This window comes from Lagopus leucura, unplaced genomic scaffold (genome assembly GCF_019238085.1).
Source record: "Lagopus leucura isolate 7727_CA_CO unplaced genomic scaffold, USGS_WTPT01 Super-Scaffold_100004, whole genome shotgun sequence".
Lineage (NCBI taxonomy): Eukaryota > Metazoa > Chordata > Aves > Galliformes > Phasianidae > Lagopus > Lagopus leucura.
Genome location: NW_024962264.1, coordinates 53,323,549 through 53,467,727, shown reverse-complemented (window position 1 = coordinate 53,467,727; position 144,179 = coordinate 53,323,549). Strand labels below are relative to the sequence as shown.

Genomic DNA, 144,179 nt, shown 5'->3' with positions numbered 1-144,179 from the left:
TTTTGGCTGTTGTACTACTAAGCACCACACTTTGTTGGGTTGCCAGAGACCCTCTGTTACAGTTGGTGTTACAGTTAGAAAGATTACCATGGTGAAAATGAGAAAAAGAAACAAACAGGTAAGGAATGCTCACCTGTATCTTAAGATCTAAGTTTGCAGGAAAGACTCCACAGAAGAGGGATCTTCAGAAAGAAATGCTTCCTAGTGGCAGTCAGCCCCTTAAATGAAGTCTAGGAGGTAATTACCTTCACCTGTGCTCCCACAGCTGACTCAGTCCTTTCCTCAGGTGACCAATGTGTGGTTCAGGCCATAACTCAAGAGTTTCTATACACATTTGTAATGCAGTGAAAAAACGGTGGTACAAACCACACAAGCATTGAAGAATTGTCAGCATTGTTAGAAATGGTAGGACATTTCCTGCAATGAAAAATAAAATCTATATCTAAATTGTATAAGTGAGTTGTTTCTGCTATGTTTGACTGACTTTGCAGAGAGAATTTAATTCTGAGCTACATATGTAAAGATTTCCATTGACAAATAAATAAATTTTGAAGTTGTTGTGTAGTCTACTGAGAAAATTCTTCACATTTACTTTGAAAAAGTAGGATATGAATTGAACAGCAATGTGAAATCTGTCTGAAAAGAGTACATGTGGGCTTTCAGCTCTGGTAAAAGGGGCAGAGTGAGTGCTGATTCCTTCAACAGCTATCAAGCACTGTGTGAGTTAATTTTCCAAGTCTTTGCAACACACAAAACTATGATAAAAGTTCACATTTCTGTGCTACAGTGACGTTTTTTTTTCCTTGAGAATTGCAGTTCTTATTCACATCTGTCTTTTTACAATAATAACTAAGAAAAAAGTGTGTGGCCATAACAATATGTCTCAGAGAATGGCATTGTTTGTTCTCAATGTGAAAATACTGTTTTCTTTTGAATTAGCTTTAGCAAAAAGGCAGCAATGAGACTACTTAGCATAGTGAAAAATTCCTTACCCCTGTTTATGTCCTTTTGAAAATCCTTTATACTTCAATTCTCTGGATGCATGAAAACTATTTAAGGCACATAGGTTAACGATCTAGGCAAAGAAAATATTACCATCATGTACTCACCTTAAAATCTCACTATAACAGCTTCTGCAATACCACACTTTCCCAGCACTTCTTTGGATTAGGCTGCAAAATTGATGTTGTTCAAATACACAAAGAGCATAAATGATCTCAAAGAAAACAGAATTCTCACTGTGACAGAGACCTCTGTGAGAGGCTATTATATACTCTCTAAAATAAGACAAACCATTTGGGCCTATTCAGTCATACCACCTTTATTTCATAATTGCTGGATCAATGCAGAAGACTAGAACTGAAGTATAATCAAGCTGATAATGAAATGAAACAACTTCTGGAAAGGTAAGAAAGTTTAAAGTAACTCTTAATGCTCCACAGTATCCTGCATAAAAAGTGTCCTACAACACTTTCTCTTCTGAGGAGCGATAATGACTGCTGTTTGGCCACTGGAAGTTGTGTCACTGTCTCCAGATTTCACCACTCTTCTCCTAGGAAGATAAATAGATATAAAAATTCACAAATGGCCCCAAGTCCAATGTCCTTTTAAGAACAGGAAAATTCAGTTACTAATTATGATTACAGCTGTGTGTATAAAACAAATAGGACCAAGATCTCGATGTCCCAGTTTCCAAAACCATAGCTAACAAGCCTCCATAGCTGACTTATGTAAACATGCACATCATATCTAATTCCTCAAAAAAATGATGTTTTATTTTTCAGTTTAATTTCATTCAGGTGAGCACAAGCATGGGGTTTTTTTGCAGCACCATCCTGGATTTCATCCTGTTGGTTTCAAATATGTGCAGAGGTTTTCAGCTGTGCTCATATGGGCAGATAAGCACCAAGAACAAGAGAAAGTTCACATTGGATATAGAGAAGATAACCAAAGGAAGCAGATGTAAGATTTGTTGATATAACTCTTTGTTTCAGGATGGTGATTCAAAGGGTGCTGTACTTCCAGCCCAGACACTCGGGGAACAGATCTGCACACTTTGCCCTTGTGCCCAATTAGAGCAAGCTCATTTATCAAATGAATTGCTCTCCCACAAAATACATGAGGACTGAGACGAAGGCAATAAAATATTCACAGAAATGCAGACAACTCCTAAATTTTTTTTTTTTTTTTTTTTTTTAAATCCTACAGTCCCATTTTGAAAAGGAGCTGGAAATGTAAACCATGCTATTGTGTGGCTCTTTCACAAATTAGCTCTCTGGGAATCCAAAATAGAACAGATTTATGCTAACAACAGGCTGAGGGAGATTACTTGCAAACAACAAAGGCAGCCTGGCCAGCAGTTTAGGCCTTCTCTTGTTAAGAAAATTTTCCCATCTGTAACTAAATCAATTAGTTATACCAGTGCAAACCCCTGATAGAGACATGCTGCACCAGCATGAATTGGGGCTTAAAGCCATTTAGGTTAATTCAATAAATCCTTGTCAGCATTGCTTTGAAGCAAAGGATACCGCAGAAGCAAGAGTTTATCTGGGGTAAAGGGACTGACTGACACGTAGGTAGGTATCAAGCTGTCATTCTGGCCGCAAGCATGTGCAGCTGGGAGAATTTATGTGGTATGTCTGATGTGGATCTCATCTCAGGCCTGTGTAATGAAGAATGACGCGCTTTCCCTTGCAGCCCTTTCTATTCAATAACTGATTTTAAACTAATTTTCAAACACTTTAATCTCAAGATGTAACATGACAATTATAAATGCTGACCCTTAACGTACCCTCCCTTCTGTAATAACACCAGGATGTCATCTTTCTCTCTGTCTCTGCCTTTCCAGCCCTCCCTTTTCCATGTGGCAGCCCAGCCAGCTCAGCCACTTTCTTCCTTGTTTGGAAAAGCACCTGGTGTTTGTGGAAAGGTGAAACTCAATCCACACAGTGACTACGTGAGGTGGGTCCTTCCTCACTAACCACTTGCTCATTCAGAGATGTGCTCTGGACAGGCCATCAGCAGAGTCACAAGATCAAGCAGCTACAACAGTGGAGTGCTGCAATTCCCCTCATTGGTGCTGACATGGTCACTGGCCAGGGCTCGGAGAAAGACAGCAGGATGTCAGAGGCAGTGTAAGGGGTCTCATCTTCTCTGTGTAAGCTCTTTTGTGCTGCCTTGCTGGCTGTGTAAAAGCATTTGTTTAAATTGACTGCTTTTCCAGAATCTCTAAGTACCTGCTGTTCTAGGGAAAAACAAATAATGATTTTAGAAAATGCACAGGATGCGGAAAACTATTGTGTTGTTATTTACTGATGTCACCTACAGCCACCCATATATTAAAGACTTCAGTTCGCTCTTACAGAAGTAGATCTTGTTCTCTGGGTGTCCACTGGAAAATTTATGTATTTGAAAGCAAAACCCTCTTCGGAAATTTGAATTTCAACACAAAAAAGCTCTTGTCTGATACTTGTTATACATCAGTCCCCCATGTGCTGCCTCCATCAAACGCTTTCTGCTGCCCAGGGACGTAGGGTTGGGAGCCTCCTGAGACACAGTTTGTGTCTATGTGCCATCATATCAAATGCTTTTTCATAACAAATCAATCTGCAGTCTGAAATTAATAGATTTCTGTTCCACAAAGCAAATGGTTCTGGACCAGAGCTCTCCAGTTTGCAGAGCTGGTGATTAGAAACCCGATTCATGTTTGCAGGGCAAAATATACCTGTGTTAAATAAATTCTGCTTTGGATCTACTTGTCAGACTAACAATTTTCAACATTTTAAATAGCTTTTTCCCCTCCCTTGTTTGTGCCTATTTTCTCTTCTCTGCCTCTCTATATTTGCAGGAATCATGTCCTTTGTAAGACTTCATTTTACTAAGCAAAACTACTCAGGAAGGTGTTGTGTCCTGTAGTTACATAAGCTCTCTGTGGCCCCTAATCTGCCTCGTAGTCCACTCATGCACCTCCTTTGTGTTGCATCATTTTTTTCTTGCACATCTGCCCACGCTGTTCTCCCCATGATACAGCCCCCACACATGTACTGCTACTTCACAATGAATTTTGAAATTACTGCAACTGACACAGCTTCAACTTATTTTTTCACACTAATTTACGGGGTGATCCCATTGCACTGCCACTGGCGATGAGGCAGCAATCTGTAGCATGGGGAGAAGAACGAGTGCCCTATGCAGTGTGGGAGGAAAGGCACAGAGGTGACTTTACTGCCAAACAAAACACAGAAGAAATTTAATTTTCATACTCACCTGCGATGGGAGAGTAGCCTCAAGTCTCTTCCTTCTCTTCAGCTGTTTCCAAGACACAGGTTGCTAATTCTTGGCAGAAATTCTTGCTGGTCTGAGACTATGTGACCTTGAACTTTATGCTATTTAACTTCATCCTTTTTTTTTTTTTTTTTCTGCCCTCAGTGATCCAGCTGGTCCTGTGTGATATTTTGATCCTCCTCTGCAAAGGCAATGCCACTCAGCTTTGTGTCACTAGCATAATTTATCAGTTCACTTCCACTCTTGATCCTCAGGTTAGAAGTAAAAATACTAAATAAGTTTCTGTCACTCTCTTGTTCCACATTCACCAGGGCCACCAAGGTCATGCCCACTTCAGTCAACTTCTGCCCACCCTATGCAACTCGTCAACTCATATCAACCACCCACCTCATTCTCTCATTTAACTGGGTATTAATCAGTGAGAGTACAGGGGAAAAAAAAATTGGATAGTCAGCAACTGATAAATTGATCCTAATAATGTACCGTCTTTTGGAACATTTTTTAATGTAAAATACAGTTAAAAACAAGGAAATAAATGTAAATAATTATATCTTTATTAAAAGATTAAATGCAGTGTCAGCCAAGGCAGATTGCACCTGATTCACTTGACACCACTCTTGAGTGAAGAAATATTTTTTTCAGCAAGAAAAAAAACAGTGAATATCATCTGCCTGGACTTCAGAAAAGGTCTTCATACTGTGCCATACAGCTAGTAAAGACTTGTTAGCATTTGCCATGTAGGCAGGGAGAGGGAGGAGGGAGTTAGCATAACTTCATACCAGTTAAAAATAACTGCAGAGACTAAGACTGCTTGGTTGAGTGATGCCATTAACCACAGGTTTAAATTACTGTGGAATTATTTAAGCATTAGTTATCTGACTGCCACGAATCCCATGATGGATCTCTTAAGTCAGAGTTAAGTAATGGTTTACCATAGCTTGGTTAATGGTTATACAAACTCTCCATGTTTGATTGTTGTTTGCTTTTTTTCCATTTCTGCATTTGTATAATAATTAACTCCTCTAATACTCTTTTTCAAAAATTATTTTTGAAAATTTACATATTTTGCAATTTTAGAACTAGCAATATTTTTTTTCCCTGGGAAAAAAAATGTTTTATTACAGAGCATTACTCCACGTCAATCAATTAGTGGTTTCTGCAGGGTTTATATTCTCAATTTTTCAATGCAGAATAATGGGCCCTTTTCCACTAGTAGTAAGTACAACAGAATAGAGAGACATTGCTTGATTGATTGAAATTGCCAAGCACCAATGAACATTTAATGCAATATAGCAGTGTATGCTAACTTAAAAGAGAGGAACATAGAGCTCCTTGAAAAAAAATCATATTTACTAAGACATTAAACACAAAAAAATGATTATGTAACACAACTGGAAATATTAATAAATGCAAAAATAAACAAACACTGCAGGTAGAAGGTAAAGTATCATCCAATTTCCTTTGGTATTTTGGTAACAATTTCTACTGTCAAGCACATACTGTACATTCCGGATGTTCGGTCACACTATGTGTACCTCACTCTGCATTTTCATCTGTCTTCATAGGAGGAACATGGTAGTTTCTTGAACCATATGAACTCAGAGACAGGCTGGTGGGTGGAATAAACAAGTTAACATTACAAACTAATACAGAGCAACACTCTATTGCAGGAATTTATGCATAAATTGCAAGTTTGTCCCTTGGAAATAAAAGGGTCAAAAAAGGCAAGATAAGGCCCTATCCAGTATACTGAACATACATCCTTTCTTTTGTGATCCTATGAAAAACTCAAGGAAATATAGTCAAAATAGGAAAGCTTTCATGCCCTACAGTTTGGTTTCTTCTATTTCTATCATTTCAACTCAGGGTAAAAATTCTGTTCACACTGTAATTCTGGGAAACCGTCATCCAGAATTTAAGTAAAGTTCTGGACAGCCATGGCAAAGAAAATGAAGTTATACGACAACACACGCAGAAGGGATGACTGGTATCATTGAGTGAGAGGGGGAGGACTGGGAGAGTTCTTTTTCTTCAGCCTACCAAAGAGAGAGCTTTATTCTGTGGTAAAGCAATGGCATACACCAAAAAAGCACATGGAATTCTTAATTAAAACTATAAATGAAGCTTTAAACACATGCATTCACACATAGTTGCACCAATCCATCAAGAAAGAGTTAAAGATTTTATGCAGTCTCTTTTATTCTGTGAAGAGCAGTTTCACCTGCCATTAGTAGGAGTCAAATTTACTACCATGGGGAAGCATAAAGAGGAATTTGTGAACAGAGGATGATATTCATATTCATTTGGGGATTTTTAGTGCAAAGTTCAGACAAAAATTAGGAATAAGTGCAAATTTCACCTGGTGTGCATTTATCCAGGGGTGAAATTTCATGCAGAAGCCCTCTCCTCTTCCACCTACTGAAAAAAATACATGAAGTTTAGGCTGGCAGGTCTAACATGCTTCTCTAGCTGAAAAGTTTGAGAAACTACTTAACCTTTTTAATAACAGACTGTCTTGGATATGCAATTGTAGCACATGATGCTATGATGCTGCACATGTCCAGGAGCAGCACCGTGAGCCTCATCACCCAGGCTGCATGGCAAGGTGCCATGCACTCTTCTGAAGGGCAGCTCCAACCAACAAGCCACTTCTTTAAGGCTATGAGATTGAACAACAGTGTTAAGCAAGAAAGTATTTCAAATTTCTGTTACATAAGGACCTGAGCTTCAATTCTGGCAGGTGTGTTGAGGAAATGGCACTAGTTACACTTTTGAAATACTGCAGATAAGATAGGGTGCAGCTCACTGAAACAAAGTGAGATGACCCAGCAGTTCAGTAGCAGCAGATCCCTTCTTCTGTCTCAGTGCACCTGGTTTTGTGTTCCCACACCATTTACTATCAGAGCCTGTCTGAACTGACTCAGCTCACTGGCTCAAAAGGAAACAAAGTCAGCAAAAATGCAGGTAACTGCCTGCTTAGGTAGTGGATAAATCAGCTCACAGTAATGGCCAAAAGCCATCTGAACTAGTGCAAGGAAGAGGGCAAGACAGATGCAGATGGGTACATGAAAGGAAAAGGGAGATAAGAGAGAGGACACAAGAGAGCTCCTTTGTAGCACGAAACTGTAAGGCTCTATTTGTAAGCATCATTGTAAGCTAAAAACATGCTACTAATTTACTTTAGACTACTCACTGCAGCGTTTAAAAAGATGCCTCGTACTCTGAAAATCTAGCTCAATATTACATGGAATTCAAACAAGCTTTTGGTCACTGGTTGAACTTTCAGGATTATTTCAGAAGAGCCTATAAAGTCTGCACGTGTCAAGAGCACTGGATATCAAACTCAGCAGATTTGAAAGCTGGACAGCTGCAGTACAGTTCATTGCCATACACTACCAAGGGAGAAACAAACTCTATTTTTAGTTCACCTTGTGCAAGCAGTGAAGTCATTACAAAGATGAAAGAATTGGTTTTTACTAAAAATAAGTATGTAAATGAGGCCATAGTTTCTACAAGCTTATCTTTTCCCTTCACACTCATTGCCATGGTCACTAACAAATATTTTTCCTGAAAATAGACATGGCATAGACACAGCTGTCATTTATGTTCTCTGCTTTTGCAGGGAGGAAAAAAAAAAAAAAGGAAAATTAAAATATAAATTACATACAAAAAGACATATTTAAATGAAAGATAAAACATCTGCAGCTACAGATAGTCTCTTACTTGGCAGAACAAGGTCAAAATAAACATTCTGAAGGCAAAAATATCCTTCAGCCATGACAAGGAATTCCCTGTCCTCCAGTATTTTGTTTCAAAATACTCATGACAAATGTCTACATGGTATCTTATGCACTTTCTGCTCCCCTTTTGCCTGTGGAAGAGTCGCCAGCAAAATGGAGTTTTGAAACCTCAGCACTTTTTTGTCAATCTTTTAAAAATGATTGAGAAAAATAAAACATATTTTTAGAGGAAATTAGTGTCAGGATGGAGAATAATTGTATTTTAACTTCATCTTGATTACACAAATTAGAATGGTCTTGTTACAAACAACTACTAATAAAACTGGGTTTGGCATAGAAATATTGACATATGCTTCTCTATAGTTCTGCTAGCAGCACCATTATAATAAGGGGCTAGGACACAATGCAAAAATGACAAAGAGCATTCAGCATAGAGAAATTCTGTTGTGTTGGTTGGCTGCTGAATAGCTGCTTCAGAGATTGACAGAACAAGATGGGGCTTTTAAATGGGACAAAGACTTAATTCAATAGAGAATGAATATAATACCAAAAAAGAAAAAAAAAGAAAAAAAAGAAAAAAAAAATAATTCTATTCATTTTCATGCAAGTAATTAAGTGGGTGAAAAAATATTCTTTCTTTCCTTTAATTTGCAGTTTTACACAGAAATTTTGAGTTTGTAGTGTTTATGTCATTTGCTACCATAATCTACTTTCTCTTTGAGATTCAGAATTTTGCCCATTTCATTTAGAGAGCAAACAAACTGACTGAAATTGTGCTCTATTTTTTGCCCTATAGCTTTATCTATTCTCCTCCATTATTCTTTCTGTACTCTGTTGAGTCAAGAAATGAGTCATCGTTGTGTCATATGGCTCAGCTATTTCTGAGGACATCTCATCTCCAGAAAGAAACACAAACTGCCCTTGACATTCATGAGCTAAAGTGAATAGCAAAATACAGAGAAGCCCATTATCCCACCAATGTTTCACTGAGAACACTTCCCAAAAAATCAGTGTATGTCTAAACTGAATAACTTAATTTTTCTCCAGGGTTCTCTATTCCTCTTGGGATTTCTTTTAAATTTGTGCTCAGATATCTTGAAGTATTTCTTCCAGCAGCTTGACCATTCTCATTTTCTGAATTCTGATTTTAATTATTTATAGCAGATTATGCATGCTAATGAAATCATTGAATTTTACCCCGACGACAACAGGACAGGAGTTAGACCTTCAGTGAAGCCAACCACTCTAAATTCAAACTGCACCAGTGCTGATACATATAATGCTGAACTAGATTAGAAAAGGGATTGAAATAAGTAGGAGGAAAAAATATATAGGATATTATTCTAGGACATTTTCAGCGAAAGCATCCAGAAAGAAATAAACATTGTCACTGAAATAAATGTAGCACACAGACCTTTGTACGATTTCAGGTGTTTGTGTGACAGATCTACGTGATGAAATAGAGGACCTTAGTGATTTTCCAGGTATAAACTTATGTCCTTCACACTTACATCCAATCTTACTTGATTATAAAAAAAAATAAAGCAGCTGCAACGGAAACAGGATTAACCTTGGAAGTCATTAGATTTTAAATTACTGAAGTAAATAATCATCCCACACAGTCACCCAGAATATCTGACTTTCTTTAAAAACCATAAACACAGAAAGCTTATCAGCGATTTTAATACTTTCTTTCATCAGGCCTAGAGTCAGTAACTAAGCGCAAAACACCATGCCTACGTCTCTGATTCAGACACTCACACATATACATGCACAAGTGCCATGTCATGGTATTCAGTCTGGAGGAGAAGACTGGGAGCCTGTTCTAGGGGAAAAAGGAGAAACATCAGATTGTCCCCAAGCCTGACAGAGCAGCAGACGCTGATCATCCTCATAGTGCCACACTGGAAGAAGAACTTCTCAAGAGTAGCCCTGCTGAGAAGGACTTGATCCTGATAGATGAAAAACTTAACATGAGCCAGCAGTGTATGCTTGCAGCCCATGGAGCCAATGGTATCCTGGGTTCCACCAGAAGAGGAGTGCCCAACAGGGTAAGGAAGCTGATTGCCTCCCTCTTTTCTACTCTCATGAGTCCCCATATAGGGTACAGTGTCCATGTCTGGGACCCCCAGTACAGGAAAGATGTGAAGCTTTGGGGAAGGTCCACAGGGGGGCAACCTATATGATCCAAGGGCTGGAGCACCTCTCCACAAGGACTCACATCCAATACAAGACTACTCCAAAACTTCATAACCTGCTACATCAGAGATTATAATTTTTAAATTGTCAAAGAGGCAATCTCATATCCTGGGATACAAGTTAAAGGGTGTGAGAAAGCATGCGTGAGAGAGTCCAGTATCTTCCCACATGTCCAGACAGCACATGCAGGTACACTCTGATCTCTGATTTCAGACAAGTCAACCTTTCTCTGCATGGATGTTCCCTGAGCTCAGGAGCATAACATTCATTTTTTCACAGCCACTCCTATATTAGTAAAATGTTACTCTATTTCCACTTATATTTCTGTCCCCTGTGGACTTTCAGTTCCCTGTAAGCATATGAAAACATTAAGAATAATAAAGCTTAGTTCTTATATATCATTTTCCATGTTTAAGCACAGAAACTAATGATGCTCTAAGTCCCTACAACAGCGCTTTTTAGAGAGTAGTAAGGCGAGAACACCTTATTGGAGAACCAAGAAGGTGTGAAATGACATTTGGTTAAGAGACTGTATTGTAGATTAAAGAGACATAAAATGCTGGTTTCAAGCTAAAAGCAGAACTTAAACCAAAATCCCAAGGTTTGGGGCAGAAAAGAGCTCTAGTTTGATATGGATAAGTATAACAATAAAATCAATCTATGGGTACTCACAGCAACAGTACAGTTAACCCACTGGTTGGAATATGGCACAATATACACAAAAGACTCAACACATGCTGCAAATTTTGTTAAGCGCATTTTGTCTGCAGCCTATCCAGTCACTTCCTGATATTCCCTGTACCTACAAACCGGGTAACTGGACTTTCCAGCTGTTCTTTGTCCCAGGGCTGCCTCTAGCCATCATTTCGAGGTCTACCTTTTTTAGTGTTTTCTTAAATGCAACATCACATGTTTATTTCTTGTCCATTGGCAACAAATAAATAGCCAACAGTCTCTTCCAAAACAGAGTTCCTAAAATTATTAACATATTCCTTTCTCAGACCTTCACCCTTGCGGGCAATTTCACTGGTAGTCTCACTGTTCAGTTTCAATAAAAGCAGATTGGCAGGGCTTACTACTTGCTCTTTACTTACAATTTTGCACAGACCAAGAGTTCTACAGTTTTATAAAACACAAGAAACGTCTCCATCTCCATTCTTTCCATGTTGTCCCAGACATCTTGGTGACATTTTCATTTCCAGGTCCCTCCTAAACAACTGCATTACCCAGCTGAGAGGAAGTCCTTGAAATTATGTTTTTTCATCTCACTTTCTCCAATGGTCCTGTTTTGTTGGCAGTCTTTAACCCCACTGCAAAATCTCTTTCTGTGTGACTTCTTGCTTGTCAATCTTTCTTTACTTAGCCCTGCAATTGTATATTTCTTGGTCTTTTTGTTTTCTTCCAAGGGTTTTCTAGTCCTTAAAACTCCACGTTTACAACCACAGTCAAGCTGGAGAAAGTTTATTTTCCTATGAAGACACTGCATGAATTTGATTGGAGAAGCCCTATTTGTTTTTAATGAGCTTCTAATTCAGACCCAGTATTCTGCCCCCTGAGCCGAAGGAGCAGGTAGACAGAGTACCTTAAACAACAGTGTTAACATACAGTGAGACCACAGACCTGAATAGAATTCCTAAATGGTGCATAGGCAAATTCCCAAATGAATATAGCATTATTAATCAGAATGGTCATTCAAAAATGTGAACTGTTCTGCAGTCCTAGGCCACCAATTGTTTTCTCTCACTTGATTTTTATTCATTGACAACAATGATGATTAATGATAGCCTGGCTAATACTGTATTTACACTCCAGAAAACAAAGTGCTACAACATTAAGCAAAACAGAACAAAACAAAAACATGGACATATGGGTTGTTAAAATGGTATTTTATTCAACAATTCTGAAACTTTAACAAGAAGTGCATCCTCTGATTGTAATGGATAGTCAGATGGTTGAAACAATTAATCTGGGTTTCCTGTATAAAAATGAAAGAGCTTGTTGCAGCAGAAATGATTAGGATTTAAAATAAGTAGAACCCTCTCTGTTCCAGAATTCAAAAGATGAAGGTGTTTATCAATCTGCAAAAATAGCATGGCTTGTTAATACCTCTAAAGAGAGTTTTGAGCCCTCCCACTACCTTCTAAGCTAAAACATGCATTTCCCATTTAGTTTGAGACAAAGTTTCATGAGTTTCTGTTTTTCTGGTAACTTAAGATAACTCTTCTGGAACTCAATTTGATTTTGACATCCTATTCATCTTCCTGCTTATTTCCCATCACTGACCCTGATCTTATTTAAAAAACTCAGAGAATGTCAGCAACTGCAGTGCTTTTTTATTTATTTATTTTTTGACAAGTTACTCCAGAATGTGTTTAATGCTTTAAAGTTGTCATTGATTGAAACCAGCAATTCTAAATGAGTGATTGAAAACTAATTTCCCTCTATTTTTTGTTTCTGTTTCTCCCCAGCACTCCTGGGCTGATATCAAGTTGGGTAGACCAATGGCCATTAAGAACATATCTTTCATCCTAGTGCCTGATTTGGCTTCAGTGGAGGTTACTTTTACATCACACTTGGGGCAACTGTGACAACTGGAAAGGCTGAGCATTGCTCTTGTTCTACTGAAGAAGGGCATCATACACAAACATACAACTGATTGTACTTTGTGTGTGTCTGCATGTCTTGTGTGTAACATATGATATCAAGGCTAGTGGGAGTGTCAGGGCAGGGGCAGATGGCTAGAGATATGTAGATAGTGCTATTTCCTTTCATAAAGTCTTCCACATTCTACTCATCTGCAATTTGAACTGGTCCTGTACACACTCATAATAAATATGGATATATATATTTTTAATAGATTAGTCAGGCCTACTTTCTGAACGCATGTAAAATTTGGCATCTACCACATGAGTTTCCTGTGACAATTAATTGTGCAGTGTAACTATTCATAACGCACTGAAATTCCTCTTCTTTTCCTCTTCCTTTTTCAGTTTTGTTTTTCCAAGCTGAAGTGCTCCTCTCCAGTCATTTTTCATACCGAAGCTGGTCCTCCGATCATCTTTCCAGCCTTTATCAGTGCTCCAAAGTACTTCTCAAAACTAAAGAGATAGAACTGCATGTATTGAAGTTATGGTCACAATAGGTTTAAATAATGATATAATGAAGTTTGCTGCTGCTATCTTCTTCCTAGTTCTTCCTACCATTCATCTTATTTGCTTGACCAGTACAGAGCTCTGAGCAAACATTATGAGTATAATGCGTAGATCTTTTTTTCCTAACACATGTCAAATTGTATTTATCAACTTTGAATATATCCGCCTCTTTATTGCTCAGTAGCTTGGCTTTGCAGAATCCTTTGGCAACAGCCTGCAGTTGTTTTGGGCTTCTTTGAGCTGAACAGCTTATTATCTTCAGCAAATTCAAGAAAATGTTCTAGACCTTTTATGTGTCTCCTGTGCTTCATAAGCCCTAGGAATTTTCCCATTTTTGCCAGATTCCCTTGTGAATTCCCCTTGTTTCTTATTTTTCTTTGTTTCCTAGTCCTCTATGTCCTCTGGAAGGACATACAAAAGTCCTATTCATGTAAGGATGGTATTAGAAATGTCAACTCCCATCTGGAGTCAAGGAAGTAAAAAAAGAGTTTCTGTCTGTAGTTAAAATAATAAAAGGTTAAATAGAAAAAAATGACATTTTATTTTTTGAAATATTCACTTTTAATTTTTTAGAATTTTCTAGAATTTTTTTGATTCTGTTGTTCAAGACATGTTTCTTAATATAGGTATATCATATACCCTACCAGACTAGATTACTGATACCAAATTTTGAACCTGATCATTCAGAGCAAAGAGAAGCTCTTCTCTTCTGGATCTCCAGGCTGTCTTCACCATTCATTACACCAAAAAGCAATCATTCATTACACCAAAAAAAACGTAACCATCACATCATACTGTGCCTGCGACATCTTAATTTAGATTCTAATTTATAATTCAAGTATCCTAATAGACTTGTTGATCTTGTTATGTATCACCATGAGGCACTAGAACCAATCTGTGCGGATGGCTGACAGCAACAGACAACTGTCATCTTTATACACAGGTATAGAATTACCGTCTGCATAAGGCCCATAGTATCTGCTGATGTGTTCATATCATTCATAAAAGTTAATACTCAGAATACTGTTACATGTTTCATCATTATTTCCCCTCCGTGAAATGTGTTACCTTTCCAGAGTTTGTCCTTTTGTATTATATGTCTGACTGATTATCTTTCTTCCACCAAGTCTGTGATATGACAACTCCTTTATACCCACACACACTTATCTCACCTATTTTCCTCATATATTTTTTAGACTTCTAGAATTGCTAAAGCAGTATCAGTACTTAATCCAGTTGCCACTTTTCTGAGTTCTGTTTAAATAGGAACTAATTTGCTCACTCTGCCATACTTAAAATTGTGTCAGGTTCTAATCTCTTCTATCTTTCAGAGTACAGCATCTCTATGATTTCAGCTGCAGGAATATATCACCCTGAAACTTATGTTCTACAGATTTCAGCATTCTTTTGATCTTTATTTTCAAAACTCTCCTGTAATGTTCTTTTTTGTTTGTTTGTTTTGATTATTTTTTTTTTTAATAAAGCCATTATTGCTTTTAAAATTCCAGTTATTTGGTGGATACATGTAAAATGACAGTATCATTTACAAAGGTGAGCCCATATGCTGGTGTGATTCCCAATTAGAAAATGAGAACCAGCTGACTTAGAAACACAGCTGCAGAGGAGTAGCCATGTACTCTCCGCTCTCCTTCTTGCAAAAAGTCATATGCTCCTAAAAGGAGCTGTGGAAAAGAGAATTTCAAAATCATGGAGAGACAGAAAACAACAACAAAAAACAAATAGGCCCTATTTGCTGGTAGACTTCTAACAAATTCCTTGTAGTTTTAAATAGTCAAAACCTTTCAAACTGAGTTCTCTCTTAGATATTTGACCGTTTTTTTTCTTTTCTCTTCTTTTTGTTTTTTTGGAAAAGGGAGAGTCTTTCATCTGAAATACTGGGAGAAATGTGAGCTGTAATATTACAGCTTTCTGCTGTTCTTGCCTCACTGAAACTCAACTGAAAAAAAGACATGAGTTTATATCATTCCTGAACTTCAATAAAGGTTTGATTCTATTTTTCTTCTTACAGTGTGTAAGAAATGTTTTTTGTCTGGACTGTTTTTCTATTCCAGATATCCACCTTTGAACAGAATATTTCAGATCTGCATGAATTCCTCCATTCTCTTCATAATGTGTACAGACTTTTCTCATGGTATTAGTCAGCAAATGCAAAAGCACCAGATAGAAGATCTTATTAGGAGCTAAATTTTAATCGTTTGTAAATAGTTAACTGCAGAGCTGCATATGTTATTTTGACAGATACATGCACTATGCCTCAAAGCCACTCTTACTTGAAAAGTAGCAACATAAATCCATTTATCTGCATACTTCTCACATTATTTAAATCTTAATACAATACTCAGATGCATTCTGTGAAGTTGGTCCATGCTGTAGGTAAGGTTTATTACTACAGACATAGTATTCAGACATAGCCTATCTATCTTCCAGCTAGTGAAGCTTCAGTGGGAAATACCTGTTCAGGGGTTCAAGAAAACAGGATCTGAGGATATACTTTGGCAGAAAGCTGCCACTGACACAACTGGATTGCAGTCAACTGCTAGACAGACCCATCCTAATGGAGGAGTAAGAAACATTATCTTGTATGGCAGTTCTTAATCTATTTTTTTCTTTTCTTGTCTTTTATTTATTTATTTATTTTCACTGGAAAGGCACTGATTTTCAGAAAGAGCTAAGGACTGGCTGGCAGTCCACTAATGATATCGTTCAACAAGCACTGACAGAAATGACTTGTATGGACCACTGGCTAAATTACGTGCTAATGGCTTGCTCACTGAATCAGGAATCACCTCAAGGCCCAGAGCTTCATCTTTAGCCAATGCTTCTCTTTCTTCATGGCTGCATCTTCTCCAAAGCTCACAGAGGCATCTTTTCCAGCTCTTTTCTTTCCTCATTTTTCTACTGGAATGAATCAGTTCTTTCAGTTCAGGTAGAAGGCTCCTGTGTCCTTGGAGCAACACACTGAACCAGAAGCTTCCCCTGTAATGCCATAAGATGCTGAAAGAAAACTATTCTGAAAGACAGACAAATATACCACTAGATAGCAGAAAGAAGGGACTGTGAGGAGACATTACCTGAAATAAATTATATTGTATCAACGAGCATTAAGGGGAGAAGGAGAAAAGATCAGTCCTCCGAATGGTTGTTTTTTTTGTTTTGTTTTGTTTTTTAGGCTAAGCCTTGTGTTAATGCAGCTAGAAGAGTTCTGTCAAATGAAGACAGCTGAGAGCACACTTAAAATAAAACAGGAATACTGGGGAGCTCAAAGGAAATAATACAGTTGAATATTTCTTCCATATATATGTGTTCACATGTGGCTAAATAGAATAATATTTTACACAGGTAAATTCTTTCTTGAGCCAATGCCTTAATAAACCTGAACCACGTGACTCTTGTATTTTTTCCCAAGCTTGTTATACACCATACTGTCAGTTGAAATGTTAACATCAAGGACTTTAAAGGTGGATGGATGGCCAAGACACAGACCTCTCTAAGGATCAGTGACCTTTCCTTCAAACCCTCTCTTTTCCAATATGACCTAGAGCACAAATAAGAGCATAACTGCTTTGTGAAAGAAAATTTTGAGAAACAGATCTAAAGGAAGACTTACACCATTTGGAAGGTGCTATATAGCCCATGGCTGTATAACCAGATACAAGGCTAAAATCTATTGATGGGAAAGCATGGCAGACAACAGAAAAAATCCTTAAAGGTCATCTGAAATGCTGTGATGTGAAGTGGACTTGTGACAGAAGACAGTTGCTGTAATTTGCATCAGTGTTTCCAAATATGAATATTTATCCCTAAATGTTCTATTCTAAGCTCATAAGGTCTCTTAGGTCATAAGTCGTGGCCTTTCTTTTGGCAGGAGGGAGGAGAAAAGACAAAAGTAATGCCTGAAATACATTAAAGGAACTATTAAAAACATGTTTATGAACTATCATTAATAATTATTATTTTGAGTGTTGGGAGTAAATGCCTAAAAAGGACACTAAGCCTGCCATTGCAGGATCTACTTTTCGTCTGAAGCCTTACCATTGGACTCCTGCCTAGCACCATGACACTACTCAATTATTTACACCAGAGTGAGAGTGCGACTTTATTCTTTAAAATCATCCTCCCTACTGGGACTATTTCTTTTCTGTTACCTCCATAATAAAGCAGATTGGTATGTCCATTTGTGTATGTATCATGGGTGATCTGTTTATCAAGAAATGAAAGCGCATTTCCTTCCAATTTCTGTTTTCCCTGTGATTGATATTAATTAGGTTTTCTGCAAAGCATGGCTTATCTTGAACTGAACCCAAAGCGAATGAATATGTTTCTGTGCAGTAAGATTTTCTTTTCTTGAAATGAAGAATGGGATGAAGATGCTTATCTGAGATCAAACAGGCTTCAGGTAGAGTTTACATCAGCAGTACTTTGAAATTCATTGTCACAGTATAGTTGGTATCAATAAGGAATGAGAATGGTATACCTTGTATTGTGACTGCATTTATTAACTTCTTTCCAGCAGCAAAAAAGAAGAGCTGCAGTGTACCTCCAGTTGCAGTCTTTTCTTCCTAAGATGAAAGAGGCAAGTATAGTTCATAATGAAAATTAATAGAATCCCTGAGAAGAGCTAAAACAGCCACTGTCAAAAACAAAAGCTTGCCAATTTCCTCTGAGGTCTAATGTCAGCACACCAAGTTGGACAGAAGTTTGCAGGCTGAGGTCTGATGGCTTTCTCCAGCCACTCACTGTGCCTGTATGTCAGTATGCAGTGCCACACAGGGATACACAGCCACCTGGAGCTCAGCATCCCCCTGGGTTCAGCACACAGCCTTGCTCACTGCCAGGCTGTCACAATCTAACGGTCTTCCAGTGCTTGACAGAGCCTGTTTATACCAAATAATATAGCAAAGATATGTGCTGATCCTTACATTTTAGGAAGGCTCTAGGTGTGGATGCTAAGTCTCTCTTTTCCATGGTACTAGACAATATCCTCTGCTGGTGTACTGTGAAAGAGATCCAGTAACTCGGTTTAATTCTGTCTTTACACCACACTGATGCAGGCTCATTTTTTCCTTCAGCTTCCCTATAATCCCCTGCTTAGCAGCTCTGCAGCTCCGTCACCCCTCGCTGAGCTCTCTGCAGCTCATGTAGCCCATCCAGCCCTCACCTCTCCTCCTCTTGCTACCGTGCAAACCTTGATATTCTCAAATTGCCTCTCTGCTACAGCTTCGCCACTAAGGCACTCATTCCACTGTCAAAATAGTTTACACTATTCTGTTTTGTATGAGAGCAGCTTATCCCATAGTGACACGTTCAAATCCCAGGACAGCTAAAGCCTTCAATACTGTGGCCATGTATGACATGTAACTAGATAGATGCATTACCCAGCAAGCGTTTCTCCTGCTCCAGAACTCAGAGAGAAACGCTTTTGCCAGCTTGCAGCATGATTCCTTTTCTTCTTCTCCATCTTTTTTCCTTTCTCTTTTCAGCAGGGTCCATTTGTTCCCTGCACCAGGATTTTTGCCATCACTCTGCCAGTTACAGTAGTTACTAGCTCCTTAATAAAAGAGAATTGCTGAGAATTAGGGCTGCCATCTGGCTTTTATTATGAGAGAATGATGCTTTTCCTATCCCTTATTTTTCTTGTGCTAGAGAAACGCTGAAATAAAGAAACAATATGGTGTCGGCTCTTTTTTGTCACCGAGTCCCAGGAAGGGCCATCCCACTTTACAGCTGAAAGAAGTGATTTAGTCTCGGTGCTAAATCAGTCTTCAACTTCTAAGCAGAGACAGCCAATTGTGCCTAATTGTGTGTGGTAGTTCAACGATATGGACTACTGTTCATTGGGGATTGAGCTGCTCATTTCAGTTAGGACCACAAATTGAACTCAAACCAAGGTCCTTAAGAATAAAGCACGGTGTTTTATACATTAAGTCATTCCTCCTTTCTTACTTGGCCCGTGAAATGAATCAGGGAAAGATTATTTTCTGGGTAAATTGGTAGTAAAACCCTGATGCAGACAGTTCCACAATTTGATTGCAGCCTGACTTCCACTTATTGAATATCACATCAAGCAGTGGTTCAAGGGTTTCATATGACAGCCTTAAAATCCACAAAGTTTTTAAAGGTACTTACTACATTGTGATCAGGTCACAGATCTAAATGTCAGTATTGTATGCCTGATTTGCACATTTCAAAACGATTTAGTAATTTTTTCATTTTATCTGCATGCATGAAGTGATTTGGAATACAGAAACAATTTGGAATCATATTTAGTTTGTAACAGTTCAATTAACTTAAGTGCTGAAACATGCTTCTTTCTTGGTAACTAGTTTAATTGGTTACTTCGAAAGAATGCCTGAAGGGCCAGGGGCAAACTAAAGCCCACTCCAAAGAATCCATGCTCCTGCATAGGCATGTGTGAAAACAAAAAGAGACAGCAACCTTTGGGTCATGATATGGTGTGCATGACTGCTGGTGGAAGAAGGACACGTATCCTGAACGAGAAATAGACTGCACTACAACTGCTTTTTTTGGCTAGTATAACCTCCAGTTCCCTTTGACTAATTTTATTACCACTCAAGAAGCAGGAATTGTAGAGCACAACAAGGTTAGAAAATCTTAATGGTTTTTTATACATTTAAAGCTTGATCTGAACAGTGGGTAAAAAGATAAGGTAAAATAATATAGGAGTGATTTATAGGATGTTAACGTGTGACAATGGTAGAAGTGTCTGTCTAATTAATTTAAGGAAATACCTGCTTTTCTTTTGAAAGTGACTTTTAGTTTGGTCGAGACAGATTTTTTAGTCTTTTACACATTTTCACTTTGAGCTTAGGCTTAAAAATAAAAAGGACGTATCTCTTCAGAGATAGTAAGTTATCATGTACCTTAAGTCTGTCCTGTCACAGATGAATGAGGAAAAAAAATTGCATGGATTTTTGCATCTCTATATGACTGGAAAGGAATTTCTGGAGGATTGGTGAGAGTTTTTCATTTTACTTAGCTTTCTTACACAAATCTCCATCATAGCACAGTGGGCTGGAGAGGATGTGGTGCTGCAGTTACATATTCAGAATATTCTAGGCCACAAACACTTTTGCTGCATTACTGCAGCTGCAGCTTGGTCTAAACACTGCTGAATGCTGAAGGTAGGAATAAGAAGCCAGGACATTCCTCTCTGAAGCATGGGAAAGGAAATTTGAGCAGATTAACACTTTCACTGTTCTCTGCTTATTGGAACTAAACTTCCTCTGCTTTCTTAGGAAGGAACAAACTATTAAGCATAATTTATTCAGCATGCAGAAAACTTGTACAAATATTTACAAAATAAATGAGCAAGAGTTCACCTCGGGTAATGACAAACATCCTTACTGTTAGAGACTGAAGTGTGGCACCGAAAGAGCAGGTCTCATTGCATCTAATTTAATCCATTCACATTATCGGTCTTTAAATTGGGTTCTGTGTTTCCTACATAGTTAGTGAAGAGAAATTGGCCCATCAAGTGGCAACCACTCCCTCTTGATGTCTGCAAAAGCTGCGTGGGTAAGGAGGTTGGGAAGCAGTGCAAGTGGTCCACAGATCAGAGGCAAGTCAAGGTGCTCAGACTGGGTAGGCAAGGATAGGTAAAATGCAGCCACATTTCTAGAGGTGTATACCTGTGCTTTCCTTCAAACTCCTTCAAATGCATTTGGATAAATAAAGAAACAATAAAATCATTATAATCAAAAGTTTGTATACGCAAGGCTTTTGATAGTATTTTAACAGGTCAATTACATAAAGGTAAAAAGATTTGATTTGTGATAAGAAAAGAAAGATAGGGGATAAACTCAGATTTCTATAAAATTAGAGTGAAAAAAACAGGTTTATATCAAATATATTCTTAATTCACTCTTGAGGCTAATAAATTTGATACACGGGAATTACAGTTTCTTAATTCTAGAAACTGAAAGAAGCAGCTTCATTTTGAATAAGTATTAGCCATAGGTGTTTTTACAAACTTAACTAAAAATAGCAGACACAAAACTTTAAATATTGCTTTAAAAATCATTTCATTTTGCACCAATTACAGATGGATTGGTGGATCCCCAGTCCTTGGAGACATTCAAGGTCAGGCTGGATGGGGTTATGAGTACCCTGATGTAGCTGAAGGTGTTCAGTGCACCGTGTTCACTGCAGGGGAATTAGACATTTAAGGGTCCTTCCCAACTCAGATGGTTCTATGATTCTATGAAGAAAAACATCTCATTGAGATCAAAGTTGACTTTCAATTTCCCTCCTCCATATTTCCATCTTTTTGTCTTACCAAAAAAACCTGAAAAATTGTGATTTTTTTTTAAATGAAAAAAAATGTGATTTTTTTCACTAGAAGACAGACTCAAGATGGACTGCCTTTATCCATCTGTTTTGACCAGGAGAGTTAGAGAAGCCAGGCTTCTCATGGACAGAACTTCCCAGAATGACAGTATAGATATACCAAACGCACAAGCTCAGTGCAAATTTTAATCCACCAGAGCATTGGTTCAGTTCCCAGCTTAAGGCATGAAATGAATCCAAGAGTCTGAGGCAGAAGCAGTGCTGTAAGTTTGATGAGATTGTAAAATCTTCTGCACATTTGTCAGGAGAAAGAACCACGCCTGCTCAATCAAGAGTCTGCTTTATGAGATGGGTCAAGAAAGAAGAATAAAGTGAGCTGTGCATGAGACTTAGGGCACCGTAGAAGCAGATGAGCATCACAGAAGTAGGAAAACCAAGGAGAAACTGAGGGAGAAACAAGCGGAGAGAACACTGCAGAGATTTTCGACCCATGGGCTGGAAACCCCTCAAGTTACTTTCAAAGGATCTATGAAGGACAATTAAAAAGTGGAGGAGGTCCACACCTCCAGTGAAGGGGAGGGACGTAGGGACTGAGAGTTTACAAAAACAGCCTGCTTTCCCCTTAACCCAACCCTAGTTTTGATTATGTTCCTCAGCCTAATATTTGGCCCTTTTTTGCTTATGTAAATGAAGATGTTTAGTGCAAATTAGCATTACTGAAAAACAATTGTCATCCAAATTAGCATTCTGCCTCTCATTTTACACCAAACCGGCTGGGCTTTTTTAGATAAACCCTGAATCAACTTAGCTGCAGCATTTATGACTAAATGGCTTCATTTTTTGGCAGTCGCCCTCCTTTCCAATTGTATAATGCTGGTAGCAATTCATATCTACCAGCCCATCCTTAAGGGTCAGCTGGGGCTGTTCCTGGGAAAGCTGCTGGGCAGCTCCTTCCAGAGTACATTCTCAGAATGTTTTCAGTCACCAGATATATAAACACACATACACATACATGTGAGTGCTTGTATAAACACATGCATATATATACCCCACTGGTCTATTCCATCAGACAACAGTAGTTTTATTTTTAATTACTCTGTTAATTGCCTTCATTTGTATATCCACGTTTTATCTACATACTGTTGAAAGCGATCACAGTGTAACAAGGAGAAGTACAAAGAGAGGGAAAGGAAAACAATAGGAGACCGTGAAAGGATGCAAAAAATTAATCCACTGGAGGGTTTTAATTTCAGATATCCAGCTGAATGGATTGACTGGAGGCTCTGCTCTGCACCATTACAATTCCTACAGAGTTCAACGGGGAGACAGGAAAAGCCCTTTGTTACATATGCCCTAGGAAAATAGGCAAAACAAATATGTATTTTTGTATTTCAAAGTAACATGATGAAAATGAGGATAACGTAACACTGAAGACTTCTGATGAACACTTCATCCTCAAAGAGCACTTAACGCACAAAAGAACATCTCTCTTGCAAAGTAACCAGAAGCCTGTAGAAAGAATATGAGCATTTGCAAAGACTTTGTAGTGTCACCAGACAGGTCTAAAATAAGTAGACTGTAAAGCATGAACGCCTTTGGAACAAACTCATCTTTGGGATCTCAGATAAAGCACTTTCTCAGAGCCTGTTTTTCCAGTGATTTCTTCAAGGAGGTGATTTCATCAAAAGCTGAAGGATAGCTGGTACAATGGTGAAGTGATAAAAACACAAGGAAAAGATTGTACAGCCATTGAAAGGTGCAGTAGGGGTATCTCTGAATCTTTAAATACTTTTTTCCTCAATAACAGGCATTCAGTAACACTGGACAATTATTTCCCTTTAGAGATCTGAATTGAAAGATTTGTTAAATGGAAGAGGAAGACAGATCTTATTAAATAAATAGGATCATGCCACATATGAAGCCAGATATGATCAAAAGAAATAATGTTTCCTACTTACTCCTCAACAGCCGCAGCAGTAGCACTCAAAAATAAAGCAAGACTAGTTAATGCTGGGCCTGTATGAAACGTCCTACAGAGCACAGACTTTATGGCCACTGTATGCATCCTGGGTGCTCCTGCAGAAGCCAAAGTGCTCCACCATGTCCTGCAAAGCTGTGGTGATTGGAGATGATCTGGGAGAGTTGCGCTGAGAAACCACCTGGTGCTGTTGTGCCTGACATAAACAGTTTGAGTTTAGAGATCCTTCTGGTAAGTACCAATGAAAAGTGCTGCAACAAATAAACAAATCATGATAAATAACAAAAATTAAATATAGGACCTGGAACAAATCTTTACAGTGCCATCATTGTGACCGGAATGTGTTGAAAGAGATGGTTTCTTGGTTTATGACCAGGGACTGGAAATGACATATAAAATACTGCAGCCAACCACAGATTTAATAACAGAATGAACATACAGAAACAGGAAAAAAAATAACAAATCTCTGCTCAGGTAATCCCTGTTTGGTTGCCAGATATGGTCCTGAAAAAATAATAGGAATTCCTTAGCTAAAAATATTTATTGCCATTTCTCCTATTATGGAGTAGTCGATATATCTTCCAGATTTTGATTTAGACAGTTTCCTTCCAGTCCAAGTGCTCCCTGAATGTACCGGCACACTGCCAGGCCTGGGGGGCTCTGGAACCCTGGGGCTGTTCCCACACTGTGTTTTGGGAAGGACCCAAGGTGAACTGGAAGCACTTTTGTTCCTATAGTCTTGAGTATACACCTGCAGAGCAACTTCAGTAGATACTGCTTCAGGGTGAGCAAAAAACAGTAATGCTGCCTTACATCTTTTAACTGTTCATGAGCTTATTGGGCTGAATTCAGAGCATTTGAATTTGCTCGTTACCAAGAGACTGTAGAGCACATAAATAATAATTATATTATACATTTATAAATAAGAGCTTAAAAAATAATTATTTCTATTATAAGCAGCCCTGAATTCAGCTACCATGACTGCAAAAGTAAAGAAAGCAGGCTTCTGAACATGATTATAATTGCTGCAATTGCCATGAGTTAAGCAGGTACTGAGTATCTCCTGCTGCCATGAATGCCCATGAACATTGTCACATTGCAAAAGGCATTCTTTTTAATTCCATTTGTGATGGAGAACCAGACAGGAAGCATCGTCCCAATAATGTCAGCAAGGGTGCAAGTGGAACCAGGGTTTCTTGCTGGCCTGCAGGAACTAATTCTTCTGGTAAGGAGGTGGATACAGTCTACAACATTCTTTGCATGGCAAACTATAATTAGAGCTTACGTTTTATTTTATCATTTTCTGAATGACAAACCCCAGATGAGGAATCTGCATGCACATATATGCAAGTTTATTTGTCTGTTTGTTTATATGTTTTCTTGATATCTTTCTATTGTACACATATGAACATGCTTATCTGGTATGTGTGCAGGTGTGTGCTTTTGCTGGCTGAAGGACGGGTATGCCAGCAGGTCACTAAAAATTAAGCATACTTTAAAAGGTTAAATGTTGAATGAGCACTGTGAAGGGAACCGAGGATCCGTACAACTTTCTCTTGGACTGCAGGAATGGTTTCCTTGGTTCCACTTGAACCTGTGTCACTAAAACCGAGCAATGAAAAGATTGCACCGTGTTTCCCTCTGCATGCAAGAAATAAATAGTTCCAAGGGCCAGATACTGCTGTTGGCAGTATAAAGCAATAAAGGCGGACAGAACCAGGAGAAAGAAAAAACATTTCTTATTCATCCAAGTAGAGCCACTCTAACAAGACATGACAATCCACTTTCCCACACTCAGAGGTACTGGAATTGACAATAGTTCTGTAGCGAGGGACATAAACTCTGGAACAGACCATATGTTCTTTTCACTGTGTTCCCATTATCATCAAAATCTGAGACTGATCCTTCTGACCACTGACCACTAACCAGCACAAAACCAGACAGATTTCCATTTCTCTATTATTCTATATGTTGCACATATCTTTATATTATTGCCTTCTCTAGTTAAACTAGTGTTTTTTTTCTGCCTGCAGCATTTCATGTCAGAGTTGTCCAAATCACAACACAGCACAAAAAAAACCCCAGACCCTAAATCTAAATAAGAATAATGAAATCTCATAATTAACATTTCTACCAGAGACTGAGAATGGCATCTATGCATTAGATGCAATAAACACAAATACATCAGAATAATCTCCAGTCTCGTATTAAGATGCGAATCGTCTATTTATTACTTTGAGTATAAATGTTCCATTGCTATTTGCACAATGATTAAGAGTAGTTTTCAGGAAATAAATCTGTTTCTTAATAGTGCAAAGAATGAGAAGGATAGAGAATAAATGGGAGTTTAAAGGGATGCTAAAGTTCTCCCATGAGCTTGGATGAGATTTATGTGCAATGTGAATAAAAAATGTATGACAGCACAGGATTCACTTTGTTGTTGGTTCCTATTCCATTTGTCTAGCCTAACTGTATTCTTTGCCTCTCAGACATGTACTGAGTCTGGCATTGTTGAGCAAGCGAGGGAATAAACTGCCAGTCAGCAGCTATTCGTGGCAGCTTAACCTCATCCGATCTCATCAAACCCAACACTGTAGAACAAGACCAGTGCCGTGAGACTCAGAGTAGAAGCATAAATAGCTACCTGCAATGCTTTTTCTGCTAGGAAGAGGCATTCCAGGCTCACTATGGAATTGCCCTATTATTGCTATGCCTTTCCCATTGTTGAATTAACACATAGGTTCTTTAGTTACATATCAGCTTTCATACAGTGTCAACAGCTTTGTAACAGTGCAAGCAAGAGCTGATGGGATTGTGATGTACGCCAGATAAACCTCCCTGTGCAGCTTCAGAGCTATGAGGCTTCATGCTCAATGCTTCATGACCATTCCCTGTCCACTTCCATTAGGGCTTCCAGAAAAATCTCGCTACTGCTGCCTAGCTGAAAATATGCAAAGGTCCAAATCTCAGCCTACTGACACCTCATTAGTTAGATGGACAACTTTTGGATGGCTGGGAGATAGCACCAAAAATACTGAGCCGTCAAAATAGAGGATTCCACTGCTGCTGGTTTTCTGCCTCATTTCCAGAGGGCCTCCTCTCCACGGTGTTTCTATCACTTGTCAGTCCTCCTCCTCTTCCCCTTCCCTAGTAACTTCTGATCACGTTGGCCCTCTTCAGCTAAGCATGAAAGAGGGGCAGAAGCCGTCAGCATACTGCAGCCTAACACTTCTTTTTATCTCGTGAGAACAGGGAAGGCACAGAGGCAGAGACACTCTCTGTTACTGCTGTTGTAGAGTGGAAGGCTGCAGAGCCGCCTCGGCGAGATTATTACAAATCAGAGAAGCCACATGGGAGAGTGCTGCAGTAAATCAGCTCGGGTATGATCTACTGTTCAAGGAACTATTTGTGGAAGAAAAATTATATTTGTTAGCTGCAGAATTACGCCAGCTGTTGACTCAGCCATTAGGCTGGTGGCATTCCCTGGCAGTGCTGTGCCTCCTTCTCTACGTTTGCCCTTCCACTGTGCTGCTCCCCACTGCACCAGGACCCTGGTATTGCACAGAGCATCCCGTGGTTGCCGCGTGCTCACTGAAAATGCTCATAGCACTCTGTTGTGGTTTGCATAACTGCCATGTGTCAGAAGGCACATCTGACAAAAACATTTTGTCCTTGAGGCAACAATAAACTAAATGAACAGTTAAATATAAGAGATCAAGTAGTTTCCAGACACTGAGACATGTAACAGTATCATAGGAGAGTCCAAAATGAGATTCTCAAACCATACACATCCTCGCTTGTTGAATGCAGCTCCTGTACCCAAAACATTTTAACTGCCCAAATCATCACAGGGCTTCCATGGGGACAATCTACGTCATGGCACAAGGAGAGAAGACAACACAGGCTGCAGCAGCCAGCTTTGCCAGACTGCTGTGAAGCACAGAGACTCATCCAGCCCTTTCCTGTCCTCAGCATAGCAAAAGAAGGCCCATCACCTCCCCAGCCCCAGGACGCACCTCCGGCAGTTCGAATTTCAGCAGCCCAAAGGTCCAAGAGCTCAGTTATCAGGGGCTCAGTGGCACATAAGTGTACCGTAGCACACAGATGCTGCCCATGTAGGGCTATGCATTGCTGTTCTGCCATCAGTGCTTCCAGCAGTGGTCCCACCAGCATTGAGATAGTCTTGACCAAGTCTTGCAGGAGTAAAGAATAACTAGATCTTTTCCCCGAGGTTCAAAAAAGTTCTAGACCTGTACTGCTAAATGTTCTTCTTCCTTTGACCACACAATAACGTACAACATGACCTGGGAGCTGGATTCCCTGCTCACCCTCCCAGATCAGCCAGGTATATACGTGCTGGTATGCTCACTGTGTCCTGCAGGTGAACTCACCTCGCAGCAAGGAGATGCCTCCCAGCTTCCAAGAAGAGTCTGGACACACTTCAGCAAAGTATGCCACTCACACAGCCATCGCGCAGTGGGAGCTGAATCCCTCCTGGAGCCTGCCAGCAGTCTGCAATGGGCAATGCTGCACAGCCATTCATTCAAAATGTCAGCATTGCAGAAGGAGCAGTGGCAGCACTGCAGTAATGCAGTGACGTTTTGTACCCTCTGGCAAACTTGATACATAAATAAATGAGTTTCTATCTAAATTCCATTGTGTGCAGATTTGTACCAAAGAATTGTTGTGATGTGCATCATTATGTCTCATTATGTGATTGCAAGTAACCTTTTGTGTAGCAGACACAATCCACGTAACATGCTGTGTGACCAGTTTACAAAACCAGGCTCCTTCAGAAGGGCAAGTAATTAATCATTATTCAGCAGTAGCACTCAGCACTCCACTTCTTGCTGGCAGGAGTGTATTACTGAGGGCATGCCTAGCTGCTACAATACATTATTCATGCAACAGAAAACTACAGTTGTCTGTGGTGTTGTTACAATAAATGGTTAAAAGAAAACAAGAAACAGTTAATTTTCAAGTATGAGCCTGGTGTTGGGTATGTATTTTGGTTTTTTTATTAATTTACTGCCAACACACTGCACGAATAAGCATAGGCCTGAGTTACAAACGCTGTGGGAAAGAATTAGTGTAAGGCACCAATCTGCGTTTTTCATAATGCCAAAGTCACTAATCCGAGGACAGCGAGAGGATCTCTTGAATGCCTTCCCTTGAAGGTATAGCGCAGTAACTTTATGGCCATAGTAATTTTATTACTTTATCAAGCACTAATTTAATAGAGAACGAAATGTACATTGTCAAAAATAAATTGTAGCAAATATTTTATTTGATTAAGAGTCGTAATAGTAATTTGCGTATTGTGCTCGTTAGGACATGGATTTTTTCATGCTTACTTTAGGCTTTCATTTAAACCACATCTATCATGACGCAAATTAGGCCCACGTGATTATTTGCACTTGATCACTGTCCACTATTTACACAAAGTGGGGTTAATGCAAGAGGCTAACGAGGGTTGCAGTTCAATCTGATTTTGCAGAGGCTGGAATTGTACCCCAGCTTCCCGCTCAGCTGCCTTTATCATGGTGCTTTGCAGTTCCTCTCTATCTGCAAATACAGTAAGAAAAAAGTCAATATAAGTAAATACCTCTATTGTAAAATCATAATCTCATAGAATCACCAGGGTTGGAAAAGACCTCCAAGATCACCCAGTCCAACCGCCCACCTATCACTGATAGTTGTCATTAGACCATGTCCTTCAACACAAGATCTAAATGTTCCGTGAACACCTCCAGGGTCAGTGACTCCACCACCTCCTTGGGCAGCCCATTCCAGTGCCTGACCACTCTTTAGGAAAAGTACTATTTCCTAACATCCAGCCTGAATCTCCCCTAGGGCAACTTGAGGCCATTCATTCTCTCTGTCCTATCACTGGTTACACAAGAGAAGAGGCTGACCCCCAGCCCATTTCGACCTCCCTTCAAGTAGTAGTCCCTTCAAGTAGATATAGTACCTCACCATCTACTCCTTCCAAAAAGATGCATTTCATATCAGGACTCACCATTTACAAAAGCTATGGGTATAACTATTCCAAAGAGATGAGTGAATTTCTTTTTAATAGCTTTTCTTTGTATGGGAGTCTGATTTCCCCAGCAACACAAATTTGGAAGGAGAGCTCAATGTATCGTGTCCAGTCACGTCACAAAGGTTCTTAACATGTTTTAAACATGGAATCAGAAATTCCTTTGTAAAACTGTGATTACAAAAGCATGTTGAAGGGAAGTTGCAATCATTCAAAGGACACTGAAAGGCTAAACATGCATTGAAAAACGCGTTCCCAGCTTCAAAAGAAATATTTGTAACTTCACCAAAATTTGTCCCTGAAAAAAATAATCCTTCATTTTGCTTTGGGTTCACAGACTGCTCTGATTTTGGGTTGAAGTTGTTCATCTGAAAAGGCATCAGTCTAGGAATAAACACTGATGAAATGCAACATTTACAATTTATATATGTATTCCATTCAGATGCGGTTTCCATAATTGCATTATGCAGACAGCAGCCACTCAGAAGAGCATATCGTGCATAAAAAGATTCATTTGGTTTCTCAGCAGAATAGTACGAGGAGAGCAAAGCGACTGGAAGCGCAGAGGATATATCCACCTCCTCTTGCTGAGGATTTCATTTTCTTTGCTGAGAAGCCTGGTTTCCTTTGTCCCGCAGTATGAACAAATACACCAGTTCCCAGTGAAGACAGGCTGCCCTGTGTCTATCAATAGAATCTATATAGAATCTTTTCCCTTAGGGATTAATTCAACTTTTGATTCAATCTTCCTGAGCTTTAAATTATGATGTTACAAACCTCCAAGGAACTGCTGTACTATTTGTGACCTTCTTTATTACTTTCTGCTGTTTGATAAAGTAGAGAAAATTGATTTATAGTTTAGTTTGCTTGTGAACATGGAATATCAATGGTGACAGTAGGATTTATGAAAAAGAGAGGGAAGTTGTATTGGTTAAAGTTTAATATAACAGTTTATTAATTAATGGCAAAGAACAATAGAATAACTGCATGTTAATCTTAATGAGATTCCGGAAGAGGAATGCTAGCATTGTATTTACATTTTGCAAAAGTTTCTCTCCAAGAAAGAACTTTCTATAGCTTCTGTTTTCCTTTCCTTCACCCTGATTATGACCTGTTGGGTGTTCTTGTGTTTCCTGTAAGCATTAAAGGTTAAAGGTGGTACACAAGGCCGAAGTTTTCCAAATAGAGCCTAAAATTAGGCGTTGGTGTCTGTTTTTGGATTCTTAGGCCCCAATCCAGGAATCTATTTTTATTCAAAGCAGCAGGGCACTTGACTTCAATGGATCTAAAAACGCTCGTGCTTAAGTGCTTTGCTGAATCAGGATGGACTTAAGCACAAATGTAAATGCCGTGCTGAATTGGGGCTCTAAATATGTGGCTTGATTTTAAAAGTGCTGAGAGCCGGCAGGTCTAATTGGAGTCAATGGGAGCTGCAAGATGCTCAGCATTTTTGAAAATCAGGCCACTCACTGAGGTGCCTGAGGTTGATTTCAGGTGCTCAGCTCAGAGCATTTGCTATAGGAGAAAATGTTAACCCAGGAGAACAGGCAATGGAAGGCATGATTTCTTAATAAATGAGATCTTGATTTTATATTAAAAAGAAAAAAAAAGAAAGTAATAATATAAAATGAGGAATGAGGCAAAAAGTAATACTTTTCTGGAAATCTGATTGAGTAGTTTTTGTAAGCATCAAAGCGCTTTGCAAAAATAGGAAATGAATAAACCAATCAAATTAAAAATCCAAGAAATAGCGGGTTGAATTCATGCCTTTTGGAACTCCAGCAACACTGATGAAGTACATCAGGGATGGATTTTATCCTGCTACACTTTGAGTATTAATTTGATCCGAAACAGCAAGGCAACAATGCAAATCACATGCAGAAAAGAACATCACTCTGATAGCACTGTGAGCACCAAGCACAACATTTCAGATCCATAAATGGTGAAAATGCCAGCTGTAAGCATCACAGTTCCCACTTTGCACTCTCTGCTGCAGGAATCAGTGAACCTTGAGGAGGAGATGGAAGAGAGGTTTACTCCTCCTGCAGACTCAAAGGAAGAGGTAGTGAAGAGAGAGTGGGGGAAAAAACACAATGTATGGGAAGGGAAGACACAGCTAGAGGAGTACTGAGGGTCAGCAGCAAAGCACGGCAGGGAAGGCCTGCTCTCCCCACAGACACATTGCCCCAAGCTTCCGTCCAATCAAGGGGCTGCCTGCATCAAGATCATACTTGGCAATCAGTGGCACGCTTTGCTCTAGAGCACAAGAAAACCTCTCAGCTAAAATTCACCAGCTGTGCTAGGCTGTGTCTCAGATCAGGGCGCAGGTACCTTTCTGGGTCGTGCTGTCAAAGGTGAGCGTACTCATGGCCAAAGCGTGGCACGGTCAGCTCTGTCATACTAGTTTGTATGACAGCCTATGGGATAGGCCTCCAGTGGTATTTTGGCTACCTGTGAACAAACCTGCCCAAACCACACCACACCAATTACCTCTCCTTTTCATCCATGCTTAGCTGAAAGGGCTGAGTACTAACTGCACTTCTCCTCAGAGTTGTTGCCATCCCAGTGACAATGCTGGTATGGAAGGCCACCATGCTGCACGCTGTATTGTCCAGGAAGGATTCAACAAAGCCTGGCTTGTCATCCCATCTACTTGTCCGATCCTCCTAGCCTGTCTGAGAAAGGTGATGTCAATTGAATGTCAGGATGTTAACATTTCCTAGCAAAGGTATTTGTCATCTCAGAATGGAAGATACCAACCATTTTGGATTTGTCAGTCCCTCCTTCCTGCGCAATCTGGATCCAAGCACGGCCTTTCATTACCTACCCTCTCATAACTTGAGCCAGTAACTCATAACTCTCCACTGAGCATTTTTCAAAAGTCTTCCCAGAAGATTTATGTTAGCCCTTCAACAGCCTCAAGCATTTATGGGGAAAAAAGCAGGTATCACCTTTCTGCTACTCAATTATTAAAACAAGTGGTTCTGCCCCCTGCCAGAGGTGCAGGTGTGATCTGGGCTATTTGAAATCAGCTGTGACCATTAAGAAGAGCAATAGAAAACCCAGTCAATGACCAGCTGGGTGAGAAATCTGTCACTTTTGATAAAAAAGAGAAACAGAAGTGGATTTGAAACATTCGTTTCCCTTTATTTGCTCAGTGAGGCTGATGTGTACTGCACATTAAAAAAAAAAAAAATCACAGGAATTTTCATACAATGAATTAAACCACAAAAGTACATGTAGAATTGGCAGGTGGAAAACAGCCCAGTGTGGGCTTAACTAGTAGCTCGCTTTCCCTGTTCAGCATAGTCCAACCAATAACTTTACATGTTCACCTACTGCACAAATTTTACTGTAGCTCCATCAGGTCAGTGGTTCACATGATTGAAAATGTCTGTCACATAGGTACAAATTTAGAATCATCACATTATATTACATGGCTATTCTAGGTCATTTATAGATCAGATCTTATACTACAGTGATTGAAGTTCTCATTACAGCCATCAAAAAGGACACATAATCATTACCTACTGTAAGCTTATATCTAAAGGGATAAGAAGGTATGTATTTTGTTGGTGGGTTGTTTTTTTTTTTTTTTTTTTTTTTTCCAGCTGACCCAAGTATTACACCCCAGAGGCACAAACTTTCTCCTCAGTGCTGCTTTTGGTGATGGCAGCCCAACTGATTTTCAGAGCAGTTCAGTATGGATATTTTTTCCACAATTTTAGGCTCCCTCTGTTTGGATTTGGATCATTTTACCTTATGGAGGAATTACTTTGTTATAGCTCCAGAAAAGACCATAGTTTCTAAGTAGCAATTCCGTTACCTGTATTGCAGATGTGGTACTTACCACAGCGTGAAAGCAACAGTACAATCTTCATCTCAAAGACATACAGAGCTATGCTGCAATTTGCCGCCAGTGACAATGTGGCACATGTGCTAATTTGAAATGTTCTTGGGAGGGGGAAAAAAAGGAAGAACGGAGTTTATATTTTGATGGGTTATTTACTACAGTGTCTACAAAGGATACAAATAGCTTTATTCAGCAATCCTAGCTCTACATTAATTTCTATATGTAATCTGTAAATCCACAGAGGAAAGCCATCTTCAAGATAAGAATGCTTGCCAGGCCAGTGAAAAAAAAAAAAAAAAGATCTATGACTTTTTGCCTGCTTGGCAAAAAAATAACCAACGCTCCCCTCTTCCCTCTCCCCCCCAAAACAAATCCACACCAATTTATTCATGTCAGCAATATAGGGCAAAAGAAAATGTATTTAAAATGTAATCACATAAATTCAAAGGCAAAATAGGTAATGCATCTGGTCCTTGAACACATAATATAATCTACTAAATATTGATTTCTTAAAAATAATTTATTGCTTTTAATATTTTTCTTTACAACAGAAGATACTCAAAATCCAGAAAGGAAAACTGTAAACTTTTAGTTTGGCATTCACACAAAGTTAAAATACCTGCATTTTTAACCTACAGAGCAACAACGAGAATTATGCAGATTAAAGAATGTTACGGTTGTAACACAGAACCTCTGAAAAAGTTCTTTTTTTTTTTTTTTTCCTTTTTCTTTTTTATTTTTATTGCTACCTATCTACTGAGAAATAAGAAGCCGAAAAATCAAGCAAGCATCCAACAGGACAGATAGTGGAATCTCTCAGAACACAATATGCTGGTGATAAAATGAATGCAGCCATCAAAATCAACTGCACTGGCATGGGGCGGAATCAGTTTTCTAAGATTGGGAGTGGGAAAGGAGATTAAATAGTTAGGTGTGCCATACTTTTAAGAGGAGTCATGAATGCCAAACAGTAATAGAATACCAAATCTATACATTCGCAAGCAAATTTGAAACTTTGCTGATTCAGTCTAGAGACTCCAAGATCAGATGAAATTCTGATGCTCAGAATAGTAGTAGCTAACGGTTGTGTTTTTTTTCCTTTCACTTTCCTGAAGTTTCTATTTAATTTAGCAGAAGCAATGTCATCAGCAACAATGTCATGGGCACATCTGAGGCCATGCTAGTGCATAGTAAAAAAAAGAAAAAAAAGAAAAAAAAAACCAACAAAAACCACTGCTTCTGCAAAAGCTGAATTTTCAGACGAAGCACTTACTCCAAACTGACAATCATCATGCATCCTAGGTATAAAATTTCCACTGGCCTTTTTCTTATTTTAGTCATCTCATAATTTATAATAAATAGGATAATCATAACTGATAAATATGTCTCTTTAGTAAACAAAGGAATGAAGGATCAGTATTTATACAGGATGCATAACTGTAAAAAATATAGATAAATACCATCATTAAACTCTGCCAATGAAAAGGTTACTGGCTTCGAGAACAGTGTTTAGACACAGAATTACTGTAAAAATCATACTGTACTGAGTACCTCAGCGTATTTTTATCAAATTAAAATCACAAAAATTAAAACAAAATAGCATTTTAAAAAGATTTCTGATCTCTAGTTCCAAAACTACTGTTGATACATAAAATAAAAACATTTCTTAATGATTACCCATTTGAGAGACTTTACATAAAATTATGGTATCTCCTAGAAAAATTTAGATGAGAAAATTTCATTCCCCTAACAAATTCAGTGTATAAAACTGCAAAAAAAAACCAAGCAATGAGAAAAATGTGGAAAAATACTGCAGAAGTGGTTAACACCTTTTGGGCTAGGATCATCGTTGACAAAATTCTTACATAAGCTCACCAAGGAAGGGATGAATGTGTGTAAAGCGTTTTTGCAGTCAGACACACACACACTCGCACGTCCTCACCCACACGCTTTTCTCTTTTTTTTTTTTTACAATCAAATATATATAAGCATAAGTTCAGCTTTCTACATATGTTAGTGTACAATAATTGTTTCACCTCATATAATTACATTTGAGTATTCTTGATTAAGAAAAATTCAGCAGTTTTTGAAAAGAAGGCTGCATTTACAGTGCATAGCTGTAACAAAAAAAAAAAAACATTGTCATACAGTATGTACATAAATAAAAATACTCCATTTAACATCTGTAAATACTCAACTACTTTAGAGAACGTAGCAAATAAACTATCTGCGCTCACACCCAGATAGTTCTATCCAACTCTCATTAATAATGTAACACCACGTCCGCTCATTAGAATAAATCGCTGAACAAGCTGCACATTTGACCATTAACACGGCTTTGAAAACTTTGCTGTGGAAGATCAACATTGTAGACATTTACATGGGTGTCAGAATTAAAAGACGAAACTTCAAAATGTTAGGGAAGCTTTAGCCTTTCATTTTCTCTTCTGCAAGGAAAAAAAAAAAAAAAAGAAAAAAAAAAGAAAGATCTTAAAACTAAAACACATTGCAGGCTTGTGGGACCTGCATTTTCTTCTGGATTGTCATTTATCACTCTGTTGTGAGAAGAAGCTTCATTTAAAAAAAAAATGCAGTGTCTGATTCCCAGACATCAGCAGCCATAGTTCGCAAATTTGTTCTTTTTCCGCTTTGCTTTTGTTCTCGTTTTGTTAAAATGCACTATGTACACATTTTGAAGTTCTACGTTGTAAGTGTATCTCTGTGGAACTGCTGCCATGACATGTGGTTTGCCCTCGGTCGCGAGAGGACCGCAGGCTGCCCCGCCACCGGTCACCCGCGAAAGCAAAGCTGACACCCATGGACACGCGTGTGCTTGCTGGAAAGCCATTCTGCCTCCTCCCTCCTCGAGCAGCTGTGTTCATGTAAACCATGGTTTTGAACAGAGAGTGTAAAGTAGGAGAAATTCCTAAGTATGACTTTTAATTGTCCATTATTGAAGGACGTGATGTCCGTGAGGTATTCGCCATCCCTCCGTTTTCCTCGGGTGTGATACATGTTACCTGCGCAGGCTCCGCTGTGCCTCTTTAAGTAAACTATCAAAATCCATGGAGTCATACTTGCTTTTAGTGGAAGCAGGATCAAAATCATCTGAGTTTGAATCTGAAACCCAAAGAGATGCAAGGTCAGTTAACAGGCACAAGGCGCTGGCGAGCGCTTCCATCTTTTTCTTCGTACAGCAGTATGAACAAACACTACAAAAATCACCCATCCATTCGGCATGGATGGAGCTTTCTGTAAGAACAAGACTTTAAAAAATGCACAGTATGTCTTCAGCAGAATGAGTGAACTGTAAAATGAATGTGTACATATTGAACCGGTAAACTCCAAAGAGCTTCTCCAAAGACTGAGCACTGCCACTCTAAGACTCTAAGTAGTCATAGAATGGCTGAGGTTGGAAGGGATGTCTCAAGATCACCCGGTTCACATCTAGTCCAGGTAACCATCACAGGTGTTCTACCAAAAAACGCATTACGGTTCTGCAGCTGTGTTTTGTAAGATCTAATATCCCAAACTTACTTTTCCTGAGATAGGTGATAGCAGCTGACTGTGCTGAAAGCCACCACAGCCTGCAGAGAGGCATGCAGGAGACACAGCCATGGGCTGACCTGCCGTAGGGCCTGATGCACCACACCTCCTTCAATCTCTCTTATTTTCTGCTCTGACTGTTTTGGTTTGCTTGTTCAGAACATGAGCAACTCAGAGCAGAGTCTCCATGCTGCTGCACAAGCAACCTCAGGTGGCATCCTCAGCTCTTTGTAACATAAGTGTAACAGCAAGAACAGCAGTTCACCATCTGTGGAATGTGTGTTTTAGATGGGATATGTAATACCTGCTCCAGTGCTAATAGTTGCCAGGACATCATTCTGTTCCTAGAGCAAAGGAGGGATCACTTTGTGCAATACAGTTCCACTGCAGCAATTACTGACTCGACTGCAAGAATTGTATTTCCTTTTGGAGTCATCCCTGTTCAGCACTGGCTCTCCCTGGTTTCTATGTCACAGAGAGTGCCATTTTCTTGCCATTTCTTCTGTTGAATTAATCAGAACTCCCCATTTACCTCTATAAGACATACTGTGAATTAAATGTTCATTACAAGTCCTGTTAAGACAATATCTTCTCACAGAGGAGAGGTGTTAAACTTCTGACTACTATTTTCAAGTGTTTTCTTTCTTCTATACTCAACCCAAAGCTGATTAATTCTTCCTGTCCTTGTACTAGCTCATGAATTTTCAAGTTCATCCTGCCTGTGTAGCAATATCAGATACACTGAAATACAGAGAATGCAGTCTGAAGTAGAGAGGCTCAAGCTGTCAATGGGACAAAGTGAAAATACTCTGCTTAGAGATACTCTGGGAATCCCACTCTGGCAAGATGTGCCAGAAAATACTCTCAGCGATGAATAATGTTCCAGGAGGGTTCCCTTTAGACAACTTACTTCAAACCCTAGATTTTCTGAAACACAGGAGGCCTTCACTTCCACTACCAAAGATAAGTCAAAGCAAGTTAAGACTTCAATCTGCTTATAACGTTTATATTGTTTTTATCAGCCTACATTTCAACAAATGCCTTGCTACCTTTTACATATTCAACATTACCTTATATCTCTCCAGAAGTCAATTGCCTTTTCTTAGCTTTATATTATCTGTATAGCCACTGAAGTGAATTATAGCATATTCATTGTGAACAATGTGTATCGTCTTTATCATTAATTCCGAAAATACATCAATTGGTTAGTGAAAATATATTTGTATTCACTTTCTGCATTGTACAAAGCCAAGGGCAGTAGATACAAGATTTCATTAGCACTGTGTTACAGGGTTATGCAGGGATTTTAATGACTGTGGTCATTTATTCATAAAAAAAAACTCCACAGTATCAGACTAATATAGATTCAGCAGCAAACTGTCCCTTGCTATTTTATCCAGAAAAGAGCATCTCCCGTACCATTAGACTATTTATACAGGCATCAGGAAAGCTTTAACATTTGACGAATGCTTTCAAAGGTAATTAAATAAGAGGTGAGATTATAATATAATATTAAAAGGATGTTTGGGAAATCTGCATGGTCACTTTATGCACGTACATCAGTACTCCTCCTATAAGAGTTTTAACACTTCCAAACATCCTCACAAGGGGAAGCATCATACTCTGACCCACAGCATAGGGCAGAACCCTACATTTATGCCAGAACAGAACTGGGGAAGATCCAGGTGAGTTATCATTCTGCTATCACTGTAACACACCAATAGGACAGCAACACCAAGAAATTTGCCATTCTCTCCACTGGCTGGAGCCTCTCACATCATGAGTGGAAGTCCTTGCAGGGAGACACATTCACACACAGATGCTGATGGACAGTGTGAAAACCACCAGCTGAGATCTGTGCCCTTTGCTATAGGACAGGTCAGATTTGGTCATGAGTCCCTCTAGCTTTCAAACCTAAGAAACTACAAATCACATTTAAGGAGTATTTCTGACAAATTCTACCACCCAACTCACGGCAAAATAAGATTACAGCAAATCTGGGGGAAAGATGAGAGGATGAGGCTTCTACTTTGGTTTCTGCTTAAGGTTCATATAATCAAATTGTGTTAGAGAAAAGGAGCACACCAATGAACAGTAAAGAATTGAACAAGTTTTTGGGGTGCTATCATTTCAGTATGGCAATGTACTATTGAATACTGGGCATTTGTTTTATTAATGATGGAGATGGGCTTTAAAAGAATTTTCACAGTCTGAAATATCTGAAGAAGTTAATACAGTGTACAGCTCTGATTCGTAGACTTTAACATGCAAGTGAAAAAGCACCTTCTTTAAATCCCTCACACCAACTATTCAAGTAACAGAAGCAGGTCACAAAAAACAAGCAGACTAAATTCTTCTGAGTTACAACATGGTTCCAGTTATGTACTTTAATTCACAGAGAGCAAGATACCTACCTAGGTCTGCATAGTTAGACTTGCAAAACTGCTTGCGTCCACAAAAGTACAGCTCAAAGTCAGGTTCATTTGACCTGCGTAAAGTGTATCCATTTTCAAGAGCAGCAAAGGCATCACAAGTGTAGCGGTAGGTGATGAAACCATAGCTGTCTCTGTAATTAAAAAAGACAGTCGTGAAAAATAAAAAAGCTAAAAAGAGTAAACACACATTTGTGTAACCCCTTCCTGAAAGCAAGAACTTGCAAGAGATCCAGCAGTGGAAATGCCAGAAGTACAGCATCCATTGATCGTCCTGTCATGCAGCTAAATACTTACTTCTGGGACAGGAAATCTCAACTAGCAAGATTAATAAATAAGGATGAAAGAAAATAAATATGGTTTTGAATTCAACATGCCATCTGTAACAGTACTTACACTTACACTCCCATACCAGTAATCTTACTGCCATAATTTTTTACATACGGCAGCTCTCAAACAAGAGCTTATTTGAAAAGTTCTTACCCATCATCCCGCAAATTTACTGTGCACTCCTCTATTTCACCAAAAACTTCAAACCGGTCCCTCAGTTCTTTTCGGGTTGTGTCAGGTCTGATTTTACCCACGTAAATCACACGATGCTCTTCCTGTTAAGAAAGAGCAGGACAAGATTTTACCAAATGTGCAATACAGAGGACCTTACACATACATGCATACAAATACATTCACACGGATAGGCAGAGGATGCATATTTATATTAATAGTCACTCGTAGAAGATCTACTGCATTCAGCTAATGATTGAAATATTCTCTCCTGGAAAGCCTTTAAGGTATTTAAACGATGCCAGATTTTTTGGGTAATTTTCTCCCAGTAGGTTTCATTGAGTGCTGTCACTGTTCTGCTATATAAAATGACAGACCACTCCCTCTGTATCTTCTTGCATCTTTTTCCCTTCCATCTTCCCATGACTTGCCCTTTAAGACTACAAATTCTCCAGGACCAATCCCCTTTCTCTTACTAGCTATACAACACTGGGAACTAAGTTGTGAAGCAGCATAAAATAATGCAGCAAGTGTGTAAGTGTATCATAAACATAACAAAATGGATTCTAGACATAACATTATAAACTCAGATGACTCATTAGCTGACTCATTCTGCAATCAGCAGTTCCATCACAATCTATACCTTAAACAGAGGGAAGACTGTGAGGAGTCCAGAAAATGAGTTTTATTAAAATAAATATTAAAATAAATAAATGGAGGGAAGAGAGAAGAATAAAATATTTCCTGTGGTCACCACTGCCTTTGGGTTTGCTAGGAAGAAGAACATGACAGAATTTCCTGATTTTAAAGATTAGGGGGTCATTTGCAGGTTCCTTTGACACTTGGTGCAAACTAACAGAGATGCTTTAAAAATAATCGAGTCATGGTCATATAGCTCCTTTCTGAGTGAAAATGCTCAGGAGAATGACAGAAAGACAGGGAAAACCTGTCAAGAGTCACTTTAAGAATATCTGGATTAGCACCTTACTGGGGACAAAGTCATTCAGTGAGTTGCAACCAAAAAAAAAAGTGAAAAAGAGATCTTCAAACCACTGACCTTAATAATGAGAGCAAAGAAGTAGTAGCTTTAGAAAGCCCCAGTGCTCTGATTGCCTTTGGCCTGGAGAACTACTGGCCTCTTGCTCAACCCTTGCACACACCCACGTGTCTGTTCCATAAATTGTACCTCCATCAAATTCTTAGCTGGTGTAAATCTGTCAGTCAGTGGAGCAATGTCAGTTTAAACCATCAACTTGGGCACCTGAGACTTGCATAGAATGTAGGTGCTGAATTCCAAAGGAGCTATACTGACTGCTGAGAATTCTTGACTATCTTAACCTGGAGGTGCCTAAAGGCTAATGGCACCTCAACTGTGCAACGCTGAAGGCTCTAGGGACCTAAATACAAATTTGCATTCCTGCTTAGAAGCATCCTAGCTTGAAGAGTAAGGTACCTTACAGTGACACAGTTCAGCTACAGCACAAAATGTATGTTTTCTGAGAGTCCCTAGACAGGTATAAGACACCAGTAATTTCTGGACCACAGCTAATTGGCACACATAAGACAGTAGGACTGAGATCAGACCACAATGCTTGTGGAAACAGAAATTATCCTGATGCCGCTTCTTTACTTGCTTGAGCACTCATCTGAGATAAAGGGACCATCAGAACTCCTCTTCACATGGGTATGCGAAATCATGGTTCCCTGTTCCCAGGACAGCACACTGCTCCCCGAAGCTGCTTAATGCGAAATAAACGAACAATTCTTGCAGCTGGAAGTTGAAACGAATGTACCTGCCTCCCAACAGAAGACACTTCTCACTAGCGTACTGAGTCAACTATTTTTGCTTACACTTTTCCTGGCCTCGCAAATCTCAGGGGCTCAAATCCAGTTCATCTATGCTCCAGAGAAACTAAAGATATGAGTCCAAAGCTCCAGAGAACAGTTCCACTACTCTCACTTCTTGGACAAAACCCCTACTCATTAAGGTGTGGCACAAAAAGTGATCACTGCAACTTTCTGGATCCTTTGTATCCCTAGTTGGCGAGGACTGGAGACCCTGACTGCTCCTCCAAAGCATGTATATGCTGTTCTTACTTGAAGAGATCATGTAACTGTCTCATTTAAATGCCTGAAACTACTGCTTCTATTGATTATCCAAGGAACCAAGGTGATAGGATTAATAGTCCTCCACTGCCCTGCTGGGACAGACAATTTCACTTTTAAATGTTATGCCCTGTAAAGTTCACCATTTAAAAGCTGTCTTGCTCTTTGTTGTAGGCATAAAGCCTAAAGAAGTTAGCACAGCTAAAAGAAGGGTAAGCATGCTCACAGATGGCCATACATTTATGAAGAAGGGTTACTTTACAGACAGTTGCTGTTTCTTACTCCTACTCTCCTGATTCAGGAGTCTGGGTAGACCTTCTACGAACTAGGAAATACAGACAGCAAGCAACAGAAATCTGCATTTCTTCCATTTCCCCCATTCTCATTCTGCTTCCTTTCAGTATGGCTGGGTGCTATAAACTTCAAAAAGAAGAAAATCTGCATATGCACAGTAATTACTTTTTCAGACTTGTTTTTACCAAATCAAGAATTTAACTGCATTGAAGCACTTGATAAGAAACAATTCCATTGATACTTGCTATTGAACCTAAATGGCTGACCAGATGGAGCAGAACATAACATAGCAGACTGCTTAATATACTTTAGCTGAGATAATACATCTCGACTGAAAAAACATAATGTTTCACTCCCTGACACGGAGATTGTTATATTGCAGAGTGATGGAAGTAACTACTGCATGCTCTCCCATAAGTCTGTGTGCATGCCTTTGCAATTTTTACTTCCTCTATCCTTCTAATAACTTTTATATATCTAATATCCCTTTAAGACAACTGTAATAAAACAAAACTGAACAACTAAGAAACGCCTGTTAAACTATCATTAAGGGAGTAAGTTAAACTTGCAAAATTAAGGAAATTCAAATTTAAAGCTGAAATGCACCATATGTCCTCTAGTGTGTACATGAGGAGAGGTTCGTTCAAGTATTTTTTTTAAGCAGAATGCTGTGATGGTATGAGGTACTGGGGAACACAGGATTCGTACAGCACTGTCTTTATCTTGTTTAGCTTTGGCTTATTTAAAGTGGTTATGAAAGAAATATTTGTATTTAAAAAGACACCTGCATTTTACTCCCATTAACAATAAGAGTTATACAAGCCTAACAAGATTATAACATACCTCTAAATGTTAAAGACCCTTATTTTGTAACACGTCGCATGCTTAAGTCCATATGTGCATATTAAGTATGCTTTTTACTGTACTTGTAAGAGGAGATGATATATGCCTTGGAAATTTAGAGAACTAGGGAAAAAAGCCTTTGTTTTCAACTTAATGGGGGAAGATGAACCTGAAGGAAACTCCAAACAATTGTGTTCATATTTCCCTCTCAGAAATGCAGATGATTTACAATCACAGAATCATAGAATCATTAAGGTTGGAAAAGACTTACAAGTTCATCTGGTTCAACTTTTCACCTGCCACAATTTTGCCTACCAAACCATGTTTGTTAGTACCACATTTACACATTTCTTGAATGCCTCCAGGGATGGTGACCACCTCCCTGGGCAGCCTGTTCCAGTGCCAGACCACTCAAGTTTCTCCTAATATCCAACTTGAATCTCCCCTGGCTTTTAAGTGTACATAGCTCATTGTTTTACCAAGTAAATAAAGAAAAAAAGAAGAGTGTAGACAGCTTCCTCAAGCCCAGTACGTCTGTCTTCTTTGTCTAAATTTCCTTCTTCTTAATCTTGCTCTTTCCTCCTGGCAGTAAAAACAATTGAAGAGGCAAATGTGGCAGAGAATCTTAGACTGAAAATCACTATTTCAAGTATCAAATTAAAGTGCTAGAACATTAGCATGACTGGAGAAAACAGGACCAGGATATACCTTCACAAATTTAAGTGTCAATAAAACTATCACTCATCTCCAAAATATCTCTGATGTTAAAGGTCTTTTTGTCTTGCAAAGGCTGTCTACAAAATTCACTTTGTTTCCCCTTCCTCGTTCTTAACCTTTAATTTGATTAAATCTCAGGCCAACAGACATATTAGTTTTCACATGGTTTTTTGTACCTGGCTTCTTCACCTAACGTTTGTTTTCTTTGCCTGCCTCTCCTTACTGCACCCTGGGGTGCTGCTGTCCTCATTTCCCCTACCATTTTTTGTCTGCACATCTGTGGTACATAACTAGCTCTCCAAGAGCTCAACTATGCTCTATGTGAAGATGAGGCTAAAAATGAGAAGAAATTATAAAGTTGAGGTCTACCACAAGCAGCATGGAGGAATATGATCTGGAGCTGTTAGCTGAACATGAGCCAGCAGTGTGCCCATGCGGCCAAGAAGGCCAATGGCATCCTGGCTTGTACTAGAAACAGTGTAGCCAGCAGGACCAGGGAGGTGATTGCCCCTCTGTACTCAGCACTGGTGAGGCCCAACCTCGAGGCTGTGTTCAGTTTTGGGCCCTTCACTACAAGCATGTCTAGAGAAGGGTATTAAAGATGGTGAGGTCTCTGGAGCACAAGTCTTGGGAGGTGTGGCTGAGGGAAGAGGGATGGTTTAGTCTGGAAAAGAGGAGGCTCAGGGGAGACCATATCAATCTCTACAACTACCTGAAAGGAGGTTGTACTGAGGTGGGGGTCGACCTCTTCTCCCAGGTGAACAATGACAGGACATGAAGTAATGACCTTAAGTTGTGTCAGGGGAGGTTTGGGTTGGATATTACAAAAAACTTCCTAGTGAGGTATTGGAATAAGCTGCCCACGAGATGATGAAGACATTGTCCCTGGAGGTTTTCAAGAAAAGGATAAGCATGGCACTGAGGGATATGGTTTAGTGAACAAGGTGATGATGGTTTGACAGATGGACTAGATGATCTCAGTGGTCTTTTCCAACCTTACTGATTCCATGATTCTAAGCTTATCAAAGCTCTGCTGCTTCCTGCAGCACACATTGCTGGCTGGGTACAAGCCCCTTTCTGTAACGCCTTACATGCCCAGTGTTTTGTGACTTGATCTTCATCCTTAGAACTGAAGGCCAGAAAACATTTCGAAAAAGCAATGAGAGTGGTTGGGCAGAGTCTGAAAAATAGAAATGCTATGAATGCAAGAGCCAGTAAAATGTAAGATTCGGACATCATAACAATAGTAAGAAACATTGCTGTAGATTCTGTATTAAAGAAGACTTGTAGGCTAACTATGAGCGGTAGACATGTATGAATGGCAAAAGGAAGACTCGCAACAAATGAAGAAGAAAAAAGAACACTGCACAATATTCTCAAATCTTGTTGTGTGGCTGAGGGCTGAAAAAATTCTACCGCCTTCCAGGGTGACTGCTGAAAACATAGCGATGAATCAATAAAACTCAGGATTTTAAACAATCTGTTTGAAATATTTTCAGTAAATTGTACAGAAAAAGTATAATGCCTGGGATCAGGCCCACCAAGATGAGCAACCACAAAAAAAAAAAGTCCAAACTAAACAACCAACATGCATTTGCTCCTTCATTTGTGGGAATTTACTCCATTATGGGCTGTGTCTGGTTTCAGACTTCAAAGAACCCAAGCATTCATTTAGGAAACCACCTTTCTCCTGCCTTCCTGTTGTAGAGAAATTTATTTTCTTTGAAACCATGTGTTTCTTTTCTGTTGCAGTGGCGTCACAGTGCATTTATCTTCTTGTATCTGTAAGCTCTCTGAGACAGGGGCTTGTTTCATACAGACTGTCAGCACTTACATATGAAAGTAGTAATGCTAATATTAATTTTCTACTCAGGTAGAAGCCATGCCCCGAAAGGTATTTGCTATGTGGTCTAATAAGCTGCTGCAGGAAAAGCCTGCATGCCTAAGAAATGCCTGGGGTGTACAACAAGAAAAAAACAGTCCTCAGTCTTCTTGGCAAAACAGAGCAATCTGCCCTGGCTGGGGGTTAGTTTGTAATTTCTAGAAAGCTCTGAGTAGCCTGTTCTGTCCTGCAGTTGTTCCTGGAGCTTCATGATGAATGAATGTGTCTCTGCTATGGTCTGGAGAGCACTATTAAGTTAAGTGAGTCTTGGTGGCAGGCTGGCCTTTTGTTCAATGAGGACCCATTCTAAAATGAATTGTGGACAAGTGACATCAAGATCAAGCTACACTGCTAAAATTTATTCCATTAAAAAAGGCATCATAACAAAGAATACAAATATGACAAAAATATCCTGACTTTCTAACTGAAAAATGACTTGTGGGCTCAGTAGTCTATATTTTTTGTGTGAGACTGCTCAAAATAAAGATCCCACTCCATGAAAAAGACACTGAATCTCCAGTCACCGGAGAAGGGAAGACAGAAAAGAAGCAAAGAGAAAAACAACAGAGAACTTTTTGAAGTTAAGCCACCATAGCTGTAAATCTAGATAGGAACCCATACACAGAAATGCCAGCTCAGGCTTTCAATTGATCTGAAGCTACTGCAGCCAATGCATCACATGCAGACTGACCATGTAGTCATTTAAATGTACCTTTGCCACATAGCATGAGCAAAGGCTTCTAAAACAAGCCTCTTCAGCAATCTACAAATATGTCTTTGCATCTGCCAAAATACAAGCTGCTTGCACAATCAGAGGGCACTGCTACATATATGGTTTTGACAGATTAAAATATGCCTATTTTTTTCTCATCTCTTTTTCCTGGGATTTACACTCATGTTGTCACATGAGAGTAATTCCTGATATTGAACCAGTAAGACCTGATGGTTTTTTGTTGAGTCATGGTTTCTGTTCCCTTTCCTCTGTGCATCTTTTCTAAAGCCAGCTCCCTGAGACCTCAGCACAGTGCTTTTCATGAAGAAAAGCTACCTTCCCTCAGTAGCCAGCACCTGGGGCCCTAATAGTGCTCAATCTTTGAGCTGCACTTTTAACAGAATTAGGAGGCATGTTGTCTTGAACCAGTTCTTGCAGCATGAGGATGAGCTAGAAAGAAAGGAAAATAGACTCCAGTGCAGAATTTATGGAAATCTAAACTTATGGAATTTACAGAAAGAATTGAAGGAAAGACAAAAAGGATTCTTATGACCGAACAGTAAATGAGTTGGGCCTTTTTGGAAAGAAAAGAGTGACACATAAGAGACTCATAATCCAAAAGGACTCATAATCCAAAATCAATAAGAAAGGGAACAGAGAATGCTGGATGAAAAATAGCACCTTTGTTCAGTTAATATGCACCTTATCACAGACTTAGTGGGATCAAGGCTTCCCTTTCTATGCTCCCCTTTCTCCTATCCCCCACTGATTCGCACAGGGCATAAACTGGCATGATTCAACACAGATTTTTAAAGTGAAAGTGTTGGTAGACTTTGGAGAAAGGAGTTAATATGACTTCAGCTACATTTCCTGCAGCTCTTGGATGACTGCTTTTAAAATTTTTGCCATGTTCTATTTATTGATATTTTATAAATATATGATTTTTCATCTCACTAAGTCATTTCAGGTCTAATTTATTTATGTTTATTAATACACAATTTCATTAATGAAGTTAATTAACATGACAGTGCTCACTTTAGAAGAGAAAATAAATTCAGCCTTTAATTAGAAAATACTAAATTTCTTAACTTGGAAGAAATGATGGTGCAGCACATCTAGAGCTTTTCAGGGATCTTCTCTTTCTCCTTTTCCCTTCATTAGTTAGTAGCCAAACATTTCCTCATTTTAAACTAAATCAAATTTTCTATCTTCACAGTAGGATTCAGGTTTTTATACCAATAAGATACAGTAATTGAGAAGTAGCAAGATACATTCATGACAGAGGTCTGCTTAAAACTGTAATTTATGTTAGATCTAAGAAAGAACAGCCATGTAAGTTACGATTGCCAGAAGTCAGTATTATCTCTAAACAGATGGAAGCAAGAAAAACACCAACAGTTGACTTAAATATAGCCCATTCTGAAGCCATGCAAAATTCTTCCATTGCATTCTGTCATGGTTTTATGATTTTTGTTATCAGTATTCTACATCACAACATTATGTAGTGCACTGAGAGATAAAGAGTTAATACTCCAGTTCCATGGATTGTTGATATTTCTGGGTACCTGGTTCTCAGAAGAGAAGAACAACTACATGCCCCAGAGGATTTTGTGTTTCTGTTTTCCATTCAGAGGGAAAGATAAAACTGTTTGCAAGTCACAAGAGGTCCCTTTTTCCTTTCTGCTCATCTCTGCAGTGTGTGTGCTCCCTAGCCATCTCGCCTTCAGCATTAGAGCAAAGCCTTCAGTTTTTGGACACACTCATTTTTTTTTTATTTCTTAGCCTCAATTCCAATTATATTGTATTGTTATCTTACATTCCACTATCATATTTAGTAGATTAGTCTGTTTCTCCTCAGATCATTGCTGCTGTTTTGTTTTCAGGCCCATCTCCATACCCTTTCCCCCTTTTCTGGGGTGTGGTCCCATGAGTCCCCCCGCCCCATTAGTCACCGAACTGTGCTGACCTGCCCATAAACCATTGACAGCTTCCCTGAGTTTCAGATCAGAACATGCTATAGCTCTGAATCTCATGCTTTACAAAATTTATGTATCACCTATACTATGTACAGAGGTCACCTGATGCAGAGAAAAGCAAAATGATTTATCAAGCTCACTAAGAACAGTAGCAACAGAGATGAAATCCATAAACTAAAGATGCATATTCCCTCCCAGAACTTCTCATTGCCACAGACTATGCCAGTCTCTGCTGATCTTCATACAAGTAGTTTTGAGCGTGTAAGTATTTGGAGAAATGCCAAAGAGTCTGTAACAGTTTTTTACTACAAAGTTCACTAAACATATTGGAAAGAGATCTACTCATTTTGGTGAGCTCTGGAGAGAACATTAAGGGAAAATGTGGAAATGAAGGTAAGCATCCCAGTACACACCAGTTTGTGCAGAGCAGCAGTAAAGGGAGCCCACCAGATAGGCTTAACAATCACAACAGGAGTCCAGAATTACAGCAGCTCCCAACTTCCCAGCTTATCAAAACCATCATGCAGGGAAATGAGAAGGGGGCAAAATCCACACGTCTATTTAACAGCCATTTTTCTGTCCTGCTGCTACTACAGGCAAGGGAGTTGCTGATCACCTCATGGGTATTTCCTCTGCTACAGGTACTTCAGTCAGATGAACAAATTAATCAAGTAACACACGTTCATTGTGAAAGGGGCAGCGTGAAATGACATTTTTAAATCGCATCTTCAGACTGTTTTGCTAAAAAAATCTTAAAAATATCTTAAAAGTAAACTGTGTTATAGACAGGAAAGAAACAATAAAAGACATGCCTCTGGATGTCAGTTTCAAATTCTGTACTCTCTGTATAGATAATTACAGCTACTGGAAACATCCAGTGACCAGTATGTAAGCTGACTGGCTTCTTACATTGCTTCTGCAGAGGAAGAGAAATACTGAAACTAGACTTGACTATTGGCATCCTGGTAGGTGATATACAGTAAAAACTGTGGGTTCACTGATAGATCACTATAAGGAATAGACTGGGTCACTTTTAATTCTTTGCTGTCTGGGATGAAGCCTTTTCCTAGAAAATCTTCTTTTTTTTTTTTTTTTGGGATTTTTTTTTTTTTTTTTTTTTGCTTGTTTGTTATTTTTCTGTTGACTGACCTGGAGAGTTGCAATTTAAAGAAGCTGAAAAAATTAGTGCTGTACAATCAAGACACAAATTGTTATGAAAACACATATTTGCCTAAAATTCCAAATACGAAGAAATGCACATAGACAGATTTTTGCATTTTGTTTGTTCCATTACGAAGAAGAAATAAAATAGAATCTCATTCCGAGTTTTAGAAATCTACCAAAAGAAACAGAAACCTATTTCAAAATGAAAGTTATCTTCACAGTGCTTACAATTGCTTTCTGCCTCTGTCTCTCCCTTTGTTTGGCCCTTTCAGATTCCCGTTTTTCATACTCTTTGCGGTATTCTTCCCTCTTCAGCCTTTCATGCTGATATTCCTCATAGCTGTCATATCTAGGAAACATAACTTAGTCATTAAATCAAGCACCTGCATTTCTTAATGTAAATTTAGTAATACAGTTTCTGGAATGCTTTATTATCTCTTCAGAACCAGCTGAAAAGCACACAAAATGCACACAAAATGCACTACCTGGGTCTGCGACTGTACGGTGATCTGGATCGCGACCTTGCACGTGAGGGAGAACTTCGGTGTGCTTGGTGTCTACAGTGGCTGGACTCATAACAGTGGCAAGATCTGCAGGAAAGAAGAAAAAACTAAAACCATTCACCTCTGTCATTCACTTTGAATCTATTGACACCATTTTCTCCTGAGCTACCTCTTACCTGACCTTACAATTTCTTCTAAGCTACCAGTGAAATTTTCCAGTGACAGTTTGCGATCTCCTAGTCAACTAAGGGGCCTCAAGTGATTTTGCCCCCCTCCTATAATGTTTCTTATTGAGGCTAACAGAGAGCAGAGAGTCAACCACTGTCAACTTCATCTGATAGGGACTGCAGCTAGATTGGCACCGGGCAGCTTGCAGATAATGGGAAAGGTTAGTTGTGTATATCTCTCCAATTGCTCTGCCTCTGACCTGACTGGCTCCACTCAGAAAGTGTAAACTTGGCAAATTTAAAGGATAATGGCAACAAATGTTTCCGCAGCAATCCTGTAACCTTCAGAGCTAATCAGATCGGGGCAATAAAAACAATTGCACTGGATCACGGGTTCTTTTTTTTTTTTATATATTTTTAAACTGTTTATTTCCTTCAAGACACTCTGTGCTTTTGCTGTTTTCCTTCTTATTACCAACAATGTTGATGTATGAAATTGCTCACTGTACCTTGAAGAGGATCTACTGCAGGGTGACCTTGATCTCGATCGGGAATATGGAGAACGGGAACAGGACCTGCGTTGAGGAAAGGACCTTGATCTAGAGCGTGTCCTTTGGGATCTTTGAGAAAATAAGGATTTGGGTGGAGATACTGAATCTCTGCATGGAGAGTTAAAAGAAGAGCAAGAAGGCGATACGTCAAATAATGAATAGGCTTGTGTCCCATCCCAAGGGTAGCATAGTTTATCACTTTCATCTTCACTGTCATCAAAGAGACCATCCATTGCTAGTCCTGAATTTATAAACATAGGTAGTTTGGAAAATTGTTCATTACTGTAATCACTGTCCCTTAGTTCACCGGTCTTATCTGCTTCTTCATCAAAAACAGCTTGGCTGGGGTGACCAAAATGCTTATTAAGTTCAGCCCGAATTTCTTGGTCTTGGAGCTGTTTTCTGTTATTACCTTGGGATCCCTGCTTACTTGTCTGTAAAGTCTCTTTCTTGAAATACTGGTCTTGTCCTAAAGAAGAACAAATCTGACACTGCCACCCAGGTGAAGAATCCTTAAATTCTAGTTGTCTGGAGTCCTGAAGTTCCTGGGATATTTTAATGTGTATTTCCGACTTTGAATTCACAGATTGACAGTAGTCATGGTCACCAAACAGCCGCAAACTGGGCCGTTTTGTCTTTCTCTCCTCATGTCCATTGGACAGTGCTGTAGTCTTGCTAAGCTGTGCATACAGCTCAGTCTGTTCTGGACCCTTCTTGACTGGGTTGTTTCCTTGAGAACTGGAAGACTCACTATAACGGGGCTTTTTTGAAGGTGGTGCAACAGTCTTGCATGATGACTTCGGCTTAGGTGAAGTCCTGAAAGGATTATCCTGGTTGGCTTTATGAGGAGGGGTCGTAGGTGGAGTTAGGCCTGAAGGAAAAAAAGGAGGAACAGATTCTTAAGCAGACAAATTTTAGTGAAGACACACATGCTTCTTTAAAATAGATAAAAAAAAAACAAGACTCATTCTACATCAATTTAATTTAATTCATCTGGAAATTAGAGTGTTTAGGGTTTGAGACACCAAAGTTCTGGTGACAACAATAGCAACAGTACTAATGCATGGCCATTAATCTTCAACATCCTTTCTGCCCCTCCTCTTCTTTTATGATACCCGCCTCTCTGCAGACTCTGATAGAAAAGATCAAGAGATAAAAATCAAAAGACTTTTCTGATAAAAATCAAAAAGATTTTGATACAAAAATGAAAAGTAAAGGACTGGCACAGTCAAACATCTAAGGAAATTAGCAGACAAAAACCTGAATGAAAGGAAGTCCAAGAAAAATAAATGAGCACTACCAAAGCAACTTGTGCAGTACACAAAACTTGAATGTAAGGAAGTACAGCAACTCTGCAACTTGACTGCAATGACTCTTTGTCTACACAGTTCATTAACTTAGTAAACCATTGCTAATCTACGTATAATACATTCTTGTAAGTAAAACTAATACATTTTGCCTGAAATGTAGTTCTGCAACTGAAACCTAAGTGAACAATGAGGCTAGTACAATTATAATGAACCATTGCATCTAGAACAAAATATTAGTGTCATGAAATAAGGAGTAGATATGAAACTGATAAGAATTTCAAGATTAACAATATCACTAGCTACCAGGATTTTTCACAGAACTGTAGTACATTACATCACTACAGTGAGATGAAATTGCAGGAAGGACTGCAGCCCATTCTAGTAAAACCTGCAAACCAAAGCAACACCTTCCAATAATTCATGTTTAAATCATAGAAGTTCTTCAGACTTTATAAAGAATAACCCTGTGCAGAATAACAGTACACTGAACAATGCTGTCCAAGATTTCCTTTTCTAGCCCAAGCAATGAGCTTTCCATGACTTTCACAGCAAGAATGAAAAGAGTGCAGACACTTCCAAGAAATGAATGTTTCAAACATGGCTGCAGAGTTTTGTCTTTTTAACCATACAATGGAGCTCAGCAGATCAATGCAAATAGAACATATTTTATAGTGTTTTGCTGTAGAGAAAAAAAAAACGTTCATCAATGCATAGTGCTCCCTAAGGATCAGAAATGGAGACTGGGAGTCCCACTGCATTGTCTGCAATGAATTTGTTTCAGAAAAAAAAACCAAACACCCGATATGAGTACTAAGACATGAGTAGCAGTTGTGAGAAAGAAGACTAATTTTGTCTGAGCACTTGGAAAAAATGGTTACATGGTTATGTAAAGACTTTGCCTAACGCCACCAAAGTCAGAGAAATTGAAGCAAAGGTACTGTAAGTCTAGTTATCCCAAATATGAATTTAAAATTGAAAAGGTTTTGTGCTAAGTCATCAACTATTTCCTCTAATTTGTCCTCAATTTTCATTTCCTTCCCAAAAATTCATCTAATTCAGCAGCATAGATTTCACACCTTATCTACCTCCTTACTAACAAATATTTCTGTTTCCCAAACAAATTTCCAGCAAAATGATCAGGCCTCTTCCAAATTCTTCAGTAATCATTTCTGGGTTAAAAATCTAAAGTGACATTCAAGATTTGAGTAAGTAAGGATTGTTTTCTAAATAAAAAACAAAATAAAACAAACCAACCAAGAATCAGCACTTTTAGTTATGAAATAGTATAGCCTCAGAAATGACCTGGGGTTAGTTACTGAATTTTCAGATGTGTTTTTAAAGAAAGAATGAAGTAGGACAATATTAATTCCAGCCCATCCTTATAAAATTCAACCACTCCACAGTAAACGTCTCAAATATCTGCACATATGAAAATTTCAGTACAAGAAACCCAGGACATAATCTAATATTCAAAACAAAATATTGTTTCCATTCCCATTTCTTTAAAGATAGCCCTGACAGAAAGCAAATAATACTCAGAACATAACAGTTTCCAGAAGCTCAATGAGGAGTCCAACAGTCTTGAGATGGGAGGGGAAAAAATAACAACAAAAAAACCCTTCCAAAAGTACAGACTGAGCCAAATTTACTGGCACTTCTTTTGCTGGCAAAACTGTGCTGGGGACATCCTAAGAAAGGACTTCCTCGTGGCATTTTGGCTCTTTTCCTGGTTTTCAGCAGAAGCAGGAAGCGCACAAGCAAGAATAAACAGATACAAGTTGAAAAATGTTCAGTTAACTTTTGAACAAACTTCCACTGGGGGATGAAGGGGGAGTAAGGTTTTGAATTGGTTCTTGTTTAAGTCGGTGCTATAGAGTCTGCCTTCAGCACATCCCATGACCAGTGCCCAAAATGTGAACTTTGAGAAAATGGTAAGGCTGTACACTTGCTCACTGGTGTCACTTCTGCTCATTGTTACACTAATCACTGCTAATCTTCACTTCAGGCCATGCTCCTAAATCAAGTGTTACAGTATTCGATAACCTTTATTTCATACACACCAATTTCTCTGCAAAAGTGTACATTTTAGCGTTGACAGTACAAGGTATATTCTGTGCTCTCTTGAACTTAGCAGGTTTTGACAGATTTATGGAAGGACAGATGGCCATTACGGGCTGAAGGCTGACAAGAGGCAGTTCAGAGCATTGTTAACACACTTGCACAAACTCTCAGCAGTGCAGCACTGTGCAGAATGTAATTCAGACTATAGCTTTTTTATTGCTGCCTATTTTCTTTTGTCAAAAGAGCCTGCTGTGCACAGCAACAAATGGCTGCCATTACCCAGAATGTAATGGGTGTCAGACAAATCACGTAACACAAACAATCAAGAGTATGTAGGTCATATTTCAACAGAGCACAACCTTAGCAATATTTATGATTACTGCATTGAAATGTGCTCTATAATAAACAAGTACCTCTACATCAGTCACACTTATGTACTTCTGCACAGCAAATCTGTTAGAAGTGGTACATACTCTACAATCACCCCCCTTAAACAGTCTTTTTTCTTTTTAAAGTAAAAGGCAAGTATTTTTTCATGACATGCTATAAAACCATTTTCTTTGTAGGGACTTTTGTTTAATTGAACAGCTTCAGTAAATGGTACGTTTGCACTTTGCCTTGCTCTGTCTGGATAGTGTGAACTCACTCATCTTGTGCTCAAAAATAGTCCTAACAATTTGTGAATACTGCTGCCAACCCAGCACTGTCTTCTCTGTGTCGGTGCAACAAAAGGTGTTCCCATGTATGCTGGCCCCACTACCTCCCTGAGTGACTTCTTTCAATACAGTTTCTGGGAGAGTGCAGGTACTTGTGATGCATACCAAAAGTGCACTAAAAAACAGCCACCTTAGTTAACTCATTTAGCTCAGCTAAGTCGATAACCAGAAATTAGGGAATTGTGTTTGCGTAAAAAGTGACATCTTGACTTTTCAGGACTCATTTGCAATGAGGTTTTAACCAGACACCAATCTTCCTAAAATTCGACTGTAACTGTAGGCATTTAAACACTTGATGATGTTTGTTGTGCTTTGGTGGGGGAATGAGTATTTTTGGGCGAACACAGCTGTGCAACCTTCCTATATGTGCACTGAGCTTTTGAGAGGCATGGAAAATGATTTCTTTCATACTTTTAAAGTCTGGAAACAGACTGTCAAGGGAAACACTATTTAAGGCCACTAAAAACACTGAACACATGGTAACAGCTCAATTCAGTAAAAAAAAAATAATCAGAGTTTTTGTGTGGCATAAGATTGCAGAAGCCAGGAAAATATAATAAAATTAAATAGCCATCATATAATAAAAAACTACATGCTTGTTTAGTATTCAGTTTAATCTTGTTGTCAGTGCTGCAGAGAATAAATACAGACTCCTGAAAATATCTAATAATTCACAAGATCTTATTCCCCCAGACAACTCTCTGCATCTCTCATTTGATCAGAAATCATTCTGAGGTCAAAGAAGTTCTTATATGATAGATCTGAAGTATTTGTTCTGACAACTAAGAAGTAACTCAGATCTAGAGGTGGGCAAATAGCAGGGTTTAAGTATCCTCAAGGATGCTCATGAATTCCAAATCACTGTGTGAGCCAATCATGTTCATATTGCCTTTTACACCATCTTTTTGAAGAGATCAAATTTTGCACCCAAGAGAGACTGGAGTTTTATATTCAGGTAAATTATAAAGATCTTAACGAGAGACTTTTCACTAAGACACCTGTTGAAGACAGGAAGGTGGAAATAGACTTCCAGTTATTGATTGCTGCTTGTATGGTAGTAAAATCTCAGGCATGTAAACTCACTTAATGCATTTATATTATGTCTTTGGGTATTTAGGAATGAAGGCTTAAAAAGGCATTGAGAGAACTAAGAGGGCAAAAAACCATGCCATTTATCTTCTGGAGGAGCCCTCAATTCTCAAGGGAAACACCGTAACTTCTAGAGGTGAGTTGTCCTACTGTGTCTGCAGGTATCTCTTCAACCTGACATGTTCCCAAGAGAAAAGAGTAACACAAAACCCTCCCATGTCCCTGGAAGATATCAGAGATGTTCCAGCCCATGGCTTCTTAGCAAAGTGCTTGCACTGCAGCTAGCTGCAGAAAAACAGATGAAGGCTCTTACTCAGAATAAGACTCACCTTATGCAGAAATTTTATCACTACTTTATCATCATCTCCAAGTCATGACGTTCTGATCCATTTTCCACAAAATAGCATTGGAAACTAGCTAGCAGTACTGATTTTAGATAGAATTATTTGTTCATCACAAGACATTAAAAGGGCGCTCAAAGAATTTGTACATTCTTATACATTCTGCCTTGAAAAAACTTTAAAAGATATTTGTTCTTTATCATTTGACAGATATTTGACAAAAGTTTTGATGGTTTTAAGGAGGACATAGTCACACTCACAAGTACTAACAAAGCCATTCTAAAGCAAGTTATGGCATTGGCAAGGGAATGGATTCAGTTTGACTTTAGATATGTGAATCTAAAATGTATACATGACAAAGACTGATGGTTAGAGCAGGAAATGCGCTTATTTATTTTTCTTCTCTATAGTTAATTCGTCAGTGAGGGAACCAGTGCTGTTTTCAGCAGAGAACAAGGGAGCTGCTATTTATATTAAAATATTTTGTGCTTCGATAGTGCAATTTTAATTCATCAGTAAGATCAAGGCAACTCCACTGTAAATAACAGTATACAGTGTAAGTTGCCCTGTATAAGGACAATGAACAATGCGGCTACCTGGATATAATTTGGAGTTGCTAGGGCCTCACTAAAGAACTCCAAGACATTATTAATTGCTACTGCCACTATTTTATTCTTTTGTTGTTGTTTTTACTGAAACGGGTCCCAGCTTTTCCTGTATTTACTCACATACTTTTTAAGTCCTTCAGTACTAAAGGTTGTTTCTGTTATGTCTGCTTCCAGCACAAGTAAACTCATGACAAAAAACACTATTGCAATCCAAATAAATGACTTGAAGAGAAATTCATGCACAATCACTCATCTTTTTATATATTTATATACACATACAAAAATAAAATCTATGTATATGTGAAGACAGAGATTAATACACCTGTCAAGTGATGAATGGCAAACTCCTGAAACCTTCTCACCAGGTATTTTGAAGAGCAGAGCAAGTGCAACATGAAGTCCAGCAGCCACCATCAACTACACTGCTTGTAAACACTGCCCAAACTCCCTGGCTGCATGTGCTCCAACAATTCCTGTACTTCATTATCATCAGTTAATTTTCTAGCTAGATTTATTTCCAGGGGGTATAATTTCATATTTTCATAGGATAATGCTGTTTTTATTTCACAGCCTCTGATACATCTTTTAATTTGCTGCATTTCCTTGTTATACTATCCAAAACAACAACACAGTCGCTTCATTGCCTCCCCCACGCACAGCAGACACATGGAAATGAACTCACTAACACCCAGCCCATTCCCATTGCCATTCTTGAGACTAGAGGACTGTCAAGAGGTTAGATTAGCTCCCAGGTTCTATCCAGCCAGCTGATGTGAAGAGCAGGCTGCTGTCTTTCTGTCTGGAAGAAAATACTGTTCCCTTCAGTGACCTCAACCGCTGCCTGAACAACTCTGCTATCGTCACCTCATCTGCCCTTTCCAGCTGGTAGCACTAAGCACTGACTCACCAGTGTGCCTCCAAACATGCACTTTCATGCAGATTTGCTCTCCAGTAATGACAAAAAAAGACTTCTTCATGCTTCAGGCTTGTTGGCACTGAATTGGATTATCCTGCTGCATGCTGTGAATTTTGCCATGTCTGTATCAGTTTTGCAAAAGGAAGGTGTGTTGCAAGGATGTTGCATTTTGTCACTAGAGGAATGATTAAGAGCGCAGATTTTCAGGACATGTCAGAGGAAAGCGTGCATGTTTTAATGCTGAATTAATGAAGTTTCTGAAAAAGTGACATGATGGGCAGTGAAAGCAACTGCCCAAGGTACATACACAAACTGATATATATTATATATATATATAGATAGATAGATAATTATATATTATATATATAATATGATATATATATTATATATATGCCCCTGTGAGAAACACATGCTGAGCATTTATTTTTCAGTATTACACAACTGAGAAAGAAAACATTCTTGGCAGTAGCTCAGGTGGAGCTCAGCATGTGTTCCTGTGCTCAGTTCTGGACACGTCAGGAGAACAGAGGCAAGAGAGAGGTCAGAGAAAAGCAATAAGACAGATCTGAGATCTGAAGAACTTTTGTGGAAAGAGCAGATGAATTAAATGAGTGTAATGGATGACACATCAACCGAAGCTGCACATGATAAAAAATCTACACATCTTTGAAAGGTACAAACACTGGGGGCCAGACAGGAGGAGGAGGACAGAAAAGAGGTGGTGTGAAGTGTGCTAATGGGAGAAATAAAGAGAAAGTAAGAACATAAAATGAATATCAATTTTAAAAAATTACCTTTTAGCTATGGAATAGTTTTTCAGTGGCAGAGCAGAAAGCTGTTATTTGTGACATATTAATCTAGAATTGACAAAGCACTGAAACATGCAGTCACGTACAGCCCTAGACTGGCCTGGAGACAGACTGGATGACATAACTTTTCCATCTGTAACATCGATTACACTCTGCTGTGGGGTTTGTCTTTGAAAGATGGTGCTCAGCAGTACACAAATCTATGGGGAAATGGGGAAGTATAACAGATAAATGGTTTCATTCATATTTTTCTAGAAATTATGCGCTCTTGTGTAGGTTTGGAGCAATATTTTCAAACACATTCCCTCTCAGGCAACTGGATAAAAAGTCAACGCAAACTGCTCTGAAATTAATCTCCTGGAGACCTCTGTAAGATCTCAGTGTATGTGTTGTATATTGAAATGAACAAACACACACCAAACCGTGCTTAAAGGAAAAGCTAACTCTACCCATTTCTCACCTGCAGTTCCAGAGAGTTCCACACTTAAGGTTTGTTCAATAGTCTTGTTCTCAAATGGGGAACCCTTGGGATCACTGGAAGACAGGGCACATTTATAAAAACAAGCTGAAATGGAGTTGCTGTAGCCAAAATGTATTAGATTCCCCTCCCTTTTATAAATGTTTGCACTTTTTACTACTTACTTTGGAGACTCAGGCGTCAACGGAAGTGATAAACTTGTTGGTTTGGCTAAGGGGAAAAAAGAAAACGATTATGGAATATTTAAGCACTCCATAACATATACCAAAAAGTTGTCTTTTATTTTTGTGATGGAAACCCCTATTAGTCAGTTAGGGCTGGGTTCTGATTGTTCAATAGCCATTTCTGTATACTTCGGATAAATGGGGAGTCACATCCTCATTCCTTAGCACTGGCACAAAAAGGGTAACTAAATTTCAACAATGATTTACAGCAATTACTGCACCTCTGAAATACAGCACATAGCACAAATGCCAAGAACCTTTCAGAAGAAGAGTGGTACATGTTAAAAATCGATGAAGAAATCCACAGGATGCACCATGAAAATTTTATTTTCTCCTAGATTTAATTTAGAATACACTCTACATTTTATTTGGAAACAAGAGCAGCAGAATAACTACAAACTAACAGAACGTTATGAATATTCAGTTAATTTTACTTCTACAGTATACAATTTTATATGTAGCACTGAGAATAGGTTGTTTTATGAGGCTGGAGTGCAACTTGCTATAGTCCAAATTTCTGCAAATTATCCTGCAAACTATGACAAGCCATGGATTCACTCACAGATGGTTAAAAATGGGGCTGACGCTCTCAGCACTACAATCCCAACATACACAAAAAAACAAAGCTCTAGCTATAAAAATACAAGTCTTTGTAGCTTTTATTCATGCAAGCTTGTATTTTCCCAAAGCAAGCCAAGAACTAGAATACTGCAATACAACTAAGATTCTTCTAATTGCCAGAAAAAACGTTCAAAATTAAAAATAATATTACTTGCAAATTTTACTTTTCAGAAGTTAGATTGATGCTTAAATGCAGAGAGCATTGTACCAAGAAAAACAGCAGGGGATCTCTTCTGCAAATTAATTACTTAAGACAAAATGTTCCCCTTGAACACTTCTGCACTGCAGATCTTTTGTCCAGAGTGTCACTACTGCGTATTTCGCATTCATTCCAGGCTTGGAGCTCCCATCGACATTAAAGGATTTTATATGCAAATTGATTACTTTTATAAGCTCTAGAGCATTCCTGGAGTAATATTACATTTTTAAAAAATTAACTCAATTCTCAAGAGCTGCATATTGTTCCTCCTCCTCCCCATCTGAAAGTAAGAAATGGAAACTCAGGTGTTCACCTTAGGTTCACCTTCCTCAGAATTCACTGCCAAAGTGAGGAAATGCACCAAAACGGCTTAAGTGTCTGATCCAGCACCGCCAGCCATTTGTGCATAAAAAAGATTTCCATAAGACCATCTGTAAGATGACACAACTTCGCAAGTACTTTATACACAACTAGGATACTAATGTTTGTGACTGTTGCCAGCGCCTACCTTGAGGTAAAACTGGCTAAAAAGAACAGACCTTACCAAAAGGCTCAGGAAGAAAGTCTGTACAAACAAATGCTCCTACTGTTTTTCAGAGAACAAAAACTACATACACTTACCCAGCTTGGCCTTTCTATGAAAGCTGAATGTGTAAGAGTTATTTAAGCTTCTAAAAAGTCTCCTTCTAGCTCTCATATAGAGAGGCAGATCCAAATAAATAGATGTATAAAATCTGAAACACTACGACACAGCACCCAAGCATCATCTCACACTCCTCTGTATTCGCTTAGGCAGATATTGTTTAGCCCTCTCACTGAGAAATTCATATACCAAAACATCATTAATTTTTCTTATTGTTAGGCACGGGCTTGACCAAACAGGATTCCATCCTCATTTACAGCCACTGACACTGTAAATGTTTAGCCAATACCATTTTCCACGGTGACTGTTTATTCAATTTTTAAGGTCTATCATAGTGTGTTTTATTTGTATTTAAAAGAGTTCACATGAAGTTGCTTGTTTCTGTAAATTGAAAACATTCAGGTTCAAAATAACTAAATTTCCTCATGGGCAAATTTCAGTGTAAAACCACAGATGATCTTTGGCATGAACGGGTTTGTGGACATTCCCATGGGTTTGCAATATGTTTGCAACAATAACCCTAAAGGAAAATATCATTTTACTTCTCTTTCGTGAGCTTTCCCTAACTTTGAAAGAAAATATTAGGGCCTGATTATCTTTTAAAACAGAAGGAGACAATATTTTTAGTTTTGATTAAATGTATAAAGAAATGACTGTACATCCGTGAACAGCACTCAAATCTGCAAGGTCAGTTCTGCACAAAAAGTCTGTCCAAGCTGAAAGCATTATATTCTTGTACTTGTATTATATGCACATTCATTGACACTGAAGTCATATATGAGTGTGAGACAAATTTGATGAAAAAACATTTCAGAAGTCTGTAAATAAAACTGCAGGAAAAGGAAAAGGAAAACTTGCAGGAAAACTCAGAAAAAGAGAATAATTTCTCTCTGCCTGTAATTTCACCTGCAATATCACAGAAGACACTGTCATTTGTTAATCACTGGTGAGTTGGCTGCATGTCCTTTTAGGACTTTCCTAACTTCTCCCTTTACACTGTTGTCACAACCCACTTTATTTTGTTTCTTTGCATAAAATCTGTACAATTTGGGAAAAAATGCAGCTCTGATCCAACAGCAAGATTTTGTAATCAGTAATTATGTACATGTGTACACACACCTGTGTATAACATACACGTGTGTATAAGATATCTTACATGTGATATGCACCTAGCAGTGTTAGTAAAGCACTGGGCTGTGTCTGGCAGGCCTATGCCTGCTTCCACAACCCTTGCAGTACAAGATCCAGGTTTGAGATGAATGCTTCAATCAGGATTTTGCTCTGAAGCAGTCTGCTGAGATTAGCCAGAAGGAGTGGCAGTTGGCATTCAAGAAGCTCTAGGGGCAGCTGGATTTCTTTCTTACAAGAAACACTGTTCAGAGAATTTGAAACCACAATGGAGAAAGCTATACGATAGATGTCAGAACACACTGCTGTGAGCAGGGCAATTAGTGATGGGGAGGAAAGATAATTTTGTTAAGTTTGCTTATACCTCCTAACAAAGAGTGAAAGAATAGACTTGATGGAGGCTGAAAAAGCAGGGAGAAGTGAGAAGAGGAGGAAAAAATACATATGCAGTTCAGAATTCTCACTTTACAAACTCCAAGGCAACATGTAGTGTGTTATATACTGATCTCTGTTGCAGCTGGATGACTTCCATCGGCTTCAGAGGAGTCATCCAGGATTTGCACCAATGTTACCGAGATAAGTATTCGGCTTTTTCAATTCCAGACAAGTATATCCATAGATGTATTTTAAAGCAAGAGTAACTTTAAATAAGCTCCCTTTGGGCTCATAAGCTTTTACAGTTCTTCTTTATCTTGGGAAAACAGGCAGGAGAGGAGTGGAGCAAAAGAGGAGCCTCTAAGTTCTTGCTTCTCTGTCACTGAAGCAAGTAATATAGCCCAGTTCTTTACGCATTGGAGGGTATTAAAAGTCAACACAAGTGTTTAGGTTTGGCCATAAAGAATCTAAAGAGAGAGAAAGATCGGGATGGTTGCTAAACTTCCAACTATTTGCAAAATAAAATTACAAACCAGCATTCCTACTTTAACAGGAATGACACATTTATTGCTTATTCTGTAGCAGTGAGAACGCTATTTATTGTCTCTTAAGGACGATGTGGCAGGTTAACAATGCTTTCGGTTTTACACTGGCAAAAAGAAAGAAGCTCACTAATGAACCAGCCTGCCCAGCTTGTTTAGGGGTATAATGATTTCTTAGTGGTACAGTACTCTGTGAATAAATACCTCCAACTCGCTTGATATACTGACATGTAGCATTTGTTAACTTTTTTTTTTCTTCTGAGGTTCCTTTTCTGAGATTGAGGGCAACAGAGACAGGATTTAAACTTCAAAAGTTAAACCTGGCTAATTCTAACTTCATTATACTGTTTTAAAACTCTCTCTGTACAGAAGAAAGAGATGCTGGGTTTACAATAATAACCCAAGGAACAGAAGAGGTATGAGGGTATTCACAAGCATTGTATCTCAGCTTCCCTCCAAAACCAAAACTATGCTCTGTGCTCCTGCACCTACCTTGCAGGTGATTTGTCTGAGACTGCAGATGGGGCTTCCTTTTGGAGGTGCATTTCTCTTTGCTGCTGTTCCTGTTCTCTGCTGGTTTGTTCTGAGGAGGGTCATCATTCGTAGTCAGATATTTGAGAAGTTCAGAGCAGGGACGTCTTTGTGGCTTCTGTTGTTGACAAATGCTCTTCGCTTTATTGCTCCACGAATTCTCAGTCTTAAAAACAGAGCATTAAGAAAAAAAGAAAAAAAAAGAAAAAAAAAAAGCTAAAATTAGTGAACTGAACCTTATCAGAATGGATATAGGTTTTCTAAAGAGATGAGACTTTCAATGAAGTGTTCAGTCTAAGTGTACTAGATCTATGAGCTGTGAATAATTGTTTGCAGAACAAGAAAAGAAAATTACATTGAAATTCCTAAATGACATTTATGCAGCTTTTTTATTTCATTCCTCCAACATTTCAATGTTCCTACTCAGCAACATGTAACTAACAAGACCCTACAGCGCCTTTACTGTGAACAAAAAAATAAGCTGGTTTAAACCTTAATTTGCTGCTGATTGCTTGAGCCCAGTATTCACAACTCTCTTAAGTACCCCTAAATGCTCCGTTTTCAGTTACAGTGAATGGCAAGACAAACATTGTTTAATACTGCCTGCTAACAGAATTATGTCAGAGACACCATTCTTTCCAATTAATGGCTGATATACATCTTTTGCCAAAAATCCAGTGCCATTTTTCTTAGCCCAGACAGCTGGTAAAATGGCAGTCTTGCATCCTGGAGTCACTCATAAACAACACCAGACCATCAACAAATTTTATTGCACCCCCTACTACTGTGTGTATCAATAAAGTAGGCAAGAGTAACAGACGGTGGGACTACAGCTGAACTCTGCCAAGAGAAAAAGCAAAAATGAAATATTCAGAGCATAAAGGAGCTCAGGTGATTTTCTGGAACCCAGTCTATAATCTGTTCACATTTTTTGAAGCAGTTGCTGGATAGTAGGCAGATTAATACCACACATACAGATCTACTGCTTACTTGATTGCTGAAAGCATAAAAGACATGTTACATTTTTTCTTTCTCTTTTTCCCCCATTATTACAAAGATTAAATTTGTACCTTAACAACCACAGGGCTCGTCCTGATCCTGTGATTTGTATTTGCATGGTTTTGTGTGCTGAGACCACTGCATTCATTGTAATTTAGCTGAGTGTTGGCTGGAGCCAGCAAGAGCTTCTTGAGCTACAAACACATAGAGAAAAGGAGGTGGAAGGAAAAAAGTAAAGTTATGCATCTTTATGGATTAAAATTACCTGTCTAAATTTTTTGTATCGTTGCTTGAAACTAGCTACTACAATTTCAGCAAGTAAAGTGCATTAAAACAGAAGGAAGGGCTCAATACTCCCCAGAGCAAACAGATTCTATTTTCTTCTGAGGCTTGGCAACAAACTTCCTTTCTTTCCATTTTACTGCAGTATACTGCAGGGCAAGCAGAAATGGCAGGGGCCTTGGATTTCTAAATCCAAGGCAAAGCAAAATTCTCAGCGATCTGTTCAACAGAACAAGTCTCTGATCTAAACAGAGAAGTTAACTTGAACAGAATAATGGATGCTTGTATCTGACTCTGCTATTGCAGAAGTCAGGGATAAATTACTTTCACCAGAAATAGAATCCTGTCTCAAACTCTCTTTACAGAACAAAATGCGTGTAAGGTTTCATTCACATCCTCACCCAAGATTCAGATTTGCCCTGATTAGTGCTAAGCTGGTGCTTACTGGTCAAATGAGCGTTAAAGGCACAAAATTAGCCCTGCAGTGCGCCAGACTCAATGGGCATTTCTTTACAGATCACCAAAGTAAAGTCTAAACATATACAGCAAAGAGCCTCAAGAAATGTAACGCGAATTAAAAAATATTCTCCTGACTTATTTGAACAGAATAATAAGCAAAAGTGTCAGTCATTAGCAAAAGAAATTAAAAAATAATCTCTTCAATCTACTTTTTAGTAGATTCCTTTATTAGTCATGTTATGATTGATTGGTGTGTTTTCTTCCCCACTTAAGTTTCAGTTCTTTACTTGATTTTCCTTTTCAGCCTATGTGAAAAGTCCAGACCTTACTGTGACTACATCATACCCATGCAGTGGGTAGCCAGAGACACATCCAGTTCCTGTTAAACAGTAGGAAGGGTTCTTACTAGAGACGGCTCTTCTGCCTCCTGGGGCGGCGGGGTGCCGTCGGGCATCGGGGAAGGGCTGGCGTCATGTTCATTGGTCACATCTCCATCTGTCAGTGCATCAAATGAAGGCAATCCATCCTCATCCACAGGGATGCTGTCCAGTGTCTCAGTGAGAACTGCTAGCAAGTTTGCCTCATTCTCTTCATCTATTTTCTGTGTGAAGACCAAAAAAAAAGAGTGGAACCAGGTGAGAACACGAAAGAATGAAACAGTGACTCTGTATGTGAAAAAGCAGTCAAAACATTATTAAATATTGCCTTGAAACCTTAACCTGCAACAGCGTCTCAGGAGATGCAATTAAGTGCAAGAAAATTATCCAGCTCTGCATTTAAGAGAAATCTCTTTGCATTTGCAGTGTATTGCTCTGCTTTACTTTTCCTCCGCGATTCTCTCAATGCAGCATTAACACTAACAGATAATCAGGCAGGGATTGCATTACAGGATGTGCCGAGGCTACTGGCACCTAACGATGGTGTCAGCCCAGGCTGTCTCTTTCTTTCTCCTTTGAACACTGAACAACAGTTAATTGACCTGACAAAATTACAAGAATCACAGAATAAGACAGCTAATCAGAAGGCCAAAATGAATTAACAGAGAAATCTGGCAAACCTTGTTCATGTACGTAGCCCAGCCTGAGAGAGACAAGATCTCTCTTCCTTACTTCTGGACACACTTGCTCCAAAAACAAGGGAAAAACTTCTAACTCCTGAACATTTTGGCATTACACTAGCAAGCAAGACTCAGAATCACAGAACTGTAGGGGTTGGAAGGGACCTCTAGAGATCATCGAGACCAACCCCCCTGCCAAAGCAGGTTCCCTACAGCAGGTTGCACAGGTAGGCATCCAGGCGAGACTTGAACATCTCCAGAGAAGGAGACTCCACAACCCCCCTGGGCAGCCTGTTTCAGTGCTCCGTCACCCTCACCGTAAAGAAGTTCTTGCGCACGTTCGTTCAAAACTCACACTCTAAATGGCAGATTCTGGGTTTCTTTTAAATGAATATGTTAAGCAGTTGCCTTTCAAGTTCTCTTTTTGAATTACGTAGTTTGAGTGCTCAATGCAGCTATTGTATGCATTTATCTAATTCCAACTGCAATTATAAAAAGTAGATTAATCCCTAATCAGATGTGGCTGTAATGTTGAATTATACTAGATATCTTATTTCAGAAACAAGACTTCTTTCTGTCAAATTGAGTAAATTTAAATACCTCCCAATTTTTTTAATGAAATATAGTCCCAGCTGTGTATTAAGGTAAAGATTTTTTGGAGTACTAATTGTTCTGAGGAATAGAATTGTGTAAAAATCATTATATTTATTCTTCAAAAAGAGCGGAAATTGATCTTGACAGATCAATTATCTGGGACTTTTAGGCTGATCCTCACGCCATTAAAATGAACAAAAAGCCTTTCCCTGATTCCAGAGATCTGAACCAAATGCAAGGCCACCAGTTTGGAGCTTTTCCACACACTTCACAGTGGCTCATCACACCCTGGGTTCACACTACAAAGAGATTTCAGCGAAGTTCAGATCACACATTTGAGAAGTGAACTAGCAAGGCATATACGAGACAAATAAAAGCTCACCCTTTTGTAAAAAGTAGTGTTAGAAAAGTCAACATCAAAACACTGCCAGTAACACCTCAGAACAGAGAAAAAAAATCAGGTGAATCTGCGTGTCCCCTCACTACGACTTTTTCTGCAATACAGCATCGTCCACCAGACTCTAAGGAGAGATGAGCATCAACCGCACAGACAATTCCTCCTGCCAGGCTGCTCTGCCAAATCGCACCTCATGGGTTCCTGCAGACAAACTCTGTGTTCTCGTTAGAAAGCTGTGGCAGAGCACAGACTGCTCCGGTGCTTACAGCATTGTCCCCAGAAACGAATAAACACTCATGCACAGCTAATGCTAAGGAGAAGCATTTTCTTAAAAGGCCAAAAGGGGCCTGACCACTGAGAAAAAGAGCCTAAGTCTATACATCTAGTAATTTCCATCATACCACACAGAAACATGCACAGCGCCATGACAATTCAGATGCTTTACTCCAGTGCTAGAATAGAGGGTACGGAAATAACCAGAGGGAAGCCACTTTGCGAATAAAACTTGCTCCAAATCCAGCTCTTCACAGCCACTTTTTGAGAAGAGGGACATTATCGGTATCACTTTCAGAAAAGTGTAAGAAGAGGTTATCAGGCAAAAAAGCACTTTGCAGGGTAATGAAGTATAATGGTATGGTTTTTGGGCTTCTCCAGGCAGGGTGCATCCTCTTCCGCTGCTGGCCCATGGCACTTTGGGGGGTACTGGCTGACCCTGCAGCAGAAATGTCTCCAGCAAGACCAGCTGGGAGGGTGCCCTCTGCCCTTCTGCTGAGTGCTTCAGCACACAGAGCCAACAACAGAGCTCCAAGTGATGCTATTTCTAACTGGGAATGCCTTCTTCAATAATAGCATGACAGAAGAAACCCTGATATTTGCTGTTAGCTGCTTAGCTCTCGTGCTTTAAACAGACATTCAAGTGCACTGACATTCAAGAACAGAAAGTTGAGTGGACACTGGTCCTCATCACAGCAATTTCAATTAGTTTTGTACAAGTTTCAACATTCAAACACCCCAGAGAAAGGAAAGGATGTGACAAAGAGGACTCTGTTAAACAATTAATGTCAGTTTCCATTATTGCTTCAGTCCCAATTTACAGAGCAAATAAATCAAAGTCACCACAGATGAAGCACACTAGCTGGCTAACACATGTCTATTCACAAATGACATGGCAGCAGGAACACATTAGTCAGGAAAATGACATTGCAAGATAACCTTTTAAAGGTTTAACTATGCAATTGCTCCTAATTGTCCTAAATTAGTGTTTATAAAGAAATACATTTATTAGGTACAGCAGAAACGGGGCTGAGGGGAGATGCAAAGTGGGATGGTTGGGTACATCACTGTCTGAGTAATAATCACTGAAGCAGCAACTTTCTGCTCTGCTCTCACAGCCTGAGTCTTGGTGTTGACAGCACTGGGGAGAAGCAACACTGTGGCCAAATGCAGGATATTTCACAGTTTCAGCACTGTCATCTATGAAGTCCACATTCCAGACTGCCATCCAACTTACTCACTAAACATCCAACACAAGTAGGGTTGGAAATTATTTGCTAAATCTAAAGAAGCAGCTGTTAAGTAGTTAGGCCTCCTGAAGGAACTACAGCACATAACAAAATGGGGTGGAAGACAATATCAAAAGTAAAACCATATGGCAAATATTTCTTAATGACTGCATCTTACAAAGCAATGGAACTCTTTAATGTAGAAGCAGTCATGCATCACTTCTCAACTACATGAACTTCTTAAACCCTTGGTGGTTGGTTTTAAGATAAAGGCATCGGGGACATAGGATTTTTCTGATCCCTGTATATTTCCACTTTGCTGAATCAGGCAAGGAACCTGAGGCACTAAATGCATGTGCTTGAGCATGAGTTTCTAGCACATCTGGTACAATAGGTACATTCTGAAGAAAAGTAAGATTGGGCATTTATGTACCAGAGAACACAAGAGGGAAAGCTGCCTAACATAGCAAATTGCCAGAACACCAGCTGACCCTCAAAGATGAGCTATTGAGGTGTCCAAATACCACAGAAAGTTTCTAACTGTATTTTTACATGTTTTGCTCTAATTCTTTTGTATTTCTACAGCACTAAAAATAATTTCATCTGAAAACACTTTATTAGTTGTGCAACAATCTTATTCTAATTGGTTTCTGCCTTCAGTAAAATGTCTCCAGATATAGTGTCTTTTTGGCCAGTGAGAAGATCTAAGAAATGAGGCAATAATTTACCCACACAAAAGTATTTAAATCCTCTACCCCTGATAATTCGTTCTCCTTTGCTTACTCTTCCCTTTGATGGAGCTGGGTTCACCTGGTGGTTAGTGATTCATGCCTGCAATACCAGTTGTTGGCATGTGGAAAGGTATAGCATCGCGACTCGGACACCTTGTCTTTCAGAGACATCACTACGGGGAACATACATTGAGCAACGCTGCAATTTTTCCTTTTTTTTTTTTTTTGTCCTTAAAAAAGTCCTGCAAAATTTCAGAACATCCATCCTTACCATCACCAATCCCTCCCTGAAGTCAGTACACACGGTTTCTTGCTCAGGACTCTGCTGTAGCTGATCTACAGTCAGCATAGGCACACTGATTCACTTCAGAAAAGGGTCTAGATCATTATTCTGAAAATCTTTTTATCAAATGCATCTCCTGCCTTTCATTTTCAGTTACTACAAGGACAGCTTTTGCTTACTCTATCGCAAGGAAAGAAATCAGTTAGTGAATGAGGAAGATGCCCTAAATTTTCTTCATCGATGATGTGAATGATGTGAAGGTCCTTCTTGATTCACACTGAAAGACTGAGACCTAAGCTGTGCTATTCATCCACAGCCCTGAGCTTGGGGCAGTGGCAGCTTGCCACGTCTTTGTGAAGAGCCCAGGAAACTTCAGGCCTAATCCACAGCTGGCAGAAGCTATCATGACTCTAGCAGTCAGCTCTGTGAGCAATTCAGAGAAGCCAGGTGGGTACCTGAACTCACAAGGGATCACCACTTCAGCAGACCAACTCATTTCTCCTCGGTAGCCTAAGATCTATTCATAGCATAATTAACAAAGAAAATAAGAGATTTTCCCCCAGCTGAAAATATCCGCATGATCTAAAAATATCAGTACATTATGGCACTATTTGCAAAAGCACAAAAATGACTAGCGAGTCCATCTGGGGTTTCCAACAGGATTTAATTCCTTCCAGACACGTATTAGAATAAGCTTGTCCTTAAGACTCACAATACCAAGAAAAATGAAGGGTTTGGTCGTTCTCACACATCAGGACACAGAGGCACCAAAAAGCTCACCATCATCACCCCAAAGTGCATGGTAGGGGCAGATGGTGTTTCAGCCTCAGTCCCACAAATCAACCTTTGCCACCCAAGGATGAGGAGCCACAAGCTGGATAGAAGCCCAGGAGAAGTCGGAGGGAAGGGATCAGGAAACAAGTGAATGTGTTCCAGCTGAAAGAACATGAGGGCTGAGGCCAGGGACTGCTGGTGGAAAGCATCACACCCCAACCCAGAGAAGAAGAACCAGTGGTAGAAGAGGAATCATGTGCTCTACTCTACCTGCTCACAATCAGCCCTGTGCCATTATATAATTTGAATTTTAACTTTTATTTTATTGCTCAGCTTCTTTGCAAATCTTTAGGCATCCTGCACTGTCTTACAGAAAAAAAAATAAAAATAAAAAACACATGATACATTTGCATTAAAACAGTTTTCCAAGGTCTGTTAGTCTGGTCCCCATGAGACATTCCCATAATTGAAATGCTTAAGTCCAGAGCTATCAATTATCTTTAAAAACAAAATGGAGTCCCACTAGGAAAAAATTACAGCCAAGTTTCTTTATATGTAGTAGAAATGTGGGGATTAATTATCACCACCCCTGTGCAAATGCCTTCAGGGTATGGGAAAGAAACAAGAGATCACTTCTTGAAGGAGACAGCTGTACTTGTGCTCCTCACATCACCTGTAGACAAAATTCACTTGAACTGAGAGATCACATTCTGACTTGAGCAGTCTCACTGCCCAATACAGGGACCACGTATGTATTGCATCTGTCTGACATACCATATCCCCACATCCTATTATTGATGCAGAAGCCTCACTGCAGCTGGGTGCACTTGGGTTTCTGGGGACAGTGTACTCATCTTAAGCAATATGCCCCTGTGCATTACTTGCCATCCCACTCTCCCCAAATGCTGTTAAACAAGTAGTGCAATTATACATAGCACAGGTGCTGCAATGCCTGGCTATCAGAGCTGGGAACCTGGATGGGACACCAGACCCACATCAGACTCACAAAAGTGCCTTGTCATCCATGCTGCAATAGAAACTGAAGGCTGCCTAGCACAGCAGTCACAACCTTGCTCTGACAGCCAGCAGTGCCAGCAAGGGGTTTCGCTGTGGTTTTGCAGGTATGGTTCACAACGGCAGCCACCCCTATCAGCCCATAGGGTGCACAACCACAGAAAACACACTCAGTGAAACTCTGTTCCACTTGTTTTCAAAGTGTGGGGATTTTCCAAGCAAAAGGCAGTATTCACACAAAAAGTAACAGTACAAAAATAACTATACTTATTATTATCCATGTACTCAATACGGTATATTTTTGTGGTCTCAGAAACTTCTCATGTTTATTCCTGGTATCTGAACTTGGGTTATTTTCTGTCTGAAAAGGCATGGACCTGACACTGAAAGACTTTTGTCAAGCATCTGGAATTAAAGCAAAACCACTTCAAGCCACAGTGCACACTATTTGCACATAGGGTTTTCTTTAAGATCTTGCCCCGATCACCTGAAGCAATGCTGCTATAGCTCCTGTAAGATAGACTATCTTTTCAGGTGAAAAATCTAACCTTTTTGCTATAAACTAAACATGTCAGTTTAAAAGAGCCTACTAAATATTCTTCCAGCACAAAGTCACTTGTTTTATTGCTTCTAACGAGTTGTTGCAGTTCAGATGTTTCCATTACAGCCTGGCAATTAAGCTTCTAATAAACTGAAGAGCTACTAATTGACTTATTCATCTCCCAAACTGAGGATCCAGCTAGCAACCTGTAACGCATTTTGCATCTTCTGACCAAAATTCATTCACATTTTGCAAGCCATTTCAATTTCATTTGTGTAAACTGCACCTTTCCTTTCTGTGATAGTAATCTTTGATTCTGGAGAAAAGACAAAACAAAAATTCATCCAAGAGTAAGCTTTCATGCTGCAGATGTGTTAGCGGGACCAATGATAAGATATTGCTGTGCTCAAATCAGTGCACTGGTGGCAGACCCAATATCAAAAATTTATGGTAATTGAAACCACAGAATCTTTGGAAATGCAGTCAATTTGACTCAGTATCAAAAGGTCACTCTATTCAATTTATGCTTGATGCTGAGCACAATATAGAGAAAACACCTGAAAGCAAATGATCTTATCAGCAGTTTGGGCCTCAGCATTTACTGACTACATAGGCTAATTTGCTGATTACTAAATAAATGCATTACCTATGTTCTGTACTGGTTTATCTCACAGAGGGGCTTCTTCCCTTGCGCAGAACTTGGCTCTGTGAAAGCACTCACGGTGCTGAGAACAGACCGCATCTCTGTGACTCTGGGACACACAGGTGCCACACAGCACTGCTGTACCAATGTCCTCCCAGTGCCATGCTTCTTACCATGGTCCCTGAGTGCTCCACATTGATGGGTGGGGAGCTGTAGAGGAAGGAGCAGCCTGGAATGTCTGTAGTAGTGTGGGTGGGAGAGCTGGGGCAGGCCACTCCACTGCAGGGCCACACCACCAAGCCTGTGACACACACCTCCTTCCCCCATCACAGGCATTTGTTCACATCCTAAGGTCCTGACAACACGTGGTGATCATCAGCCACTGTCTAACTCCTACGACCTAGACAGGGCACAGAGTCACAGCCACCAGCCAAGGGTCCCAATCCAGCAGCCCCTGATAAAGAATGGGCATTCGAAAAACAGGGAAGGGGAGAAGGAGAGACGTCTGGGGAGATGGCTGGGGCTTTCCCTGTTGCAGAGTTTTCACTGACAATGTCAGCAGTATTTCAGTCCAAGTATTTCAAGCGCTGCTTGCTCAGATTTATTTACTTATGTGATTTATGGTACATGCCTACACTAATCTCTATGCACCCACATAAAACTTCAACATTCATATAACTTTGTTAGGCAGCATGGCACATTCAGCAGGAAAAAAGAGCCACATTTATTTTCCCATGATTATTTCACACATGTAATTGATGTAAAAACCACTTTTTCCTCTCAGTGACGACAGACATCCCTAAAAAACGCACCTGAGTAGCAGCACAGACCCTGCCTTCAGGAACTACAAAGCGTCCTATTGTCGCCTTTGTTAATTCATTATTTCAGCATTGCATTTGCTTTAGTTTCAATTGTGCTGAATGTGCTAGGACATCTATCACTATTCTTACTTCGTTTTAGAATTATGAGATTCTATACAAATACATTTCAGGGTAAAATTACATACAATCAACCAGAGAAGAGTTTATATGTAATCTTTAATTTTGTTCAATTATGTGGAAGGTCTGTTTTGTGAAAACAGAACACACACACATCCATCTTAAATAGTAAAAGTTCCATCTTAAATAGTAAAATAGACTCTCATATATGGGAAAAGAGGAATTTAGTTTGACTGGCAAATCAGCATTTTGTAAAGTAACAATTTTATTGAAAGCTTTTGATGATGTTTTATGATTTATCGGTGTGTTCAGCTCCGGTGTACCTACCCCTCCCAACCACAAAAGACACTGCAAACAGCAAAACTCCATGCCCACAGGAGGCAAAACGCAGGCTTTGCTTAGGCTTGCAGTATGAAAGGATCAGGACATTGTTAATATGCCTGTGCTTCCTATAAATTCTTATTGTGATCCAACTGGATGGCTGCCATGTGGTCTCATCTCCTACACATTTGTGAGCTGGCTAAAGAGTCTATTGAGGCACAACACAAAAACTTGTTTACAAGGCTGAAGTAGCATTTACTTTAAGTACCCTCCCGTATGTCCCAGCAGAGGTGATAAATGACACACACACCATTTTGGAGGTGGGTCAGCTACAGGAACAAAGACAGGAGATACCCTAAAAAAACTAAGGAAATGATCACAAATAGGAAAAAAAATGTAACTTCAGTTACATGCATTTTATCTTACCAGCCTAAAATAGCTTCAAATACACTTAGAAACTTTGCTACAGCCACCGAGGATACTCTTCATTATGAAACAGATGTATCTGAATTTTCAGTCAGTTTAGCATTTGGATTAGTTTAGAAGTCCCAAAATATCCCTAGCTACGGATTTCCTTGATTTGTCACTATGCGGTAAGACTTAACTGTTTTTTTATCACAATTTTGTGTATGTGAATCAAATCATAAGCCAGAAATTGTGACTTGAAGCCAGAAAACATTAAAAATAAATAAATATCACAGTAAAGCTATCTGTAGCCAAGCCTTCTCTATAGCAAGTCCATGGCTGGCTTGCTCCTAAGTTTGTTGGAACTCACTAGTCTTCACAGATAAAACTGACAAAATCTGGAAAGGTGAAATAAATATGGAGTAAATACTATTTAAAACTACCTTGCCAAATTATGCTAAGACTATCTTGCTCACATACCCTCAGCCAGCCCCGCAGCTACACAGCGCACATGTACAGGTGTGTGTTAGAGTTCCCACAGCTGCTGCCTCTCTTCTGCATTCAGAACTGAATACATAGCTTCTTCTCTGCTACTCCTTTAAAACTGCATGTTCTTGGTCTCCAGTTTGCCATTGAAATGATCTAAAAGAACACATTATTCTCAGGGAGACACTGATGCTAACCAGCCTCTTTATCATCAGATGGAAACAAACCTAGGCATTTTTTGTGCTGCCCCTTTAAAGACTACTCCTAAGAGGCAGCCAGGTCCAGCAGTACCTATCAATGCACTAAATATCATATTAATTAGGCTGTAAGTTCCTTTAGGCAGGGACTATCTTTTTGTTATGTGTTCACACGGTCCCTTTCACACTGGTGTCTTGATTTACAGTCAAGCTTTGAGATGCTGCCACAGCACCTACAATAAATAATTGTATGTACTTCTATTTAATTCTGCTAGTAACCAAAAGAAAAAGAACTTGGGCCCAGATGTTCGGCTGCTGTAAATCAGGGCCTCTCCACAGGTTTTAATGGAGCTCTGTAGATTTACGCTAGCTGAGGATCTGGTCCTCTGCTTGCTGGGTGTGCTGATGCTGAAGTGGGGGCTATACCTCCTGTGTGCTGTGCCAGTACCACCCAGCACTGGGATCAGCAGCACTTCAGTAGGGTGGATGCAGGGGCTGTGGCATCAAGGGAGCTGTGGCCCTGAGCTCTGCACTGCAGTGTCTAAGAGCAGCTTAAACAGAGCCTGGGTGTATCTAACCCTATGATGCAGCCAACACTGTGCTCACATTCACAGCTAGAAACACACTGATATATCTGCTTGTGGCAGGTGCTTTTCAGTTTAAAAGTTATCCCCACTGAAATTTCAACAAGTTACAGCTAGAGCCCATGTAACTCCATGTATGCAGGAGTCTCGTTACAAGAAAGTAAAGGCTTTTTAAGCACAGAGCACACGTAGTCCCAGGAATAAAAAAACATAAATGGCAGCCATTTGAAGAATGGAGGTGGGTCCTTGTAGGTGACTGACTGCAGTTCCATTAGAGCATTCTGGAAGGCAGAACCTGGTTAGGTGGCGCTCCTGGAGGAGGAACAGACACACAACCTCTGCTCTGAGGATGGGCACTGTCACGGCTGGCAGTGAGCAGAGGAATGTTGCCTCTGTAGTTCTGTAAGCTGTTGCACGCACACTCACCCCACCAGTGAGTGAGCATGGTGAGGAAAAGCAAAGCAAATGAAGTTGCACTTCATCCTACACATTAGTGAGGGGAAAAAAACCCAAGCCTATAGTATTTCCAGTACAAAAGAGTAATGCATAAGCAAATAATATTTTCACTCAGAGGTGGTGATGCACTGGAACAGGTTGCCCAAGGAGGCTGTGGATGCCCCATCTCTGGAGGCATTCAAGGCCAGGCTGGATGTGGCTCTGGGCAGCCTGGTCTGGTGGCTGGTGACCCTGCACATGGCAGAGGGGTTGAAAGTGGATGATCGTTATAGTCCTTTTCAACCCATTCTGTAATGCTATGAATATTGCAAAGTTTTCTATCCTGTAAGCCTGTCAGACTGCCAGACAGTATTTCACAGCAGCCCAGGGTCCCATTTGCTGTTTCCGCAGCAAAGGCGGCACCAGGCTCGAACCCACCTGGCATTGGGTTCTCCCATGGATTGCACTACCACAAACCAAAATAACCCACTGAAGTTTAAGACAGGACAGAGTAAGTGCAAGTGAGAAGCAACTCAGGATCTTTATGTTTGCCCTTTTGTCCCCAGGAAAAACGAAATCCATTTCTTCTCCTTCAGACACGTCGATATAACAGGCCAGGCTGCGAGGGTTTGGCTTCACCATTGGCAGTGCAGTGATGTTTATTTCCATTAGGCTGGGTCTATAAAACCCTCCTTTTATTTCTGCGCTTCCACAATTTCAAAACAGCAAGCCTGACATTCTGCTCTCTGACAAGCCACGCTGAATACTGGGATGCTTGAAAAATCTATACGAAGAAAGCTCTTAAGACAAGAGAGGCTGAGCATTCTTGCCACAAATGGCTTGTTTGAGCTATCTCTCTTCCTCATGTTCGGCGGAAATCAGACAGCTTATTGGCTTAGCTTGTTAGGCCAGGTTAAAGGGATGCGATGCTGAAAGGCTCTTACAGAAGCTTACCCTTGGACTAAAAATAGCAGGCACTAGAGAATTATCTTAAATACTACCAAACTTGTTCTGCGCTGTGAATGCAGATAACTGTAATATGTTTCCATTTTTGGTAGTTTTACAGCTTTTTAAAGTTATGCTTGCTTTAGCTGACTATTTAATTAGTTTCTGATTCTATTTGCCACTTTTTCCTCTCAAAGATATAGCCTGAGGGGTACTTTGCCTATGAATCCTTTGTATTTAGCAGTGTTGCTATTGTTAACATCTAATGAGCTGTTGGATTTGCCAAACACTCAGTATAGGTACAAACGCTTCTTTGAAATATAAATGTTTAACACATAGCAAATAGCAAATCAAAAGATACTCCAATGCTGCATCCTCACTCTCACTGCATATCTCATCAAAAGGGAATAAAAATAAAAATCTGCTTTATTGCGTTTAATTCTGAAATTCCAAACTGCATATCTGAATGAGATATTTTTAGCTCACAGAGCAGGCCTTTAGAAGAAAACTGAATGTTATTTGGTATTGTAAGAGGACTCATATCAGCAAGGCTCCATGGTCCAACATGCTGTCCTGCCAGCCAGACTGTGGAGCTGTTAATAACCCACCTTGGGTAAGGCCAATTTCTAGAGACAAATGCTGTGCAAGGTCAAGCTAAAACCCAACTCTGCAACCCAACTGAAGCTTCTTCCCCTGTTAGGCAGATATCTCATCTGACTGCTGTGGAGCTAGCAGAGCTTGTCCTCTTAGACACCATCTTTCTTTGACTCTCGCAAGGTGAGAAATGTTTTTGCTCTTAAGTAGTGGAGGAATTCTCAGAATCCCTCACTACACATATACCTGGTGCCTTTATAAGCTAAAGCATAGTGGCATAACCTAGCCACATGTCTTGCAACTGCCATTAGAGCCCTCCATACATCTTCATTTGGGAAGCAAGTTTTCTCTTTGAGTCAGGAGTTGAGTTCACAGCCTCTCTGTCAAATAAATGCTGGGCTGCTGAGCAAGCCCTGCCTCAAAAACATTTCAGCCATCTATTCCTCAACCCTGTCTTCCCTAGTCAGGCAGTACAAAAAATACTCTGCCTTCATTATTGTGATTAACATTACTATCCATCTCCCACAGTTTCAAATTTCTACTGCTTTAGCATTACTCTGGCACTACCAAGACAACAGTGCTGTTGCAGACTCCAGCCACATCATAAGGGAAAGGATCTGCACAAAGAATTTACAGTTTAAGCAGACAAGACGAAGAAGGGAGGATTTGAACCCTCGCTTTATAGCAGGGGATTTGATGCACAGAGAGAAATCAATTCCTCCATGTCACAGGAAGCCCATGGGCACCCCAGTCTGAATGGATACAACAGAACACAGGGAGTCACACGGATCTCCCATCCTGGAGATGCCTGGATGAATAGTAGTAGTATATTCAGAACAGCAGCACGTTGCAGAGGAGCGAAGTTTGAGCCAGTGGGAAGAAGCATGGTCACAACTGAGTTCAGAAGAAAGCATTTGGAATGTATGGCTTAATGTGGTCAGCTGGAGCCAACTCTCAGAACACAGGAGGCTATAATAAAACAGTAACTCACAGCAAGTGCCTTGGAAAGACTAAGGGTTCACAAAACATATTGTTTAACTGGAGTATTCAGTTTTCTCCTTGCATAAATTCCTTTGGAAAGATAAAAATATATATTAAAAAAATAATTTATTAATGTCTGACCACGTTCCAGACAGAAAAAGATTAAAAAAAAAATAAATGAGAGAGAGAGAGAGAAAGAGAGAGAGAGAGAAATCACTACTGCATTGCTGCTCACTTTTTATTTAATACTTTACTTGATTTCTTTTGCTAGTGAAGCTACTTCTGCTCTTTCTGGCTACAGTTTTAATAGCTCAAGCTCAGAGATCTGCTGTTAGGATCCTGCTGAGCTGAAGTAACATTCAGAGACATAGCACTTGTCTGTGGACTTCCCTATGTAAGATCATCACCCACCACAGCCTGCAAAGGTCGTTAAAAAGCCCATAGAAGTCAGACAACAGCAGTGGAGGAAGAAAGTGTCTTTGGCACAGGATCAGGGATAAAATACTTTCACAAGGGTATTTGTGGGATATCAGGCCAAGTGAATTGGAGTTAGTATGAGGAATTATGCCATTAACACCAGCAACAGATTAAGTCCTGATGATTTTCCTTGTGTATAAGGTGGAAGAAGACAGGGTAGATATTGTGTGTTTATTGAAGCGAGATAAGATATAATCTAACCAAATCATGGAATGCAATTTGGGAAGATATTCAAAGAGTTATAGAGTCTGAATTAGCAGGTTTGTTTTATACCTATTGGTGCAATTATGTCCTGATGCAAAACAATTATTGGATTCCAGAAAGGAGAACATCAAGTGAAGTGGCCCTAATCCTTCATTAGCTGAGTAGCACTTGGGGCCAGGAAAGACACCTGCACATACCCAAGAGTAGAAATCAAGAAGTAGGAGGCAGACATCTCCAAGAATTTTGGAGTGTCCAAATTTGGCACAGGGAGATGCATTTTCTCTGTACACAATTCAGATGGCTTCAAACATTTACATAGCTATATTTTGTAGGGTCTCTTTCTAGTTCTATGAGCCTTTTGACTCCTTTGCTATTGAAAATAAACCTGTTATACCACACTATTGTTCTTACACCTTCCTCGCACAGTTATTTGGATAAGGCCTTTTCCATGAGAATAGTTTGGCAGCCAAAGTTAAAAAAGATGCCATTCTACAACAGAACAAAGCATTTCTAATAAAAATTGAAGCCATGCAAAATTTGACCGAGATCTCATCTTAAGGCATCTCAGGAGAACCTCAGCTAATTCGTGTATGGTTCCTATGTTAAATGCAGTAGTTTGCAATGAAATCTGCTTTTAGTTTTTGAGGTCAGACAAACTCCTCTCTCATATTTGACTCTCTGGGGTTAAAAATGATGAGGATTAATAAGGAGTAATGTGGACTACCTCCAAATTCTCACATTTTCATAAGGATTTCTTTTTTTTTTTTTTTTTTTTTTTTTTTTTTTTTTCCATTTGGGAATACACCAGTATGGTTAGTCAGGGATTTGAAATAACAGTGGATAATGAGTCTTGGTCAAAAACAACTAGAGAATACAACGCAGTTCTGGACGATACATTCAAGGAATTTCTTTATGAGGGCTCTTTCAAAGACTGATTTGGGGGAAGAATTGGGAAAACCTAACCATTCTGTTGAAAGGAATGGAAGGGCAATGAGTACTACTGTAGGATCTTTTTTTTGCTGACTCAGTGAAGACACATTTGTCATTCAAAGCCAAATTAGAAAAGGGCATGGATCATGCTACATAGATGCCCAGTCTCAGTTATCAGGCAGGTACAGGCAGCTTCCAACACATCTACCTCCAAGTGCATCTAAAAAAAAGGCAATCTCTTTTGGTGGATGTGGACAGAATGTCTTTGTCAAAATTTCAGTTTGAGCAAATATCGCAAAGCGGTTTAGCACGGGGAGGATTTGTTCCTGCAGAAATTGACACAAATTCCTTTAGGACAGGGGCAGCCACCCCAACTGCACAGCTCGGATTGCCAGGAGATAGAATTAGGGAAACTGGAAGATAACACTGTGGCCTAATGTAAACTCTTAAATCTGCTGTAAACAGAGTGGTAACATTGGCACGCAATAAAACTGGTATCTGTCATTGCACTTCCACAAGCAGGTGTAGGAAAGGACAAGAAACATGAGTGGATTTTTGCTCATCTCTATGCATTCTGATCAGGAAAAAAAGTATGCTGAGAGAAGCTATGGTAAATAGCTGACATTGTATTAATGGAGGGCAAGCTGGAATGATTGCATAGTGGAGAACAATGTGAGGTCAATTGCAAAGGTTGAGTTCAGGTTCCTGTTAAACAAGTGGCGCAACCTGGAAACGCAAACTTGAGAAGGCAACATTCCTGGACTTTTCAAGTTGGACTGACAGAACAGTTTAGCATGCACAGGAACTGCTTTCTAAAAGCCTTCTGACATTCCTGCTGGGTCAGGCCACATCTTCAAGAACACACACACACAGAAAAAAGAATTGGCCTTCTGTGGCCTATGAGCTGTAATCATCAGCTTTACTACATCATTCCCTCCACCATTTTCCCTGTGTTCTTTCAGGACTCGCTTGTTCCCACTCAGAAGAAAGCCTGAGAGAACCACTAATACAGAGCAAGAACTAATAAATCCACCCAGAACATCAGTCAGCTCTATGCAGAGACACGTTTTTGGTCCTCTAAGAGCTAATCCTGATTTGTGTGTATAAGCAACATATCAGTGCTAACAAGCCATTTCTGCCTAGTTAAAAAGGGAGCAGAGAATCATTCCAATACCAGCATTTTTCAGCTGATGAAAACTAGTCTTTTTTTTTCCCCCTTCATTGTTATTAGGTCTGGAGATAAACAAGTCTCTATGATGGGATGTACTAGCTAAGGCAGCTTTTCTACAGGTTTGCTAATTACGTCGATGCAGACAGCATCTCCTAGCTGGGCTGAATGTAAGAACTTTATACCCAGAAAAGAATATGGTCCTGATCACAATCAAGAAATCTGGTATAGCAACTACTAAATGACCATCTGAAAGCAGTGCAATTAATCTTAGTTTATGGGATATAATTTTCAGGAGAGTTAGATATCTATGACTAGTTTAAAAAGTAAATGCACAAAGAAGTAATGTGCCACCAGAATTGTAACAAAAAAGATTGCATGGAAAGTTATGCATTATGGATGATTTAGCAATATCATAGATAGCAAAGGCTCCAGCAAAAAGAGTGAAATCATCCCTGCCTTCACATTTGTTGGCGGAATTTTAACAAGGGGCTCCTGGGAGCTCTTGGGGGCTCCTCCATGGCTCAACAGACAAATTAACTCATCAAAAGGAAGTTAGGGATGATTAACTAACAAGAGCCCCCTCCAGCCCATAACTGGCACATGGTTATTTCACCCAGATGGTGTTCACCTATGTGAAACTGGTAATGACAGTTTCAGATCAGATTTACAGAAAAACAGAGATAATAAGGTGCTGCAAGAGTGACACGATAGGAGTTATTGGTCTGTGATGCTCTAGACTGTGCCAGAGGCAGCAGAGCTGTTTTGTAATGTTAGGCTCTGTTTTGTAATGCTATCCTCTCTGCCCGAGAGATTTCCTGCTGTAAATGGGAGACTCAGTCTCCAGAGAAGTATTTGACCTGACCCTTCCTATACGAGAGCGGGATCAACAGCAAGGAAAATGACAAGAGATAGCAACACTCCCCTCACATACAAGCCAGAACAGTTTGACACCTTTTTTCTGAAAAATGGATGAATGCCTTTGTAGCATTAAGGACTGTGAAATATTTTCTTATGCCTTAGGAAAAAAACCTAAGTTTTTCTGGCTCTTCTCCCGATGCAATTGAGGTGACAATTTGTAAGATTTTGCCTAGTATCTTCATACAAGTATGAAGAGTGCTTGTTGGGCTTTTAAGGACAGATAATACAGCAAATAAAATTCACATCAGTCCCAATGGAGAGAAATGTAAGCACAAAACCAGAAAGAGAATTCCATTAAAAAAAAAAAAAAAAAAAAAAAAAGCATACATTTTCACAAATATGTAGAGATAAATGCCTACAGCTCCTTTTGAAGGTGCCCAGAGGGTCAAATGTCTTACAGGGCACAACCAATCAGATCACAGAATCATAGAATGGCTTTGGTTGGAAGGGACTTCAAGGATCATCAAGCTCCAACCCCTGTGCCACAAGCAGGACCACCAACCTTCATACCTGATACTAGAGCAGGCTGCCCAGGGCCCCATCCAATCTGACACCTCCAGGGATGGCACATACACAATCTCTCTGGGCAGCCTGTTCCAGCACGTTACCGCTATGTCTGTAAAACCCTCTGACATCCCAGTGTCAGTAAGCATGTACTAAAATTTTTGTATGTTAAAATAATTACTTCTTACTGCAAAAAACAATTGCATTTTTATGCATTTAAATAAACGCTCTCCTGAAGAGGCACAAGGTCCTCCTCCCTTGTTCTCCAGCCTGTACAGTGGATCACATGATATCCAGGTGCTGCTAGTTAACTAACATGTATTTTAAAAAGTCCTTTTAAAACTCACATCATATCTGATTTTCACAGAAGGTCACTGACTGCGCTGTGGAAGCACACAGACCTACAACATTCTCACCAAAGCCAAAATCCCAGTGGGAAGTCTCACTTCCATCACATTAATTACCTCCTTCCTCGACTGCAGATCCCGAATTGCTGTCACTCCTTAAATAGCAACCTGGGAGAACAACAACTGGTTTTCACTTTTTTTTCCCCACAAAGGTTTAGAGAATTTTCAAAAGCAATTTTGAGTTCCCTTCAGGAGATAGGACCATGCATGAGGAAATGCCCATTACTTCCTCTAGCAGCTCATAGGGAAGGATATTCCTCTCATCACCCCCATCTTCTAGATACCTGTTATCACCACTTCCTTGAAATTAATCTCTTGGGTCAGAAACAAATTTGTCACCCAATTTCTCTATTTTCAGGCAAGTGCATCTCCTGTAGGAGAGATTTGCAGCCCACCAAGCTACTTGATGGACCACTGCTCTGAACCCCTCTGAGGATTTAATACCTCTGAGCACTCAAGGAGCAGCTGTGACAACAGATAGAAGTATGGAGGAGTAGGAAACTTTCTGCCTGTTTGCCACCTATAACCTTGTAACGTGATTGGAAGGGCCAATCCTCCTAAACTTTATCTGATGAGCTAGATGGCTGTAAGCAGTTCAGGCAACTCAAAGCTGCCATAAATTAACAACTCTACCACTGGAAGCCAACACTGCAGTTCCTAATAGAAAATGCTCCGCTCTTCTGGCATCCTCTTAGCCATTAGGCATACCACTATGGGACCAGCACTCTGTTGTGTTACTTACAGTAAAGCACAAAAGCACACATGCGAGTGAGGAAATGTGTTAATTCACTGCATTGCATAGCTAAGACTTCATAACAACACCAAAATATCAGTAGGTTTGGATTTTTTGCTTTCATAAACAAAATCCAGTGATTGCTCATGCGGTAAAGAGCAAACTCCAAACATGGCCCTTCAGACTTATCATCACCGCAAAGTGCTAATTAATTCTTCAATCACTACAAAGAAAGGCTGTTGTTCTGTGTTCTCAGAACTGATATCCAGCCAAAGCCATCTCCTATGTGTCTCTAAGGGGCTGCTTTCCATCGAGACCTGAAGCCAGCCTTCATGGCTGAATATCCATGTACGTGGAGATTGATCTCTCTGCCCATCAACACTGCAATTCGTCACTTGTAAACTTAGGCGCACGCATAAAATTTCCAAAATAAAAAAAACAGACACCAGAGGAAAAGTCTCAAAAAACTGGCAGGCGGCAACGTGGCAGAAATGCTGCAAATTTCTGGTGCACCTGTTTATTAACCACAGTACTGTAACAGGAGCTACAGGTGGGTAAGATCTCAGAGACACAGGCAGGCAGACACATGGGGTTCCTCTTTTCTCCTTTCACGTGGAAAAAAATGCACAATTCAATACTAAAACTTTCTCCTGCAACTAATTTGCTCTATATGCAATTTCCTCCCCCTGACCTACACATGTACAATAGGTTAGCAGCTGTACGAAAAAAAATATTTGAAATTAAACTTTACTATGATTTTATCATTCTGTAATGGCATGGACTTGAGCTAATGTTAAGTGGGATGGGGCAGCAGGAGAAGAGCATGCCAGGGTTAAGATGGAATGTTTAGTAGCAATTAGCAATGATGCACAGTACAAAAATAGCCACAATAATAAAAAAAAAAAAAAAAAAAAAGAAAGAAAAAAAAGAGGTTATACTAGAAGTAAAACCATTAAGGGAAATAAATTTAACAGTTTGGCCAATTAACATTTCTTTAAGAAAGGCAAACTTTCTGTTGTTGTTAAACAAATGGGGAAGTAGAAAAACAGGAGAGCTCCATCGAAAATATTTACTTCACACTAGCAAAGACTCAAGCGAGCATTTTTCCAACAAAAGGCAGAGCCACTGTCCCACTTTTTTGTGACCCCCTCTGCAGTTCTAGGGAGAAAATATTTAGTTGAACATTATCGTAAGCCAGAATATGGCTCTATTTATGTGACAAGTTGACAACATACAATTTCATGCTTGTTGAACTGATCTGTGTTATATATTCACTGCGAATATTATGAAGTCTCACCATTATAAATATGAAACTGTATACACTTATTCAAAATAACTTCTGCAGTAGCAATTTATAGCTTGGTTGTTTGCGTGCATATGAAGTCCAAATGCTACCTTAAAAAGCTGCATCTCACTAAAACAGATGTGGAGTGTGACTGTGACCAAAGTGGATTTAAGATGACCTCTGTGAAAGGAGGCTATTACATTTTTGTCTGTATGGCAGCTGACACCAGTTTGTATTTAGATATGTAGCCAGTGGGAACACAGTGTCCTTAAGGGCTCGTTTTAACATGGGCCAAGACATTCGTCTAATGACCTAATTAGCTTACTACTGTTCTGCTAAGCACTATGCCTCCCTCTGCAAAAAGGACAGGTACTCAGCTGAGGGCAGACACGGCAGCATCTGAAGCCTAGGCTGCTGCAGGTGAATTCCTGGCAGAGCAGTGAAATATCTCCTTAATGGGAGTGTGGAGAAGATCAGTTGCATTTTCTTGATCACACGCCTGGGGAATGGTCTTGGTGGCCTCATACATCAAACAATAAGCTCTCAAAGCAATTGGTTGGGTTTTTGTTTTGTTTTTTTGTTTTTTGTTCATCTGGGAGTTCTTTCCTGCCTGAAGGTTTCAACCAATGTGTGAGACTCTTGCACAAAAATAGAGGCAAGTTTAGACAGTCTGCAGTTTGTCCAATCAGGAAAAAAAAGAAAGAGCAGCACACTCAATATAGGACATTTGCATAAATTTTTTCCAATTACATAGCAGCTGGATTGAGTGAAATGAACTCCATTTACTGCTTGAGCATTTTAAAATGTCAGCACAGCTAGCCACAGACGTAGTTTACATACACCTTCCACACAGACGTAATGCTATTGGACTGGGCTCCTATTTAGTATGGGCAGAAATCTGAGTCAGGCCAGAGGCATTTGCAAAGGTAACGCATTCAAATGCTATGAAACTTGACACTGCTCTATTAGGAATATAAAAATTCTTGCTCCCTTGCCCAGTCTCTTCCCCTGGAATTGAGGGCCTTCCTTCTACTCTCAAAAACTGTCTTCATGATACACTGTTACCTTTCATTGTTCTTGCAAAGTTTCCTATCCCAAATCTGCATCTTCAGCCTTTGATGTTTATTTTTGTTTTAAACCTACAATGTTGTCTGTTTCCCTACTAAACCTATCCTGTAACCACATACTGTACATTCATTTCTCTGGGACCTCGGTAGCTCTTATCTGTTTGCTTTTATGATCTCTTATGAAGTGCTAGGAATAGCAATTTGCAGCGCTGTTTGTAAAGCTATCTCAGACTGAACTCCTTCCCCTTTTTTGTCATACAGTGATACTCTCAGCAGTGAAATCCCATTTGCCATAGAAGAATTTCATTACAGGATGCACTTTAGAGGGACACAAGTTCCAAAGTGTCTTGTATGTGCTTATCATGTAAAATATTTAATGTGCATTAATCTGAATTTCAAAAAAGGACTTCCTGGAGCAGCAGCCTACATGTTGGTATGTCCTGTGTTACCTCTGATTCACTGACACGCTGCCCGCCCCATGTTACTGCCCAGAGCTATTTAGTTTCTTTTCTCTAAGGCCACAGACATGCTGCTATGCTGTTCACACAATCTCAGTTCTTTTAAGCACTTTGATAAGCTTTATTCTGCCATTATACCATCTATGCCATTAAACACAATGTTTAAGTTCTATGTTAAATCACAATCAGTTCCTATTAACTGTTCCAAGCTCCTCGTTTTTATCAACAGTTACTTTATTAAATCCTTAATAATATAGATGGAATAGTTAGTTAATTTGTGTGTTGAGCCATGGATGTTAATTTGTAAACATAATAACATACTGCAATCATTTGCATAATAGCATTTTAATCTTTTTAGTAAAAGCTGTAATTCCCTACAAAGTACGCTGCAGAAGAAACTAAGTGACTATTGGTAATAATAAAAAAGGCCTTAAAATTCTGATCCTATTATAGTGTTGGAACATACCCAAACTGCTACCATAATCTCTGAAATGTTACTGTTCTCTGATTTAGGTGTCTGTGTCAAGAATAAAAATGAAGTATAACTGGTAGCAGTAGACTATTTCCTAAATGTAATTTAGTATTCACTAAGCACCAGCACTTTGCAAATAGCTCTGAGGCTTTCCTTCAAAGTTCAGAGCTCTAGTTATGCATATTGTGTGAGGTACACCATGCAGCTCACCTCCAGACTTTGTTGTGCTGAATAGATGGCTATGATAAATCATGCAGATTTGGCATTGAAGGGCATCAGCCATCAAGGGTTTGACTACTATGTCTTTTTGTCCCCAGAGATTATATCTCCTTGAACTGCCTGCCCTGGGCTACTAGTTCTGGAGAAAATTAAAAAGTGGAAAAAATGCTAGGAGAGGCCAGTACAGAAAATCTATACAGGCTCAGTTCTCTGGAAACCCATTAACACCAGTCACAAGACTGGCAAAGAAAACATTGGTCGTTGTTTAAAAGTCAGGCCAAGTCATTTTACGCAAGATCTGGTAATTCATTAATCAATCTGGCTGCAAACCTTGAATGAATAACCTGAAATAGTAAAAGAGACTGGCAGCATCACAGAATGTAAGAGACTCTACAACATGAACCATGCAATTACCCCGGTGACGTTTAGGGCTCCCCTCCATAATCCTCATCCTCCTGATGCAAACCCTTCCAAATAAGAAATCATTAATCCCTATGAATTTTCCTGCTCCCGGAACTAAGAGAGTATGAATCTTTCTCTCTTCATATTCTCACTGCTTATAAAGCAGCATTTTTGGCAGCCTAGAATAAAATATAGTAGCCAATTCAGGCTTTCAAAAAAACATGGCCCTGAAAAGTAACCTGGGCTACACCTATGCAAAACAACTAAAAATAAAGTCATCAAATATGTTGAGCATTTCTCTGGAGCACAGAATTATGTAAACAACAAATCCACAGATAGGCCAGCAACTGTGGTTTTCTGAAGTCTTCTGAAAGGCTAAAAGCGTGCTTTTTTCAAATATGAGAATAGCACAGTTACAGATATTTTACACAAGTTCATTATACTTTAATAGGTAATTTTCTATCCATAGAAGAGGTTATAGGTTGCATTTTCTCTTTACCTCAATTGAGCTATTTGTAAGTAATGCCAACAAAGAGATATATCCACTGTGCAGATACCTTATCTTTCCAAAATGTTAGACGTGGGTCATAAATAATTTTAAATATGACTAACCTTCTCTGATAGAATATGGTACATTCGAAGAAGCCTCAGGGGACAAACTCTTTCCATTCACGTTACATCAAGTTCTACAGCTCACATAGCACCAACTTGAAGAAAGGAAACCCAACCATTTTGATTTTCTAACATAAGCTGAATCGATTTATCACAAACACAATTTTTTAAGGGCTGGTTCTTTGCAAAAACAAATAAAGAAGGTGAACGAAGCAGTGAAACGTCCACATAACTGATCTTGGGTGACTTGTTAATTATATAGTTCCACAAACTTGTGACAGTAGAGAGTGGCCTTAGGGGAATGAACCCCTTCATTCTGTATTTCCATCCTCAGAATAAGAGTCAAACAAAAATAGGTGACAAACTGTGAACAGAAAGAAATCAACTAATTGATAATATGCACATACACAGACACAGGTAAGAACCAGTGTGTTGGGGCAAACAGAACAGGTTGGGCTCAGGATCCTGCACAGTCATGTGAGCAGAATAAGGCAGCAATGAGCGAGCCACTTCTGCAAGATACTTCAGTGTGCTTCAGTGCTGGACTGAAAGCCAATATCTCACCACACCTAGGCAGATGTGGGCAGGGACTTATACTCAACAGTTACATGCTATCTAGACTAATTGGAGCTTTATCTCGTTTGGCTCCTAGCTGCTACCATAACTATTAATAATTTCTCATCCATGAGACTTGAGTGCTAGTGGAGTTATCTAGGTTTGTTGGCGCTCAGTTTAAGCAAGCTTCTAGGAACATGAGCTGCAGAACACCTGAAAATTCAAAATGCCAAAATATAGCATTTCTTAAAATATTTACCAAAAAAAAAAAAAAGAAGTGTACCATCTTGAGTGTGATTTTTGAACATAGGCCCTCACCCAGACAAAAGTGTACTACATTCATAACTTAAAGGAGAGTGTGCTTCATTCAAGGTTAGGTTTTGCAATTAACACTGCATGGCTTGTTCAATTAACGCTGTACTTGTGATTCCCGACATTATTCACCATTCTACTTCTTTCCCTTGCAGTCCAAAGAAATTGCATTTCTATTTTCAAATGACTAGGCCTCATCTGGAAGCTTAAGTTAAATAAAACTTATTATTCCCACAATGATATGAGAGTTTTTTGATTTATTTTTTTTTTAATTTTAAAGTTATTTATGATATTTTCTTCAGAAAGAAAAGCCAGTGTGGATCGATATGGAAAAATCCAGAGATTACCAATGGGAAACTTTAGTTCTCTGATTTAAAACAAATAGTTCCTTGCAGAGTATCTGAGATAACCTCTGGAGAAAGAACACATCTTGTTCTGTTCTTGAGCACCCCCAGTCGTCACATTACAGAGCAGCAGAGAGAAGAAATAGTGCTGTGTATCCAGCTGCACAATGGAGAATGGGGACAGGGTTAATGCATGGGAGGAGAAAATAACTGTTTCATTACCATCTTCCTGGGCCAAGCAACAAATAAATAGCAGTACAGCACCATGAAACTGAAAACTCTTGCCCTAGCACTGCAGTATTGCAAAATGCTATTAGAGAACAATTTGTCCTTGCAGTAAGGTAAGCATGGACCAAACTGTGCTGTCAGAGACAGTGAGGCATCCTATAAGCGAAGTTTGTGGGTGCAAGGAAAGCCAGGAACTTATGGAGAGGACAACAGAATTCACCAGTTAGGAAAGAAGTTACATATTTCATTTCCAAATCATTGTTCCTGGCCTACCAGTTGCTGCCTAGATGCATCCCCTCCAGCTGCATGCCATCTATTTCTTCGCATTCGGGCTGCTCATCTTCAAGATGCACCCAGACCAGTGAGCTTCCTGAAAAGACCAGTACCTCCTTGCCATCACATTCAAATAAGGTTAGGTTCCAGCCTGGATGCTCATCTCACTGCCTGTGACATGCTTTGATTTTCAGAACTGGAAATTCTCAGGTAGGGAGAGATAATTACTATCCAAGTAATACAGACAAATCATCACTACATAAACAAGACAATTTTGCATATGGTGGCTTTGGCCACCACTGCAGACAGCACAGTGCAGCACACGACCAGGTAGAAGCCTGTGGTCAAGTTCCAGCGTTTCTACTGGAACAGTCTATATGCTTCAAGACAATGGATGCTTTATTATATTACTTATCAGGAACTCAAATTTTGACAGTCTATCTTTCCCTGATTCTTCCAAAAGAAAAATGCCTCTGCATTTGGCTTTTGATGAATGAGGAAAAATACATATCCTCAGTTACAACAAAAGCAAATCCTCTCCATGCAGTGCTAATTCTGTTCTCAGCTGAAAGTGTGTCACCCATCCTGCTGCCAGCCTGCTACTGACCACCAAAAACTGACACGCGTCAAGCTATAATTCATGTGGGGGTGCCACTGAGATTCAAGAACACAGCATCTTTTTGAAGTTTCATAAACTGTGATGTGGAACATTATAAAACTAATGAACAGAGGGGGTCAAAACATTTTGGTTTGAATAAAATTATTTACAAACCATTTTGGTGTGAACTGTAGGAAGATTGAATACAGACGGCCAGCTCCTATCATCAGCTACACTGATAAGTATAAATCCAAACTAACCTTATCAGCACCAGGGAGGTCACCATGGGTTTATAACTGTATACAAAAAAGAAGAATTTCATTCAGGACATCCTAGGAAGCTATATTTTACATTCAGAAGCATTTTACTACCCTGTGGCAGTTAATCTTTTCCAGCTATTAAGCTGCAGAGTGATCATCTGGGGCTTCCCCCAGCAAATGGGGCTGGCTGGACTTCCTGGGTCAGCCATGGGAAAGGCGGCCCCAGCCCCTTACTGCTGCATAAGGTCTTTCTGCCAGCTGATCAGTTTATTGCCCAATTTCCCAGCCTGTGTACGATCTACTACATTTTTATCACTGAGAGAAGGTGGCTAAAGGGTCTGGGAGGACCAGCAGTGCCATCGTTAAGGGGTGGCGAATCATGAAGGTTTGACACGGGGAAAGAAAGAAGACTGGAGACAGAGATAAAGAGACTGCAACCTCCTCCTGCACACCCTGAACCCCAAGGCAATATTTTTAAAGAAGACATTTAAATCTGTCCTTCAGCTTTAAGACTACTTTCCACCAGGAGAACTGCGAAACATCCCACACCATCAGCAACTATCAGCCCTCTCAGTTTTGTCTGTCATATCTACCCATTTCCTTTCCCCCACTCAATCCAAGAGGACCTTTTCATTTGTATGCAAAATATCTTGCACTGCAATGCTACAAGTGGCAATTTTTGATGCAGTGAAGACCTTCAGGAATCACAGAATCATAGAATAGCTTGGTTTGGAAAGGACCTTAAAGATCACCTGGCTCCAACCTCACTACCATGGGCAGGGCTGCCACCCACCAGACTAAGCTGCCCAGGGCCCACCAAACCTGGCCTTCTATAGATGGGGTATCCACAACTTCTCTGAGCAGCCTGTGCCAGTGCCCACCACAGGAAACAGGTACTGGCCCCAGCTCTCCATCAGCCAACAGCTGCCTGCACTCTGCTCCTTTCCAGGGAGTGCAAGAGGAAAACAGCAAACAGGTTTCAACTTTTGTTTTTCCTCACCACTGACAATTGTGCAACTCCTCCTTGTTACGCCACAGTGCTGTGTACTTTAGGCACTCTTCTTCCATTTCCTTTCAAAAATCAAAACTTCCATTTAATTCTTTTCAAGGTTGTTTTCCCCCCCTCTCCAGATCACAGGCCCGCTTTTGATCATGAGGATTAAAGGCACCAGGCGGAACCTGTAACGCACATCACCACGTTTGCTGTTTCTTAATGAGGGAAAGATAGTAAAACCACTGCCCACCAGGCTAAAGAAAAAAAAAAAAAAACACAACCAAAAACATGGATTCACTAAAATCGCCTTCCCTTACCTCAAAGATGTTGGCAGGCTCATTGCTGTACTGGCTGGAGATGACCTCAGACTGGTCGCTGTACCACTTAAGCCCCCCCAGGAAGCTGTCTGCATCCAGGTCGTTCACATCTAGTTCGGAGAGGTCAAGTTCTGGGAGGTCTGGGCAGAGAGGCTGGTCTTCACCAACCAGAGCAGCACACTGCAGGAAACAGCAATGTAGAAACAGTTTCATTAATTGCCAGGAATCTATTAACTTTAATATCATGTGATAAGAATTAAGCCTCGATTAAGCTATAGCACAGGGTCACCAGAATTGTTTTCTGGAATTAAAAAACCACACTAACTATTACATCTTTTTTAACACTGGACAGTTATGCAAAGAGGAGGGGGAAATAGGAGGGCATAATCCGTAATAGGAAGGCAAAGCTGCCTTCTCTATCATGTCTCTGTACAGGAACAGTGAATTTCCTTTTCCGTGTAGCCTTTGACAACAATAGCATCCAAAGGTTTATAAAATCCAACAGCAGAAGCCAAAGCGCGACCTTATTCTGCTGCTGCTTCAAAGCGAACCAGTGAAGGTAGAAGTTACAGATGAATACCTCTGGGCAAGGTCTTTCCTGCATTTCCTGATGCATTCAGGTTATGGAGGCACAGCCTGTTACAGCCTTCAGCCCTGGAGCTAGCTCAAGCTGGAGATGCTCGCACTTTTGCTCTTCCAGATTCTTACCACAGTCCTCGAGGTGAGATATGATGGTGGTTGCCATATGGACAGAACAAAGCATGGAGCAGGGATTCTGCTATGTCATTTCCTCAGTGCCTAAACGGTGGGCAGATCTCAGCTACCCAGCTACAAAGCAGGGGCCTGGCTGGTGGGATGTGTTCTGAACATCCCTGTGCTCACCTCTGGGTGACAGGGGCAGTCAAGTCATTGCCCCAGGCCAGGACCTCCCATCCAGCCCCTAGCTGTCCCACCCTGATGGTGGCTGTGTTAAAGGACCAGAGGGTTTTTTGTTGCTTTTTCTTTTCCTCCAGCAGCCCCACAGCAGTCTGCTGCTGACTCAGCAATGCCAATGGAGAAGACCTGTGGAACACTTTGCTTTCTGTAGGGAACAAAAATCTCTTCAGCAGAGCAACATGTTTTTGCCTCCATGACTTGTGAACAGTGCAGTGATAAATAAAAATAAACTTGGAATAAGTATCCTTTTGTATGCTAGTATGAAGCTAGATAGAGTATTGACTGACCTACTAAGCAAGAAAAAAATTAATATCACACAGCCACTTTAGCATAGCAATTGAAATGTTAGAGTATCCATCAAACCCAATCCTTAATTATGGAAAACATGTAGGAACAGCTTGGCAAACAGTGGAGCCCCATATGTCAATGCCATTCGATAAAGCAATGCCTGCTGCACTGTACCGTGCACCTTTAGAACCCACCTCCAGACTTCCACATTGACATGGAGATCCCACAAAACACCCCGCCACCCTTTACAGCTGACAGGCACTGAATGGTTAAAAGCCGTAAGTTCAGCTGAGCCTAAATGCTTCCACAACAAGCACTTCACAAAATCACAGAACCATGGAATGGTTTGGCTTGGAAGGGACTTTAACGAACATCCAGTTCCAACGCCCTGCTGTGGGCACAGTTGCCACCCACCCTGCCTGCCCAGGGTCCATCCAACCTGGCCTTGAACACCTCCAGAGATCTCTGGGCAGCCTGAATAAAAACATTCTGAATAAAAAATTTCTTCCCAATACTTAACCTAAATCTCCCCTCTTTTAGTTTAAATCTGTTCTCCCTTATCCTGTCACTACCAGAACATGTAAAAAGTCAGTCTCCCTCCTATATGTAAGTTTTCTTTAATGGTGTCTCTCCAGAGCTTTCTCTTCTTCAGGTTGAACAAGCCCAACTCCCCCAACTTCTCTTCATAGGAGAGCTGCTCCAGCCCTTTGATCATCTTCATGCCTCCTCCGGACCCACTCCAACAGCTCCACATCTTCCTTGCTCTGGGGGCCCACTCACTGGGTGCTAAGGGATATCTCGAGCACACCCAGCTGGCAGGCTGTCCTCTGCTATCATCAGCTGCCTGGGTGCTTCGAACAATATCCCAACTTTGGATTGAAGTCAACTCAGAAAATACCACTTTCTGAAGAGAGCAGTCTGAGCGCAATAACATCGTGTCCATCGCTGGGAATTGCTCAATATCCGTTATGCCCCTCTCCCAAGGACCACCTTTCACAGCACGCGAGCGGGAGCTTCTGAAGGAGCATCTCATTGAGGGTTTGGCCTCCAGGAGGCTCGGCGGCTGGCAGCAGCGTGGCCACAAGCAGGGCTCCTGTGCTGGCACAAGAGCCAGTGCAGCTGTGCAGGCTGTAATTCAGCGATCAACTTCTATGTGTAGCAGGACGCTGAGCGATAACCACATAGCAGGCCGAGGGGTGAAGAACAAGGAGGCTGCAAAACAAGGCTCTGAAATAACACTTGCTTCTATTTCTGCTATTTAAGGAACTGCAGAACTTCAAGAAGTCAAAATCTCACTTAGGTCACTGTCAATGCACATCTTATTGTTATTTTAGACACAGAAGAAAACAAATTGAAAGGAGTAGTTCCCTCTTCTTTAGTGCTAGACATCATCTTCTAGCAGCAAGCTTATAACGTAGATAGGACCTTTTTGAAACTTGGCCAAAATCTCCAGTTTCATTACAAGATAATCTAGTTTTTGACCAAGCAGGTAGATTCTCAGCATCACTCACGTTTGTGTTGTGGAGGGCAGTAGTTTGTATCTGATGCCGCAGACTTGTGAAGTATCCTGCTGATCTGTTTATGCTTTCATTTGTAAAAATAGCTTCACTCTGCGAACTACCCACTTAAACATGTTATTTCTCAGTTATGTGTATTTTTAAGTTCTTAACATGGGTTTTTCAAGCAACATAAACAACTGTATTAAAAAAATTCTGCTCATCACAGCTTTCATTTGCCTATAATGACTGCAATGTCACTTAAAAAATGCAATTGCTGAAATGAAGTATATATGCTCTTGCCAATGTTGACATGATAATAAAATCAATGTTTCTGAATATGACATTATGTTTCTAATCTGAGACACATTAGCAGCAAGTGTTCCTGTTATTAATTTATATTTGGCCTTCGGATGATGCCAGATTTAACGCTCCAAGTCCTAAAACTGTCCTTATCTGACATGCTGATATTTACTGTTTGCTATACATCTGTAACAGGTGCACCTGCATCGCCAGAATGCAACCTACTGTATTCCCGCTGTTACTGGATACTAGAGGTATTCTGTAACCACAGACTTAATTTCAGAGCAACATTTAGGAGCAGTCACTAGACACAAAAGGCTAACTACTGTGCGTTATTTCACTCCAACCGACTTTTTTCCCTCTTAGTTCAGACGCAAACAATAAATTAGCTTAACTGCACTGATGATAATTAATCATTATAATTAAGTATAATTCCCCATTAACCTTTTGGACTTTTTTTGGGGGGGGGGGGGGTAGGAGTGGAGGGTGGCTTTGAAGGTAAATAAAAAAAGAAGAAAGAAAAAGAAAAAAAAAAAAGACTGGATTTGTGCCATATTAATTTTATATTAATGAAAAAATAATCTCCGTTTTATTTTAACAAGTTTTTCAAAGAGCCAAGGGGGTGAACCCAGCAAAGGAAGACTGACTTGCTACAAGGCGTGTCATGTGGGCTCTCTCTATCAATCCTTGCAACCTTACTGTACATCACCTTCATTAAACTGTGGAACACTGGGGACGCCGATCAGCAACGGCGATGCAGGCCTTTATTAAGCAGCGCGCCGTCCTGTCATTATGGGAGTGAGAATCTAATACATTTTAAGTTGACAGCAAACATTAATGATTCAAAAAATGAAGGCAGCCTCCAGTACCTGCTGCCTGCAATCTGTGAGACCGGTAAAGGTGATCCCCAGAGCCAGCACAGCAGGCAGCACTGCTCCACTGCTCCAGGAAGCGCCGTGCAGGAGCACGTTGCTAAAATCCTACCAACAGTTAACCCAGCACTACACCATTAATATTAAGATCAAATCTTTTCTTTTCTTTTTTTCTTCTCTCCGCACTATGAAGAAGTCATTGACATAAATTATCCATTCTGTTACTAGCTTGAAATTACTGCAGGAACTCTAGTGATTAAAATAAATCTTCAATATTTCCATGTAAGCTGGTTCCCCAATCAGCTCCTTGCAGCATTAGGAATAATACATGATGGAAAAATGAAGCTCCAGCAGCTGAGACCCACGCTACAAGCCAGACAACAACCCACAGGATACTCCAGCTACTCAGAAACAATTAGGACTCTGGAGCCAGAAAGTCATCCACTTACAGCCCAGACTCGTAATAGCTACAGGACATATGAATTATCCATATCTATTCCACTTCACCAAGAAATCAAAACAAGATAAGAGCAATTACAATATGCAAACAGAAATCAGTGGATACAATGGCAAGCTGCAAATATTTAAAACACGACAAAAAGACTTAAGAACCCGCCTGCACGCTCTGCCAGATTGGAAAAACACACAAGGAGAACGCTGTAACATTTTTACTTCAGATGGGTATCTGCCTGGCATGGACATCTTATTTAAAAGGCACTGCACAGAACCTGTTTCTCCCTCCCCTGTTGCCCAGGGGGAGCATTACCAGCACTTATCCACTCGCAGCGGCAGGTCGGCTCCTCCAGCAGCTCTGGGTTTTGCCTTCCTCTCAACGGGGTCCACACAAAGTTTGCCTCGCTTCCCAAGTTGCCCAAACTTCCAGGTAAGGCTCCGTTCTGCCCAACACAACCATGCAGAAATCCTCACACCTCACTTCATCCTTCAGAGATTACCAGGGAGCTGCTTGCTTTTTGCTTTTCTTTTTTCCCTTTATGAATTGTAGCCAGCAGAAGCTGTGGGTTTGATGTATTGCCGTCTATTTTTACACAAGCGGCAGCGGCGGCAGCAGCAGCAGCAGTTCACACAGTCCTGCATAAACTCTATTCTCACGGTTCATCCTGTTGTCTCTGCCGTACAGTGGGATTTAACCATTTGCTCGACTGCTTGTGCGGACTGAGCACCCTGCCCTACAGGGCACAGCTACAGGGTGATTATTCCAACACCACGAGAAGCAGGAAAACAGCTACTTCCAGAAATCCCTTTTAAAAGCATCTAAAGCAAAACACCGGGGTGTTCATTCCCGTGTGGGGGTTTGAATCCTGCAGCTGATAAACAATGTGGAAACCTTCAACAGAGCAGAGTGAAACAAGCAAGGAAAATAGGAAGCCACTGGTTAATTTTAATTACTACATCTTTTTTTTCTTTTTTTTTTTTTTTTCTTTTTCCTTTTTGTAGAAAAAAGAAACGTTGATCTTATTCTAAACAAACATGGCATTTTTCCAACCAGGCCACTGAATGCCACTGAAAAGACTTCAGACACTGATTCATATCAATATCTTAGAGCATAAATATTGCATATGACGGGGAAAGCGAGCCAGAGGCACATGAAAATAGTTTCCAACTGCAGGAGATACCGATGACAGGAGCTAAGCTTTGATTTGCTCAAGGCATCGCAGAGTAACCTTAAAATAGCAAACTTAGTGGAGTTCAGATAAGATCCAGACTTGTTTGCAAAGTGCGCCCACAGCCCCTCTCCCACACCCTGCTCACCTCGATGTCACTCCATACAGAGTCCTGGTTGCACATGTCCCACGCCATCCAGCTCCCGAACCGCAGCAGTGCCACTTGTGAGGCGCAATCCAGAGCCGGGCAGGGAGCACACACGCATGCAGCAACGAGACCCTTTCTGAGAGTGAACTGAAGGCACCTGTCTTACTACTGGTCCCCGTCACATGACAAAGCTATTAAAAAGTAGGCTGGGCTGTCACTCATCCAGCCTTCTTGTGCCGCCGCTCCAGCCGTGACGTCGCTCAGAGGCAGACCCAGGCTGAGCGAAGTAAATCTTTTTAAAAGCCACTCAGACCTTTGAGTCTCCAGCAGCACCACGCTGTGATTAAAATCACATTGCCACGCCACACCCCCGAGATCGGGCACTGCCTGCCATGCAACAGCTCCCGTCTCTCACAGCCTGGCTTTTCTCAACGCTTTCTCTTTTTTCCTTTTTTTTTTTTTTTTTTTTTTTTTTTTTCTTTCTTTTGCCAAAACAAACAACGAACAGAGCTGCATTAATGCTAAAGAAGAAGTGAGGTGACAGGAGCCGGACTGCAGCACGTGTGCTCCAAGCAGCCTCCAGCCTCACGCGGCTGCCGCACAGCTCAGCCAGGAGAGGCCACCCCGGAGTTCGGCCAAAGTTACAACGCGTTACAACGTTAGAACAAAGTTCTAACATTTTACTCACTCAGGGATTTTACACCTCACAAAGTTAATCTCTCATTGATAACTGCAAGCAGAGTCAGTTTTGCCACCAACAAACACCTTAGGGAAATGAAAAACAAATAAAATTCTACTTGCCAGGAATGGAGGAAGTATCTGTAAAAGCCATTCCTGCAGTCACCTCACCTTCAACAGAGAAGGAGCCTGATCCCACACCCAGCTACACGAGGCATTGCTCTGCTGCTCTTTAATCGTTTCAGTGTCTCAGTGCAGGAACCCAGTGCTCCAGCATGCAACTGCTCCATCCTGTCCAGGACCGCATGGGTTCCTGCCTATATTTCCCTACAAGCACTGTACTGCGGCCTGGGCCAAGTCTTTTCTCATTGCAAAGAGGGAAAAAAAAAGAAAAAAAGAAAAGCTCTTGTCATGTGAAAACCCAGACATGCAGGCACACATTAACAGCAGAGGATCTGGGTTTAAGCCCTTCGCAGCTCACCCGTGGAGACAACAGAGGCTGCTGCAGGTGTGACTGGTTTATGGTGGCACTACTGCTGACACATAACAAAGCCAAGGTACCAAACGTAACTGCAAAACGTTTCCCACAACAGGAGAAAACACACGAAAGCCTTGCCTGACCGGCCCCACCTGCCTCCATGCTTTCTGAAGTTGTATTTTTTTTAATTAGCTGTGTTCAAAAGTCCTGTACAAATGTAAGTGCTGGATCCGTCATGCTGGGCTACCAGTCAAAGTCACCAAACTATAATTGATCATCCGCCTTGTCATGAAATATTCATTTTCATTGTTATTTGCAAACTTGAGCATTCTAAAGGCTAAATGAATTCAATTATTATAGCAGGCTATGGTGATTTTGCTGAGAGAAAAAATAAATAAAAAGCGGCACAGCTCTTGAAATAGCCTTTTTCCAGCAGATATTAAAAACTTCAGAAATTGTTGTAAGTCTCAGATATATTCTCGGCTTATTTGTGTTCCCTTGTAATTCATTATTGCCAGTTCTGATAAAACGTACGGTTTTCCCTGCTTGTGCTTAAGTTGCAAATCACATCACGCTGTCATATTTTCACCAAGCGCAGATGACAAAAATGGCATTGTTTTTACTTTACTTAATTAAAAAAAGCCACAGCAAAATACCGAATGACAACAGAAAGCCTTTCCTACTAGTGATTAAATTAACGGTATTGCTTTGCTCTCACGACGAAAAAACCTAATTTCCTTCCCAATTATATGCTGATTTAATGATAAAACTGCAGAAAATTATTAAGATCTGGGGCAAAGGTGAGTACCTCTACCCTCTGAACAGCCAGCTGTGAAATAACGTGGGCACCTGCCTGCCTCAAGTGCACTCAGTTCTTATTAATTATTATCTGTGGATCCATGGTCGGTGGAATATTCTCCTTCAATACCTACTTATAATTGTGTTCATTGACTGTGCCGAATCCATCATCTTCTTTTTTTTTTTTTTTTTGAAGCTTCATTCACACCTTTTATAGAAATGTATTTACACCGGAACATTTTATATTGCTGTTTTGGATATTTTGACCTGCTCATGTTGTTTCTATTTTCTACATTTCCACTTCATTGCTTTCCCTTCAAATTAGCAAGTTAACTGATAAATATAAACACAGTAACCTCAGCACTGCTCTCAGTGCACCATGTTGGGGATGGAGAGCTCTGTGGGTGCAGGGCGGGCACTGCGCAGTAACACCATGTCTTCCAGAGCCGTCCTACAGCCACGGCCTGAACTTTGCTGGCAGCTCCAGTGCCACCTGGAAGGGATGCCAGGCACGATTCAAATCACAAAAGATCACAAGGTTTAAACATGAGTTCTCATTGCTTGGGAGGAATTTGTTTATTTTTAACCAAACCATCCAACTTGAGCCATATTATAAATTTACTTCTTAGGAGATTTTTTTGCATGTTATAATGTGTCTCTGCGTTATTTTGGAGCACACTGCATCTAACAGAAGAGAGGGGGGCAGTTGCAATGGGCTTATAGCTTGGAAGCTGCACAGCCTCAGCACATGTAAATGAAGCCTGTGAAACGCAGCCAGCATCCAAGCTGCCCTTCTCAAAGGAAACCTTGTCTTCTGAAAAGTCCCCAAGCAGCTTCAGCAATGATCTTGCCCAGTGTTTTGACAACACAAAAGAATTGCACAAATGTCTTTTCTGGGGCAATATCTGAGTATGCACACACGATTTTGTTCCATAACAAACACACACAAAGAGAACCCAACTGTGGTTGGTAAAGTCTGTGGTTCGTTGGACCCAACCCATCCCAACAGACAAATCATCCGTTGTCAGACACCCCTCAGTCATCGCATTTCCCTCTTTTCAGGTTACTCCATACTGAGCCTCAGCAGTTCCCACATTTTGCCTCCTCTTCAAGAGACCAAATTTCAAAAGTCCTGGCAAGCCTGAAAACTTCATCTCAGCACAAATCCCAAATCCTAATGTATGTTTTAAAAGGATTGGAAAGTATGGTTCCTGGCAACAACAAGGAAGAGAACTCAAGGACCAAAGTGTCCAAGCCCTCTGTCTTTGGTTTTGTTTTTTTTTTCCCCCAGATTCAATGCTCATTCAGCCTCTTTCTTTCTTACACCCATTTTCACCCTCTTTATTTTTTTGTCACTGTGGCTGTATATAATTCCCTGCACTTTAGATAGCTCAAAGAAGCTTGCAGCCCCTGATTTTGAAATCCTAAACTGAGTTCTTCCATCATTGCACTGATCAGCTTTCTTCCTTTGCTTCCAGACCACGGTGTTTGATGATTTTCAGCAAAGCTGGCTCCTTTTCAGTGGAGTAAGGACAATCAAACTTGAATACAAAAACAGTGTTGGCATTCAGCAAGCAGAGGTTTGCAATCAGTCCTCCCACCAGTCAAACCCCTTTCACTAGACCCTCTACTCTCAAGTGTCCTTACAGAGCAAGATAAGCCAGTGGTGTATATAAAAGACCAAACTGCACTCCAAAGGAGTCTTAGTGTGAATGGTGTTCTATATAAAGTATATGTACCCTATTAATTTTTTATGAGAAATCTTCCTTCAGTGCATCTTTATTCTTATTTTTTTTCCACAGTTCTTCTGTGTTTGTTTTCCACTCTGTTCTCTCTGTTCCACTTCCATCCTATTTGTTTTTTGTTTTGTTTTGTTTTGATTTTAATTCTCAGCTTCTTTCCCTTGTTTACTCAGTCCATCCTACCCAGAATACACTCTCAATAGTATAAACCAGCGTAAAAACTCCTTGAACTTCTGGGTTCATTGGTGCAGTAAGTTTACAATGGAACAAAGCAACTTTGCTACAGCAGTTAGCAACTGAGGTTTGTTTTTACAGAGGAACCAAATCCGTGCTCTGCACCAGCTTTCAGAAAGACTCCAGAGACCTGAGAACGAATTGTGGCCAAGCTCTGGGTCGAGAGCTGCTGTTGGAGCAGCAGTACACTACAGAGTCCAAAATACCTTTCTCTGAACAGTAATGTGTTACCAGCATTATGTCAGTAGGGTGAATTTTGCCCCAGCTGCTTCCACGTACTAGAGGCACAAATAAACAGTGCTGAATGCCAATGGAAATTACTTGCTTGTTCCCATGTGAATGGGACCTGACTGTGAATTTTCACTATCCATGCAAATCAGCTGATTATCAGTGCTAACCAGGATGGAGCACATACAGCTCTTTGCAACTCAGTACTTCTAAAATCTTCCAGGAATGCCTAACTGAAGCAGGAGCACAGGTACTGACTGAAAGAGACCTTCTAAATCTCCTCATACCTCCCTGAGCATTTCCCTTTTCACAAGCATATTTCACTTCCACATTATTAAAACAAGAAAAGCAAAGCCACCCCAGTTGATTACATAAAAAATGCATTTATCACTTGTTTCCCCCAACGTTCGGGGCATATGTTCTCCAGGACCCACATTTCCTATGATTTGCAGGAAACCCAGGTTGCCAGGCCTGTTAACAACAGCATGAACAATGTCTTTCACTCGGGTGTTACTGTTTCCCAGAGAGACTAATCTGTAAAAGAAAACCTACCTCTTAATTTATTACCCCTATAAGTTTGAGAAACAGAGCCACAGAAATACATCAGTTTCCTGGGTGTGCTTTAGTGCAGTTGCAGGGCAGACACCCAGGCAAGCAAAGGAGACAGATTCCTTTTCTGCAGCTCCTTGTACACTGGTACTGACTTGCGCAGGCAGGACCACACCAAAATCACACACTGTTGCAGATCATTATCACCTCTCCTTTACACACCTCACTGCTGAGACTTCTTTGAAACAAGAGACATCATAAAGTTCTCTTTTCCCCCTTTCCCCGCCTTGCTTTCAAGGACCCAAAGCCCCACCTGCCTACCTGGGGTGCTTGCAGAGCTCTTCTGGGGCCAGGTAGTCTCCAGATCCATCCACAAAGGGCAGAACTTGGGTATACTTAGAGACACAGCTTAAATTTGTTAAGTCTCAGCAAGGTCCTGGAAAGCCCCACCTGGATTCTTCTTGTTACCACTATTAGCATCCACCTAGCTCCTCTTCCTTGTGGCATCTGAAGTATTGCCCTGAAGCTCTTGTTTCCATACTCGTTCATCATTAAAACCAATTTAATTTTTAATGACTGTGTCTGAGAGGGATCTGTAGGACAATCTCAGGAACAATCACCATGGATTCAATACCTGAGGGTGCACAAAAGATTCCCTTGAGCTATGTGCTGGGAGCCCAGGCTGTTCCAAAGATACCATCTAAACTGCCCTCTACAGTCACTTGATGAGTCCAGCTGTCAATCTCATTCTGGGGCTGGCTTGGCCACGTGGCTGTTTAGCCATGGATCAGCCATGTCCCTGCTGAAAGGAAACTGCCATGCCCAACTGCTGTGGTGTAGGAGAGCACACTCTCTGCTAGCTCTACTTCACAGTGTGCTTAAAAGAAAAAAAAAAAAGGAAGATTCACATACTTTCCTAACATCTCCGATCTGTTCTTTAAAATGGCTGGGAAAGTGACTGCAGTGGAGCACATGCCAGTCTCCAGTACAGCACTGGAGAGAATGCTAACCTTTAAATACTCTGAAATCATATCTTGTTTTACACAAAACTGCTATGGTAAAGTCGATGTGAATGAAGCACCTTTGAGTGAAGGAACAGAGGGAAAGGCAGTGGACAGCTTTAGTGCCTCCTAGCAATTTTTTTTAATAAACTAGAGATGACAGACAGCCTTACCAACACATCTCTCATCTTCAAATAAGACTTTCTTCAGACAGAACTCAGTGGAACTGAGTCAGCCTTTTTTCTTGGGCCTAGCTCTTGGCATTTTTCATATTAAAACAAAGTATAATGTGGAAGTAATTCTGAACTGTAGTCATCTGACGGATTTTGGTGGTACAAATACACTTGGCTAAAATTTTAGGCAAACAAAATAAAATGAAGATATTGCACAAACGAACTGTAGGAAAGGGAAGAAAGAAAGAAAAAAAAAAGATATCTCTGCTCAAGAGCCAAGTAACCCTTTCTCCTGGTTATGGGTGAGGAAAGGAGAGCTGCTACACAGAAGGCTGTGGTGGGTACCAGAGGCTGGCTATGCTGCCCACCCTCTGGCAGTCCTGGGGCACAGCAGCTTCCTGCAGCCTCTGCACCCCGTTCTCCCAAGTCAGCTGAGGACAGGCCAACAGGAGATGGGGTCACCTCACTGCAACAGCCAACGCTACTGAAGGATCAGCTTCACTTGACCTCTTAACTAGTGGCTTCTGCCAGACAACATCGAGCCCAGGTGTTATTTTTAGCCAGAAATCTTCATGAATTGCAGTTAACTCGCAATATGCAAACTAGTGACTAGTGCTAGAGGAATCCCTATAGGTTTCGTGGCTCCACTCTGTGCTCAAAAGTCCAATTATTCATTTTTCTTGGAGCTGCAATATTAATCTAAAAAAGTTGCACAAATGGCGAGAGATGTCACGCTGCCTCCATCCTTAATTCAGATAACTGAAATAAAGGCAGATGAGCATTTAGCCCAGGGGTTATTAGCTGTAGCAACTGCAGTTGTAAACCTCTACAGGCTGACCCTCTGTCACTGATGCTTTTGTCATGAAATTTGTCAGTTCTTCCACCTTCGACTGAGGGCCAAACAAATCAGTAAAGAGACAGACTGAGAGACGTGCTAGCAGTAGAAAGGTTTGGTCTGAATTAGTATTTTAATTATTTTAACTATTTTATCCAAATCACTTGCCTAGCTACCTGCATAAGAAAACTCAGTAGAAGAGGTGGGTTAAAGTGGGTGAAACTGGTCACTTCTCCAAATCCCTTGGAATCGAATGGGAATTTTCAAGTGGACTTAAGCAGGCTTTGAACCAGACCTCAATACAGAAAATGGGACCAGGACAGTTCAAAGCATCATTTTTTTCATTTTGATACTGCTCAGGCTTCCCCAGATTTTCTCTGTGAATGGAACAGGAGTGAAGCTCTGAGACTGTATCTGCTATCACCATTTTGGATATCCTGGTTCCTGAGAAATTTCGTATTTGCTGAACATCATTTGCTCCGGAGCACTGGTTAGTCTCTCATTATTATATAAATGGGTACAAGTAAAGATTCATACCTTTTCCCAAAAACAGCTACGGCTTTACTTTCATTACTTCATGCCAATCAACAGATTAAGACAAGTTTGCCACTTTCGTGTTTATCCATGATGAATTTCTACCATCGAAAAATGCCCTGTCAATCTGACACAATAAAATGTTATTTGTAGTTTGTGCTTTATCGAAATCCACATGCAGACAGTCGAGGCAGGACAACGTATTTAACCAAAAGAACTACAGCAAAGCCATAAGCACTCTCAGTAAAACAGAGACATCAATGGAGTGAGCCTTCTCCCTTTTGTCCATCACAAGCTCACCCATCCTCTCTGAGGAACAAAGAAGTAAGCAAAAATAGGGAACTGTCTGAATGGAAGATTATTTTAATTTATTTTGAGAGTTGCAAAGCAAAAAAAACTCTGAAAATCCAGCAAACCAAAACCAAAGAGCACTTCAACATCACATTATTACCAATTTATTAAACCAAGACTGCGTACAATGGAGAAATGACTGTGACACCTCCCCAGGGGTTTTCGGGAGGTAGACCTCCAGCTGCTTCATTCTCACATGCAGTCCTGCTTACAAAGACATGGAAAAATGTTTGTGCTTCAGTTCAGCACAATTCAATATCACATTGTTCGCAGGTTTTTTTCAGGGAAGGATAGGCATTTGCAAAATAAACTGCAGACATACATTTTGGGGAGACCAGGCTACCACTACATTAAAGTAGAGAGAGCAGTTGTTAATTTGTATGTTGTTAATTTGTATCCTGGACAATGCTATAAATCGAAGCCTTGCTGACAATTCCTGCCCAGTAAACATGTTCAATCTCATCTCCCGTAAAAAGGAGAGCAGGAGCTAAATAGCAACACATTTTGATTTTCATTTAGCCACTTTAATGATAGGTGATGTTAGTGGAAAAGATCATTTATCTTCAGATTTATTTTATATGAGATAAAAGGCCTTGCCAATTTTTTAAAATTCATTTACACAAGTGAATAAATCTTCCCAAACAATAAGTGGGAAAGTCATATTTCTTTAACTTTGCTAAAATCTGAAAATGCTGATCTGAGAGTGAAATAGATGTTACCGGCATTTTAATCGAGAACATAAAGGCTCCTCGTCTAAACAACAGGCACAGCTTCACTTCAGAAAAAATTCCTCCAATTCAGAGAACTGTCTTTTTTCTGCATTCTGTCAAGAATCTCTGACAAATCAGGAGAGACACGTGCAATTTTTATATCACCTTCATTTTTAGATCAGTCCCAATGTGAAGGCTACCTAAAAATAGACAGAACCTAACCTTTCAAATATCTATACTGCTGCATACCAGGGACGCAAGCTTTCAGTGCCTCTCATGGCTTTCAGAGCCTTGTGCTGTGCCTGTTTTCTCCTCAAGCACATTGCCCCACGTTGCACATTGTGCCAAAGCACGAGAGGAGCTGCTGGTCGCACCACGCAGTACAGTCAGTGCACAGTGTGATAGGTGCTCATTCAGGACGCGCAGCAAGATCACCAAAAGCAGCTCTCCCCTTTCGGAGTGCTTTTTGAGTTCACCACAGACAGGGACAACACTGAACCTATCATGGGAGGATGTGAAAAGGAAGCTGTATGGCTGACCCAGGAGCTCTGCTCAGAAAAGCAAGCTGTCCGTTTTGCAACTTACTCCCCCTAAAACACAACGGAGAACAATGTGATCTTTTGTCTTATTGTTTGCTCCAGTGCCCACAGACACGCTTCTAACCATTTAAAGATGAGGCTTTCCAGCAGTGCCAGAGCTCTGACTGACGGGTGTAGAGTTACAACCCGGTGGAATACGTGGTAACTATTTCTTTGCATTGCACTTTCTAAATTGTGATTCTGCTTGGCCTTAACAGCAGAGGTCAAATTCATCCCAAGCACAATCCCAGCAACTCCAGGTCAGTGGTACCTGAAAAATCAATAGCATTTAAGTTGATGAAGTTGAAACAAGGGTGATTCTGGCCCAGGCCATAGAAACACATTTATGGTATGTATTCTTCACAGGGTACTATGCTTCAGTGAATACCTTTTCATGTTTGCTACTGCTAAACACACTGCTTATTGGGTCCTGAAGCCACATCAGGAGTTGGTACAAGACAAATCTGTACTAAACCAGGTTGTGGGCTGCCCTGGAGGATTTAGTGCCTGTGACTTTTGCTTACATGAAATAGAAAATCACCCTTGTGCCTGCTGTTAACCAGCTACTCCCAGCAGGAACAAGCTCGAAAGGACTTGCTCTTGTTTACTGCCATACACCTCTCAAACAGAGTCAAAAGTTTATCAAGGCATTTTCCTCTGTCAAGAAATGAAAAAAAATAGCTTGCACTGATCAAACAATGAAACAAAGGAGCACCAGACTAAATGAATTCTTTCAAAGAATTTTGGATCTCTTACCTGCTGATGGGGAGGCAAAAACAGCAAACAAAGGCATAGGAATAAAAACTATTCAATAAAATATCGATCTCATTATCATCACCTATTCAACTTAATTTTCTTGGCATCCATATCCCTAATGCAGGTTTGTGATAGATCGTACAATCACTTTTTAATTAAGCCCTACTGTGCTTTGTATTAAGAGCAAGGCAGTAGACATTATGGCACAATATATCTACCAAAATATTTAATGCTTATCCTTTTCATTTTGGTATTTAAAAGTTGTTCTCTTAGGAGGTGGTATCAGTATTTAACAACATTCTTGACAGCATGTATAAAAAACAAAAAGCTTTATACTTAATCTAGCCATGTCAAAACTGAAACCCTTTAAAATAATTGCTTTCTGAATATATGGTATTTCCATTGAATTATTTTATTATTACCCAGCTTTCAACATCTTAAGATGCAAAACATGTTCCATCTCTTACATACTGATGAGATACAAAGTAGCACACGACTGGAAAACTGATGTTTGACCAATACAGTTCAGTAGTACATGAAACAGATGTTATCATGTTACAAGAGAGATTTAACAAGAAGCTGTAGAAGACTGGAAGCTTCCTCTTTTTCCCCCATTTTTTTTTTTTAGCTCTCTTTTGGTACACTGCAGCTTTGCTGCTTGTGATGGGGCAGATCCTGTAACAGAACAGCAGCTTCTCTTCTGGAAGGGTACTGGCAACATCCACTTTTATTACTAAAGTGTAACCACCTTCTTCTTCCAAGGAAGAAAAGTCTGTTGTTGCATATATAATGCAGTTTGAGTATTTAATGCCAGAAATGAATCAGTAAACATAGCTACATTATGGTATACTATTTCTTATTCTGTACCCATAGTAACCAAATTAATCTCAAGGCACTGCTGGCATTAATTCAATCTGAAACTCATACTTTGGATTTCACATAGGTGCCTTCATCCTATTCTTCTTCTCAACTAATAAAATGTAATATATGGCAATATATTTATTTCTGGTTCAGTTCAAGTTGAAGAGTGCAGTACTTTGCAGAAGCCTAATTAATATCAATCATATATTACAATACGGAGTGGTTTACCATATAAAAAAAAATGATGCTAACACATGGGGATGAAACAGATGACCCAAGAACTCCTGCCTAGCTGTAACTTCTTTGATTCTAGAAGGGTGATGACCATTTCCTCTTTATCCTTCAATCTCCATATTAAAAAAAAAGTAAATCTGTAATGTACAGATAAGAGCTTCACTAAATATCTCACATTCCTGAAAAAACAAGAGGAAGGAGACCTTGAAGCAGGAGAACCTGATGGTTCCTTCTGTCCCACCATGAGGTGGAAGTGAACCAGCAGTAAGCTAGGTCCCATGGTGACCCAGCAGTGCTGTCTTCAGCCTTCCACATCATGTGTTTTTTCCATTGGAACCCATCAGCCTCCAGACACCCCTAAATCTACTCACTAGTGAAAAGGTATCACCACAACTGAGGAGTTACATTTTAACTGCTCAGGTGATGTAAGCAACTCGAGAGCCAAAGCTCAGCCATCCGACTCCAGATCACAACAAAAAGAATTTCTGAGACTCTGGGCATATTACTAATCCAAAGTCTCAAAATCCGCTGCATTCTCTACAGTTAGGAAAGTTTCTCAGCAAGTTTCAAAGGCAGTTTGAATTTCTTGGATTTTTTTTTATCCAGCTGCTTGCAGCCCCATTGATTCTCAGGAGCGTCACCAAGCATTTTGGTGCTTGTACAGTTCTCACCTTCAACAAATAGCACCGAACCTTTGGTAATAGATCAGTAACACTCTTGGGGCCCCTTCTGTGCCCCTGGGCATTCATTCACACAGGGCTTCCACTAGCCTTGAGCAATGGCTGTATATTGCACCCAAGGGCACTGTATAGTCCTTCGTTTTTAACAGCTGCTACTGAATAAGAATTCCTAGAATGGCTCAAACACAGACTAGTTCAAATCTGGGTACTTTCAGACTTCTTCTTTGCTATTCCAAATTATGTGCTTTGCCAGCTTCAAAAAAACAGATGGAAAATATGTCCCTAAATGTGCACCCTTGTGATCATTCCAAAAGGAAAGCAGCACCACGTAGCTTAAAACGCTTGCTAGAAAAGGTCTTTTCCATATCATGCAAATAGCAGACAAAAATAACTGCTACGCAATTGATATACATACAAATATTGGTTATTTTAAACAGTAATTTGTTATTGAGGACATCTCACTGAAATATTATAATATTCAATTTCCTCTACATTTGCATGGAAAAGGAGTTGGGTAGCACATGACCATTCATTTAACTATTACATAAATATGTCTATCATAAGATCACACGGCTTTCAAGCCAGAGTTCAAACACATGTTTAATGCATGAGAGTATGATGAAGAAACTCCTGAACTCACAGGTCTCCCAGCCCAATCTCAATCAGATACGGGCTCGGTGTAAATATGTACAGTATCATGTGCTTCCCAATAGCACTCTCTCTCCAGGGAGCAGCCTGACATCAGCGAAGGAGACAGGTGGTTCCCTTTCCAAGCGAGGAGGGGGAAAAAAAAAAAAGGAGTTAAGACACTGTGTAAATATAGCAATATTTTTTGCTTGATGTTTTGCTATGATTTTCATCCCTTAATGAAACTTCAACGCATGAACAATTCTCATGACTTCTTTGCTACAAATCAGTGAGTGGATGTCACTAAGATACTTATATCCCTAAAGGTAGGGGTAAGTTATAATGTTTGCCAGCGTTCATTCAAAAGCACTGAAGTTTTTAGTCTTTCATTTGTTATTATGGAGTGCCAAGAAGCCATGGAGCCCTAGTTTCCTTGCTTTCAATGTATCCCTGTCCTATAGCTGGTCACTGTTACTAATAAAGCCCATAGGAATGAAAAACAACAGTCAATCACGTGTGCAGAGCAGGTCACTACTGATTTTAGCTAGCTTGACTTTGTAAACTCCGAAAGTGTGAGATATATTACACCCTCCACAACCCACTGCTGCTTGATTTTGAATTTCACATTGCTGGAATTCATATATATGCTAACCTGTGTATAAAATAACCCACTTCAGCTCTTCTTCCCTATCTTCCCTATCTGTACACAGATGCTTTTTTTTTTTTTTTTTTTTTTTTTAAACACAGTGACAGCCACTGCCTCTTAAACCATTTTCTTTTGTTGCATTTCCTTAGAAACACAAATCTTGTTCCTTGGCAGCAGTTGCTGTAAGTGCTGTACCACATGCCCAAACTAGTTCTCACTCACAGCTTTAATTCACAGTAAGTGGCACGAAAGGAGGTCAACACTTCTCAGAAACCACTTTCAGTTCTTTGCTGCTTCAGTATCTATTCTGTAAAGCCATCCTCCCTAGCACAAAGTTGTTTCTCATATTGCGTCCCTCGCTTTTTTATTATTGTCATCTTTATGGAATGGGCTGCAGGATATACCGTGGAATAAAAGGACATTATTCATGGAATCACATTCCTTGTCTCCCTTTTGCGAGTCCCTAAAAACATGTTTTAAAAGTACAAAAAATGTTTTTGCCAACAAAAACAAAATGCTCCTCAATTGTTTGTTTGTTTGTTTGTTTTTTTCCATGCAAAAAGTCTCCGTATAAATGGCAGCTGGCACTCAGTGTCAATCATTATGCCTTACTTTCATTTCAATTCGCTCGCTTATGGAAAGATTATTTTTTTATCCACTCTCCGAACACATCATGGAAGTGGAAAATCAAGCAGCCTTCTTTCTGCCATGATGCATCACTGGCAAGAGGAACAGCCTTGCTGGCAATATTTTTCTGTCACATTTGCTTCTACAGCTTCACTGCCTTCTCTGTGATCAATGAAAACAGATTTTGACCTCATCTATTTCATTTCAGACCATGTTCTGCCCTGAGACATGTGAGCGCAACCTATCATAGTTATAGAGGCAATCGGGGCAGAATTTGTTCCTTTCCTGACAATTCAATATGTGATTCATGAACCAGAATTGAATCCAACTCTCCTTTCCTAGAGCTCCTCTGGTTCCTTGGCATTAGAATCAGTAAAAGAGCAGCAGAGATGAATTTATGTTGGTCATATCAGTAGAACTGGCTGGGCAGTCAATAATCAGAGCGCTCAGCAAGATGCTACCAGACCAAAAGTTAGTTGTTCTATCTTATTTACACAGCTTTTTCTGTAGCCTGTTTTCTTTCGTCACTTATCCCTGCACTGTTTAATTAATGGGATCATAAGACCTGAAAAAACACCTCGTAGTCTCAAACATTTCTAATTGGTTTAATAAAGTAAACAGAAAAATAAGATAATCCCCTCCACAACCATCACCTTAAGAAACACAAACCCACAGCGCCGGACGTGGAACACTTGGCGTATTCACAGGATATGCAGTTGCAGACAATAACCGGATGATCAAGTTTCCCATTAATCCCCAAGACAATGGATCACTTTTGAAAATACAGGCACCGTTTCTGCGCGTACCTCTCCATGGGCAACACCTACATGCAGCTTTCACCGCCACTCAGTGCAGAGGCAGGAACACCTCAGCACAGAAGGGGACACACACGGATTCTATTTGCAATGCACAACGGCCCGCTGATCAGTACACGTGTGCCACAGGGTGCCCCATGCCTGACCTACAGGAGTGAGCCTGCTCAAGACAGCCTCAGGGGCCCAGGGGCCCACACCAGGAGCTCATGTTCTGAGCTCTGGAGGTCTCCAGTGCCTCACACAAGATGACAGACATCACACACTGTATCACAATTTTCTGTAGGACTCACTTCTCAAATAGAGGCTAGGTTGACATCACTTTGAAAACCTCATCCAAGACATCTAATGAACTGCATACAGGAGACTCATCTACAGTAGGTTCGGCGTATGGTAAAAATAAACTCCTTAATGTAACAAAGGCAGTAATCAACATATTGCGTATCAGGTCTGCAAAGCGCCAATTACCTGATGAAGAGGAGCAATACAAGATGGATCTAGCTCCTTATTTAAGTATTTAAATCAACGTAAGGAAAACAACAGAACCATATATAAAACACATGAAAGATTTGAGCAGAGATTTGAGTTCCAATTTGAATATAAGAGGAGAAAACACATTCAACAACAACAGCACAGTTCAGGATCTCAGGCATCTGCTATGTATTGCTACTGTCTTGATTATGAGAACTCTTTTTTTTTTTTTTTTTTTTTTTTTAAGCAAACTATTTTCATTTCTTTTACTACTTAATAAAAATGCATTCAAAGCAAAACCCAGAGCCTGATCCTGCCCTTCCCAACCCTATTAACAACAGTCTTACCACAGACTCCAGTGGGAGCAGGATTTATCCATTCCTGTGGGCCACGCTCTGAGCCTTTAATTCAATAACACCTTATTCACCAAATAGCTCAATGAGATTAGTTGTGGTTTCAAGTATTATTCATTCCACGTAAGGGGTCTATCGCTCTGCACTGCCACACCAGGGAAGATATAAATAATTTGGGGGAGATTTCCTAAGGCACAGAGGGAAACCAAGCATCTTCCAGGGGGTTACCTGGAGTGAGAGGCCTTTCAGGTTTTGCAAATCTTCCCTGTAATGAAATAAGCACAAGAAATCCCTTCTCTCCCTTTCTTTTGCAGGTAACATGACCTACTAAAGGATTTGCAAATAAGCTGGGAGAGGGGAGAGAGTTCATGTGTTTCTGAGATTTTTGTTAATTTTTTGCAGTTATTTCAGAGAGTTTAACAAAATTTGACAAGATCAATGAATGCACGTGCAGTATGTCTGGCTTCTGTTTCTTTTATACCTTACTATATTTATTACACTTACTATAAACTACCCAAATGCCCACACAGTGCTTGAAATGAAGGCTGCAAATATCCCCTGCCTCTCTGCCAGCAAAAAAAACCCTCTCTCCTACCAAACGAAGGCAAAGCCAGCATGACATTTTGATCCAGTATTTTCCTGCTTGAAAAGTTGTGCCTGGAGGGCCGCGTGCTGCTGCCCGGGCAGCGAGAGGGGCAGTGCGGGGGGACGAGGCTGTCAGAAGTGCTGATTCATGGCTATGACTGGGGGGGCGCTCAGCAGTGGGGCTTCATCCTCGTGGGTGAGAAGGCATAAACAGGAAGGAATGCTGACTAGTGCGCAGGGCTCGGGTCCTTGAGATATCTGCCTGACACACACGTTGTACACTCATTGGAACAAAACCGGTTAATGCGGCTCTAGCCATAGGGAGAAAAATAGTTGCAAATGCACAGAAGTCATGTAAATCAGAACTGCTGCTCTATTTTACAAGAAAATTTCTCCATTAATTAATTTCATGACTTAGAGCAAATGTGCATGGCTGGAAACAGGGGATCCTGCTGATACCAATCTCACAGCACAGGATACCTTAGTTTTTCTCTTTGAGATATATAGCAGATGTACTCCCTGGCTCGAGTCCAGGTGCAGACTGGGTGGTTTTGGGGCTAAAGCTCTGCCTTCTAACTTGCTAAAGTCTACGAGCAACTTTTCTGTTCTGGGGTTACAACATATCACGCAAATAAAACAGGACCTTAAAATCCAAATTCTCAGATTTGTCACATTTATAATTAGAACGATCTGATACGGCTGGCATTAGTGCGAGGTAACAACATATCACAGAGGGACAAGCAGACAAACCAAACTATTTCTCACCCTTAAAAGGGGGATTCTTCCAAGAAGAAATGTCAGGAGAGTCACAAGGGCTCTGCGCAAAAGCAGCAGCTCTTCCTCTCTATACCCACTCACACAGCCCTGTGCCACCAACCAACTTAATCCAGAACATCGTGCCATGGAATGGAACCCTGGAAACAGCTTCTGCACCACAAATCAAAGTGAAGAAGGACTTTTCTGAAGATGCAGGTTACTTCAGAGCTACCTGCATCACCCACAAACCCCCCAGAAAGAGCATAGCTCTGTTCATGTTGCACACAAAAATTCCCCATATGGTAAAAAATGAAGTTTGATAAAAGTGTTTGTCACTGTATCACCAGATGCAGAGCTGGCTGCCTTTATATCTGCTGATGGAGCTAATTTTTAAGTTGTCTGGCCTCATTTTAGAGAAAGAGAAGAAAGTAAGAGGGAATGGAAGGAAGGAGGGAAGCAAGAAGTAGGGGAGCATTATTATAGCTGCTCAGCACACAGACCAGCAGCGGACAAAACGGGAACAGCTGTAAGGAACCTGGCAGCAGCAAACTCTGTGAAACAACAGAATACAGCCTGGAAGACGAGAGAAACCCAGAATACAGAGATAAACTTTTTTTTTCTTTTATTCATTAGGCAAGGATGTATCGTGTCAGATTTTGGTTGTCTCTTAATACTCACACCTGGCTAAATACAAATGAAATTAATTTTCCAGCTGCAATCTTTCCACATTTTGCGCATGATGATTTGTGGAAAGAAACCCTATCACAAACTGTCAAAAAGGAACATAAAACATAACATGCAATATTTTCTGATATAGCTTGAAACCTAAAGAAGCTAATCCAGGGAGAAGTGGATGGAATTGCAGAGCTGAGCGCATCAAAGCTACTCACTGAAGGCTCCTGCAAAGCTGCCAGCACTCCACCCAGTTACAGTGGAAAAAAGCAGGAAATCACACACATATATATATACTGTACATATAATAATAACAGTAACATGCCTGCCATAAAGTCATAGAATCAGAAAGGTTGGAAAAGACTTCTAAGATCACCTAGACCAACTGTAGACTCATCACAACCATTTCCACTAAACCACGGCCCTCAGTCCCACATCTGCACATTATTTGAACACCTTCAGGGACAGTGACTCCACCAGTTCTCTGGACAGCCCGTGCCAATACCTCTATTTCTGAGAAGAAATTTTTCCTATTATCAAACCTTAAGTTGGTGTGAAAACTGCATGAAGATGATCATGCTGCAGTCATGGATTAGGCCAGGGCTCCCTGCATGACCTGAAATGACCACATGCCTCTTACATCTGTCCTAAACTATATCACTGTTCTTTAAAAGGTTTACATCTAGTATCATCTGGCCAGTCTTTTTTCCAGAGTTTTTTACTGAAAATAAGTAGAAACTCTGTCTATAACATAGTCAGATGCAGAACAGTGGTTAGCACTGCACACAGTGATATTTTGCTTTCTGATGGGGAGGGTCATATTAGTAATGCATTTGGCTTTCCTGGAGCCAGGCATGCCTGCTATAGGCAGAGATCCTTTCAGTCAGAGTTGTGCTAAACAAGCATCAGGTCCTTTAAAATCAAAAACAACCATTTTATAAACAAGTCAGTGCTGAAGAAAAATCCCTTTTCCCAGTATTAAAATGGCAATTCACTTTCTGGTATTTTACCTCGCCCCATATTATCAAAAGCATGATAAGTTAAAGGCTATAACAACGTTATAGCACCAAAGGTCCAAATTGTTTAGATTTTGCCCTTCTTTGAAGCTATTAGACTGTACATTGGCAATAACCCTTTGGAAAATATTATCCCTTGGAGAAAGTTAACTAGTGTACTAGCTTTCCTGAGTAAACCCAGGGAACACTGAACATGAACTATGAACAAAAGTCTTCAAAGTAAGAAGAACGACAGCCAGTATTTATAAATAGGCTGAAGAAAACTGCGTAATGTTTTTTGCTTTAGCTTTCAGTATTAGTACTTGGACTGGCACCCAATATTAATCCCTCCCATATTTCTCAGCTCTTATATAGAAAACACAGCAGTCATACAGCTGTGGTGTTTGAAGTCTGAGCAACATGCTGTACGTGCTACTGTTTGACATTTTATTGACAACAAAGGCCCTAAGCTTGGGAGCATTTTTAGAGATGGCATTAACATAATGAACTCCATCTCTATGGGCTTTTCAAGGCAGTTCTTTATATAAAGGACTGTAAAATAGACCCAAACCAGAAACAAATGCTTTCTCTACTCTTTTAGCCACAACCTCCTCTGAAATAACAGGTTTATAACCATCTTAAAGCCAAGAATGGTCTATAAGTGCAGGAGCATTCTCCATCGCAGAAAGATGATATAAATGGTGAAAAATTGAAAAGAAAAAAATATATCAACATTTCTACAAGGCAAAAAGAGCAAAGCGTGAGACCTGCACTACCATGACATTATAGATGATAGCCTAAGCTTCATCACGAGACAGCGAAAGGAACACCACTGAGATTTCCACCTGGAATTTCCTATCACCCAGGAACTGAAAAGATGCATTTGCAACAGCGCAATGCAGAACAACAAAGTTTCAGATTTCCTAAAAATATAACAAAATTCAGCAGATTTTGCTTATTACCAGTTCCACGTCAAATGGACCCTGTGTGTGGGCAGCACTCAGCCACAGGCTGGCTACGCCAGAAACCCAGCCCACATTCACAGGATGGTCCTAAACACAGAGAAGAGAGTAGTGCCTTCAGCAGGAATCAGTAATTTTGTCTGCAATGCTCTGATCTTCCACTCTTAAAACTTCAAGAAAACTCTTCAATGAAAAAGCGCTTGGCAGAGTTTCCATCTGTTCTTGGCTGGACTCACTAGCCAAGTCTGAAGCACACAGAGCTCTGCTTTATGTTTTTATTTGCATGCAAGCAAAACTGCACAATATTGAAGTCTGTTACTCAGTGAAATGGAGTAATCATAGTACTATCAGCCTGATCTAAATGTAGCTGCTAAAAAAGTAAACTTCAGATAATTAGGAATTTCTGCTGTTTGTATGTTTTCTCTTTTCTCCTGACCTGTGCCTTCCTGAACTGTACATCCCAATATGCCTTACTGTAGCCTTTTCCAATCACTTTAAAAGTACTAGGTATCTACAACAGCAACTTATTCAGACCCTTTTGAAGATAACAGAAGAAAATGGCTCACATATCAAACAACAACTTAAAAAAAATTAATGTTGCAAAGAAGCTTTAGTAAGAGTTCAGTGAAGAACTAAGCAGTAAGCCTGGTAAATATCACAATATTCACCAACTGCAGCAGTAACTTGTTGGCAACCATCTTCTTTACCTCTGCTGGTGTTCAGCAGCTTCCCTAAAAGTCCTGGCACCATGCAGAACTGTAACTTAAGTTTTTCCCGGAAGCCCTAAGATGCTTTCTAAAAACCAAATGCATTTGTAGCCCTAATCCAATCTCTCCACCCTGGTACAAAATCTTTTCGTATAGAAGACAAGCATTCTACATCTCAGAAGGAGGCAACATTCATTTTCCTATTGTACTGCTCTGTGACCTCAACCTGCAGTTATACAAGAGCAGGAAGCATGGACAATTCATTCTTAATGCTAGCTCAGTCCTGGCCTCTCCTGGGCACTGGCTGAAAATAATACTAAACCATGCTGAATCATTTACAGTAGCTTTATGGTGTGGATTATCATTCAGAGAGGACTGACCTGACCCCAGCACACTCGTCTCTTGCATCAACGCAGACTGGACTCCAACCAGGCTGGAACAAACACCACCCATGCTGGCATCAACACAGAGATCATGTCAGAGACTCACACGTGGGATAAACTTGCTATAAATTTATCCTTGTATTAAACATTCAGTTATTGCCATCTCCTTGCCTCTACTGCCTGCATAGGCAGTGCAGACATATGTGCAGTTTTTTTATTTCAAGCAGATTCCCCACTCTTATTTTCAGAAAGATGCTGGCCATTATGAGAAAATACTTTGTTAATTAATGCTTCCAACAGTTTCACAGACTTCTAATTCCTTTGCTAAAATAAAGGTCCTTTATTTTGCTTCTTTCTTCAGATAGATTTCGGGCTCAAGGCATGGGAACAATTTACCTCTTCCTGGATACTTGAGGCGCTGTGCTGCAGCATACTGCAAAAATGGGAGCTTCTCAGTCATTAAGGACCAAGTCATATGGTTGCACACTGAATTCCTTCTCTTTCCACCATCATAAAAGGGAGTGCAAGATGTTGTTGCCATTTATATTCCACTGATTACACAAGCTATTTTCATGGCAGAACTATGCTGCTACATTCCTCCTCACACGCTGGACAGACTGAGCTTTTTTAGTGGAATCTGTTAAAATGGATGTAGGTTCTGATAGGACAAATTCTTCAGGTTGGGAGCTTTTACTATTAGTCATTTTAAGGTAATCTTTGTACCCATCCTTCTCAAATAGCATGAATCCCCTGAATGATAAAAGAGCACAAAAACAATAGTGACTGTAAGCGCAGAAGAAATGTGTAAAAAGCAGCTTTTGTTAAGCGTTCACTCAGAAAACCAACCTCTGTCTGACTGTAGATTGTATTTTTTATACGCTTTCCCATCCTTACAGATCATTTTTAAAGTAAAGGAAACAAAGGTTTTAATGGTGGGCCATTTTCATTTTTACTAATGATTACCAGCCATCTATATTTTCTAGAGAACTCATACACTAAATAAAAAGAGAATATAAGAATAAATCTCTTAAAAAGAATCAATTTGCTGCACATCAATCCCTGCAGGCCATGTGCTCATAAGTCAACAGTTTAAAATGAAAACATCTGATCAAGGTAATACACCTGTTAAAGGAGCATAAAACTCCAAACCCAATGGTAAAATATAAAGATTATGAAACCTCTTAAAGGAGTCATCAAAGTAAACTATTAAATAGACACATCTGCTTCACACCAGAACACGTTCCATCAGTGCCACTCACGATAAATGAGCATTAGGACAAACATTTCATAAAGCCTCTGCAGAAAATAGGTTTCTCAGAACATGAGTCATTCAGCTCAAGAAAAGAAGAAAGTAATGTTTTAGCCTTCTGTGCACTGTGGAGATCAAGGATCTCCAAGCAATGCAAAATATTAATGATCTGAGCTCATCACAGAACTGTACGCTTGCAATTTATCATTCACGTCTTACAGATGGAGCAAGAACGATACCCACATGCAGGATGAACTCATTACAGTCACTGAGGGCACTGAGAACCGAGCACAAATATCCACCCAAACTCATAGTGAATGATTACTACTGCTGCCGCTACTGCTGTTATACTGCCAGACTAGTTCTCGATTCCTGCTGCTGTGGTTCAGTCTTTCACAGTTTTGCTGAAGAGGAACTGAAGTTCCACCACAGTATGGACACCCTTGTGGTCTGCCCCCAGGAAGTGATGCCAACCTCACAAGGACACTTGTTTCCAAGACACGTGCGTGTGTGCTGTTGCTGTTGCAGAATTAAGGGGGGATCATTTCTCTTTTGTTTCCTTCTTAAAAAAAAAAAAAAAAAAAAAAAGAGCGCTCAGGGCCTCTTGTGAGGGATTTTTGAGCCCCTTTCCAAAACCTATTGGGCCTTTTTGAGGCTCATTTGTAATTACACTTAACTATATTTTGCAGTGCTCAATCCTTTTTATTGTAGATGGGGTTGGCCAGGAGCTTAAGATGGAGGGAGGGGTTTTGCATTGACTGCAAGTCTCTTGCTCCAGACTTCCTTTCTCAACCATCCTCCCTTTTTTTTTTTTCTATTTTATTTTTGAGACACAGGTTTTGCAGACATAAGAGGAAGAGAAATACAGTTGCACAGAAAGGGTCAGGGAAGGGGCATGAATTCTCCTTCACACAACATCTTTCTTTTGGGCTTCCTTCCCAACACGATGGCAGCACAGCCTCCACTAGCTGAACCACCCAGGGAAAGGCTGTAATACGCCTGATAATGTTGATTTCACACTCCCAGTTGTGCACAGGAAAGCTGATCCGAGCGCCTGAACTTTCTCAAAGCCTTCACTGCTCCTCACAGGCCCAGCCACGTCTCTCACAACACAAAATCCCCCACGTTCAGCTTCAGACCTAGCTGGAGGTGAAACCCCACTGCACACCCCTCGGGAGAGGATGCCTCAAGTCCCTCGACACAAGTAAGACAAAAGGTGTGCCAGCACATTCACCACGCATGTCCTGCTCCCGCCACATACATACACACTTGCTCAGCCTCCCCACGCAGCCATATACACAGAGGAAGGTGAACCACATCCAGTGGTAGCGGTAGTGCAAGCATGTCGCTGTTAGTTGTGTGGTGCCGGGGTGATGTGAGGCCTGGATGCCTGCAACAGCTGCCAGGAACAGTGAGCAGGATTACTGACACCATAGAGCAAAGCTGCTCATGAGACAGGCGTTTCCAGGAGTGGATCCTTCACATCTTGGGAGTTACCTACTGACTACCCCCAAAGCTGCCCCAGCACATCGTGCTGACAGGCAGCCACCAGCACGCACCAACCGCTCAGCCCAATCCCGCGCTGTGCTTCTCACATCTGCCACAACAGCTGAACAGCCACCTCCGCTATCGCGCTTAATATAACACTGCATTTTTGGCATTGTTGTTCGAAATGCCCTGTGCAGGTGTCAGCCTGCTTAAAGGGTACGATATGTGTGCTTGCCTCGCGCTCCTGCTCAGTGTGCAAATCGTTACCTCTTGGAAAGTATCGCCTCTGTGCTGCTGACATTTATGCAGAACAGTGAAGTCTATTTTGCCAGCTATGACTTCAGTGCTGCTCTCAATAACTTTAAAGATCAACCATAACAAAACAGAAATGCTTCTGAATTTTATTGGCACGTGTTGCCACAAGAAATACAAAATATGTGCAACAGTCACCATTGATACTTTATTTTTTTTAAAAAAAGAGAGAAAAAATCTAGCTGAATAAAAAAGCCGTCATAGCCTGTGAATCTGCTCCGAATCATAGAGATAGGTTAAAAGAGCCAAGTGATTAAAAAAGAGCCCTATGGAAACAAAAAGCAAAGAGAGCTCGGCCCTCAGCAGTGCCTTCTGCCAGCACCCTGTACAAACTGGGCCAGCCTAGGCTGAAGGGGTTAATGCCAGCCACACATTATACCCAGCGATGCCTTAAATAATCATCACATGGCTCCTGTAATCTGTTCCATGCTGTCAGCACTGGGTTAGTCATAATAATATCAGATAAGAGCTGTTCAAAGTGACATACTAACCAACATGAGAGCCACATGACTTTCTGGCTACGCTGCTGCCCTTCACCTGAACTTTGGCTTAGTTAGCTTTACTCCAGGACAGCACGTGGCTGCTGCAGGCTGCTGAGCTGGGGTTGCTGGGGGTCCTCTCAGGTTTTTTTTCCGATGCCAGGCACCCCCTGGGGTGAGGGAAGTGATGGAAATGCTGTCAGGGGCATTCGGTGTTGCTCCTGCTTTCCATACTACATACACTTTCCATACTACATACATACACTGCAGTGCCCCACTTGGCAGGGAGGTGTGAGATAGGCTGTAGTGCAAAGAGAGGAGCTAGGAGAGAGCTGGGTGTGGGGCTCGGTGAGGGGAACAGGGTTGGGGCTCACAGGCAGGCTGCAGGGCTTGTCAGCGGGGAGAGCAAACATGAGGCCAGAGAGAAAGCACAGGGGTTCAACGGAGGAAGGGAGAGATTAAAAGGGAAACAAAAATTAAGGGACAGAGGTTGTTGGTATGCACGTTAGGAGACAGAAAAAAGTGAAAGGACAAGAAAAACCAAAAGCTTGAAGCACAGATCTCTGAAGCCCCTCACCAGGTGCCCTACAGCCAGTGCCAGAGACAGGAGCACATCCTCACCTCCTGCAGCTAGGAGACCAGCACGGCCTCCTTACACAACCCTCTGTTGCAGTTTTTAGCCAGGGATCAGTCTGTTTAGTTTGCGGGTGTGATGTTTCCAGCACAGCAGTGCCCTGAGGTGCCAGAATGCTCAAACAAACAAACAAATAAACAAACAAACAAAAAACCTACCAGAATAATTAGTAATACCAAACACAGTTCCAGCAGCTGGGCAGGAGCAAACCAGAGAAATGGTAGCAATTCCATGTTCAAACATGAGGTGAAGACAAACCTGTTACAGGGCTACACAGGTGCAAAGACATCCTTATTGATAGGTACTGCTTGGGAGAAGATACACGTTTTGAACCTTACAAAGTACCCAGTTAACATTCACCTCTGCGACATCAAGCCACCACTGTGCACCAAACATATCCCCAGTTCAGCCCCCGATAAGCAAAAATGACAGTCAATCAAGCCAAGTGAAGTCAGGGCAAGCACAGCAACAGGGAGAGAAGGGGCAGGGGGCTGGTACTCATTCACCCGCAGACAGCTGAGACTTGCTGCCCAGGCTGCTTGCTCACCACTGGCCTTACGTGGCTGGAGAAGCTCCTGCCACCTTCAAGGATGGCTGGGTCAGGCCTCAGCATGCCAAGAATCTGTTTCTCACATAGATGCTCCTTCTCCGGCATTTGTGGATCTCTTGGGTATCATATTAATACCTTCTCTGGGTATCACTTTAAGCTCGGGGAGGTGCATGCACAAAGACTAACATAAGGGAGCTGGGTTGCCTGCATTCAGGGGATGCAAATAAGCACCTCTTGGTTCAATTAAAACTTGAATCACTTCATGGAATATCTGTATGATTCCCTCTACTGTACAAGGAACTAAAAACATCTATGTTCTTGAGTCCTTAATTTCAGCCAGATAAATCTTGGAGCATAAATTTGGTGTGTAAAATCAAATAGTCTTTGTTCCTGCATTGTTCTTGTGAAGAATTACTGTAGTATATAACTCAGTACAGTGGGGAGACTCGCTCACCTCAGCAGCCTGCACCCTTTCTCCTACCTAACTGCAGTCTAAGGGTATTTTCTCTTCTACTGACACCTGTCAAAACTGGCATTATGTATCAGTTAAATACCTGGAAATCACTCCTTGCTTTTTTAAGACCTCCAGCCCTAGACAAGGCTTTGGGATGCGCTCACGTCTTCCCCTATGAGATGCTAAAGGTATTAGCCCTCTTCTCTTACTGAGCTGTGCAGAATTTTGTTCCAAACTATGCCATTTATTATTCATTATTATTTAATGGGACCAAAGAACGCAATATGTGTAACCAAGAAATATGCCAAGTAATGTTCTTTCCTTTAATGGCTAGATCAAAGGGAAGTTTATGAGGCTGGTGCTGGCTCAGCCAGTAGTGGTATTTGCCCCAGATCCTCTCGTTCAGAGTCAAGTTTTACTGCAGCACACCTTGCTCCAGCACAACACTTTAAAATCAGGGACCAAAAGGCATGTCAGGCATCTGAAGTTCACTTTCCTCCATGAGCTGTTTTTCCCCTCCCAAATAAACGCTTTTTGGAAGACATTCCTCTAAGACAACTTGCAGTAAGTGCTTAACATAGCATCTTGGGTACTCAAAAAGCAAAGAGTCCTTGGAGAACACTCTCCCTCCTCATGCTGTAAATGCAGGCACTGGGTGATGGAAAGGCTCTCAGACACGCCAGAAAAGGGACGATTTTCTGATCTCTCTTCTTCCTTCTCTAGGCACCAGCTGCTTTATCAACAACCAGATCCCCCCTCCTCCTCCCAGTAAGATTTGTAAACGTCTCTGGAAAAGTTGTAAAACTAGCTCTAGCAGGATACACATTCACGCTAATACTGAAGACTCTCAACTGCGATAATTTAGCAGATCATTAATCCCACTCTCTAAAGGAGGCTGTAAAGCAGAACTAAATATGCAAATCCTCTTGTGCTTTAAACTTGCATCTGTCTGTCCGTCCATCCAACCATCTATCTATTGTAGTGGAATTCTCCTAAGATCATACTGTATTCTAATCCACTAATGTAGCTCAACTGGAGCATACAAGATTAAATTTAAAAAAAAAAAAAGATGTTAAAATAACATGAAGGCTCAAGCTATCAGAGGCCCCAGTACCATGAGTAGTCTTAGAGACTTTACGATCTCCACCACACGTGCAGAAAAGGGGCACTCACAGCACTGGGGGTTAGTAAATTAGGTTTTTATCGCCAATCACTGACATTCAAGCACCGATTACTTTAAGTCACAAGTGCAAATGAGGTGGGTGGCCTCTTTCTAGTCCACTTCATTGCACTGCAACACCATCTGGCATGACCTCCAATTCCTACTCAGGACAGTGAATGCAGTGGTACCAAGGCGTTTGGGTACGCTGGCATGGCTGCAGGTGGCATGCTTGCACAGTCACTACCCTTGCATTGCCTGGGGCTACATATTTTGCTCGCTCGAGCAATAAACTCTCTCAACCAAATGTAACTAAATGTATGATTTACTCTTTGCAGCTATTTCAGCATGGAATTATTTCTGTTTTAACTTGGATTCTTTTGTATTTTTTTTTTTCTGGCTTTAAATCAGAATCCTAAATGAACATTTAAAAATGTAATGATCTTTGCTCCTTAAAAATTGCAGTATCAACGTCTATGGGGCACCTTCACAGCCAGCACTGCAGTGATTTTTAAGATGCAGCACAAATGATAGAGTGCTAACAAATGCGAAGTAACATTGCGGGTGAAAACTCAAGAAACAGTTCTGGAACCTACTATATGCACACCAAGTCCAGGTGGAAGCAATGTCCCTCATCTCCTCTGCAGTTCTGCAGAGGAAAGTATGGCAACAAGAATATGAAAAGCTTACAGAACCTAATCCAATGGAAAATACCAGCTCCTGCTGGAACCATAGGAGCCGTGGAAGGAAAGAGATGCCTTATTTCTGTTCAGGGGGAAAAGGGGCACTGTGCAGATGGGGAAGACCCAGCTTCAGCAGTTTGTGTCAGGGAATAACAGATTTATTCATAGCTGGAAAGCCCCGTGGGGAGTTTCAGCAATCTTGAGGCTGGAACTAACACTATCTCTCCAGCAGCCACAGGACTCAGCTCTTGTCTGGAAGTGCAGCTGATGCTCCCATATGGGATTTAGCTGCTGGCAGAGAAACTCTGATTTGCTACAGAAACCTCTATTCTCCACCCACGGTCACTTCCATGCACTGTAAGGAGAACTACTTGTCTAGGAAGTACCTCGTCAGCTGTGTCTGCATCTTCCAGCTTTACAATGTTCCTATTTCCCCACTGAAAAAAGCTCCTGCCTAGAGTATTCCTCCAAGAGGCTTGTGGCGTAAGGGACTACTTGACCTTATAGAAGGTTCCTTTCTAAGGACCATCTCTGAGTTCCAATTGCCCCAGCAGAACTGTTATGGTCCTGTGTGGAGCTTCCAGTTGACTTCACACGTTGGATTCCAACAGAATGTTGGTGGAGACCTGTGGGTATGCCACGTTGTCTTGCACGCTGTGGAAATCACCAGTAATACACCATGGGGGAACTTCCATGCCTGTTTAGGTTCATGAGAACTTATACATTCACTTGTACAGAAACCTGCAAGCACCTCAGAAACCAAGCAATTGCATCTGAAATCTCATCTAGAATTTTTCCTTCTTTCCAGACTGCTATGGGCAGTTTCTTCTTCTCACTGTTTGTGCCAAGGTCCTCTGGGTCCAGCTCAGCCATTTAGACCACAGTTTTGAGCCCCGTGCCCATTGGACAAAGGGTGTAGAGCATTATTTGAATCATTTCATATCATATACACAAAACAAGATAATACAAGCAACTGCTTTACAGAGACATAAAGTTGTATAAGCAAATGTTAATAGCTCTTCTTTCTGTTCTTGAAACCAGAGAAGTAAGCAGCACACAAGTGCCATCAGGCCTTTGTCATACTGACACTCCATCTAGTGCACCAGACCTGGTTTTTGGTGGGATAGAAAAAGGAAAAATGCATATATAAATGTATGCACCTATAAACACACAAAAGATGTGCAGGTAGATTCGTGAGTAAGGAAAGGAATAGCAGAAGCAAGCCCTACAATTAGTTTTGAAATTAACTTCAAGACAGAGCACGACAAAAAACGCTAAACCAGCTTCTTAACCTCTACTCCTAATAATAAGACTACTCTCTTCTGGTAATCCCACATCTCCCAGGTCAGGAAGTAATGTGTTTTGTCACTCAGGGTTATGCATTTTTATGCAGTTGTATCTACATATAGACAAAGAAAAAAAAACGTGACCTCTGTATAAGGATTTGTTTACTAAATATTTCACACCTCAAACACTTTAAACTCAAGGAAGAAATAGAGAGGGAACACAATCAGAGAAAGAGGGAAGGGAAGGGAATCTGATAATTAAGCATGCACATCTTCTCTTCTGCCAACTGAACTGAATGGACAATAGAAATTAAACCAAAGTTATAAATTTTCAGTATGTGTATGTTTTTATAGGGTCCCACATGCCTGGGTCCATTTCAATAGGAAACAGCTCAAGAATTAAAAATAGGAAAAAAACAGGGACTTTTAAAAATGAAATCCTCACTCACAGTGCATACAGACACATTCAGATATTTACTTTCAGAGATTCATAGAATGGTCTGGGTTGGAGGGGACCTTTAAGACCAACTAGTTCCAATCCCCCTGTAGGCAGGAACCTCCAGACCAGCAACACCTCCCTCTAGACCACGACCCATATCAGCTCTGCACCCAGGGACTTTAGCAAATACACTGAATGTGTCCCATGCTCTATTGCATGCACTCAGTATTCGGAAGAATGGGAAATTTCTATCTGGATACCATTATCACCTGAAGAAAATACAGGTTGGTTGGTTTGTTTTTTCCCCTACAATGCTTCAACATGCTTTTCATTATCTATGAACAAAAAATAGAATAATTAACTTTATAAAAAATGCTATTTACTTCAGTAAGAGTTTAGCTCTTTCCCCTAGTAAATGAATCACATCCATCTAAATTTCAGGCTCACAACAATGAGCTTCTCAAGAATACAATGCAGCCTAGTCTAAAAGCATCTTCTCAGCGCTGAAGACAATGAGTTCACAAAGAGAATGGCAGAAGTAGCCAAGTAGTCGTACTGTCTGCTGTCTCCAGGATTTTCTCCAAATTCAGTTTCCTGCCATTTGTGAGCCACAATCACTGTTTTGAGGAGGCATTTTACAGACAACTACAACATACTGCAGAACACTGCATGCAGTATGGCTGAAAGCAGAGTAGAAGAGCTAATAATTCTGCTCTTACAACACCAGCATAAAATGTACCCCTGCAAAGGGAAAGATTAGCATTAATTGCCTGTTGTCAAATTCATCATTTTTCCCAATTTATTAGAAGTTTTGTGCATTGCAGCACCACCAGAATAAGTTTGCGAGTACTGCAATACACCAATCTTTATTCTGCCTTTGGCAAATTAATGCAGATATTTTGCCTTATGATAATTTGTAATTAATAAGAGATTTAGGAAAAAGTCCCACTCATTTGGAACTGCAATGCTACTATTATTCATTTGAAATTCAACTCTAAGGTTGTTTTTTGGTGGGTTTTTTTTTTTTTTTTTTGGCTTTTCTTTTTAAAGAAAGATATGCAGCTCTCTCTTTACCACATCCCATTTATTGCAAGAATACTTAATATTAGTAAATTGGTCCCTTTGGGAATCTAAATGTAGGCACATATAATAATACACATTGAAAACCATAATTCTATCATAATCGCTTCTCATTTGAGGCTGTTGGTTTTAGGTTTTTATGGGGGGGTTAATTCAAGAAGGAGGTTTCCTCACTGAAGATTTACAGTAAGATTTGAGTATTTACATAAACAATTTATGTTTGGAGTGCAAGCTCATTCATGCACAAATAACCCTTTCACATATGAAATTCTTAAAAGTAAAGCCACACAGTTAAATAAACTCCTGTACTACAGCTTCACTTCAGGTAATCTGTACAATTTTCTGCATAAAAGACCAGCAGGTCAGCCTGAAAACCACTTATGAATGATTTAAAATATAGGCAAAATAATACAAGCCTGTACATCAAAGCCCAAGGCTGTATTTTTAAAGGGCACTTAGTGTAGGTGACTCATGTGTGCAGCGTGTTCTCACGTCTTTAAGGTTTTTTTGAACACCACTAGGGACAGGCAATTTTAACTCATTCTCAGCCTGTAACTTTAATAAGTGGAGGAAAAAAAAAAAAAAAAGATGAGACTGAATCCACAGTCAGCAAAAACTTCCCACATCGCTCACTTGACTGAGCAGGGGAAGAAGGGGATGCACAGGGGAAGGGAAACCAAGCAGAGGCATAAGTGGGTTTCCAGCTGTCAGACACACGTGCCTACATGTGCTGCAGAGGTGCTGGGCACTGCTGGCAGCCCTGATCCTCCACCCTTCTGGTGCCACAGAGCATCTCTCTCATCACCCAAAGTGCTTTCTTCATAGACCCATTGGAGGTAGGAGTGAGGTCACTCCTACCTCCAATGGGTCTATGAAGAAAGCACTTTGGGTGCCAGGGCCAGGGAGCAGGATTCAGCTGTCGCGAGGAGGCTTTCTTCAGAGGCACATTGCATTTCCATTTTAAAATATGCAGGTTTTTCCCAGGAGAGATGGAGGAAAGAGGAGAGCATTGTCTTTCTTTAAAAGGATAGTGCATTAGTGACTGTATTTTTTTGTTAGATCCCAGTTTGTCTAGTTGGGGAATTTATGGACTTTTAAAAATAGATTTTGCCAAACAATTGTGTGGGCAACTGCTGACTTGCAGTCTGCACGGTATCTTTCCGTCAGCCTCAGGAAGATTAAAGCAGGTTCTATTTTCATCATGAGGGAGCTAAGGATGTAGACACAAAGGAGAAATTCACTTTTTGTCCACATCAAGCTGAGCCTCTTGCCAGACGATGCGGCGTTCACTGCAACAATTGCCAACATAATGTGTTGCCTTCTATAGTCCCTTCAGGTTGAAGAATAGCCTTGTACTACTACACTTAGAGAGCAGGAGTGTTTCCCAGTCCCTGGGTCTCTAATGCTAGGACAATTTCTTTCCTAGTTTTACATGCCAAAAAGCTGACAGAAAAATAACACTGCTGTACAAAGGAGCAAAATCTCACCACGCCATACACGTGAGGAAGGAAATACAGATGAAAATGAAAATTTCTCTGAAAGATCAAAGTTATTTATTCCTGGATCTTCTTCTAAGTCCTGATTCTAATTTGGCAGCGTGATGCTCAGAGAGAAATGCATGCCACAGCCTGGTATCTCCCCCTCTTAGATGGTAAAGTGGGAAAGGAGCCCTGCCATCATATCTACACGAGGCAAACCTTGCACTGAACAGGGCCTCAAGAATGGAAATGATCTTCTCAGCCATCAAATCCAGGTCCCTGGTGTCACAGGCTCCAAAGTGGTACAGTCCCTTTTATAAACTGATCACCAGCCACTGGGAGATATTTTCCCTCCCCTGCCACCCTCAGCAGCAGCTCTTCCTGAACCTCAACCTTTTTATGGTCAAATCTTCTGCCTCTAATTTTCAGCCTACCTGTGCTTGTGGCTAGTTCACATCTATTTTTTCTTGTATCAACACTGTCTTTTAGCTTGAATAGCCCTTTCCCTCCCTGGTGTTTATCTTTCTAAGTATTTATGGTAAACAACCATATCATCTTTCTGCCTTTGTTTTGCTGGGCTGCCCAAGCCAAGCTCTTTAAGCCTCTGCTCACAGGATAGGCTCTCCAGTCCTCTGATCTTCTCAGCAGCCATTCCCTGCACCTGCTCCAAACGGAATTTATCATTTGTGCGTACAGCTGAGCTGAACTGTGCATAGTATTTCTGATGGGGTCGCATATCACTAAATATGCCACTGAAACAGCATAAGCAGAAGAGATATAGGACATATGTATAGGATGCTGCTGTTACTCTTGGGTATATAGAATCATAAATGTACTTGGCACTTACTGAGTCAAAATAAATACATATATATATCAAAATATAAGTATTTAAACAAAGACAGGAAGCTATTGCATAGTAAAAGGTATAATCATTTTTTCATTTGGGAAGAAAAAGAAAGGAAGAAAATCACTTTACCTCGAATCTAAATGTAACTTCAAATGAAAAAGTTTACTATGGAATATAACACAATTAAACTGCAGCTGTGCCTCCCATGAAATACCACCCTCCTGTGTCAACCCAAGGAAGGGCTTGGTGCTGCAGCTCTTCTATCAAGCCCTGATAAACACCTGTATGAAATGGGAAATGTGGAAGGAAACTTAGGGAGCCGGCCAGCACCTCTGAGTTAGTCGTATCCAAGTGAGCTCTCATCAGTGCTGCTGCTGCTGCCAGATGAGTGGGCACCAACGCCATGAGCACAGCAGCTCCCTAACCTCCTGATGAGCCAACTGAGCCTCCCACATGCAGGCAGACACAGCGACAGGACAGAAATGACTAAATACAATAGCATTTGCAGCAATTCTTCCTTCACCCCATTGGTAATGGCTCAGAGCGCAACACTAAGCTGAACCCAAGTGCTTCAGTACAGGTAGAGCTTGCCTCCAGGCACACCAGCAGTCAGCAGGCTCTCAGCAACACCCCACAGAAGGCTACAGACACTCATGCTACCTAATTAGCAGTGACATTAAAGAAGAAAAGGGACACTGAGTAGGACACTGGGGTTAACCTTAGCCTATATGAGCTGTGCTATGTGATCTTTTATTCCATCTGTTATCAACATGCTTCAAGAGATTAATCCAATACTCACCATCTTGAATGAGCAGATACCATTTTGTTTCTCTGTATCATACTTCAGAAATCTCAAAAGTTCACAGTATGACTGACAGCTGGAAGAGGTGCCACGAGGTTAAAGGACAACCTATCCATTTTTCAAGGGCAAGAAATCCTTTACAAGACATTCAGAGATTTTTTTCCTTTTAGCATTTTTCTGTTGTTTGCCTAACCCGAACTTCAAGGGTACACTGGAGTCTAAGAGCTGATTTAACAGGGACAGTCAGCCAGAGACTAAACAATCTCAGAGAAATGTGCCATATGCCAATCCTAAAAACACATAAATTATGGTACTCATGCAAGACATCACTGCAGGATGCGGTACTCAAGCAATAACCCTCACATCAGTACTAAATGGTACTTACTGCAGCAGGCATTACCAGCCACAAAGACACCTTGTTTCCGTAACCCCAATATAAAGTTTTACACCAGATCAAGGGCAGTCTGAGAAAACTGATAGCTTTAATAGCCACAGCTACGTCAGGGGAAGATGAAGCTGTGAAAATCCCCACGACCAAAGAGTTGCTCCACAGGAGTACAGCTCCATGTGTGAGTGCAGCCCAACAAACACACAGTGACGGCTGGCAGGGCTGCTTCTCTTTAGAGAGAGTGACAGGGGATTTCCTGGCACATACGCAAATGCCTCTGAAAGAAACACAGGAAAATTGCCTCTTGGCTGGGAAAACACATGCTTCCCAGTGCTAGAGAGACGAGGACATTCTGGGGTATTCAGTGAAGGCCCACAAAATGATGGAATGGAACTCTCCTCTCCCCTGAGCAAAGGCTGCGAGCTGGAGATGTTCAGCCTGGAGATGGTCCTGGCTACCCTGCTCTGGGTGGCCCTGCCTGAGCAGGGGCTGCACCATATGGACCCAGAGGTTCCTGCCAACTTCAGCCATGCAATGATTCCAAGATTCTGTGCGGGGGGAGCCCTACTCTCAGCTGCCCTCATCCCACAGAGGGAGAAGCAGCAGTGCTGCAGCCACCTGCAGGCATGCCGCTCACCTTGCCATGGGGCAGGAGCTGGGCATACCAACGGCAGCCTTTTGTCAGCCACTGGATATAGGGCCAATTAGTCTCAGCTGGTCATTAATCTGGTATTATGTAGTAGGTCAAAGTGCCCTTCTGTTTAGACCTTATTGTGAACGTCTTCTGCTTTCTCAGCATCGTGATTTACTGTTTGGAGCAATGTAACTTCATGTCACTGTCACTTCCACTGCATGCGTTCTGCTCTTTGCCTCTAAGACATCTTGACACCTTGATATACAAACCAGAGGTTCAAAGATGGTTGTAAATAATGTACTAAGATCCATTCCTGCTAAGTTAGAGAGAATCTAACACAACTAATTGCATACATATAAGTAAAGAGATTGACTTGAGAAATTCATAAAGTAAAAATATTGCATTAATAAATTAAGAGCTGCAACCTGTCTGAAGTTCAACTGTATCGACTGCTGGAACATTTGAATGATTGCTATAATTATTGTAGATACCAGTGCCAGTTTACAATATGGCCACTTGCGCTTGCATTGTCTTTCCCATCTTTGCAGCAGCACTATAGCTCCAAATGCAACTGTTGCTGAATATAAGCAGGAGTGCCTGGAAGGCAGCGCTGTATTTTATACCTCTATGCTTTTGGTGCTTAATTGGGTCCTAAATTAAATATGCTGAATATATACTTAATTAAATGTGCTAAAGAAATATTCTAGGTGCATTTAGAAAAGATTTGTTTGGTCAACTAAGATGTTTTGCAACTGTAATTGCATTATTGTTATTGGCATTTCTAAATCACTCTCTGCATTTCCTTTGGAATAAATGTCTCAGTAGCTCACCAGTATAATGTATTACCATGCTGCAGAACTGGAGGAACGCATTATATATTCATGTACACTTGGCTTTAACCACTTACAGTATAACGATGAAGTAAGGATTATTATGCAGTAAGTTTGCTGAATCATCATTCTTTTAAACCATAAATACACTCAGCATATACCACAACATCCACCCAATACGAAATTCGGTAAACAAACTTGCTTATATTTTGAAATTGAATGAACAATTGCAACTGAATTTAGTCAAAACCCAGCATTTCATAAACACAGTCCATAAGCTGTGGTACAGCACAGCATATTTCTCTTACAGTACAGGGAAGAAAAGAGGTAGTATCACATGCGTTCCTGACACCTAGATACTCATTCAAAAATAGGTCCTGATAATCGTCTAAATAGCTAAAATTATAAAAAGACAGAAAATCCCTTTATATTATATTTTCTGAAGCATCATCAACACTGCAGCAGAGCAAGGGAAATCTATATCCCTTTTATCAGCTTCTAAAAGTGATGTATATTATCTATTTGACAATATCCTTTGTCAAACTCCATCCAGGGCATTTGCTTTCTCAAAAACTGCAACCAAAACCAAACCCAAGGAACATAAAACATTACAACAGAAGTAGGATGGTCTTTAGAACAGACTGACTGCACGTGAACAGAGAAAAAAGAATGTCTAGTTTTTTCATTCTAGTAGTTTAGTAACGTACAGGGATTTTCACTGTTCCTGTGTATTACACTTCTGGTAATAGGCTTACTTGCAGGCATACATGGTGTAACACGGAACATACTTGCTTTTAGCATTAATTTTTTTAATTACTTTTTCATAATGGTTCTATATTTGCAATTTGCACTTAGTACACCCTTCAGACTGTATATTCCTTAACCTCTTGAGAATCTTCTTTTCCCTATCTTTGTGGTGTTTAACACAGCAAGATAAATGGTATGAATCCGAGCTCCAAAGCCACGGGAGGCGATACCCTTTGGTGCAGCCCTTCCCTTCACCACAGAGGTGATGCTGTGATGTGGCCACGGGGGGGGCAGGCAGTGCCCCAGCCTAGCCAAGCTTTTAAGCACACACTTAACTTTAAGCATATGATTACTTTAAATTACTTCAGTGGGATTATTCACACACTTGAATTAAATGGTCTTTTGGATTTGAGCCCTTATGTACGGTGCAGAGCCTATCTCTGCAGGCGCTCCCAAAATGCTGAGGGGATGAGGGCTGAGCGGGAGAGGCACCATGACGAGTTCCCAGGACCTTACAAAGCACCCCGGTAAGATAAAGACAATCTCTCTTCTAATGTCGGTTGAAAATGGCGGCTTTCCTGTGTTGAGGTGGGGGTCTCATAGAGAACTGTGGTTCTCATTACAGCCAGGTAAGAGAGCCACTATTTTTTAGAAGTAGACTTACTGATCAGAAATCTCACTTTTGAACTCAAATTTTAACATTTTCTATAGGAAAAAATAAAAATAATAAAAAATATTTCTAAGAGCACCTCACTTCATTGCTTGGTGCTGAATACCTGTCACTTTTCGGTAACTTTGGGACTGAGAGGTGGCAGTTTACCAAGGAAAGGTCAAAAGCTCAACTGCTGTGGAGAAAAGAGACTCGCTCATATTCTGATTTTCAAGATGTAAAGAGCATTAATAAAGGGGGGGGAGGGGAGAGACGGGGAAGAGTTGTTTGTTTGTTTTCACTTAATACAGTAAAAACCTCCAGTACTTCCTGAGCAGCCCTTGGCTCCTTATCTCACACATCAGCTCCCTGCAGCTCCCCTTGTGCAGACCTCCCCAACCCAGGCTGGATGGAAATGGAACCGAGGAGAAACCCTGCCCTTCAAATAGACAGCACAGCTGCATGCGGGCTGGTCAGGATGTGTCAAGCCCTCTAACTATATTGATGGGAACTGAAGGGGATTAAAAACCACTGATACAGAGGGGAAGAAAAACACTGTTGATCTGGCACTTCTTCAGCATCAGAACCAATTTGCAAGAGTATGAACTTAGTGGTTTTCACAGATAAATGCAATGTGAGAGCCCTCATGTTAACGTACTTCATTTTCTACCATATCAAAAATTGTCCCCCCAAAAAAGCAAACACAGACATGATCCTGTGCCGCACATTTTGAAATCAGGACTTATTGGTCTTTGTCAACATTCTGAAGCAGGCGGTATGAAAGTTGTTGTTAATTTTTACTAATGAAGATCCATGCAACTTCAGCGTGCTGCTTCGGTAGGTACATAGCGTGCCAGAAGACCACGCGCTGTATTCCCAGCAATGAGACATAAGCACATAGTTTTGCTGCAGTCTTGCTACTTGCACTATGTGTCACTGTGTATCAGTGTTAGCTGAAGAAATGAGAGCAGGGCTAACCAGGGAGAGGGGGGAAAAAGTAAGAGCAGTGACATACGATTTTTCCTGAAACATCGCTTCTCTCTTTTCAATATATTAGGAAAAGGTTATGCTCCTTTTGCTCATAATTATAAAACAAGAATGTTAATATCACAAAGGTTCAGCATAAATCAATTTCAAACTGCTAAATTTATTGCAGAGTGCTTGCAATATATTATCTGAAATGGGAAACAAATCCAAGGCCAGGATACTTTATACCAATACTTTCTAATTATATCTAAAACATCAGATAACATTTACGTTTCTATTAAGAATTGTTTTTGTTTTTTTTTCTTTTTTCTTTAAATACCAGAAAACCTGTGGAAATATATTTTAGCTGCGATGAATACAAAACAAAACTGATTCATAGAACCTGAAATGTGTTTGTAATGAGGAGAAATTACTTATGTGGCATAAAAGCATCAAACTAAAATTATACTTCCCATTTTTAACCTTCAAGGAAGGTATTTCAAGGTACAGTCTAGATTAACATTGTGATTATTATTATTGTTACTATTATTGTTATATACTATCATTATTATTACATAAAAACTGGTGGGAAAAAAGGACAACAGAAATCTTTGAAGTTGCCTCATTTGGAGTCTGAACTGATGTGCACTAACATGTCTCAGCAGATTTTTCCGATACTTCCAATACAGCATTAAGAATGAACCAGAAGATCAAGGTGATTTAGTTTCAATTTTATAATGGTATTTTTAAGAGTAATGGTTTATTTTCTTTGCATGGAAATACAGGTGAATTGCTGGTTCAGAGTTAAATCTGGAATGCAGCAGCCTGAACATAATCCCTGTAATTAACAGATAGTCCAGCGTGCTGGCTGGGCTTTCCCCTCTACAGGAGATAAAGTCATTTATAAGGAAGACAGAAGGACAAGAAGGGAGAAAATACATTTTTCTCTATCTGATGTAACGTTTCATTGCAACGCTTTCATTCATACACGGATATTTAAAAATACGCTTTCGAAGATAGCTGATATTTGTACTGAAATACAAATACAAACCTAAAGGTATCTTTATCTCAGCGCACAGGAGACGTGCAGAAATCTTGGGAACTCTAATGAGAATATACCTCACCAGTCTGTTGTCCAAAACACAAAACTGCTATACCACATGGCACAATATTGGCAGTATCTGCTTTGCACTGCTAACGTAAGGAGAAAGAGGATTCCTTTCAACGTGAAGAAGTCTTCTTTCAATGTCTGATCAAAGGAAATGCAGATGCTGTTGCCTCGGTGTGAAGAGGAGATATTGTACATCATATGGCGATTGAGAACAAACTCTGCATTGAAAGAAATGTTTTTGGTTTTTTTTTGTTTTTTTTTTTTTTTTGACAAAAAATGAGGCAGGCAACAGAGTGGACACCTGGTCATTTAAAATGCACCAGGATTTGAATGGTGTACCCACTCGCCAAATTGCTGCTGCTTCTCTGAGCCAGAATAAGTAAAATGTGTTTCCCTTATACATTTCAGCTGTTGTGCTGTATCGGAACGCACTCTGGGCTGGAATGTGAAAACAAGCCCAAATCATTCTCCTGGATTGTTTTACCACAATTCCTACCAGCTTTCACTGCAAAAATGCATCTGACAAATACTGCCTTTACTGCATTACTTTCAAATTAGGACTAATAAAGCCTTGTCCCAGACTGATATAAAATAACACTTTTTTTTTTTTTTTTTTTTTTTTTACTGCAGAAGATCTCATTTTAATTCCAACAACTGCACAGTCAGTCCCGCAGGCAGATGACAGACTCCATGGGTACGGTTAAGTTTTCCAATCTCTAACTAAAACCCAGCATGTATCTGTATTGGAGAATAGCTTGCCATTTTTCTTTGTCAGCTCCAACTCACATCAACAGTATGCATCACCTGTACAAATTCTGCATTTTTAAGCAATTCTCTGGCTTATTCCTAATGCTGACTACATTAGGAATGCCCGATAGGAATCTCCCCATTGCCACTGCACATACAACCTGCTCACCACTCTCTCCTTATCCTCCTGATGGGAAGCATAGGGTGACAGCTTGGTGCCCTCACTGCCTTCCTCCCCCATGCATGGCCTCTCTGGGGAGGGAGTTCCCATCTCCCTCCAAGCCAGAGAGACTTGGGAACGCTGTGCGTGCCCCTGGTGACCCTCTCAGCCTACCTTGTTAAGCCTTTTTCTACTCATATATACTCATATATACTCATATTCTATCCTATATTCTATATCCTTTGTGTAAAGAAAACCTCTTTATTATTGGGCCTCTTGTCCTGCAAGCAAATGCCCAAGTGCTGTTGCAATCGTCAGAGGGAGTTACTGGAAATAGTTACGCTAATTATGCTCCTGTCCAAATTGGTTACTAATCTTATATTCCAGTTAAACTACCAGAAGGATTTCTAAAACAATGGGCTTTTTGTTAGTTAGTGGATTTTATCAGACAGATAATGGCAGAAAAGAAATAAATAAATTCAGGGAGGCACAATTACATCACCTTACTTTTTCCACATGATAAACAAAATGGTATTCACTTCCCTCCCCAGAGTGCTACGAGGCTTATTCCATTAAGGTTTGTCGAGTGCTTGGATGGAAGGTCCTCTAAGTGCACAGTGTTATTAGTAAATATTAAATGGAAAACCAAAGGATAATTATCAGGATAAACAAGCTAACTTCTGCCTGGCAAATGCAGCCCATCCACATGCTGTAGCACCATGTCTCCCTCGAATCCCCAAAGCTAAGGTTTGCTCACGTTCAAACCTACCAGAGCCAAAATTCTTCATCCCTATCCCTTTCTCGATCCTGAACAGAAGTTTTGCTTCCAGTATAGCTAACATGCTAGACAGGAGACAATGTTGAGTGGAGTGATGCTATTTATTTCCCAATCATCCCCTGTTCGCCATCCCACAGCGCAGAGACCATAGGGCTGCACCAAATACACATAATCCCTGCTGCCACCATCCCCATCCCCTCAATCTGCACCAGAAGGGATCTCCTGTGTTACGATCCTTCTGCCTTTCCCAAGGATAGAGAGAGAGGAAAATAAGTCACCCTATGCATTTTTCTCCAGAGATAAAAGAAAGACGTTTAAAGCATTTGTGTGACAGTGTGCTGATCAATCAGAATTAGAGATAAAACTGCCCTTAATACCATATGTGAGTAAAGGTCTCAGATATTTTCGCATTGATCATTTCTGATTAAAACTAATGTCATCTGGTACCTTTGGTGTTGTGTTTTTTTGGGGTTTTTTTTTGTTTTTGTTTTTAATTTTTTTTTTTTTTTTTTTAACTTTCCTGTTAAGTGAAGCCTGCACCGGGTGCAGCCATCTGGGGCTTTGCATCTTCCCAAGCCTGCTGTGCTGGCGGATGGCATCTCTTGTGCACAAGGCACAGGCTGACATGGCTTCAAAGCAGTGCAGCTGCTGCAATGATGCAACTCCTTTCACTCTGGGAAAGGATGGGGATGGGGAATGCCATGGAAAATAATATTTCTGGTGAGTAGAATGGGAACTCTAGCACAGACAGAAGAACCTAGAACTAGATGATCTTTAAAGGTCACTTCCAAATGAAACAATTCTAAGATAATATGAACTTCACATCCAGGATCTCCTGTCTGGAGAAGCAGTGTCTATGCCAACCTTAAACTTCCTTCAGAAGAGGGCAGGCACCTCCTGCCTGCAGGCTGCCCTCAGAGCCCAAGCAGGAGCATCACGGAGGGGCTGACCCCCTCTCATGGCCAAGGACATATTTGAAAGGCAAATGGCCTCTGCTGTGCTCAGGGCATCACAATGGCAACAAGCCTGTCCTACCAGAGGTAAGCTTCTGAGATGATTTAGAGACAACAACCTTGAATTACTGTGGCTTCTTGCTATGATAGACTACTTACTCAAAAGCAGCATTCACAAGATGGATTTTTGGGGCTTTTGCACTAAGAAACCCCACTAGAAACCACATCTTAAAACACCAGCAGAAGTATCAGAAGCAAAAACAGTATGCACGATAGAAGCAAACTTCCCATCATTTTCACTCTAACTCAGAACAAGTGGCTGTGATAAAGAACGTGAGGACAAACCAGAGATGACAGCAGAGATAAGACATCAGCCCCTTTCCCAGCTCCCCAGGGCTTTGGGCTGCACCAGGGCCAGCAGGTTGGAATGGGGCACACATAGAAAGGAATCCCACCCCAGCAACACGATGGCTAGGCTGCTGACAATTTGGAAAGACATGCACCTCCCCTTACATTTCTGCACAGCTAGAAAGTTAGTTAGTTAGTTCAGCACCAACCTCACCAGCATATCAAGCTACTTGGATAGCTGGGTTTTACGAGAGGAATTTCCAATTATGCCCACTTATGATGTTATATATTCATATAACAGCTTCAGATTCAATACAGCCTGCAAACAAGCCCTTGCTCTGCAGCTGTCATGTGGTTGGGTGTGCACCAAGAATGGTTTGAGGCATCATGAAATGGTGTCACATCTCCAGCTTCTCAGAAACCTCCTTCCAACACTAAATAGCCTGAATTGGAAGTATGGACTGAATTGGAACCATGCAATTTTTAATGCGTCTACTTATTGAATTTTTAATTTGCAGATTATTGACTGTATGGACTGTAATGGCTTTGAACAACAGGGTGAGTGTGTATGCCAGACATCTGAAGTAATTCCATGTGAAAAGAGATGGCAAATTGCTGGAGCCTTTAATTACACTATTATTTAATAGTATCAAGGAAGAGCCTGAAAAAACGCCAGTCTCCCCCTGCACATTTATCTACATCTCAATAAAATGAAACGCCATTTCCATGATGGGAGGGATGGTTTAAATATACATACTTGTATGCAACATCTTTGAGGGGTGTTGGTATAAAAGGGGAGATCATAAAGAGCTGATAATTTCAGTCCATGGGATTTTAACACTTTATGCTTCTGTGATCCTCTAAGCCCCAGACATCAAGAAGTCATTAAATGAGAAATAATTAGTTTTCTTCTATGCAGATGAAGACCATAAAGAAAATATCTCTGCCACCGATCCCCCACATCTGCCCACAGATATACAGATATCACAGATACAGGTAAAACAAAGCACGCTCCCACAGAATCATAGAATAGCTTGGGTTGGACGGGACTTCAGAGATCACCCAGCTCCAACCCCTCTACCAGGGGCGGGGCTGACACCCACCAGACCAGGCTGCCCAATGCCCACCAAACCTGTCCTTGAACACCTCCAGGGACGGAGCATCCATACCTTCTCTGGACAACCTGTCCCAGTGCCTCACCACCCTTCTCAGAGAAGAACTTCCTCCTGACATCCAATCTAAATCTCCCAGCAGCAGGCACTGGTGGCTTCTGCTACCTTGCGCCCTCCCTTGTTGGCAGCAGGGCACCACTCTTCTTTTCTTTCCTCATGATTTTATTTGGAAACAAAAAGAAACAACATCCTGTCATCAAACATGAGGAAAGCGTAATTATCATAGCTACGTTTTACCTACCACAGTGAACGTTATTACTATGTGAAGATTACAAACACAAAGCCTCCAGGAATGTCAAAAGCAAATGTCATAACTAAGCTTCTGAAATAAATGCTTGGGAAAACCCTTATCAAAATCACATTGTCTACACACATGTTATTATTAAGGGCTGTTCCTTAAAAGACCTGGGAAATAATCTGTGCAAAAGGAAGGCTGGACTGTTATTCCGGAGGAAAACAGCAGCCGCACACAGGGACAGCATTTGCCAAAGCTTCTTTCGAAACAGGACAGCTGAAAGCCCCAGACACCAGCAGCCCTCGGCTCAGCTGGGCACTCAGCAGCTGCCATCAGCCATGAGCCCAGCAAAGCAGGGCCCATCTTTTCACCATTCACACCACTAACTGCACTTCTCCTGCTTCTGCCCACTGTCAACAGCCACACAGCCAAGAGAACCCAAAGGTCCATGCTGAAAAGCATCACTGCTAACATTTAACCACACTGCGACCAAAAAATGAACTGAGGATGCTGAGGTGCCTGTGACTGCTTTCCTGTGACCACAGATGGCTGACCAGCCCACGCTCACTGAGATCTAACAGTGCTGAAGAAGAGAGCTAAGGTATACTGCATTTGCAGCTGAAATGGCACACAGTACGATGGAGCTTGTGGAAGGGAATTTTTCAAATTCCTTTCAATGTCAGGTCCTTAACTTTGCAGTGGCAGTTCTGTATACTGAAGTTTTGTTTCATGCCCTATATATTTTCCACTTTCATATAGAGAGTGCTTGGAACCGTGCTTACTATTCTTGGCGCACTGGAGAGGATGGGTGGAATACTAAGAGAACTGCATCTGAAAATGTACATTCACGACGTCTTATCAGCGTTGGACATACATAATTTTGTCTTGCAAAGTTTTTCCTATGAAATTGGTTGTCACACGAATTCGCGTGCTTCTCCTTGCTGATTTTTTTTTTTTCAACTCGCTACATTACTATATTATTTGATGTCCATTTTAATGTTCCTTAAAGATAAAGCAAACATTTTATACAAAAATTTCATGCACCCTTTTCTTTGGTTGAACGGAACTGAATTCTCACTACACAGTAAAATTTCACATACATTTTAATAACTCAGTAAACTCCACCCAGATGAAAATATCCACCTGTAAACATGAAACATTTTTGTCTTAATTGAATGTAATTGCAACTTTCCCCAACACACATTTTCTTAGGCAAAAAAAAAAAAAAAAAAAAAAAAGCATGTGCTCCATCTGTGTGCAGCAATGCTGTTTCCCTTGGTGCCATGGGACATACGGATGGTTCAGCTGCAATAAATGAAGAACTGGCCCTCACTTTGGTCTACCCTTGGATGTTTCATAAGTTTGGAGAACATTTCTCTCAGACAAGTTTTTTGCCCCTGACTTTTATCTGCTTGCAACACAGACTTCAGGGCATACTTTACGGAATCCAAATACATGAAAGTTGGAATTGTTGACCACTAACACAAGCTGACAATTAGCACTGATAGTCAAGCAAGCATACTGCTCTTTTAGTCACCTGTTCTCCAGCTGAAGCATAATTCAGTGCAAAATTTCCACAGCTTACGAACTAGACAATGGCAGTACTACTTTGCAGTTTTGTTTGAAAATGAGAGCTGTTATTGACTGTATGTGGAGAGGCCAAACCAATGACTTCCACTGATAGAACTTTACTCTCTTGGGCAATGTACTCAATCAACCTGTGCATGTCCGTTGCAAGGCACACGATGAAGTGACTGGGGCACTGAAGTGATAGGAGCAGAGATCTAGGGGAAGAGAGGCAACGGCAATCTCAGAAAATTCCATATGTAGAGTCCTAGAGGTCTGAAAATTGTTTCAAGCATTTTGGGGATGAGAGCTCTGTGTGGAGGCTGGTTGGGATTATGCTGGCTTTGATAAAGATTAAGCGGGGCTTAGAAAAGATACACCAGCACATGAGTCAGAGTACCATGAGCTTCAGCCACTGAAGAGAAAAACGTGTATACTTTACAGAAAAGCTCCAAAGTTCGCTTGCAGTGGAGCTGGCCACCAATGTTTTCCAGAATGCAAATAGTAATAACACAGTTTTTCAATACAGAACAGCAACTGAAGAAACCACAGCCATCTAAGACCTAGGTGTGAAAGTTGTTTTCCAAATGAAGAATGGGAGAGTTCTTCCTGCACCAAGAAATAGCTAGTTTGATTTCAGAAAAAAGGCACACTGGATGCAGCACCAAGCAATGCTGGTGACAAGAACCAATGAATTAAGACAGCTAACGTGCGATGAAAAGACACAGCGTGATATTAATAATGCTCACCTTTAAAGAAGCATGATAGAACCATGGCATTTACTATCAGTGCTTATCAGAGGCATCTTTAGTGATTTCAGCACCTTTAATGCATGTCTCACAAAAGAAACGTCTCTGAAGAGTGCTGACTTCAATGCTTTTCCTACCACTAACAGCTGCCTTACAGGAAAGATCACATGAAGCTTCCCTCTTCCACTTCTGTGCATTTCCTCATTTAATTGAATGGGATTCAAGAGCAAGAGTAAAAAGAGTTCAAATTGTCCCTTTGGGGATTTGTTCACCAGAAATTACTCATTCATGCCATGACATTTTGAGGGAATATCATAATGTCGTTTTGGACACAATGTCATAACTTAGAGGAACAGAAGAATAAGATGGAAACATCAATTATGATAAAAAGAAGGGTGTAAAAATCATAGCTTTGCCTTCCATCAAGGGAAGGCTCCAGTTCTACAGCTCTGCACCACATGCTTCCATGACCAGGCAGGCACCATCTGCCCTGACAGAGCCACCTGTGGGTAATACCACCAACTTTGTTCACACAGCTCATCCTAAATCCTCCATGAACTCTGGAGGACAGAAGTACTATTGAGAGGTGCATGGTGTAAGACAGCAGGCCAGGAGAGTTGTTCCCTCCAGCAACTCCAGGAGAGTTGGACAGGTAGGATCTGGCCCTTTCTCACTGCACTTTGCTTGTAGTAACAAAGGACTGACACAGGTCTGCTTGTCTGACAGCACTACGGAATGGGACCAGAATGCAAAACCTTTATAAACATTTGTACACACATGAATATGTACATATGTACATGAACTGTATGTATATGTATGTAAGAGTGTCCAGTTATTTCAGTGATGCTGTGTCATGCACCAATACTAAATCACATTAGCAATGCCACTATACAATGCAGTGTTACTTTTTAGAAAGGTGAAAAATAAATGAAGAATCATTTATTTAGAGCACTGAGTTCTAGCTGGAAGGCTGCATGATGGAGGCATTTAACATGGGAACGCAGTCTTCCTCCCAGCAGCCTACCAGGTCACGCATGCCCTGTGCAAAGCAGTGGCTCAGAATC

The 144,179-nt window shown here is 40.5% G+C and overlaps 1 protein-coding gene and 2 long non-coding RNA genes across 7 annotated transcripts in view; all 3 read right to left on the bottom strand.

Annotated features, from left to right (window-relative positions):
* LOC122180470 overlaps positions 1 to 5,827 on the bottom strand; it is a 13,510-nt gene extending 7,683 nt beyond the window's left edge. Inside the window, exons 1-3 of one of the 2 annotated variants that reach the window (XR_006179093.1) lie at positions 5,785 to 5,827; positions 4,267 to 4,465; positions 1,110 to 1,172 (exon numbers count right to left, since the gene is read on the bottom strand). This is a non-coding gene — a long non-coding RNA (uncharacterized LOC122180470). Of the gene's footprint in view, positions 1 to 1,109; positions 1,173 to 4,266; positions 4,581 to 5,784 lie in introns of those variants that run through there. The other variant, XR_006179092.1, reaches the window with a different exon arrangement.
* A 23,113-nt stretch (positions 5,828 to 28,940) lies between these two features.
* LOC122180261 lies at positions 28,941 to 32,699 on the bottom strand. 2 transcript variants are annotated; one of them, XR_006178972.1, is made up of 3 exons: positions 32,482 to 32,699; positions 32,212 to 32,396; positions 28,941 to 29,246 (listed from the first exon to the last, which is right to left on the bottom strand). It is a non-coding gene; the product is annotated as an uncharacterized LOC122180261 (long non-coding RNA). The 2 variants fall into 2 exon arrangements; XR_006178973.1 differs by lacking the exon at positions 28,941 to 29,246 and adding an exon at positions 31,706 to 31,729.
* A 148-nt stretch (positions 32,700 to 32,847) lies between these two features.
* PPARGC1A (PPARG coactivator 1 alpha) lies at positions 32,848 to 118,161 on the bottom strand. Of its 3 annotated transcripts, none has more exons than XM_042871127.1 (13): positions 118,140 to 118,161; positions 92,462 to 92,641; positions 65,706 to 65,900; positions 64,630 to 64,752; positions 63,521 to 63,725; positions 59,461 to 59,506; positions 59,279 to 59,352; positions 50,927 to 51,839; positions 50,233 to 50,337; positions 49,976 to 50,096; positions 40,036 to 40,157; positions 39,535 to 39,686; positions 32,848 to 36,694 (listed from the first exon to the last, which is right to left on the bottom strand). In XM_042871127.1, exons 3-13 carry the CDS (start codon positions 65,751 to 65,753, stop codon positions 36,591 to 36,593), a joined length of 2,013 nt encoding a protein of 670 aa, XP_042727061.1. In that variant the 5' UTR covers positions 65,754 to 65,900; positions 92,462 to 92,641; positions 118,140 to 118,161; the 3' UTR covers positions 32,848 to 36,590. The 3 variants fall into 3 exon arrangements, with proteins under 3 accessions (XP_042727061.1, XP_042727059.1, XP_042727060.1); XM_042871125.1 differs by lacking the exon at positions 118,140 to 118,161 and adding an exon at positions 98,127 to 98,310; XM_042871126.1 differs by lacking the exon at positions 118,140 to 118,161 and adding an exon at positions 90,293 to 90,389 and having other exon boundaries at positions 92,462 to 92,526.
* Between the last annotated feature and the right edge of the window lie 26,018 nt (positions 118,162 to 144,179).

Excerpts from the sequence above, each read along its gene's own strand:
- PPARGC1A (XM_042871125.1), bottom strand. The coding sequence starts at position 98,174 with ATGGCGTGGGACATGTGCAACCAGGACTCTGTATGGAGTGACATCGAG. Across the intron at positions 51,840-59,278 it reads GGAACTCTCTGGAACTGCAG|GCCTAACTCCACCTACGACC; the intron begins GTGAGAAATGGG and ends TTTTTCCTTCAG. Across the intron at positions 50,097-50,232 it reads CCGTACAGTCGCAGACCCAG|ATATGACAGCTATGAGGAAT; the intron begins GTAGTGCATTTT and ends TATGTTTCCTAG.